Source organism: Phaenicophaeus curvirostris, chromosome 1 (genome assembly GCF_032191515.1).
Source record: "Phaenicophaeus curvirostris isolate KB17595 chromosome 1, BPBGC_Pcur_1.0, whole genome shotgun sequence".
Classification (NCBI taxonomy): Eukaryota; Metazoa; Chordata; class Aves; order Cuculiformes; family Cuculidae; genus Phaenicophaeus; species Phaenicophaeus curvirostris.
The window spans coordinates 84,970,476-85,091,303 of NC_091392.1; the positions used below are offsets into that span (position 1 = coordinate 84,970,476).

Below are 120,828 nucleotides of genomic sequence, written 5' to 3' on the forward strand. Positions count from 1 at the left end.
GATAGATAGTGAGCCGCCCTTATGAAAATTGCTTTTTGCTAGATGTAAGAGAGTGCACAGCAGCAGGATGAGCAGATCTGTGATAATAAGAAAATTTCTACCAGTACAGTGAGCTGACGGTTGGACTCGGTGATCCGGTGGGTCTCTTCCAACCTGGTTATTCTGTGTGATTCTGTGATTTCAAACTGATGTATTAAGTAGTGCATGTATATTAGTACATAAATAACCTCTGCTGCCACCTAGCCAATAATCGGGGTAGCTGCCATAAGCTCCAGCTCTGATGACAAGCCTTCCTTTCATCGGATTTGGTAGACTATTATAATAATTATGAGTGTTTTTCAGAGCTCTGGGTCATAAGTGCAAGTTTGAAACAACCAAATTATTACATAGGAAGTATTGTAGTTACACGGTTCAGCGTGTACGCTTTCATCTCACTGTTTCTGCCCCAGGTGGGCAGCCTCCATTCAAAGTGCAATTGGAGAGATAGCACAGGGGATAACTCTGTAAGACACACTTACATGAAGAAGCCTAGTTATCTGTTCTACTTAGGAAAGGCTGTGGTGTCCCACACTGATACATGCATTTTTCTTCTCACGGATACCATGTACTGAGTGTCTGTTAACTTAGAGAACAGTCTTGCACTTTCACTGTGTAGAAGAAAACTGCTATTGAGAATCTAGCCTTAGTTTTGCAGCTCCAGATTTACAAATGCACACAGAACCACACTGAAAATATGGATATTTATCATTACAACCAGCTTTGCATTGTCTTATTCTATCTTTCTTTCTTCAAATTGCTTTAAACATACAGAAGTGTCTTATGTTCTTTGAAAAAAAAAAACCCAACCAAAAATCCCACAAGCTTTCAGAAGCACACATCACCAAACCCTCAGAAATCAACTAGAAAGCATCTAAGCAAGATATTCCCAGCTTGATCTCTATCTGACCGATAAGCTGTTTGTTTAAAAAGCCTATTGCAGATGATTTCCAGGGCTTCTCGTCTAGGTCACGAGCCTTTCAAAACTCAATTAAAACATTCTATTTCCCCATTGACTTGAGGGTAACAAATGGATGAATGTCTGCACATAATGTTTCCTCCCTTCAACAATTCTTTAAATTACAGATATATATAAGTGGAGGTCTAGAGCTCAGAATGGGAGGATGGGCAAACAAATGGGTTGAGGCAGGTCACGGTATCTTAATTTAAAAAGACCTTAAACACATTGCACAGTCCCTAACAGTAATGTTGCTGTGCCCCACCAGTATCATGCCCCTCCAGCACTGTATTTGCATGGAAAGAGCTATTTTTTCCCAGCTTCAAACGTCTGCCTTTCAGTGCCTTTTCTTCCTTCATCGCACTTCCAGCTGCATGGACTGCTTATTTGTCTGTAGAAGCAGCAGTAGTGCAGTGTGCCCTAGGATTCTGTGCTCTGTCCCTCCTTTGTTCTCTCCATGACCTCACATTCCCTCCACAGATAAAATCTGCAACAGGAATGTACTCACTCTTTCAGAAAACCCCACTGTTCCTGGCTAGTTGATTACCTATCAATGATGCCATAAATGCAGCCTTGAGAAATGCCTTCCGAAGGCCAAACTGCATCATCAATAGCCCTTTCGCATGAACACTTGGGAAAGAACTTGGTTTATGGCACTGTAAAATTTTCCATCATTTTGTCATAACTCTGAAAAGCAAGAAGGATATCACTTTCCACTGGGAAGTTCACTGTGCTTGGCAGCAAAGATCTCCAAGTCTCTGATCCTAGTACGTGTAGTGGATCAACTTATTAATGTTTCATTAAAATCTGTTAGAAGCACTGGATGAGAAGTGCTGCCAATTGTATCTACTATGTGTTACTAATCCACTCATTCCAGGCAGAAAAGAAGGGTAAGCCAGCTCAGTCTGCCCTATTTTGCAGCCTTCTAATTAGATGTGAGTATACCTCCAGTAATCCAGGACATGTGGACAAGGGTGTGTGAGCCAGGGACATAAGCTCAGATTGTTCAAGGTAGCTGGAGAGCAAGTTTCTTACAGATCTGGGCCTCAGCCTGTTGTTGGAAGCATCTAGAATTACTCAGACTCTGATGGCAAGGTCTGAATGAAGTAAACGTTGAGCTTTAGTAGTCAATATTTTCCTTGCTTCAGAACTGACCAGCTTTTCCCACAGCTAGCTTACTGCCCCAAAATTACAGGGATATATTTGCACTAGCTTGGAATCCAAAGCACTAAGCTCTGCAAAGGAGCATAAAGTGGTGATTGAACCTTTTGTGCAAAAGCAACATTATGATCTCTGAAATAAAATTCCATCACCTCTGAAATGAAAATTACCCTAGGAGTGATTCAGTTTCAGAGTAGCCTTTTGTTAAACCCAAACTCACACTTCTTTGTGGCATAGCTTCTTTTCAGAAGACGGTCTTTCAATTTCAGTTCATTAATTTTCTATTCTGAAAAGCAACAGTTAGTATTGCAAAATCAAAAAAAAAACTTCAAATAAATCTTGCAGATGTCAGACTGTCACATAACAGGAAACCTGACAAGTTGCACTTCGTTGATCCACACTGGTAGTAATGGCACACTCAAGGTTCATTGACAGGAGTTTGCAGTAAAAACATAATAACTAATTCATCAGTGCTTTTTTTAAATTGTTACTGCTTAGTCATCATAGGATTTGGTGGGATGATTAAGTGAAGCAAAGATAATGCAAGGCAAATGGAATTAGACACGTTCATCAAAAAAAACCTTTGGCATTTCATATATATTTTAAAGAAAGCTAAGAAATTCTGCTTTGTTTTATCCTGCTTGCAGTCTTATTTTGTCATACCTGATGACAGACAGTCACAATGACTTTGTGATGTTTATGTACTCAGAACATAGCTTTGTAGAAGAGAATTAGGGTTTAGGCACCACAGCCACTAACACTGGCCAAAACTGCTCAGCTCAGCTGTTTATCTCAGATCTCTCCTTGTTATTTTCAAACGCTGACTAGCACCTCTCTTAAAAATCCCTAGATGCATAATAAGCGCTAAGGGTGGCATGATCTGAAACACTGGCACAGGCAGGTCAATTCATTGGGAGCATGGCCAGATTTTAGCTAACTAGTGTACCTTTTCCATGGATGGCGCTCAGCATTTTGCAGCCCTGCCACAGTAAATATTTTGCTTTGTCTGAAGTAGTAAGATGGAGAGAGATGAAAAGAGGCCTGATTTTTCATTCTGACTGTTAATGTGAATTAAGGAATTTGGCTGCTGTTTCTAGTTTGCTTCGTTTCTCAACTAAGAAAAGCAGTAATCAGAAATCCTTTTAAACCTGATCTCTGTAATGACATAATGTAAACACTTGCTGCATTCTATTTGTTTAAAGGTTACTGAAACCCTGTGAATGGCTGGTCATGGCAGAAGCTGTACTTTGTTGATGATAAGGTATTGCCAACTCATATTTGCAACTTTTATTTATTATACACCACCTGTCAGTAGTAAGTGGAGCTTTTACATTAAAACACATGTTAATGTCTCATAGGGATGAAAATATTGTTTACCTTTCCTAAAGCTGCTTTATTTGCTCTTTAAATGATTAGTTTTCCTAGAATTTTATATTAAATCTGCTTTCCTTTAAACAGATAATTTAAGAAATACAAAAAATCTGATAGAGCCTTGGTTTTGCTGTAATTTGCAGAAACAAAGACAGCACAAATTCCTTCTAATTTTCCATATTGTTAAGACTCACTAAAACATAGGATAAATCTCCAGGCTCTGTGGGGCAGGAAACTGCTCTTTTTTTGGTTACTTTGCTTAACTGCACAGCAGCCACCCAAAGAAGCTGAAGAATAATACTCTGTCACAGATAATTGCACAATGGTAAGCCACACTTCATAACACTTTCCATCTCCTGCTTATCTCAGTAGGAGGGTGCAAGATGAAGCCCTGGTAGGCAGAGATTGCCAACAGTCTGCTCATCCTCCTCATCTGGTTCTCACTATGCTTTTCCTAACAATAGCTGGGGCTAGCTACAGTACTTGCAGGGGGCACTACATAGGTTCAGGTCTAGATCCTGATGCCCTCAGCAACAAGTAAATTCCCAAATTATCTGTAGGAGTTTCTATAGGATGGCTGGCAAATTTTCGGGTTGTGAACTCATTAGCTACTGTAGTACCCAGACTTCCCATATTCTTTTATTTCATATGTCACCTGAGAAACTGTGGTAGTAGGATACTTGATGAAGTGCGAGGTAGGAGGCACTAAAGCACAGCTGATGTGGGAGAAATATCTGCATAAATACTTCTGTCGGAGCTCTGTGCTGGGAGCTTGCAGGTTGGGATGCTTGGCATCTGTATTAAAGATCACATGGATCAGCTGCATCTAGAAGGAAAGACTGGCAGGAGGGAGGTGCTGGTCCTTGAGATGTGAAAGATCTGGTTCTGCCACTGCTGGGAGATACTGGCTTTGAGTCTTAATGGTGCCACAGTCTGGGGCAAGAGTACATGCTGGCCAGGGAGAAGCATTTCAGGGGTCCAGATGCAGAATAAGAAAAGCTTGTGAAGTAGGAATGATGCAGCTGGGAAAAAGAGAAGCACAGAATGTTGTTCTGGTCTGAGACAAGGAGATGATGGCTAGATTTCAGGTTTACTGGAAGAGTAAAGGATTTAGTGGATGATTGGGTAAGACACAAATGTGTTTGGGGGTACAGTACTAGGACTGGGAAGTTTAAACGTGGCTGTTCTATAAAGCAGATTTTAGGCTCAATACAACCAAGAGAGACAGGTGCCAAAATAGGGGAAGAAACAGTCACCACTCCATGTACTTCTTTCCAAAACCTACTCATTGAACTAGATCTACTGGGGAGCGCATGTGCTCAGGGAAACAGTCCAGAAAGAAAGGAATGGGAATCAACATTGAAGCAACAGTTTCAGAATAATGTGTAACACTGTGTTTAGTTATTCTGCAATTATACATTACCCTCAAAAAATCAGTTAAAAACCATCCAAATAAGAGTTCACAGAATTGGGATACCAAGGCCAAAGCAATGTGCTCCTAGCCACTTAATTACTCCAATTCCAGTTCAGATTGCATATATTTTTATAAATAAGCTCTTCTCCTTCAAAAAATAAACAAACACACCATGTCTTTCCACCACTTATTATCAATATTTTAAGTGCCATCCTGGCATACATGTCGGGTCTGTTTACCCACCATGGTGTTAATGTTTGTTTTTAATGGATTAGAAACGTTATTATTTTTGCAGCAGTAACAGTTCAATGTTTCAAATTCCACTTATTTAGACTTTGCTTTGTTTGGCTGTTGAGAAAGGTTAGCAGTTAGTGCTCAGCACTACTGTGTGAGACTCTCTTTCTTGACAGTGGCAGGAGTGAGGAGTGCTACAGAAGCAGATCTCCACAGAGGACCCTCTAACCTTAAGGAAACTACTCCTTTTGAGCCAGCAGAACGCAGGTAATGACACAAGATTTGAAAGTGCAGGAGAATGGGGTGGAGGTGGAGAGCTTGGCTTTCTGCAAGGTTGGGAAAATGTTTTCTTTGGATTTATTTCTTTAGGGAGAATAATAAAACCTTGAGATCTGTTTCGGAAAGGGGCAGGAATAAAGCCTGAGATATCTGAAACTGGACTTTTTTGCTGACTGGCAGCACTGAACTGCTTCCAAAATTCAGTTACCTAGAGACAGTAGAACCACAATACCAAATGCAGAGGGAGTCTTTCTTTAAAGAAACTGTTGCACAGCATCCAGCTGGAATTTGGAAGTCATTTTACTGACAGATGATAATGGATCTCACTTTGAGCTTTGCCAGAAATCCTTATACCATTGGCTACAGAGAGAAAAAGGCATTCTCCTTGCACATGCATGCACGTGGGAGAGAGCAGACTACGAAAGCATCTTTTCCAAAATGAAATGCAGGACCTTGTAACTTGTTCCTTTTTTCCCCCCAGTAAAATAAAGTTGGTGGAGTGTCTTAAATGTAAACTTATTTGTATGTACGAAGGAAGTTTGATCTGTTCTGCATGTTATGCTTGTGATAAATAAAAGAGGCTACATACCTGTGCAACTCAGCTTGACAGTAAATATTTGACCGAAGAAAAAACAATGACTGCCCAGGCCAACACTAAATGCTAGAGCCAGAGGGAGAAGTGAACATCTACAACTTGCTTTGATTTGGGCCGTGTTATTAAATGGACAAGCTTAAATAGGTTAGGTCTATAGATTTGTGCATAGAGTAGCCCAGCATCAGAGGGCAGGCTTTGACATGTAGCAGATGGACTTGACAGAATTGTATTGTCTTTACAGTTTAGCTGTTCCCTTTCTCTCTAACCATCCCTTCATGTTCTGAACAGTTCAGTAAGCATCTAGCAACCCTGGCATTATTAGAAGGGCGCGTTACAATCTGAGGAGAAGAGCTAATTTTATTGTTTCGTTATGGCTAGGACTCAGTCCAATGAAGAAACTACTGACCTTTTGTGCTAGAAAAATTATAAGCTCACCATGTCACATTCAGGAGGGGAATGAATTAATATGTTTACGCATAGCTTAACCTTTACCTCTTTCAGGGCACATGCACTTACAATTTACAGATGTAGAAATAAGCTTTCTAGATCCTAAAGCCAACACAGATATTTGGTACACATCCATGAAGCCAATGCAGTCCATGTGGGAAGTTTTATGCAAATTATATAAACGAATTTAGACTGAGAAATGAATTTTACAGAATCATTTGGTGGCCAGAGCAGCAACTGTAGGCAAAGACCTCCTACATCCAACTTGGTATGTGGGAGTTCAAGCAGACTTGGAAACACATGCCACAACTGCCAAATCTGTGCAACTTGTGAGACAGTTGAGTCCTGGGGGTTGCAAACTTCAAGCAAAAGCTGTTTCCAGCCCAGATGCTGCAGTGCTGTGAAACTGGAAAGGAAAGCAAAATGAGTTTCATGTTCTTCCCCTTCTTCCTTTTTTAGGGAAAAAGGACTGAACAATGTTCTCTTAAAAAGAAAAAAAAAAAGTATTTTTTTTTAAATATCTTTCCTCTTCTTTTAGAAATAAAAGGAACAAAAAGGACTGTCTTCCCTAGCAGTGCTGAAGGCCATGTTACCCATTCTAGACAACCTTCTGGTAAGTTTTCTAAAACGGAAACAGCTTTCTGAACCCATAATTCAGGGGGCTCCCAATTTAAGAAATATTTAAATCTTATGAAATCAATATAAAGCAATTAAGTGTGTTTGTAAGGACTCAAGCAAAGAGGACGCTTTGCTCACTTCTCAAATGAAGGTGAGAAATTGATGGTTCTTACTGAAAAGATCATCTTTTCCAAATATTTGTAAAGCATTTAAAATAAGCACTTAAAAAAGGCAAGCACGAATAAAATTAATTTCCCTCTCAGCCAATCAGGTTTTACTTATTTAAGGTCCAAAACCTATACTTGCTCTTTAGTCAACTATAGTCTTTCAGGAAATCTCAAGTACAGAAAACATGACTTTTACAACTAGTAATGCCTTTCCACTCTCCACACTTCACTAGAGAATAAGAAACTGCCAATGTTCTTTAAGTCACTGTAAAATAAAAGGCAACCAATGTTGTTTATTAGTGAAGGAGATAAAAAATATAACTATTTTTTAAATATTCCTTTTACATTAATATTAAAAGCGCAGGCACAGGAACATGTTATTTTGTCTAACCACTCTACAGTATTAACCATGCATGCTTTCTTACCATGCTGTGTAAATTTGGAACATACAGGATTGTTAACCCCTCTCCCAGGGAAAGGCAAGCTACCTTCTGTTTACACAGAGTATTATTCAGAACTGCAAGTGTGTTATAAATTCATGGCTTTGGTAATTCTACTCTAATTTGTTCATGTATTCATATACTAAGTTTTCTACCAAGTCAGGATATAAAAAGCTGACTTTGTGTGATTTTTAGGTTGTCACTCTCCCTGAAAATCTCACCATAAATAGCCTTCCCATACAGAAAGTCATCACAAATTCACCCGTTAACTCTTGCTCTAAAATTTCACTATATGGAAATGTCAGGCTTATATCTGTGCATTCCTCTTTTAGGGCAGCAGGTACCACAAACTGTGTATTGTCTCTATGGAGCCTTAATTTACCTATTCTCATCTGTGGCTTATCGGTGCAGTTGAATTACATTCAGTTTCGTTAATATAAGTTTTAAGATTGCAGCAGCTTGATCTTCTAGTTATCAGAAGGAAGCTGAAGGTTTTCAGATGGCTCAGAGGCAACTGGGTATTTGGAGAAAACAAAGACTGTAGGTTTCCCAGTATTTTTTATTTGTTTCTTCTGTCTGTTGGAGGATTTAACCAAGAGTGTTTCTGTGATCTGGCTTACAGCTTGGCCTACAGGGACCTTTGGCAGCACAACTGCATGGACAGGAACAAGAAGCCGAACAGGAGACATCTTTAGCTGACCTCACTACTGGATGACCTATTTTAGGACTATACACTAGGGTCCTTCGTAACAGGGAATATATGTTATTTTTTTCTCTCCTTTGTTCAGTAGAGTGGTAGAGGTCATTTTAAATGAACGGGTGTAAGCTCCCAGTGATCATCTGTCCTGCTTCAGCTTGTCTCGCTACTTGCTACAGCATCCAACAACAATAAACAGCAAGTTATCTAAACACGTATACTAAGACAGTAAGCAGCAGAACAAAACATTTTCCTTAAAATAATCCTTACTCATCCAAGCAAATGCACAATAGATATCAACAGGGCAATTCATGGTTCTTACAGCTATTGTTCATGTTCTCAGAGATGTTTGTAGGCTGACATCAGTCTTGCTGGTTTTTAACCTTCCTAATGACCCTGAGCATACAGATTCAGCTGTGGGCATAACCAAGCAGTCATCATCTCTCACAGGCGTCATGGTAGAGCATATTGCCACCCACACCAACAGGATCTGGGTGCACAACCCTCTCCTGGTGCATCCAACCCTGCAAATTAAGCCATGAAACATTAGAAGGGTGGTTCATAAAAAGAATATTTGGCAACATTATCTGCGTATTCTGCTCCATTCTCCTGCTGTGTTCTTCTACATTGACTGGTGATTCTGCCCTGTCCCTCCTTCCCGTACTCTCTTGGGTGCTCATCAGCAGGCAGAGGCTGCATATCCAACACTTTAATGAAGAACAAGGGTATGGTGAAAATGTCACACTGCCCATTTCTGTGAACAATTGAAGTCTGATTTTTTTTCTGAACAACAAAAGAAAACCTCAAAAAGAGGAAAAATGGACACCAGCCAAGAAATGGAGTGGGGGTGGGGATTTTTATGGATGTTGGCAAATCGACTGTGCAGCTTTCCCATATTATCAACTACATCACTGTCTGCAGACTCAGGGAAGAGACCCTTCTGCAAACTTAAGACAACATGAGACTTGCCTGTTACATCTCCTATGAACCTAAAATCCTACATGTCCTCTAAAACCCTGTCAATAAAGGTGTTTTATTCACTAGGCCACTATCATCCTGGAATGAAATTCTGACTAAAGCAATAATGTGCAGAACTTTAAGGCTCCAGTGAAACTAAAATAAAGATTTGGAGGCTCTGAGCAACGCTAGTCGGTACAAGGGAGTGGGGGAAGGGCAGCATGTGGTTTGGGATATTTTCACCAAATGTTAAATCACACAGAATATTTCACTCGTCTCCAGTGTGAGATCACAACATGACTCCTCTGTAATGAATTCTTTATCTTGGCAGCTTTCCTGCTTTCTCCCAACTGTGCCTCCCACTCCCCTTCTGGTCCCAGTGCTGTAACATATGGTAGTATTTGGAGAGGGATTTCGGCCTGGGAGCAGGCCTGGCTGCCCACACCTGTGCACTCCCCCGCCTTGCTACTCCACAGGCAGTCGTGCTCAGGTCACGCTCCAGCCCCAGAGCCTGAGCTCATGCCTTTGCTCTCCTCCCTGGGCACACCAAGCACTGCCAGTGGGCTGGTTCTGTGCAGCCCATTGCATGTGTGACATTTAATTTGGTGGCTACGTGATTGTGCATGGCCTGCTGCCATTCCCCTTGCAAGGCTTGAACCCTTCACACACAGCCTCAGCAAAGCCTCACCCTTATAGGATCATTAAAGTTGGAAAAGACCTCTAAGATCATCCAGTCCAACCGTCAGCCCAACACCACCACGCCCATCAAACCATGCCCCAAAGTGTCATGTCTACACACTTTTTGAACACTTCCAGTGATTGATTCCACCACTTGCCTGGGCAGCCTGTTCCAGTGCTTCACCACTCTTTAAGTAAAGAAATTTTTCCAATCTACACCACCCCTGGCACAACTTGAGGCCATTTCCTTTCATCCTATTGCCTGTTACTTGAGAGAAGAGACCAACACTCACCTCACTACAACATCTTTTCCGGCAGTTGTAGGCAGCGATGAGGTCTCCCTTAGCCTCTTCTCCAGGCTAAACAGCCCTAGTTCCCTCTGCTGCTCCTCATAGGAATCATAGAATCACAGAGTCATAGAATCATCAGGTAGGAAAAGACCTTTGAGATCATCAATTCCAACTGTACCTGTCCACTACTAAATCATATCCCTAAGTACTTCACCTACCCTCCTTTTAGGTACCTCCAGGGATGGTGACTCAATCATCTTCCTGGGCAACCTGTTCCAGTTCTTGATAACCCTTTCTGTGAAGAAACTTTTCCTAATGTCCAATCTAAACTTTCACTGATGCAGCTTGAGGTCATTCCCTCTTAGAATCATAGAATCATAGAATAACCAGGTTGGAAGAGACCCACTGGATCATCGAGTCCAACCATTCTTGTCCTATCACCTGTAATTTGGGAGGCCAGCCAACACCCACCTCTTTACACCCTCTTTTCAGGTAGTTGTAAAGAGTGATAAGGTCAGCCTCAGCCTCTTCTTCTCCAGGCTAAAGAACCCCAGTTCCCTCAGCTGCTCCTCATAAGACTTGTGCTCCAATCCCTTCTACAGCTTCATTGTTCGTCTCTGGACACACTCCAGTATCTCAATGTCCTTGTAGCAAGGGACCCAAACTGAACACAGGATTCAAGGTGTGCCCTCACCAGTGCTAAGTACAAGGCTAGAATCACTTCCCTGGTCCTGCTGGCTACACCGTCCCTAATACAAGGCAAGATGCTTGGCTTTCTGGCCGCCTGGGCCACTGCTGGCATGTGTTCAGTCAGCTGTTGACCAACACCTCCAGGTCCTTCTCTGCCAGGCAGCTTTCCCACCACTCTTCTCCAGAGTGTTCCAGACCCTTCACCAGCTTCATTGTCCTTCTCTGGACATGCTCCAGCCCCTCAATGTCCTTCTTATAGTTAGGAGCCCAAAACTGAACACAGGATTCAAGGTGTGGCCTCATCAGTGCTGAGTACAGGGTACCATCCCTTCCCTGCTCCTGCTTCATGTCCAAAGAGCAGTAAAGCTGGTGAGGGGACTGGAGCACCAGTCTTATGAGGAGCAGCTGAGGGAACTGGGGTTGTTTAGCCTGGAGAAAAGGAGGCTGAGGGGAGACCTTATCACTGCCTGCAATTGCCTGAAAGGAAGTTGTGGAGAGGTGCTGGTCTCTTCTCCCAAGTGACAGGTGGTAGGATGAGAGGGAATGGCCTCAAGTTGAGCCAGGGGAGGTTCAGATTGGACATTAGGAAAAATTTCTTTACTGACAGAGTCGTGAATCATCGGCAGAGGCTGCCCTGGGAGGTGATGGAGCCCCATCCCTGGAGGTATTTAAAAGACGGGTAGATGAGGTACTTAAGAATATGGTTTAGTGGCAGGCAGGTACGGTTGGACTCGACGATCTCAGAGGTCTTTTCCAACCCGGAAAAGGCACAGCGATGCAAGGCGGCTGGGAGGCAGCCCCCGCTGCTCCCCACCCCCGCCCTTCATCCCTCCGGGAAGCCAGGAGAGAGCCCAGGACGGGGCATCCCCACCCCGACCGGGCCCGACCCGGGTACCAGTCGCCATGGCGACGCGTGGGCGCGCGCGCGCCCGGTCCGCCATGGCTCCCAAGCGGGCGAGGGCCGGCGGGGAGGCCTCGGCGGCGGCCGCGGGCAGCAGCTGGGAGGCTGCGCTGGTGGCCGCCCCCCTCGGGGAGGTGAAAGCGGGCTGGGACTGCGGCGGCTTCTGGGGCTGGGGCGGGGGGGGGCAGCCCGCAAATAGGGCTGGCGGGGTCGCCGGGACCTGCATCCCCCCCGAGCATCCGCTGAGCAGCATCCCGGGGAAGGGGAGGGGGGGTGGTCCTGCTCAGTTTTCTTTGCGGGGCTCCCGGTGCCAAGTTTCGGCTCGGAGCGAGCTTGTTATAAACTGCTGAACGGCGAGGTTTGATGGAGGTGCTGACACAGCATTAACTGCAGCGTTGAAAATGTGAGGCTGTAATTTTCCTCCTTGAGCGTGTGCAGCGAAAAGGCACCTTTTCCCCCCACCCTTTCCTCCTTAACCCCCCTTTCTATCCCTAACCTTCCCTTCTTTTACAGCGTGTGAGGATCTGAAGACATATTTAGGTTTCCAGGTTCTGTGTAAGCAATGTAATTCTAATAAATCTTGGCATGCAAGAGAGAATTCGTTTTCAAAATAGGGGGTGGTTCGGCAAACAATAATATTTATGTAGCGTGTGTTTATGTAGCGCTGCTTCTGCAAGTGAGACAAATGACTTCCACAGCTTCCTTGTTTGGTGGGTTCCTTTTGTGCCCTAGTTAAAAATATGAGGGTGTTTTCTGTTCTTGTTGCTGAGTTTTGGTTTGGTTTGGTTTGCTTAATGTGCCAGCAGTTCTGGTAAGTATGAGTAGTCTTGAATTCAGGAGCAGGCTTTTAAACAGGGTAATCAGTTTTCTCAAAAATGCCTCAGGTGTCCCAAAGTAATCTCTTTAATACTTAGTACTTGCTTTCACTTTCATTTGGTAGTGACCATATAGTGAAAGTCTGGCCAAACAAAGTCACTTTTTGAAGTAAGCTATTCTAACGCTGTGTTTCCTCTTTATCACCAAAACATTAGATTTGCAGTAGAGTTCAAAGGTGCTTGAGCCCTTTTTTGCTTGTGAACCTCGTCCCGACTCTAGGAGAACCTCCTGCAAGCATGACCAGGGGTGGAAGTTCAATCTCCATCACCTATTTGGTTCCTGACCTTTCTCCTGTGCTTGCTAGCAAGGTGCCCATTAGTGATTTATTTTCTTTTACAGTGAGGTATGTTGTTCATTGTGGATATTGTCTAGTGCATTCTCTGAACAAAGTGCTTTGTCTGCTGCTTCTACAAGTAATTTATTGCATCTGTTAAATATAAGGTAAAAAGTAGGAAATAAAATTCTCAGTATCTAGGAAATACTAGGATTAGGATTATTCAGGACCACACATTGACTCAGATGGAAAGAAAAGTTGAGTAAGTTCACTGAATGGGGCAAGAATTCTGTAGAAAAAAATAGGTGATCACGTAATTAAAGAGTATCGTAATGCCTGTTCTCATGGGGCTGAATTAAGACTCCTTGGTTCCTTAATTCTGGTGTTGTCCAACCGTTTTCTTTCCAGTTAAGGTAATTCTACTTTCTCTGTCTTGCTGTTAGCAGGCAGAGCCTTGGGCACATTGGAAAAACTGTCTCTCTGCTACAGTCAGTTAGCTTGAACTCAGGCTTCTGTGATGCTGGGCAGCTGTTGAAATTTCTTATTGAAGGAAAACTCTTATTCAGTTCTTACAGTAATGGGCAGGAGCATACTTGCTACAAAATTGTCGAATGCAAAAAAAAAAAAAAGCCGTTCTGAGCATGTGTGAATCAAGATTCATCAAGTATGGCCAAATGTGGGTATACTTAATGTAAATAAACCTCCTCTGTAAAAGCACATCTTTGACAGAAGTATGGCTATGCTGCCAAATTTTAGTTCTTTCCTTTCCAAGACTGAATATCTGAATTGCTTAATGGCATAGAGGTTTTTTTATTAAAGGATAAAAATTATTTTTAAAAATCAAATATCATTCTGCAAATAGTCTAACCACACCGCCCTCTCTCTTATTCCCCCTCCACTCCAGTAATCTTATAGTATACAAGATTTAAACACCAATGCATAAAGGTCAGGAGCTGAAAGCAGCCTGTAAAAGAGAGTGTTCAGCAACTTTAATTGTAGGTCTCACCAGACACATTGCACAGAATTATTTCTTAGCCCTTCTTAATATTGTATGTGATATACTATATTAATCTGAAATTATTTGGGATAACCTGAATTATTTGGGATAGGACAGGAACTCCTATCAATTAAATAAATTTCTCTCCTGGTAATTAATATACAACGAATTTTTAAATCCTTTACTTGTATCAACTTAGAGAGTATTCTTTCTCTGCACAGGAGTCAAAGGGAATTTACTAGAACTGGTTTTAAATTGTACCAGATAGACTGAGCAATGAAATTTCACATTTTAATATGTGTTTATGGCTTACAATATTTTATTAGTCTGATCTATGAAAAGGAGTCATTTTACCAGTGGTGTTAAGATTTTATGGACAAGTGTGGTGACTAAAATTTGATTTAAATGGTATTTACTAACCAAATAATTGCTTTTACTAAACACACTGTGAAAACTGGCAAACAGACAACTTAAAAACATGCACAGAGGAAATATGGATTTTGCAGAGCCCCACTTTATAAACATCTTTTTTTGTTTCTAATGTGCTACACTGAAGAACATGAAGCTGCAAGTTGTGTTTGCCTTCAGGTATTTATCAGGACATTTTGATTGAGTTCACTGCAGAATTAAATTGAAAAATACAGATTAAATTTCTTAGTTTTAAACTTTGCATGCTTTAAGTTGCTAAAGGGCAATATTTGCCAAGTGAAATATTAATTCTGGGCAAATATAGCCCTTAACAACTGAAATAATTTGAATCTGTTATATCTTCTTATGAGCTAGTGTAACTCAGCATCGCAGCTGGAAGACACATTCTGCTCTGCATTTCCATCCGTATAGTTTCTTTCATTTTATTGGCATTTTAGGGCCTACAGATTGGACTGAAATTAATGCTTGTAAAACCATTTAAAATGTTCTGCATAGAAAGGCTCTACTTCTGATTAATATTTGCACTGCTTGCTCTTTGGAGAGGAATTAACATTAAACTGAGTTTTGATATTCTCTCACCTGCCCAGGTTATAGGCAAAAGCTCAGCCTCTTAAAACCAGAATCCGTTAGTAATATGGGAGTGTGTCAATCAGCAGATAATGAAAGTGGACTTGTAGATTTCTTTGCAGTGATGCTCTACGCAGTGACTACATTAGGACTACAAAATTGCTGATGAACAACCTTTCTTAGCAATGTTGGCTGTATTTGCTGATTTACAAACTCCCCCATTGTTGAAAGCAAAGAATGCTAGAGCTAATAGCATCCTAAGTGTTGATAAATCACTAATCAATCTCATTACTTCTGAGGCTTTGCTGAAAAATCGGGAGATTAAAGCACTCTTGCTGTATGATGCCGAAGCGTTTGGAGTGTAAGTTTTCAGGTGTTTCTGTTCAGCTACTGCAGTTAAATTTAAAACTGTATGGTAACAAAATTAACCTCCTAGTTGTAGCCCTAAGAGAAAACAAACAAAAGAAACCCATTAAATACCACAAGAATAAGTGCTGATGCAAAATGACAGATACTCAAATTGCCTGGAAAGGGGGTGGGGTGAGGTGCCTGCTTGATGCTTTCCCTGGCTAAAGAGATCTAGAAACTGGTACTGCAAAAATAAACAACATACCTGATTTTTTTCAGGTGTCTTGTCTAGAACAGCTGCCCATTTTTTGTCTAGGAAATGAAGCAGAGAACCAGGATATGATTAAAAATGAAACAGAACTTTGTGGGCTACATCTGTGTTTTTCTTCAAGGTCAATTGGAGTTAGAGATTTTTTTAGCGTGTCTGTGCTATTCCAATGCTACTGTGACAAGTAAGATATTTAGGCTATGTGTACTCGTTGTTAACAGCTGGGATAAAATGGAGGCTTGAGAACAAAACCAGATGAAGAGGCATCTTCTCTGTTTTGTGAAAACAAGGATTTTGGAAAACTGCTAGCTGTTTAGACGGCGCTTTCAGGGTTAGGTGGATCTTGCTAGGATTGGAGCCCCTTCAGCCAAGGGACATACAAGCTTTCCACATAGATGGATATGAGAGATATTTTGCTGTATTTCAACCTTGATACAGCCAAGAGTTTTAAAACAGGGATAAGAGGGAGTCATTTGTGACAATGATTATCCCTGTTTGTTTTCTTATGAGGGGTGGTCTGGTCTCCTCTTTTTTGGACCTTGTATCAGATTGTTGCAAGAGTATTCAGTTACCAATGTCACATTTCCAGCTTCAGGGTTTTCTCATTCATGCTTGAATCAGCGTTGTTGATTTTGTGGGCTATCTACTCCCCTCGTTTTGGTCTTCTTCCTTCACAGTGCTTGTGTTATACTCTCAATGGCAGTCTTCGGAGACTGTTTCCGTACTTTTCCAGTAGTTATTTTTACAGTTTTCTCTATCCTGTTCTTTAAGCTGGGAACCTCATTTGAGGTAGTCTCAGGGTCACTAATCTATCCTCTTTCTGATCCTTTCTCAGGTCTCACTTCTACAATAACATTTGAAAGAATTAAACTAAGTAGAGGAGCAGTTGTATATTGAGGGAGAAAATATTTTTAAAGTAACCATATACTTTTTACTACTTTTCCTTCTCATTTTTATGTTGTGATTTTAGGTGGTGAGCTGTAAAAGTGGGGTCTGTTTCTTCTCTGTCCTTTCAGTGCCTTGAACATTAAGGATACTGTTACAGTATTGATAATATAAGGGTAATATTAAAAAAAATAGATTTCTAAGGTCAGAAAAGAGCATAGTCAATTAAACACCTTAAACTATGTACTAACACTGCATATTTGCTGTTCTTATTGACTGCAGTTGCTGTTCTCAATACTCAGCTTTTCTGAAAAGTGATCATTGAAGGCTTTGAAATTGGTCAGTCTGGAAATAGATGGTATGCTATTAGTGACTCTGAGAATTCTGGATCGTTATTCCCTCTTAAAGTCTGTGTAGCTATTTCTGGTATTTATCTAGCTCCAATTCGCAGGTATTGCACCTTTTTTTACCAAAGGTATATTTTTTTCTGTATTTTGCTGCTGGGGAGGTATGGGCTATCTCCAGTACTGTTTGAATTTTACACAAAAGACATTGTATCAAGTTGCATATTCTTCTGTGGAATTAAGTTAGCTGTGGGCTATCTTGGCAGTTTTAGGCAGGAGGAGGTATCATCCACCATCCTCCCCTCAAAACTAGAAGGTGGGAAACAAATTCAGTGTGCTTAGTGCAGTCACCACACAGGCCATTGCTGCTACCACTTTTCTGCTTAGTGGTGCCTGCTGTCCCAGGTCAACTGGACACTCTTCTCTCTCAAATTCATCATGTTTGCATGCTCCTAAAGCATCAGTGATATCCTTGCATTCTCCTGCGTTTTGTAATTTAAAAAACCTAAGGTTTATTTTGTGCTGCTATAAAGCATCAAGGAAGTTCATGATGTGTAGAACTGTAGGGGCCTTTTTGAATTAGGTTATCTGCTGTGTAGCTACTTGTGGTTTCAGAAGAATACACTTAGTGACCAAGGTGATCTTTCCATCTTTTTATTTCTCTGAATATTCTGTGATAAAAAAAAAGGGACATGTATGTATTATTGTGTCCTACCACATCATAACATAAAATGTCTTGTTATGCTTTGTTACCTCAAGAGTAAGATAAACTGTTTCCCTTCATGCAACCCTTTACTAATTCAAAATTTATGTCAACTGCTACTTTCTTCCATCTCAAATCATCAGTTACTCAAATTACAAACATTTAGGTAGGCTTTTTTCAGCTAAGAGAAGGAACAAATGAAAGAGTATGGAGTAAAACTGGGAAAAGAAGTGTCTCCTTTTACCATTTGAATCTAACTTCTTTTGGAATGCTCCTTTCCTTCTCTTTACCATCAACTCAGGATTTTTTCCTCTTTTCCACAAGGACTTTGCATAATATACGCATACAAAAATATTTCTATCCGAATTCTGGTTACTGTCTGCTCCTTAATTTGTATTTAAAGTTTTTCCCTGCTGTGGTGGACACTGGACTGATATGTGACGTTGCTTAGCCTGGTCCTGATTAACATTATTGTGTCCCGGGCCTACCTAGATTTTACTGAAGCTCTTTCCATATTTACCTTTATGCAGCTTTATTGAGCAGTTTACACATGCAGATGTGCAGTTAAAATAAATGGTTTGGTGATTCCTGAAGAGTGTACAGCACAACTATTGGGAGTGCTTATGACTCAGGCACCACTGATGCTGATAGAGAGTGCTCTGGAATGAGATGTAGATGTGCTAGATATAGCCACTAGGTTTGTGAAAAGGATTCCAGTAGGTTAAAGCAGAAAAGATGGAAAAGAAGTGTAGCCAGTAAAAGTTGCTTAAATGACATAATTTTGCAGCTTTTGTGGCTATATATTATTAATTTGTTCCAATCTTCTCTTTTTCTGAATTTCTTTAATGCTGTAATCAGAATTTTTTCCATAAAAATATGTGTATTTTACTGCAAATGTTTGAAAACTCCTGGTGTTTCTGCATTTGTCGATATTGTATTGGAATATAACTTGCCATTGATCTTTCTTAGAATACTTTCTTAGTTCAGAATACTCAGCAAAATCAAGTAAGAACCATGGTATGCATAATATACCCTCATAAACATCATACAAATAATGCTGCAATTTTTTGAAAACAGTATCTGAGCATTGTCTAATTCTTGGGATGGAGCTGAAATTAGTTTAATTCCTCTACAGCAAATAATTACAATAATATGTATAGTCAATGACAGCAATAATATGTATATTCGATAACAATATTATATGTATATTCAATATTCACTTCTTGTTTGCTTACTCAGCTGTCAAATCTGAAATGAAATTTAAAAGTTATTTCATCTTTGTGTGATGCTGGTGCAGCGTTTGCCTGCTGGAAGTTTGTAGACCTTGTTAGTAGTCATTTGTGTTTTCCATGGCATAATGCTGCCACCTGATGGCAGAAAGAATTGTGACAAAGTAGCATGTGCTTTTTGGGGTTGTATACAGTTTATCTGTGTGATTAATACAGCAATGTTGAATACGTCTTAAAGGGAGTAACCATCTCTACAGGGTTACTCCTTGAAACTGCGAAGAAGTGCTTTTGTTTGCTTGTGTTTTAATACCTTAAATATTTTATTTTGGAAAATAGGATGACTGGAAGCCTAGCATTGCTTTCGTTGTTGGGACCAAAACTGAGGATGAAATCCACACCAAGGCCCTGTCGCTTGCTGTGCAGGTGCCACAGCGGAAGCTCTTCAGTGTGGTAACACGTGAAGACATTTTCAGACAGGTATTCTAAGAATGAAACTTCTAATAACAAACCAAACACTAGATCTCACTTCTAGATACTAACTTCTTTGGTAGCTATAAATTTTGTATTCAATTGAATTACTCAGTGGATGTTTTGCAAATTACACTAATTCATAGGAGTTAAAAAGGGGGAAAGCATACTGTATAAGCTGGTCTGCTCCCTGTAAAGAGTGAGGTTTTGTTACAGGCTTTTCTTCCAGATGCTGATCACAAAAATATCCTCTCTAAGGTACAGGGGTGCTGTAAGATGATTCCTCGCTATTTTGGAATGTAGTAGTGTTGTGTAGTGTTTGTGTGTAGTGTTTTCAAAAGGGAATAACAAAGCAAACTATCTCCTCACCATATGATACTTTATTTCCTTGCAGGTCAGAGAATCTGGGAATCAAAAGGGAAAGAAGGTTAAGGATGTACCTATGTACTATGAGGTAGGTTAAAACATGTACTGCGGAGTCATTGCTCTTTCGCGTTGAAGTAAATACAGCTGTGTAATTATGGTTTTGTGTACTTGAGTTAATGCAAATCTATTGGATGTTGCTGATAGAAACACTCAGAAGTCTAGATACTGCTTTCTTTTTATGATAGCGACAGTGTTCTGTTGGACTTCTAATCACAATGTCTTTTAAGGGACATGAGTTTTATTAGGTTAAGAATACATTATGCAGTCATATTGTGATGGTGGTGTCACAAATTACAGATAAACTATTAAACTCTGCTCCCCCAGAGGCTCCCAGTAATTTAGACTTATACCTTTCTTTATGGGAGTGCAGTCCCATAAATGAAACACCATCTCTGTGTCCTAGTATCCACTATAATCTGAGTTTGATATTAAATTCTAACCTGGTTTCTCTAATGGGATATGTCAGTGGGGTTAGGAACAATGCTTAGTACAAAGAGGACTTCCTTCTTCCTACTTTGTTAATGTTTTACTTACAGCTTGTGGGAGGTTGTAAAATGCTGTGATTAATTAGAAGATTGTTTAAAATTTTCTCAGGTAGAGTTTATGGCCCTACAGACCTGGAGCATAAAGAATTTTTGATACCTCTAAGAAAAGATCTTGTTTGCATTTTAGTTCTGTAGTGACTAATAAACTTTTTATGCGTCTCAGGGTTTGGTGGACTTTATAACAGGTCTTTTTAGTTGCGGTCTGTTTTTCAGTAATGCCAGACTACTATCCGAACAAGTCCCTTTGGAATTATTTTCCACTGACATGACTGTGAATTTTATGCAATTAACCCTCTTCATTTAGGACTAGCCTCCAAGGCAAACTCACCCTTATATTACCTGGGATGTAAAACCTCTTCAGTCCTACTGGCAGAAGGATTTTGAAGTCTGGCTCTGAGCAGAAGCTTTGTAAGATAGCTGTATTTAATTATGAAGAGCAGTTTTCCTTGTGAAGGAGATCCTTATTAAATTCCATCTGTCAGTGCTGTGTCTCATTAGCTACTTACTTTACTCCTTAAAGACATTTTTTTCCTCCTCTCCTTTAACAGAGAATATAAAATGCCTGTTCTGACCTTTTGCTTGGACTCAGTTTCCGTTCTGGCTGTAGCAAATTAAAAGATTGATCATGTTGCCACAAGCATTATAATCTTGCCTCTCTGGGCTGAATTTGCTCCCGAGTATTTGCTTGAAGTCCATGTCCAGTTTGTGCATTAAAAGCTTTCACTGCTGTAAGGATAAACAAGTATGAGGTTAGCACAGAACACAGAGTTGTGAAATGCTCTCCTGAGAGGAGCATTTCTACGTTTGCTGCATACAGTTCTCTTCTGTGGTAGGATTCAACACACTAGTGTTTCCATCAGTGCATTTTCATTTCAAGGGAGACTGTAAAAGAGATTCCTGACATTTAATGATCTTTGGACATATGACATATACATGTGTGTGAATTTTGGACTGATGACAGGCATAATAATGTGGTTATTAATTGTATTAATAGTAACTTTGTTACCTATGTCATTGGTCTTGCACACTGGGTCTACTGAAATGCAGGAGAGTTTAATAAATTTCAGTGCAGCAGTCTGCAGTACTTGCTTTAAGTCAAGAAACTTTAACAAAGTGCCCTTCATATATTGCAAGCTAGTTATACATCATATTATAATAATTACTTTTGTCTATTCTAAATCATTTCCCTTCAAGGTTTCTATCATCTTACTGTGTTGCATTTCCTGTGATTCTTATTGGACAAAGTGAAGAGAATCAAGGCAATGTTCATGAATATGTAGCTAAAAGATTGCCAAATCTAGGACAATTAGGTGTCTTAACACCTTTTCTGTCTCTTAAGTGACTTAATGGGAGTAGGAGTCCTGATTTGTAACTTTGTGCTAGTTCCAGCACTTAATTAAATGTTGTTAGGATGTCTCATAAAAATGCCCTGGAAATTATTTTTTTTCTTTATTTATGGAAGGGAAAGTGTTACACTTCCTGTGAAATATCTACTGATTTAATAATGAATCACATTACTTTATCCTGTACTGATTTTCTAATAGATAATATCTAAAACTACAGTATATTAGAATAAAATAGATGCATTTTATAAGCAAAGCATGTATCATATAGTTTATGTAACCATTTGCTTTTCAACTTTTTGTTAAGGTTGCTAATGTCACGTGTAATTAAGGTGCTTTTCTGCTACTGAGTATGATAGTGTTTTAATTTCCAAATTTTGGATTTTGAAAATCTATTCAAGCCTAATGTTTTCGTTTTTTCCTTGAAAATTCTGGTGAGATTTAGTTCAAGGGCTGTGTGGATAGAAGGACATTTTTTTCTTGTGAGAGTTGTTTTCCAGTTTTGTTGGACTCATCAGGACAGGGTCAGGAAAGTTGCCTTTACATTATCCAGGAAATTTTGAGGATTCTTGTCCCATACTTGTAACTGAATGAGCTGCAGCTGCAAAATGGTACCATAGTGAGAAAAGATTTTGAAAGAAGATGGAGCCTCGTGTGGTCCCTTCATAAGACTGGAAGTAGATACATGGTGTTGCTGACAATGGACAGTTGAATAAGTGATGTGGCTGTGAGAGAGAGAGAGAGGGATGGCAGGGAGAGGTTTGGAATAATTTTGTGATTCTCTCAGATAAACTGAGATGCTTGGGGTTAAGACTTGTGGAAAGATGAAAAAAGCACAAGTAGCAGAGACTAGCGCCTTCAAAATTTGTCCTTGTGCTTGTGAAGCCAGCAAAATGGAAGTCTTGTAACAGCAGCATCCTTCCTCAAACTGTTCTGACTCATCTTCTGGACAAGCCACGCCACGTGACTCATCTCCTGGACCAGCCATCCCATATAACCAAAAAGGCTTGGTTGCAATTAAACATAATAGCCTTTACTCACTACCTATTAAGAGTTAATATATTAATTCTGCTTTTTTGGCAGCATGGCTTCTGCCTGTAGTTGTCAAACTGGAAAATACCATCAAATTAGGGGCCTAATTTAAATACTGGCCCATTCACATCCTGGAATTCTATGGGACTGGATGGAAAAAATCAGCTGTAAATAATTGTTTCCCACCTGTTAATCTCTGTGTGGGTAGCTAACCCTACTGGTGTCTCAAGGTTTTTAAGGATGGGAGGCAGCATGAGCAGTGTGTGCTGTCCTCCAGAAATCCTCACTAGGTTTATGATTCCTTGAGGACAGGTGTGGGTGAAAGCAAGTTAGAAAAGCTCCTAGGCATGGCAGGTATATAAAAACAAACCTAAGGAGTAAATTCATCTTCTGCTGGGCTCTGTAGAGGCATACCTCATTTTATTGTGCTTCTCTTTATAGCGCTTCACAGGTATTGTGCATTTTATTGCTCCATTTCTTAGCAATAAAATATTTTTTAATTAAGGTACATACATGGGATTTTTAGACCTAATGCTATTGCACACTTTATGATTACACTATACTGTGTATACATATCTTTTATATACACTATACCAAAAAATCTGTGACTTGCTTTGTTGAGATATTCACTTTGTTGTGGTGGTCTGGAACCGAACCTACAATATTGCTGAGCAATGCCTATAATGGTGTTCTGGGAAAGAGTGGAAGCATGCTTGAAGGAGAAAAGATGGACACAATGGAAGATGCTGTTACACAGGGAAGTGATAGCTGCAAAACCCATCAGTTGCAGGACATGAGGGAAGGAAGTGGTTAGATAAAGCATTTATTTGGGGAAGGAAAAAGTAAATGGACTGTCTAGGCTTTGGACCTCAAATGTAGTGAAAGTGTTTGATGTAATTGAAAGTTTCCTACAAATAATTTTTTTGTTTAATCCTGCACCCTGTCTTCAGTGTTGCCTTTTTCCTCCCCCTGTAAGACACAGAGCTTTGAAAAGAAGATTTGCCTTCTCCCTTCATCTCTAGTTAAGCCCCCATGTTCTCTGTGTTCTTCTTAGTCTAGGCTAAGAAGTGTTTGGTACTTAAATGCCTCATATATTAGGCTTACATTGTTAAGGCTTACACTGTCCTGGCTTACAACAGGATTTAAATGGGAATTATGGCACTTCTCTGAGAGAACTTTTCTGGCCAGGTGTGAAAACTTTGGACTTGTTTTTTAAATGTAAATGTAATCTGTTTTCCCAAAAGACTATAGTGAATGCTACAAAAATAAGTATATATAAATACACCAAATAAGATCACTGCATTGTTTTGTTTATTCTTTCTTGGTGAGAAAGGCTGCTGACGAGAAAATGTGTAGACAATGTAGGACAAGAGTTGGCTTTCTTACCAGTCACCAATGCTGCTATCAGCAGTTTGGTTTATACTCTGTGAAATTAGTAGATAGATAGATCTGATTGGCAAAAGAGACTATTGTGACCTGGACCACCAGTCACAGTATTTTTTTCAACAATAATCCATGCGTTGAAATTTTTAAAATGAAGAGATTGGAAGGGTTTTTGTAATTGACTGAAAGCAATTGAGAATCTGCTACAACTTGATTTGTATCTAGGGGGAACTTTTCCTCATAAAAGTTACTTCTAGTTTCAGTGTAAATGTATGCTTCAATGTACAGATTACAGCCATATTCACCAAATTAAATAAAATCTTGCAATTAATTTTCTCTGTGTAGAAACTTTGAGATTGTGTTCAAATTAGCCCTTAATTTTTCTCTTCATTTAGCAATATGTAATAAATTCCTTCATGGTTTTTTTCCCCAATTCCTTAATAATTTCTGTAGATCTTCTCTAACAAACATTTACAATTCCCTATTTTTATTTAATTGTGGACTTCAAATGGACTTAGTGGTTTTTTTTGAATACATATCAAATAAAAACATAACATAATGCATGTACTCCTATTTAATAGTTCATTGTATACAAGTCTGAGGACTGTGTAAATTACCTTGGCTGCTGCCTTACACTGAGAGCTGATTCTGGATTGATTGGTTCACCCTTGACCAATGAGTCCTCCCCAAAGTTACCACTTTATAGGTTCTCCATCCTGTAAATTTAGCCTGTTTTCTTTCTTCTGATATTTAAGTCTTGTAATTTAACAAAATCAAATCATAGTGCTTTCTTGCTCTAAAATAATGACATTAACAAAATTTCTTTGTGTTAATTGGTTTCCCACTATGTTCTTTATAGCTACCATGGTTTTAGTGTTCTGCAAATTTTATAACTGAAGGCTTTGTCTTTTCCCTGATCGCTGACAAAATTTTAAATAGAGCAGCTTAAATATGTTTTATGCTTCAGACCTAATAAGAAACTCACCTGTTTGATGATAATTCTTAATAACTGTGTATTTAAATCTGTCAGTTAATGAGTTTTAATCTTTATCACTGCTTTATTGACTGTAGAATGCTTATTTCTAAATCAGTAGTCAAAGAATAATTAGGGTATTGGTAAGAACAAAACTGAAATGGTGATAATTATTTTACTTTCCTTTTTATTTGTTGTTCATTGAATCCTCTCTTATGAAGTTAAGGAAGAAGTATCAGCTCCTCTGTTATTCTGCAATGATCAGCCTTACATTGCCAGTACTTAAAATACATAAGTTATTTTAGTTTCTCTTTTTTTTTTTTTAAAGCATTGGTTGCGTCATTAACTTTTTTTTATTTAGTTTAAAACTGCCTTTCTTCTCCAAGAGATCCGTATTAGCTGGGATTTTTCTAAATAGAGAGCAGAGGAATCACTGATTAGCCCTACTTTTCCTGCATCTTTAGTGACTATTGTTTCCGTTTAATACCAGACCAATGCCATGTTAACAATATTATTTTTTTCTGCTATAGTTTTTTTAAAAAGTAAATATGTTGTTGTCCTTATCTCTGCTGGTATACGTTGTGTTTCCCTTGTTTTTCTTGCTTTTCTTCCTTAAATCTGAAATAGTGAGGACATTAAAATCAGGCTGTCCAGGATGTCGTTACACATTGGGTTGTGCTGAATTATCTCTGTTTGACTCTTGCTTGTGACAAGCCAGAAGACATTAATTTCATGTCACATGCAGAACCTGTTAATATTTAAACAGAAGAGAATATAGAATTTTGATTAAAAATTGTTCTGCTTCTTGTCCTTGTTGCTGAACACTGAACCTGTTTGATTCGCCTGCTGACTTGCTTCTAGATCTGCATGACCGATGATTCTTATACAAAACCTCACTTTATTATACATCCTTGATAACAGGGAAGGAGTTTCAACTCAGATACTTCAAATTTCAGGACTGATAAAAGTGGGAGAAGTGCCAGTTTTACTGTCTGAGTCAAAATATACTTAACGGTCAACCCGTATCACCAGGCATATTGTGGTATCAACCTCATTGTGCAGTTTCAACAAACAAACCAAAGAGATCCCCAAATTAAACCCCTTTACTGCTATGCACAATATACAGTTTTGCCATCAAAATCCCTTTCAATTGAGTGCTTGCGTATAAATCTTATTTCGGGATTTGTACAGCTTATTTTGAGGACTGAAAGGTTAGATATAGGCACTTGCATTGTTTTAAAAGTATTTATATGGCACACGGGCTTTTTTCATTCATTTGTATTTTTTGCCCCTTAGATTGTGCTGTCGGAATCCTTGAAAAATCGTGTAATGTTCATAGTACTTCTTGCCTTAAGTAGCAAAAGGCTGTAGCAGAGGCAGAAGACTTTTTTACGTGTAAAGGAAACATTCCTCTCCTGTACCTTCCAACACAAAACAGATAACCCGATATTAAGAACTCCTGTAGGATAGGAAAACATAGCAATAAACAAACTGAAATAGGAAAAACATGAATTAATTTAGCCAGGAAACAAGGGATTAAATGCACTCTTTAAGCATTTCTGTGAAGTAATGCTTTGCTACAAGTTTGCGGAATGTAGACTTATGACTTGACAGTTGCTGCAGGTTAGACTTTTGGAAGTGCTTGTCACATTATGGTGTAAAGAGAAGGTCCAATTTAAATTGATATTGAGCATGTAGTTCCTGGGATAGGTTGCTTTTGCTGTATTATGGAAGTTCACATATGAAAAATTTTTACACCTGTATTTTATTATATAAGATTATATTAAATGCAATTAGATAATAAATGTACTTAATATGTATTAAAATACATATGTGCATGTTTATTCCAAGGTACCATATTTTGTTCATCCCTCACCCCAATGACATGAATTTCACTCAAGAAACTAGTTAAGAATAGCTATTCTGTTTGTAAATAACTTTGTTGTTCTCTCTTCAGTAGGTCTTAAATACCTCATACCTTTCTATTACCTGTTTTCTATTACAACTTTTTTCTAGAGTCTCTCAACCTTGTCTAGAACAAGAAAAAAAAAAAAAAAAAAGGAGGGCACCACTGGAGACAAGAAGAATGCATTTGTTTTGTGTTAAGGATGTTATAGTCAATTTCTAGGCAGAAAAATCAAAATTTGAGGAGTTTGCTTGATGTGGAAAGAAAATGCTTGATGTCACAGACATAACACTTGTGGCAAGGAGTATTTTCACCCAAGAAGGTACAAGCTGTTGTGAGTCTTGTGACATCTGGAGGAAATCAAAAGCTGGTTAGTACCCTGGATATGTGTCACTGAAGAAACAAGTTTTAGAAAATGCTAGTCAGGAATACTTTTAGAGAAGCCTTTTGGTTTCTTATGGAAACATATAATTAAACCTAAAATACTTTTCTGTATAGATTTTGAGAAAACATCATCAGAAAGACTGTGATTAAGAGCAGACTTTCGCAAAAGTAGAGACAGTCATACTAAAATTCAGCCTTCTTAGTCTAAAAATGTACGTCAATAGAATTCTAATTTGTAATAAAAGCTAGAAGGATTTTGTTTTCATTTTGCTGTAGAGCAAAATAAATTTTAAAAGTCATTGTAAAATGGAACAGTTCAGGAGCCAAAACTTGTCTGGTGTTATTGTTTTGATGAGGGGGGCTGACAGTATAAACAACTTTGGCAGCCATGCTGAATGGTCAGAAGGACAGAAAGATTTAGTTTTCTTTTTCATTCCACTTCAGAGCAGTCTCAAATGTCATAGTAAAATGGAATAGTTCTTCAGTCAGCCTTTGGCAAGGGCTATTGTCTGGATGTAAGTTAAGAGAATTTTGTTGTGCAGATGGATTTGGCCCTTACACAGTACGGATATGAAGAGGATTAACGCTCAAGAAAGAGTTGGGAACTGTCATTAAATGAAGATGCCTTTTAGGGAGGTATTGGCTCCAGGAAACCATAAGGAACTTTAAATCCTACTGTGGGTGCTATCTACTTATTTGTTTTCAGCTCTGTTGTATCCGCTACTAAGCTCCTATCGGGGTCATAATAGTACAGAATATAGTGTTTCATAAGCCATCCCACTGCATGAGGTGGTACATTTACCTGAGATATTTATTGTCATATCTTCTGGGGTGAGTTTAGCTACTCTGTCTCCTGGGTGCAAGTATTTAGGTCAGTTTACTTAAAAGGATGTTAAGGAAAAAATCTGTTAACTTAGGTTTAGCAAGTTTCATGACACCCTTATCTTCAGCAATTTGTGTGTATCAATATGAATGAGCCTTAGTTAGACCACTAGTGTCTGCATATCAGCTGAGGTTAGATGTACTCACCTTACAGGAGACCTTTACAAACAATTCAGTTTGCTCTGCTGCCAACTGAATAGGGTCAATTTATGCCCATGCCAGGCTATTCCATACAGACATTATCACACCCCCAGCCACAAGACTTTGTCATCTTTAGATGAACTGCAAGTTTGAGTTGTCCCCATTCCTCCTAGATAATGTTAAGGTATTCCAGGATTTCCTATATCTTGAAGATTTTACTAGAACTCACTGAGAAAAACCTACGTGAGCTTCTACCTGTCCTGCTCACTTTAATTTTGACTTTGTAATGCCTTTCACTAATGGACTTCTTAATGCTTGCTGAATTGCTGGGACAGGCAGTTGCCTTGCTAGCATCAATATCCAAAAGAGTAAAATATCAATTGCAAATGCCTTCTTGTAACTTGGCCAAATGGAAACAAAAGAAAATTTCCTGACAAAAGAAAAAAGCATTTATTTGGTTTCAGCTGCCTTTCCAGACCAGCAAAGTTCTTGCCTAGTTCTGTGTTCCATATGCCAGTCCAGTACTGATGTTTTAATGAGCTAGGTCATCCTAGTTGCATTAGAGGCATGTATGTGATCAGGTAGACAGTTCTAAGCCTCAGGTAACAGCAAAGGGGTTTTTATTTCAAATATAGGAAACCTAAGCCATCTAAACTAATAAGATATCACTTGGAATAAAGACATGCCACTATGTCTTTGCATCTGCCTTTACTATTGTCAGAGCATCCGAAGCCACTACTCAGTCAATAGTTGCATGTCTGGACGTTTGAGTTATGAAATTATGTGCCTTCCATTTGGAATTTATTAGTGTCATGAGACTGAACTGTTGCTCCTATGAACCAGTCAGTCCCAGAAATTGTAGGTGTTTGTAATCAGTTTCTAAACGCTTAGTTCAGTATTTCTTTCCAGGGACCTCTCTAAGGCTAGGGAGTCCTGGGATATCTAAATGCTGAAATGTGCCTGCAGGAGCTCCTAAAAAGATGAGAGGTCAGGTTCTATTATTTACATGATATAATTGAACAAGCTTATCTTTATTTCCACTTCAACATAGTGACTCTTTCTCATAGTCCTAATTCTAGGACTCTAGAAGTAATGCCCTCGGCATGTTTTATTATTCAATTACTGTTAGCTGTAATTATTTGCCCTGAGGACATTTATAAAACTCAAAATTGAAGACAATGTATGTTTTAGGAAAGAAGCTTGATACCTTTTGAAATTCATCTATCTATTTAAAACCTGCTTTAGAACACTGGCAAGACCTTGGCTTTGCTTCCTTGATTTCCTGCACGCATGCAACTTGGTATGAAATTTCCTGCTTCTTCTGTGCAGATTTTGTTGAAATCTATGTGTAACTACAGCAAACAGCAATGTTATATGTTTAAGAATATTATCCTTAAATTGGTAGATAAACCCTCTGTAGTAGCCAAAGGAAATGCTTTTCTCTGTTTTGTTGCTTTTAGAAATGTCAGGTGACCATAAATGATTATTAAGAACAATAGAGTCGAGATTTTTTCACAAGCAGAGCAACTAATCCCAAAATCCTTTGTTACCAAAGGGGAAAAAAAAATTGAAAAATGCCCAAAGCCCTGCTGCAAAGCTGGACAAAGGTGGAAAGATCCTGCCTCTGAGTTTTGCAGTGCCAAGCCTACAAGGCCATCGGGGCTTCCTGGCCCACAAGTTCTGAGGTGGCTTAGGAAACTCTGGCAAGTTGTAACTGGAGGAATTCTGCCAGCACAAGAGTTGATGAGACAACTTTGCTTTTTAAATCTTTTTGCTCCCTCTTTGATTGGTTACTCTTCCTAGCCAGATACAATGTTAGGGAAGCGTGACTAAATCCCTTAGCTTTGTACTGTTCGTTATGTGGATCCAGTTGGCTGAATTACTGGAGACAATTTATTTCTTGGAAGCATAGCATTCTTTTCCACAATGGAAAGACTTGCTGGGCAGATTCATACCACTGAAATGTAAACATTTCAAGATTTGATCATAGCAATACATCTCCTCTTGTAAGCAGAGGTCACATCAGACTGGCCTGTCCTCTCTTAAAAAAAATGTCTGGGTTCTGTAGTTCTTCAGTAATTACTTAAGGGCTATTTCAACTATATCCTCCCAGCCAAACCGTTAAAAGGATACAGGTATCTGAAGGGTCACATGAGAAAACCTTCCCTATGCATAAAAATCCTTCTTCCTGAGAAAGCAATTCTAATGACTGATCTTTGAAATCACTGGATATTGATATTGTATTTTGTCTTCCCTTAAAGCAGTTCATTTTGATAGCACTTATGTGTTTCAGAAGCCACAAGGAGGTACATGTGAAATGATCTCTAGTGAAAGCTCTTTAGTAAAGCCAAGGTCAAAAGTCATCCGAATTTTTATGTGTTTTCTCATTTTTTGCTTAAACTATGTTATTCACCTGTTTGTATTTCCCTAGAAAAACATTTTTTAAGTACTTACAGCACTAAGACACATACTCTGTACACGTCTTAAAAAGTTCTCATTTTGCATTGCTGAGGCTAGAGCAGTTAAGATATGCCCTCAGGTTGCACATTTTCTGTAGAGGGAGGTTTAAAGAACAGACAGAATATCCTTCTTGCAATGGATGTTTCTAACTAACCAGATCAAGCTGTGTTGTGATTTGGCAAAACCAGGCTCACTCATACAAGTGGCAGCATATTTTTCAAGTGCACAAGCAGTCATTGCTTCTGCTTTAAGAAATGTTCTCACAATGGAAAGGCAGCTATTTAGTATATGAACAGCATACCTATTTGCTCCGTATTGTTCAATAGTGAAAGCGTCCTATCCTTATGTTAGTAGATTTTTTTGAACAGAACTCAGGGGCAGAAGGAGTCATCACATCCACTTTCATTTTTTTTAATTCTTTGGAATACATGTTGGTATAGTCTTCATTGATTAATGAAGGTGATTCATTTGCTTAGCTTAAGTTTCACAGTCTGCTTTGTGGATACATAAGCTCTATGTGGAGCTCTGCTCAGATACTGATTTACATAAGCCCTTAAGCTCAATTTGAATTGTGAGTCATTAATTAACCAATGAAGGATAATGTTTAAGCAAGTGATCTTGTGACATCATGGTTGGGAAGAGGTTCTGAGAGGAAAAATGAAACTAGATGAAGTCTGAAGGTGGAAACTAAACTGCCTTTCAACACACTGCAGGTGTTACCTGCAAGAAGTTGTTTCAGTCAGCTCAGTGCCTTCCTTGTATTCTTTCAAAATGATTGATCGTACTGTGCTATAGTCACATCAGCAGATTCAGAAATATTTAATATTATGTGTAAATAAGTCTTCTTTGGACAAAAGAAATTTTTCAGTATGACACATGCAGAGGAATTCACGATACTGATGGCAGATTATAATAAAAGATTACTTCCCTCCCCTGAGCCCAGCTTTTATTGTCTCAGGAAAATACATTTGAATGGTAAATAGTAACATGGTTGGTATGTGTATTCCATATAGCCTATTGACTGAAGGCTCTCCTGCTTCAAATTGTCTTGAACTGTGTCAGCTAAGGGATTTGAATTACTGAGAACTTCTAGGAACCGTTACATTTCTTTTAGGAAGTGTTATGTGAGTTTGGAGTTTATCTTATGTCCTGGATTTCTTACAAGAGGGAAGACAAGGCTTTAGGAAGCTCACCCTGGATATGGGAGAGCTGCCCAATGAAAGGGGCTGACTGCTGTTCAGAGCAAGTGATGCTACTGCTTCCAAGTGGTGATAAAGCTGTGGAAGTTGATAATGCAATTTATCTCTTTGAAAGTTTTTCTGATTATGATTCAGCAGCCACAATGGTTCTATATACTGAAAAAATGGCATTTTGAAGATATATACCATAAAGACCCCGGCTTTAAAATTCCCTAACTTCTAAGGCCCTTTTCCTATCTTAATGGCGCTGGCATCTGCCAATATTATAGCATCACCTACAAGCACTCATGCAGCGTTTGAATGGCTTGAAATACATGCCCTTTGCACCAGACAGCTAAATCTCTGCATGGTTCATACTACCACCGTATGAGATCAAATACTGCATCACTGAAGCCTTTCTGCACTTCACAAATGTGACCCCTGCTGTGTGAGGAATGCTAAGTTTCCTTTTCCTTTAAAGGAAAAGAGGCCCTACCTAACTGAGTTTGTCCATCCAAGTTTCCATGGTTTCTCACATAAGAAAAAGGTCATCACTGACGGAATGAAGTACAGCCAATCTGAAATTAATTCACCTCATAGTATCCCAAAAATATCCTTCTGTACTCCTACCAAGTCTTTGTCTTCAGCGTTTTTTTTTCTATTGAGGCTCTGTGGATTCTTAACTGTTTATGCCAGGTGCCTGCATAATTCACAGGGCCACAAATGAAATGAAAATGCATAAGTGTAATAAATTTAATTTCTTTTATCTACTGTGCATGGATTTATCTATGTTCTGTCTTTAAGCTAGCAGTGATGAGGGATTTTTTTTATTTGTTTATGCATAAAACAGATTTGACATTGCTATATGAAAAGCTATTTGCTTTCTTTGTATTGCCAAATGTATTGTGCTCCTTTTGTCTTTGTCTGACGTCCTTCCACTACTTGGAATGTAGTCCTGTTAAACAGAGTTTGGTTTGTACTTGTCTAATGCCTTGTGTAAGAAAATTTGTCCTTCTCACCCAGAGTTGTCCAACTCACTAAAGACCTTGGACAAGTCTTATTTCTGCATTCTCTATCTACAAAGCAGGAAGCATCATGATGCATTGCTTTTGGCTGGTAAAATGCTTTGAACTTCTCAGGAAGAATAGGTTGTAAAAGAGTCTAAGTGTTCCTTCCTTCTTCCATGAACAATAAATCATCAACTGTCATTGAGCTGGGTTACTATACATACACTTTTCAGGAATCTTTCCAGAATCCCTCTGTTTCCCCTCTATTGTGTTTCAAGAAATGTGCAACTCATCTAGGTTAGGCAATTGGGAAGCATCGCTTTCCATAGGCTGTTAACACCACTTCTGTACAAAAAGCTGTAGGAGTGTTTTTCTATCTAGGGGAAATTGCTATGATATTTCTACCAAAGTCTCCTTTCTTCAAAGCACAGATTTTCTGTAGCTAGCTCTGGGTGACTATTTTTTGTGGGAATAGCTAGTAGTTTCTAGTGTGCCTATGGTCTGTGGGAGTTTTAAAGTCTGTTCTCAACATAGCCTTGATTTTCTGCTGTGACTGAAGTCGAAGAGAGCTCTTCCAGTAAGCCTTATAAGTTCTACGGTTGGCTTGTTGAGATGGTGACCAGTAAGTAGTGTTACTCTGAATATGAAAGATGTGAAGCAGAACTGATCTTTTTCATTATGTATTTTCCTATATGTGTGTTAAAGCAATCATCAGATTTATTAGTCTTCGAGGGGCAGGATTGTTTTGACAAGTTTTATAAATGCAGATATTTTGGGTGCTTTGTCTCCTTCTTACGCAATTCAGAAAAATACAAATTTTAAGAGATTTCTTTTTCTGTACTTTGCTTTCATTTGTATGAAACAATAATGTGGCATATAACAGTCTGGATTCCATTTTGGCTCTGTTTTGTTCAGAGAAACATTTTTAGTGTCTCCATTTGCTTACCTAGGTTTTACCTGAGAAGTGAAAATTTCAAAGCTAGGCAAGAAACTATGAAAGTGCAAAGCTAATGCTAGTGTTTGCATTAGACAAGACACAGTTCAGTGAGATACAGTGTGCACCTTCATTGTCTGAATGTTAGCAAGCAAAATTGACACCAGATGTGCCCAACTGTAATTGCTCCAAGAGGGGAAAAGAGAAACATGTCAGAACATTTGAGTAACACCTAATTCAGCCCATGGTTATAAATAAAAGTGATGGTTGCTTAAAAACAAAAGTAGGAAAATATTATAGTTATATTATTCCTCAACAGCGCTTCCTACATAGGTGAACTTTATTACAGAGGCAACACAAGTGAAAAGAAACATATAACAACTTTTTATGGTATCTTTATGTTATTTTATTTTTTTTGCAGTAAATAAAGTGGTTATGAGGCTCCAAGGAAAACAGCCCAGATGTTAGTGAGTTGTATGAAATTTAGTGGAAACAAGCTGTAAAAAACATAGTCATAAAACAGCCTGTCAATGCCACACATCTGGACAATGCAGCTGTATGTTCCTGCTGCTGTCATCACCCTAAGAAAACTCAATAGCCTTATTTCACCCCAATTAGGCTGCATACCAACTGAATCAGAATTACAGAGGGAGGGGATGTATTTTCACCAAGACAGACCCTCTCAAATTCCCTTCAAGAAGTTTTTATCTTTCATTCAGTTCTAGTGCATCAAACACTGTAAACAGTACTCCAAACTATTCCCTTTGATTTGCTATCTGTTAAATGCTTTTTAATTTATTACTTTATAACAAGTAGATGCTTAATGTTGCCTCTTTGTTTAAAACCTAAAATAATTATGTTTTACTGTGAAAACTGTTGGTCTGTTGAACCTTACATAAATCATATAAGTTTTTTTCCATTCTGTTTTTTTCCAATACTATAGCAGATATAATTTCATTTGAGGTCTTAGAAACCAAAGAATAGCTGTGCATTTTACTGACAGATTGATTATCTTGAAGTGAGGCCATTTTGACCCACATACTGTACAATACAGGATAGCACTTCTTCCCTTCAGCATGCAAAATATGTGTCAAATGCAATATTAAAACTATATAAGTATTAGTTACTTTGTTTGGTTTTTTTCTCTGCAGGTGATAGAACTAGCCAAAGCCATTCTGGACAGTGGTGAAGAAATTCCTATAACATTAACTGGGAAGCTGTTGAAATTTCAACTGCTTTGTCTCAAACAGAAGGACCTTCAGAGAAGAGAAGCTGAAAAGAGGGTACTATAGTATGCCTTAGGGAGGATGCTTAATTAACTTCATGAAGACACCACTATTCTAGCACTGTTTGCATAAATTGAGCTTCCTCTTCATGCTTAACTTCCTAGACCTGTAATTGAAGAGAAATGTGAATAGAATTTTTTTTTTTAAGTTAATTAGATTTTGGAGAAGAAGCTGTCAGTTACACAAATGCAAAAATTACTTTTCTGTTAGATATCAGGCAGTGCTGTTAATTAAGCTATAAAACAAAAATTTGAAGTTTAAAGATTAGGCACTTCAATATTAAAATGGAGCCTTTAGCTTAAATTTGGCAAGATTCTACAGGAAATAATTTTATTTCCCTGGAGAATCTGAGGACAGTCAGTATTGAAGGTAAAAGAATCTCTGGAACTTAGAATTTCTTCTCTGTTTTAGCCAAACATTATGGACAAAATGTCAACTCCTCTGGATTATATCTATATCAAAGCATGACAGGCAAACACAAGAGCAGCAGCTGAAGGACAAAGACAGAGTTAAGAATTGGGAGGGCTCTTGACTATGACAGTGCTTTGCAGTACAGAACAGAAACTAGCTTTTAATTTAGAATTCTAGCTCTAAATTGTCTGCCATAAAATTTTTAATTTCCAACTAGCTTGTATGGTGCAAGTTCCATTGCCGGCAACGCGTAGGTTGAAACCAGGATTTTAGTAGCAGATCTTCTCTCAGAAAGCCAGCATAACTGTCCATTTTATTTTTAGAATAAACATCCGTTAATAGAACGGGTTTTCAGAAGAGAACAACAAGTGAATTAACAAAAATAATCCATTATCAAATTCTGGTATTTCAGTAGGAACAGAAGCTTGTCATTAATTGACGAGTGTACACATTTGAACTAATATGAACAAGGGAAGAAATGTCTCTGAATTAGAAAACTGTTTGATGTAATAAGGTTGTGTAATATGAATCCTAAAACAACAAAATTATAGACTGTAAAGCTAATGGAACACTAGAAATTCCACAAAATGCTGCACGTGGTAAGGAAAGAGAAATATGACGTTGAGGGGGAAAAGGAAGGAGACCTAGAAAAGAGAGGCTTTTACCTCCTGGTGTTAAGGTCAGCTAGTGTTCATTGTTGGAATCTTGGCAAGTTCAGAAATGTCTCTGCTTATTTGAAACTTTATTAATTACATAAAATTATGCAGATGCAATAGATAAAGCTGCTTGTGAACTTTGTAACCTTATGATTGTATCATCTCTTCTTATGTGCTCATTAGCTTAGGATCAAACTAGTGCTATCAAAATCTTTAGTTTGAAATGCCCAAAGTGGAATAAATTTGAAAGGAAATAATGAAAGTATCCAAATCCCCCATTTCACTTTACAAATAGTTCTAAGCATGTCTAGAGGCATTTCTAATTTTTACAGAAATGAAATGCATGAAAAAGGGAAAGCAGGAAAAGAATTTCTGCGTGGTTTTGAATTTGAAGTAAACAACTTCTACAGATGGAAAGTCTGCTTTTCCAGATGAATATAGGGAAAGCAATTGTGTGGAGTCAGCTGTCCTATCTTATTTGCATGAAGATTTTTTTCTTATTGCTTTAATAGCCTTTAATGTGACACTAGCAGGATGGTAAGTTAAGTAAATATCATTTTATTGAATTTAATTTAGCTTTACAATCCTTTAATGTCACTCTCGCATATTAGTGCAGAGTCCTGTTGCTGGGTAGAAATATGGTGGAGGTTTTCTTGGTCTTACAACAGCTTGCTTTACCTTAATATATTTTGGATTATTTTAATTTGAAACTGGCTCTGAGCTTTCTGGATTTATAGTGTGAGGCTTTGGGATACTTACAAAATTTTTTTCATTCTTTGCTCTTAAATTACTGGGCAGAACTTAATGTAGGTGTTTTTGTTTGAAAATAATGAGAACAGCTGAGTAATATCCTGTGTGAAACGAGCACAAGACTCTTGGTTCTAGTTTATAGTAGACAGATATTTACATCAAAGAAAAATAGTGCTGGTACCATTTTAAACCATACTCAGGAGTGTTAACAGAGATGCTCAAGTCCTAACAAAAATTGAATTTTTGTCTTATTTCCTTTCAGTCCAAGGAAAGTTTCTGGCTGATGCAAGTGCTTTAGAGGCAGTAACTAAAGCACAGTGATTCTTTCCTCGTATTTCTGTCAGTATGCATTTCATTAGTTTTGTAGGTATGATGTCTACCTACCTTTCATAGTTCCTTTTTCATGTGAAATCTTAACACTGTGATTTAGCAAGAATATCATAACATGAATGGTGTGTTTGTGAAGGATAAAGCAGAGCATTCAAGACAGCTTCACTACATCCACATTATAGTGACAGAGAGGGAAAGATATTCAAATAAAAAAATTGAACCACTAAAATTTTACAGCAGTCTGCTCTTTGTTCTACACAAAGGCTGCAATGAGAACTTAGTTTGCTCATCTTGTCAGGCCGAAGAAGAGCGACAAAAGGGAAAAGATGGAGGGAAAGCTAAATCTCCCAGCAAGAAGAACCTCTCCAGTGCCAAGAAAGCTGAGAAAGAAAGGAAAGGAAAAAAGACTGAAGTAGGACCTCTAGCACCAGCCACTGTTAAAAAGGACACCCAACTGAAGCGACGAGGAGAAGTGGAAGAGAAAGACAAATACATTGGTATGTAAAAATGTGGATATACTCCTGATAAACTTGCTAGAAACCTTGCAACCTAGCTTCTAACCAAGTACTTTCTTTTGTTCCATGTTGAAAAGTCAAGATTTTTTGGCAATATTGAAATATCGCCACTTTGCTTTTGGAGAGGGCACTGTGTTCTGCTCAGTATTAGGATAGATTATACAGTCCAAGAAACAAAATACAGATTCAGTATGTGTAGCATGTTGACATCAAAATGTTTTAGCATGTGCAAGACTAAAAAAGAAAGTGCCTAAACAAATTGTACAGAAAACATTCCTTACAGAAAGATTTTGGAATAACTAAATGCACTTGTGTCAGTATCCAAGGCAGCCTTCTCCTTGTAAAGTATAACAGCTGTCTACCATTGTCTAAGGATGAAGCCAGGTTCTGCACAAAGGGCAATATGATTTCATTTGCTGTAAAAACAATTGGATAGTATTGAGACCTAAAGAAGTTTTCAAAGAAACATTAATGCCTTTAAGAATCGAAACTGGAGCAGTGTGGAGAACTCGTGTCACCTTATTAAAGTTTATACTGAGTGTAGAGTACAGAGTGTCTTTGGGTGGGTATTAATGTGCTTCCATTAGGCCTCATAGAAGAAATTCTACCAGCTCCATCATTTTTGCTCCATACTGCCCTAAGAGGTGGGCAGAAAATGTTAGGTACATGTGTAAGATATCCATGCTTTTCTGCCTTGTTAGTCACAGATAATGGGAAGACAAAGTAACAAAAATACACATGGCCTCCAAAAACTATCAGCCATGAAAAGTGTCCTTGTTTAGTATGCTTAATAACTTTATATTATGAACTTCTATCACTGCCATTAAACTGTGGTTTTATTGACTGGGATTTGTCTCATTAGTCCCAAGGACATTTGCAAAATAGCAATAATTGCAGATTGCTCAAAGCAGAAGTTGTTGAGATATTTTGTGCTTGGCCATTTGTGCAGTATTTAATTTTACAGTCATAACTGTACTGAGCTGAAGTCATTCTGAACAATTCACCACATTCATTGTGCATCCACACAGTTGGACTTAATAACAAACAAATAGATTCTGACTTATACTAAAAAATTTTGTTCAGTGGATTTATTTACAATCTGAAGACAATAAGGAACTACCTTACATGGAAAAGATAATCTGACCTTGCTACTTCCTTTAGTCATGCTGAGGAAGACAGTGAGGAGGAACCTATAGCCCTGAGAAGGAATAGCTGCCCACAAACCCTTCACTCTAGGCACTATTGTTTTATGGAGAGGTAATTGTTTCTTCATTCTTCCTGACAGTTCTACCTAGAAGTTCATACCAGGAGAAAATTAAGTGAACTATTGCCAAAACTTCTGGAGATCATTCTAAATGAACATTAAGTGTGGTGAAACTACTGTGTCAGGAATTTTTATCTTTTCTTGAGAATATGGCAGTTAAGGTTCTCATACTAAAGCTTTGGTTTGTGTCTTGGATCAAAGTGGTGCTAGCTCCATTTCTCAGTGTCAAGAACATGTAGATCTATGATACTTTTCTACTAGTGCTCTAAAAATCTTCATACATATTCCATATTTTACAAGAGTCTGAGCAGAAGACACGAAGAACATTGGATGATTCTTAATACAATGACCATTGTTTTCAGCACTCTTGGCCACTCTAATACAGCTGTATCAAGAAAAAAAAAAAAAAAAGATGCCACAATATTTACTTGAGAGTAGTCTGAGCTATTACCAGTCATTTTATCATACATCCCTAGTACAGTATCACCTTTCTGAAATGGAGTATTTCTGCTTTTGAGTGATCTTGAGATTACTTGCACTGATGTCTTTCATCATTTAAGTATGAACTGATCACTGATTATTAGAACTGACATTATTGTCAACATGTCATGATTATTAGCATAATCATAATTATAACTGTTGAACGGCAGGCAGTCTTTTCAGTATGTATGCACTGGAATTTTTGGATCACTGTAAGTCACCATGCAGACATCTGCCTTTTTCATTTCAAATCATTAATGCTCAATACTTGTATGTGTTCATGCTTTTTTTTCCTGCAGTAACTGAGACATCAAAATATGTAGTTCAGTTTCAGTACTAGCAGCGATATAATGGACTCATTCTCTTCGGGTTTTGGTTTTGCTTTATGCAATACATGTACTGGACAGTGCCAGACTACCTATTTTCCCTGCCCTATTTTCCTCCCTTGGATAAATGAGCTGAGGAGTGGCCAAAGGACTTTTAACTGTATCATGTTAGTAGGCATAAGAAAGAGTCTTAATGCTAAATAGAATATAAAACTGTGTTTTGTTGTTAGTTCAGGATCTGCATTAATCAATGGAGACATACAGGAACTCCAGCAGGCAGCTTCTGTTGTCTTCAGATAAATAGTGATGCTGGAAGAATTAAATCACCTGATACCTGTCTGAATACCTATATTTCTGCATGGGCCATGAAGGGAATCTGCACAAAAAAACTTAGCCTGAAGTCAAGCTTCTAGAGGGCTCATTTTTATTTACATAATGCTTTGATAGTGAAACGTTGCTGTGCGTATTTCTACAGAAGTAATAAACCCAAACAGAACAGGCATTCAATGGAACTTCTCATCAGTAATTTAGGATGAATTTGGATATGCCCCTTGCCAACTAAAAGAACTAGTGTAAGCTGGGATCACCAGCGAATGAGAGTTTTGACAGGGAGTCGATCTAGCAGACGTGAAACTGTTGGGAAGGGAGCAGTCAGCAGTGAGTCAGCTCATAACTGCAGCTAATTGTTCAAAACTACTAAAGGTAATATCATTTTTCAGTTAAGACACAGTAACTTATTCTGTGTGTGCTCACTTTATGCAGGATGAAATAGGTTAGCTTGAACTACCACTACAGCATGTATGTCCTGGCACTAAACTTCTTAAAGAGAAGCAATTACAGAAATGCTGCTACAACTAGCATTCTGGTTATAATCAGTATCTCCAATTTTTCTTCTAGTATTTGGTGCTTGTCCAAACAAGCTTTACTTCTGACTTGTATTCTTCCCACTGAGTTCTAGATAGCTTGCTACAGAACGCTTCAGTTTAATGCACATACTATTTTGAAACCACATTTAGTCATCCCAGTCAGGTTATAAAAAAGCTGCTTCTCTGACCTTAATTTGTAGTATCCTTATATGGTCAAGGAAGAAGTGAATTTTGTTTAGCTTTTAAATGTGCTTGCTCTAATTTGAGGGGGTTTTGTGTTTTGAACAGATGATGAACCAGATGATGGTGCCCATCATTACTTTATAATTCTGAATTTCCACAACCTTCAGCTGCTGCCTGTGATGTCTGAGCTTGGGATTAAAATTTCAAGCATAATTAGAATTTCTTCTGAGAATTACAAGCCATTGCAGACATACTTGGAAGCAACTAAACTTCAGGAAGAATCCTTACTTTCACCTAAAGGTAATCTGGTCACAAGAACAAAATTTCTGTAGAGCGGAGACTATATCCAAGTAAAGACTGTTGAACTCCCTCCTTGTGCCTTGTGTTTGTGCATACTACCTCTGAGCAGCTGTATTTGCCAGTGCAAAAATGGTTTTGCTATTGGTTTGGTTACCAGACCAGATGGTTTGCCAGTGCAAAAACTTGCTTCAGTGGGACAGGGGAAAGAGGGACTGACTAAGCAGGCAGTGGTTGCAGCCATAGTTTTCTGCAGTAACCACCGAAGAACATTTTATGAAATGCATACTTCTATGAATCATTAGCCAGGAAGATGTGTTGCCGAGAAACGTTTGATGGCTTATTTGGTAATTTCAATGGGAATGTATGGCTGGCTACTTTGGGACTGTAGCCCCAGACAGAGAAGAATATGCCACAGAATAACACGTTGTAATTGTACTCAGCTGTCCCCAGGCTATGACACCTCTCCTGAACGGGGATCCTGGTGAACAGCAAGCTAAATATGAGTTGTCAATGAAAGTGAACCATACTGAGCTGTAGTAATATACCCAGTAGATCAAGGGAAGTGTTTATCACCAATTACTTGGCTCTCATGAGACCAGAATTCTGGGCTACACAGTACAAGAAAGATACTAATGAACTTGAGTGATTCCAGCAGACAGCCATCCTATGAGGAGTGGCTGAAAAAATCTTGACTTGCTTGATCAGGTGAAGAGAAGGTTTATGGGGCATTTAATAACATCCTTCCAATACCTCTGAAAAGGTTACTAAGAACACAGAGCAGGACTCTTCACTGAGTTACTTGGAAGAAGTAATAGAGTCTGTGATCATGAATGGCCTTTGGAAATCCTAGCCACCAAAGACAAGGGGTAAGTCTGAAGCAAGGAAGACAATACCCTTGGTGTATGATGATTAAGTCAGGGAATACTTAAACAAACTGGATATGTGTAAGTCCAGAAGACCTGATGGGATGTACGCATGAATGCTGAGGGATGGCTGGGCTGGGATGCCACTGCAAGGCCACTCAATAACTTTTGAATTATCGTAATAATTGGAAGAGGTGCCTGAGGACTGGAGAAAAGCATCACTCCTATCTTCACAAGTGGCAGCAAGGAGGACCCAGGGAACTAAAGGCTGTTCAACCTCACCTTGATGCCTGGGAAGATGATGGAACAGCTAATCATGGAAGCAGCTTCCAAGAACATGAAAGACAAGTAGTTGGTCAGTCAGCATGGATTTACCAAGAGGAAGTCATTCTTAACCACCCCAATAACCTTCAGGTAGATGAGAGGAGTGCAGTGAACATTGTCTGCCTTGACTTCAATAATGCCTTTGGCACTGTCTCCTCTTAAAGAAGCTGATGAAGTATGGGCTGCATAAGCAAACACTGAGGTGGATTGAAAACTGGCTGAATGGCCAGGCCGCAAGGGTAGTGACCAGTGCTGTGAAGCCCAGTTGGAGGTCAGTAACTAGTAGTGTACCCTAAGTAGCAATACTGGGTCTGATCCTGCTCAGCATCTTCGTTAATGATTGGCATAATGGGATAGAATATACCCTGAGCAAGTACTATGACAATACAGTACTAGGAGGAGTGGCTGAAACACCAGAGGGTTGTGCTGCTGTTCAAAGAGACAGCCTGGTGGAATGGGCTGCCAGGAGCCTCATGAAAATTAACTAGGGCAAGGGCAAAGTCCTGCCCCTGGGGAGAAATGACTCCATGCATCAGTTCGTGGTGGAGGCAAACCAGCTGGAAAGCAGCTTGGCAGAAAAGGACCTGGAGAGATCCTCGCTGAACATCAAGTTGAACACGAGCCAGAAATGTGCCATTGTAGCAAACAAGACAGTGGTACCCTGGGCTGTGTCAGGTCCAGAGAGTTGATCCTTCCTTTCTGCTCAGCACTGGTGAGGCCACACCTGGAGTCCCATGTCCAGATTTGGGCTCTCCGGTACAGGAGACATGAACCTACTGAAGGGAGTCCAACAAATGATCACAAAGATGTTTAAGGGACTGGAGTATCTCTCACATAAGGAGACAGTGAAAGAGCTGGGAATATTTACCCTGGGGAAGAGAAAGCACAGAAGTATCTCATCAATTTGAGAACAGTGGAGTTGTACCAGATGCCCTCCAGAGGTCCTTTCCAACATCAACCATTCTATGATTCTGTAATTGAAATAGAATATTCTGGAAAGAAATAAAGGGAAAAATTACCCCAAGAACAGTCAAGCATCGCAACAGGTTGCCTGTAGAGGCTGTGGGATCTCTGTCTTTGGAGATTTTCAAGATGTAGCTAGGTAAAGCCCTGAGCCTGTCGTCTGAATTTCATGTTGACCATACTTTGAGTAGGAAGGTGAGATCCCTTCCAACATGAATTATTTTAAATCTAAGTCAAAGCTTGGTCATAAATACGTGTAGGTGGGGAAACTATGTTGGTAGCCATAATTATTTCATACATGTGTTTTTTACTAATGATTATGGTTCTAGTTATAATGGTGCATATCAACTTCCTGCAATGTTCTCTGTGGTGTTGGGAAATCCCTTATGATGGATTATTATACTGAGCAACCCAGTAAATTAGATGAATGGTGTCCTGGATATGTTAGGGAGGTTATTAGGGTTAGCCACCAGCTACTTTCAGATCAGGGGATTTTCCTCATCCTAATGTGTTTAGTCTTTTTAGTAAACCTCAACAGATTGAGTTTGGTAGTTTTCTAAGTACTTGTTCAGTCTCTCCTTGAACTCATGAGAATGTCTTATACCTACAGAATCTTTTGGCAGAATTTCTAGGTCTTCTACCCAGTTGCTGGAGTCACTTAATGGCACATACCTTCCAAATCATGATAACCCTTTTATAGGTTAATTGGAAACATTCCTGATGGCTGCTAGATGACATTTAGAAAACTTTAGGGAGAGTGGCATTTTTGGAAGAGTCTGCAGCGTCACAGATTTGTTTTCTTTTAAACCTGTGGGACCACTAGAATTGTACAAGTGAGATATTGGGCCTTCATACTTGGGTTTTAGAAGTGCTGAGGACCCGTAAGTACAAATGGAAGCAAGTCACTGCAGGTTTAGTGTACTTACATCTCTTAAATCACGCTACAAAAAGTAAAGTTGATGTTGGATTCCAGAGTGTGAGTGTAAGGTTGGCATTAAGAAAGAATCTTTTTTTCCTCTGTAGCTAGAGCACCCTTGAAAATTGTTCATTATGGTGCAGTAAAAATTAAAACCATACAACTTCTAGGCCTGCTATTCATAGTCACACTGTACCTTAATCTCCTTTTGCCCCATTTTCCATACAAATAACCTTACAATAATAAGGCTCACTTACCCTGTACTTAAAGAACGAGTTCTTCAAGGTATGTGCTAGCAGCTTTGGAAAAGTGCAACCTGGGAATTTTACATTTTCTAGGTTTCAAACATTTACGTCTGTTGTTTAGTTTGTGGGGGAGTGGTAGGGGATGGTTCTGCTTTTGGTTTTGGTCTTGTTTTTGTTTTTTTTTCCAGTTTTTCTGAGACTCTATGTTCCTGGAGTTTTCTAATCCTAAAGCTGAGTGTTAGATTCTTGCTGAGACTCCAAGGGTGGGAATATTTTAACAGTACTTATAGAAGAGTAATATACGATTTGTGCTTTCTGTAAAAGAGAGAGAATGTACCTTGATTTTCTAACACTTATAAATTTTAGTTGTAGAAGTAGAGAAAATAAAGAAAGATGAAACTATCAAGGACCTGGAAACATTTTGGAAATACCTGAACCCAGTTCTGAATAGTGGCAAGCCTGGATCAAGTCTCTTTGATGTTGCCATACTTCATCACATAGTCAAGGAGAGTGCCTTTCCCCCTGATTGGTCTGACGGAGAAATGCTGGTCAGTAGTTTCTTCTTTCACAACGCATGGCGTGCTTTGGGGCTCGTAACACTTAATACCAGTTTAGAAATGGTAGTAATTTTAGCTTAGTCTTCTATGAAACAGAACCAGAGTAGTTTATATGTTTGTAATCTTGAAAAAAATTATTTCCTATGTATCCAACAAGTCTATTCAGCACGTATTCAAGAGGAGTCCTTTGAGTAAAAACACCTGACATGGAGTTTCTTAGTATTGTAGACCACAGCATCACAGCTTTAAAATAGCTTGAGGTATTCCGTTTATTCAGCACCTTTACATAAACCCAATTCGGATCTCGTTAGAGTGTCAGATATCAGTATGAAGTAACACAAAAATATTATTTTTGTCCTAATAGCAGCAAGTCTCCTTACTGTCAAATGAGAACAAATTAAATGAATGCAAGAATGCTTTTTGATATAAAATGTTATTTTATCTTACCTAGTATTGCTTCTTTTTGTTCAACCCAAAACATGGCTCTGGCTTATTGCTTATTATAGTCTGCTGAGTCAGGACTATTTATTACTCATTATAGCCTGCTGACTCAGGACTGTTAGCAGGCACTTGAAAGAAAAGGGAACCATTAGAAACTTTTTCCAGCCTATGTTCTCTAGTAAGGCAAAAGGGTCCAGTGTTTTTCAATCCACAATGCCAGCAGTAAATTATAAACTGCTAAAACAAAATAAAGTAATGTGCCGTGATTTAGCCTACTGTATTTGTGGCCTGTATTATTAGGGTTAAAGAACAGACTACACCCTCCTAACTCTTATTTACAGTACATTAAATTCTCTATATAAACAGTCTGGTGAGCTAGAGGGTACCCTTGATCCTGAAGGGATCAGAACAGAGTTTGGCTAAATCCACAGTGGTTTCCAAGGCATTGACTAAAAATGCCTCATTTTTGGAAGAGTGCAGCATTACAATATTACCTACCATTGTACTTTTGATCTAATCTTACAAAATGAAGATTATTTTGGGCAAGAAGTTTTTTAATCTCATCTATCCTCCCTGTAATCATAAAATCATTTCACATTTAAAATAGCAATTAGTATTATTCTTTTTATTCCTTCCAAGCCTTGGTGAAAACCACAGTACACCCACCACCTCAAGAAACTTAACTTCCTTTTGCAGATGCAGCACTCTTCCTTTATGCATTCAGCTGGTATGCTGATATTCCTTTGCTTGCACAATCATGGAATTCAGAGTTCAGTACCTGAGGCCTTCTTTGTTTTAAAAGGGCAACAGAAAGAAAATAATATGAGATGACATTGATTAGTTCGTTGGTGGGGGGGTTTATCATTTTATATCCTCCTAGGGCAGGAGAATAATTGACCTTGCAAATATGCTGCATGTTGATCCCCAGTATAAACATGTATATATGGTAGAAACCAGTTCTTTTAAGTTACCTCTCCTGCTCCTTCCTATCAAAAAAAAACATAAGCTAAATTCCAGTTGCAAGAGAGCAGAGCTTGAACAGTTACTATTGAGACAAGTTAGACTTTACAAAAACTAAAGCAGTTTGGCAAGACTCAGTCTGTCCTGTGGTGTGGCAGTGTTAAGGAAAATAGAGATGAAGAGGCCTTGTTCTCTTAGAAAAGATCTATAAAACATTTTGGATTAGTGGAGCAAAAATCCCTTGGAAGATTTTTTAAACAATTGTAGATCTGCTCGTTAGAAAACTAGTGACTCGTGGCTCTTTTAAATGACACTTTCATATGCAAATTTCATCCTTTGCATCTGATTTTCTGTCATAGCTTGCATTTGGCACTGTGCTATTTGAAAGCATTGCTTGTTTAATGTATGACTGCCTGGACTGGAGAAGACAGCATTGTAACTACTTGGAAAAAACCAAGTTTATTAATGTGCCTGTTTTATCACAGTGTGAATCGACACAACTACCTGTACCTGAGGCAAGTGTCCTTTGTGCTTTGCCATGCTTCTCATAGAGAATCACTAGTTATATTATTGTACTGCCTGTCCTTAATTCAGCTTGGGACATCACTTCATGTGTAATTTTTTGTGAATGAATAGGGATTTTTTTTCTTCAGCATTTAGATCATTAAAATCGGGAAAAATAGAGCAAAGCATTGGGGAAACAAAAATGGAACATTTGAAGGGTCATAGAGGTGCTAGCATAAAGTACCACCAATATACCAAGTACTTAAATAACTTCAGATGACAACTTCTGGTGTCTGCAAAAATCACTGCGTGGAGCCACTATGTCTTGTTGCGGATCCATGAACTATCAAAAGAAAGATTATTAGTCCTCTTCGAGATCAGCTTCTTTATGTTGTTCGTGGTAGACAAAAGGGTAAGTGGGCAGAAGAAAGTGGCTTGTAGGACATAAAGTAGTGGCAGGGAAAAAATAGCTTACTCCATTTGTAGCACTAGTACCGAATGCTTGTTTAAAGCATTCATAAAACTATTCTACATTCTTACTGTGTTGTTCTATTCATTAATGTGGGATTTGCCTCCCCTAATACCAGCTTTTTAAAAGTTTAATATCTAGTCTAGGGGAAGTAACTAAAGCTAAATGAAATTAATTTCTCCTGCCTGTTTGCACAGTCCTTGTTTGCTCCACTGTTTCTGAGGGGTTTTTATCCTTTTTTTTAATTATTCCTTTAGGTACGACCAGAATCACAGGCTACACCTTCAAAGAAAAAAGGGGAAGCAGAAGAAATTTTGCCAATAGTAATTTTGTCACAGGGTATGTCTAAAGGATTAAAGTGCTTGGTCTGTAGCTGTTTACTTTGTCATACCATTCATTCATCTGACAGCACAAATCCTTGAAATTATCTGCACAGTAAGATGAAGATGTGATTTGATATTGTGAGAGTAGTTTCTTGGTAAATACATTGTGAATGTCTCTGGACACTGCAGTGATGATAACCAAGTACTTCAGAAAATCACTTTTTCTGTCTTTTCCTGGTCGTGGTCAGATATCAGAGCTCTCCAGCAATGGACTTTGTTAATCTTTTTTAGGAACAGTTGTCTGAAGGTTGAACTGATTGGAAATATAAATAGGCATTTCTGAAGAAATCAATCTTGATGTTTTATCTCTTATTTCAACAGAGGAAAAAGCTTCTATTTTGACTCCTTCTGTGGACATGAGGTATTACAATGACTTGCTGAGTCAGATTCCTGAGGAATACTGTTCTGTACCTTTAATACTGAACTGCATATTGGAACAGGTGAGAAAATTCTCTTTATAATTCCTGTGGCTAATTCAGCTTAGACCTGGTGTAGTGAATTGATCAAAGATCAAAAAATCCAAAATTTATGGGTTTAGATTATAGCAGGATATGCTTGGTAGTTTTAATGAAATTAAGCAGCAGTCATACTGTAGTGGAAGCTAATGTGTATCATCTTTGCCAGGTTACTGCAAGTGAAGAAGATCTTACACCACCTAGTCTGGTGGTGCCAGGGCCCCGGGCAGATGGGCTACATCATGCCATTGCAGATCATATAGCCTCTGTCCTTCCTTCTCTTTCGCTTTCCCAGAGTGAGAAAAAGGTTTGTGTTGTCTTTTGTTGATTTCCTGAAATGACAAATAAATCTTATCATTGGGGTTTAATACATCTTTCTCTTTTTTTTAACAGCATCTATATGATTACTTTTCTCCTCAATACAGTGAAAAAAAGACCGTCACCTCTGAATACCCTCTCTTGTTTAACTACCATGATACCCTGGCTCAGAGGTTCCACCTGCTGAAGGTATACTGCTACCTATCACATAGAAACAGTTCTAAAGTCCACAGGCAGTGAATACTCAGTGCACAGGAAAGGATGGAGTGGTGTTTTTACAAAGCAGAACAGTGTAGCCTAGATTTTGCAAGCTGAGGTAGACACACTTACACGTGTTTTATATGCTTAAGAAGCAATTAATTACTTCCGCTGACAGAGAACACATCACAGACACAGCATTGTATTGACTTCAGTGATCTGCTTGAGTTACTGACTTGATAACAGTTATTTAGCATGTAGACTAGATTAAATACTAAGATGTAGAGAAGTATAAGATACAGTGTTTGTCAGTGAAAACAAGTGTGCACAGATTGGCTAAATAGTTGGAGCATAGTATATACCCAAGACATTGCCAAATTCTAACAAAGGCAGAAAGGTTCAGAGACTGCAAGGTTTGAGATTATTTCAGGGTAATGGTTCCCAGACTTTCTGAACCAAAAAACCACTACTGATTCCTCATTTTCTTCCAAAACCATTAAACCATATTACCATTAAACTTTGAAAATATTCCAAAGGCAATACAAAGGATAATACAGTTTTAGATTTAACAGCCAAGGTGTATCTGCCTGGCTTCATGAATTAAAAATTGTTAGTGGAATACTTTGACAACCATTGATTAAAACAGTATTCAGAAACAAATCAAGCTTAACACATTGGATTTACTCAATCAGAAGGCAAGACTGAGTAATCGCCAAGAGAGATGTTCTTAGCAGGCATATGCTTGATGGATTTGATGTACGTACTGCAGAAGAAGTTCAGGGTATAGCACAAAGTTTCAGGGATAAATAGAGGAAAAGAATTTGGAAGTTGTGGTCCAAAGAAAAGGTACTGTAAGTACAAAAAAAGAGTGAAACTGAAAAATACCAGTAAGTCTGAAAAGATAAATCCTTACATGTAGAGGAATGCTGCAGTCATGGACTGATCAACAAGTTTGCAGAGTCCATTACTATGAGAAGTAGCACAGACCAGCTGAAAGATATGTGGAAGATATCTGCTGCCAGTCTGAGTAGATCAGTACCTACTTCTATATTTCAGAACTTTTGAGTCTAGCTAGCACAGGCAAATATCTTCCAACAAGTGTCTGGTTTTATGCCATCAGTTACTCTCTTACGTGTCTCATTATTTTATGCCTAAAATATCTGACAGCATGATTCAATAGCGCACTGCAAGTGTATACTTCAGTTTATGTTCAGCTGACTTAAGCACATACCTATGTCTTTTGCTATAAAAGGACTTCTTTATTGGAAGATAATTTTTAGAAATCCACTAGTGTGAATGTTTAGTTTAGCTCTGGTACTTTGGGTTTTGTTCCAGGTACCGGGGAACTTAAATCCAGAAGAGATTGAACACAAAATGATGGATAAACTGCCTCTTACCAAACTTATCCGTTTCCCCTTACCTTCAACTGAAAACAACACTAGACGCTTGGCCAGAGTTCACGAGCTCATGCATTATTGTACCAGTGGTAAGTGGATTTGCTTTTTCATTAATATAACTTCCATTATTTTCTTCTATCTTGTCACATCGCGGGAATTTTGGGATAGCTACCTAAAAGCTGTGCAGAATTTCCCATTTTCACATTCTTGCTTATAGCTTAGCTTACTATACAAGTTAGGACAAATTTTAGATGTCAGTTTCATGGTTAATAGGAAAAGCTATATGAGTATTAAATGTTGCCTGTCTTAAGAGCTGGAAATATCTTAGAGCTTATTTATTTATTTATTTATATTCACAAACATAAAGCCTGACATATGCTGCATGTTCATTTACCTATACCCTTTTGGTGGAGGATCACGCGTATCTTAGGCAGAAGATTTTTATTGGACAATAAATGGCTTTCAGAATGTATTCTGTGTAAGCTGTTGGTGTTAAGAATGAAATAGCTTCTATAACAGACCTTTCATCAAGCAAAGAATACATTCACTTCTTCAACTACAATCACATCTGTGGTTACGTTTCCTTGGAGTGTGCATGCCACCACTCTGAAACAATCCCAAAGACTCCATAGATAACCTTAGGTAGTTTTGAAAGCTTATGCTAGACTGCTAAGAAATATAAACATACAAATCCCCTTGGTTACATTCATGCCATTAAATAGGGCACAGGGTTTGAAATCCCTTGTGTTGGATTAATTGACACTTGCTGCATTGTGTCCAGTTGTCGGTATGTTCATTTTGAACCCTAATCTATTAAGGTTTTCTGTATTGCTGAAGCACTCCAGCTGATAGTTATCAGATGTGATGGTCTTCACTGGACCATACTATACTGCTGAAGTAACTAGTTACTAGTTAGCTAGTAACATCTTCAGTTTCACCACAAAGGTGATTGATTTGAATGGGAGAAGAGATAGCCAAGATTTTAAAGATGTGTGACCTGCCTGGTTGTTTAACTACCGTAAAACTTAAACATTTTGAACTGAATATGCTCTTCATATGATTTGGGCACTGAACTACCTGTCTTAAAATTCAGTCCCTCTCATGATTATCATCATTACATGGACACCAATGCATACAACCATAAACAGGATTTATTATTGCCTTTGCACCTTGCATACTTCTGTATAAATTAGGCATACAACTTCCTCTGAAGAGAAAAATTTATTTGATGCTTGGTTTAAGAAGCTACAGATAATAAAAAAGGCTTATAATACTGGAAGCTTTTTCATGAACTGGAAATAACTAGTTGTTAACTGGTTTGATAAAATCTACTCAGTATTTTAAAATCAATATCGTTTATATGAAATCAATGAGCCAAGAGTTATTCAGATGTAGGAAACACTTCATTTAAGATGGATTAATAGTTGAGCATATCATTTTGCAATTTGGAAGAATTCAGCTTTGAAAGCAATGTAAAATGTAGGTCACATAATTTGATCCAATACCATTAAGGAAATTGTTGTTGGCTTTTACAGTTGCCAAGAACAATACACTGACATAGTCTTCTGTTTATCTTCTGCTGAGCCATAGGGACATTTTCAGTTAATGATTGTAATTCTTTGTTAGAACTTCTGAGTTGGGCCGAAGTAGAAAGAGCCTTCAGAGTGTTTACTTTTGAGAGCCTGAGGCTGACTGGGCTGAGTGACTCTGGTCTCCTGGAGAGCTCTGGATCCATGGTTGAAGGTGATTCTGAAGTGTCGTATATCCCTTGGGATAATCCAGCCCAGTTTGCAAGACAGCTGAGACAACTGTTCCTTATGGAAAAGAAGCATAGTGGGAAATCTCCTAGAGGCTCTGGTAAAAACCTCTCTGTTTACATTACTCCCAAAGAATTTAAATCTCCTGTTTAATTTACCATATCATTTGATATTTCAGGACTGTCTTTTTTCTTACTTGCACAAATCACTGAATTTCAAGTATAGCCTGTACATTGAATATCTATGTAGGATTACTAGCTAAAGATAAAAGCTAGCTATTTTGTATGGCAACAGTAACAGTTTTTTTAAGCAACTCTTTAAAATTATATCTGCTGAAAAGAATGTACTAGAAAACTGTTTTATTGCTTATGACATCAAGTATATTTTAGAGACATTAAATACTGAAGACCTACTTAAATACCTTTCTGAATACTGGCTCTTGTGAGTTATGATGCAGCAGAGTCTTTACAAACTCAGTAACAACCATAGAGTGAAATCAATAAGGTTAATTAGATGATTACTAGTGAATGAGTATTAGGAAGTGGAAGGGATATATATGTTACACGTGCCAAATCTAGAAGGTGATATATCAGGTTGGAAATTAAAAAAAAAAAAAGATGTGCTATATGATGTAATTCTACGTGCATACATACTTTTCCTTGTAAATTGTTTTTCTTACTTCATTTGTAGTCTGTGCGATTAGAATATTAGCAAGTTACTATGTGACATCTTAGCCCTTATAACTACTTCTTTCATGTTAGAATGGGATCATTTTAGATAGAGGCATCAGAGGTGGAGGAGATCTCTTGTAGACAATGCAGAGTGAATTTTCTGCAAGTTCTGTATCTTCTCCTTCTCCAGATTCTTGCATAAGGAAAAGTTATTGGCTTGGCACAGTATTGGCCGAGAAGCAAGATTAAAAACAAGAATTTATTCTTCTGTGATATAAGAAAAATAAAAATTAGGTCAGTTTAAGCTGCTGTACATTTAGATTAGTGCTGCTGCCTGTGCTTTCCTAATAGATGCCTTCCCAACCAACTTAGGTTCTTTTATTTAGAATGCTGGAGCAGGCAAAATGAATCCTGCTTATCTGCCTCTCTTCCAGATTCTGAGAACCTTTGTTGGGTGTTAGTTTATTTTACTTTTATACTAGTCACAAGAGTAAATATTGCAGTTACAGACATAGCCTGCAACAATTCATCACTTCTACAACACTAAAGCAAATACCAGGAGGAGAAAACCTTTGCTTTCAGATTTCTTAAATCTCCTAAAGGCAGTAAGTCAATAGGTCTAATTTCCTAGAGAAACAGAGCCAGTTGAGCTGGTTATGAGCCACTTATGAACAAATACTCTCCTGAGTATTTTCTCCCAAGGAAAGTATTTTTCTTGTACATGTGCATTTTGATCAAATATTAGTGACATCTACCCTAACTCTGGGCATAAATAATTCTATTAAAAAGATTTTTTTTCAAAAAGGTATGATAGAACAGAAATTAATCTTCATGTGATCCTTTTCATATCTGGTGCCCGCTGTAACAATGAATTTATCAGGGATAGAATCACAGAATGATAGAATAACCAGGTTGGAAGAGACCCACCGGATCATCAAGTCCAACCATTCCTATCAAACACTAAACCATGCCCCTCAGCACCTCGTCCACCTGTGCCTTAAACACTTCCAGGGAAGGTGAATCAACCACCTCCCTGGGCAGCCTGTTCCAGTGCCCAATGACCCTTTCTGTGAAGAATTTTTTCCTAATGTCCAGCCTAAACCTCCCCTGGCAGAGCTTGAGGCCATTCCCTCTTGTCCTGTCCCCTGTCACTTGGGAGAAGAGGCCAGCACCCTCCTCTCTACAACCTCCTTTCAGGTAGTTATAGAGAGCAGTGAAGTCTCCCCTCAGCCTCCTCTTCTCCAGGCTAAACAACCCCAGCTCTCTCAGCCACTTCTCGTAAGACTTGCTCTCCAGCCCCTTCACCAGCTTTGTTGCTCTTCTCTGGACTCGCTCCAGAGCCTCAACATCCTTCTTGTGGTGAGGGGCCCAGAACTGAACACAGGATTCAAGGAGCGGTCTCACCAGTGCCGAGTACAGAGGGAGAATAACCTCCCTGGACCTGCTGGTCACGCCATTTCTGATACAAGCCAAGATGCCATTGGCCTTCTTGGCCACCTGGGCACACTGCTGGCTCATGTTCAGTCGCTGTCAACCAACACCCCCAGGTCCCTCTCCTCCAGGCAGCTTTCTAGACAGACTTCTCCTAGTCTGTAGCACTGCATAGGGTTGTTGTGCCCCAAGGGCAGGACCCGGCATTTGGCCTTGTTAAACCTCATGCCATTGGTCTCAGCACAGTGGTCCAGCCTGTTCAGATCCCTTTGCAGAGCCTCCCTACCCTCCAGCAGATCAACGCTTCCACCCAGCTTAGTGTCATTCACGACCTTGCTAAGGGTGCACTCGATGCCTTCATCCAAGTCATTGATAAAGACATTGAACAGGGCTGGACCCAGCACGGAGCCCTGGGGAACCCCACTTGTCACTGACCTCCAACTGGAGTTAACACCATTTCCCCCCACTCTCTGGGCCCGGCCATCCAACCAGTTTTCCACCCAGGAGAGTGTGCGCCTGTCCAGACCAGAGGCTGACAGTTTCTCAAGCAGAATGCTGTGAGAAACTGTGTCAAAGGCTTTACTGAAGTCCAGGATGATTGGTCATATCCTTGGCAGTAATCTTCTGTCAGTAGCTTGGAGAACTCTATAGATCAAATTAATTTCAAGTTTAAAATATTTCATTTTTGAAAAATATGCAACTATTAAATTAATTGATTTTGCCATCTTTTTTATCTCCTATGTGCAATGGAATGCTGTTATCGATTCTTTTGTGTAGTAAGCAGAAAACTGGTTCTTCACCTATGGGTCTTGAGGACGCTTCTTGACCATGCAAGGCAGGCATAGGACATAAAAAGAGGATGATTCAATCTGGTCTTATTAAGAGTTCTTTTTGTTCTGTTGTCCCTGGATTTTAGAGTGCTTTTTTAGGATAGAAATGTGGCAGAGCTGATCCTATATTTATTGGACTAGTGTCAGAATAGGAACCTTCAACCTGATGGCAATCTCATCAAGGAGGTTAAGAAAGTTGCATCACTCCAACCTTAGTGTATCGGGCTGAAATTTCTGGAATGCTTCTTAAAATTCTGCTTTCAATTTCCAGGACATACAGAACCAAATGTCAAAGATGGAAGAGATGGTTTGGCTGATGCTGTTTTGAACAAAGTAATGGATCTTTTTTTTTCTGATATGGCATGTGTGAAGAGTGGAATAAACTGTGCTCTGTAGTATAAGACAACAACAGACACTGTTTGGGGCCAGGAAATGTTGCTGAGGGTTCCTTTGCAATGCAGCATGGAAACATTAACTTTGTGATATTTGGTGAATAGTTCCAATTTCTTTGAGTTCTAAGGTGATAGGTCTCGGTGAAGCTGCTAATGACAGTTTTATGCTGGCTTCCCTGAATACCAGGGGCCAAATACTAGCCTGACAGATTGAGAGAAATTGCCGAACTGTGTCACACTAACAGACTGTGTGGTTTGGCATCTTCAGAAACACCTGCCTGCCATACAGCGCTGGATAAATATAGCAATTTTAAAATTACATGTTTAAGTATTCATAATTGCTTACAGGACTCAAAAACATATAACCTAATAATGAAAATATTTAAATTATGTTTGCCATAAAAAGCTAAGACCAAAATCCTTTGGGAGTAATTGTGTTTTTTATTAAATAGTGCTATATGGGTCTACATATGTACAGCATTATGCAGTTAACATGATGCAACATGGGATGCTGTCTATTAAATCAACAAGACTACAGATAATTTAATACGACTTACACTGAACTGTTTATATTAATTTTTCTGGTTTTGTGTATTTTGAGGTGAGTCCGGAAAATTATGGCCTGGGACTAAATTTAGAAGAAATAAAAAAAACACAGAGGCGTTGTTTGACAGACTGGAGTTTTGCTGAGCATTTTCAACCCCATATTCTTCTTCAGGTACCTGTGAAAGTACAATCTTACACATACAGTCACCCCTCAGAATGGTATACAAAGAATTAGTACCATAGGACACGGTATTTCTTCACTAGATAACTGATGGAGTTTTATCCCTTTTACATTTTTACCAAAACACCATTGTTCTTTAGCTGCTTCTCAGTTTCTTGTGTGAAATTTTGTTTGTAATGGGTTTTTATTTCTTGGTTTGGTCAAACTGTAGCTGTCCTTTTTTTTGGTAGTGAGTTTTTTTAAATATACGTGTGATAGAGACAAAATGATCTTGCCCTTCGGGTTGATCCTCCCTGGCAACTATGGGACTCATCAGTGTCATACATGACAGCATACTTTTGAAATACCTATGCAGTATATGTTTTATGGGCAAACAGAAAATTTGGTTGTAATGGTGCTTCACCCTCTCAGGGCTACAAGCTTCATGTATAGACATGTTACAAGCTAAAGGCTAAAATTCATCTTGCAGAAAGGCAGAACAACAAATATGAAAGATAAGTTCAAATGAGGATGGGTTAAGTTTGTAGGCATTCTCTTGGGAGCAGTGGATTACTAGTTCTGTGCTGCCTTGAGCTTTTATGCTGCAATTCTTATTTGATCCTGACAATCGTGCTGTACACAAGTGAAGGAAAGGCTGCTTGGATTTTTCAGCACCCCTTTAGTATCACAACTTTAAAGTCTGGTTATACATTTCAGCACATGGGGAGCTCTTTCTTATGCAATGTAAATAGTTAATACTACTTGGAACTGTCAGTAATCTAGTGAAAAGATACTGATGGCAAATAGTGGCGAGAGAAAATAATGTTTTGTTGTGACAAAAAAGCATTTTGTGAGAATGTTTCTTTATTTCCTTGCGCTACATGTCACATCTGAACATAATTTTTACACCAGCTGATATTAAGTTTCTCATGCTTAAAGCAAATGTTTATTGATATGGGATTATTTCAGTTTTACCTCAGTTGTATAGTTGCGTAAAAACAAGTTTCAGCTTGCTGACAGTTTAAACATTGACAATGATGGAGCAGGACAGAACAAAGTGGAATAATGTAGAACGCAATAAATCTCAGAGGTGAACAGGTCATAGCATAGCAAATTTAATACCAAGTAAAATTAACTAAGGTAAAAAATCAAACTTCTTTTATCTTTACCTGGTATGTGATAGTTCTGCTTGTATTTACTATTTCATTATTTAAATGCTTTCTTGTTTAAATTTAAGTATTTATTTAATAGATACATTTATTTGTTTATTATTTAGTGATATTTAGTTTATTTTTCATCTATGGTCAGTCTCAGAAGGTGGAGCATAGTCATTGCCTCTTCTCAATGTGAATAGCTGTGGAATTTCAATTTCCACCTGTGTGAACGCTTTAGATTGCTGGAATACAAATGCTTTGCATACATCTTGTAGGAAGTTCTGAAGCACCTATTGCTTAAAGCTGTGCTTATACACTAGTGTTTGCAGGAAAGATGTATCTTGATTTCTTTCCTTTTCAGGTTCTTCATACTGCATCCCAAGAATATAGATGTATTGATTATTTTTATCATACTCAAGAAAACTCTTTGCTAATGGTTCTTCACAATCCTATGAATCAGCATCATTTGTGCCAAGAGACTTGGGATATTGCATTGCACTCTAACGTTGGATTCAGGTAATTCATATTATCTTTCGTGTCTTATTCACAGTCATTTGCAATTAAAGACTTCATGGCTATGTTTGGGGCAAAGCTTTTAAATTAAAGGATACCATGATGTAACACATCTATTGGAAAACCATTCATGCAGGTTGAAAACCATGCTGTATCAAAAGAATTCTTTTGAGATAAAGCTTTTCTGAGACAAGAGAACCATGCAGTAACTGTATGTGACTCTTATCACAAACTGTAGAAATGTATATAATGTATATAATAATAAAATATATAAATGTATATAATAATATATATATGTACACATGTATGCAAAATCATATTAGCCATATCCATATCAAGAAAATTATGTTGAGAACACCACCAGATGAGAGGAGGTAAAAAGAAAATTCTGTCTAACAATGTTATTATTGAGTTTTTCAACTATGTGTACGTAAATTTGGCAAGTGTCACTTAGGAATTTTTTTGAGAAAAGCTAGAAGCTCTTTGTTAATATTAAAACTTTCTTTTTCACAGACTACTATATTCTTCTTAATTCCTTGTCACTATCTGCTTACCACTTAGAGGTATGGAAGTGGTTGATGTGTCCATTATTAGAGATTTTGTCAGTGGAACTTTTCGTTTTGGAATACATTTTTGTACTGAAACAGTAATATAAATGATTATGTGGATCCAAGTGCTATTCCAAATAATTGACCAAGAATAGAATATGTCTATGTACTGATACATAAAGATGCTACAATTCCATGGAGAGACAGATGAGCTATCTTTAACCATGTCATGTCACCCTGGTGCTCTATGGATTAATTAGATTTGATTTATCAAATAGAATTTCAAGCAAATTATAATTACAACACCACCACCCCCAAGTTGTCTGTGGGTATCCATAGTTGCAGTTCCTCATTTATCAGAATATGGGAATCTTTTAATAGCAACTTTTGTTGGTATCTATATATTTGAACAGGTTTGAACATTAAATATGCCTTCCTGAAGACATACTTTGTGTTATATTTCACATCTTTGCTCTCAGTCAAGAAACTCTGTGTGAGTCTATCTCAGCTTTCCAGGCACTTGAACTTAAATTATTTTCCATGAAAAGAGGCTGTTGTGATAAGCAGTGACTGGGACCAGAATCAGAGGAGATTTACCAATAGAAACACAAACTTCTTCAGAGAAAACACTGGCTGTTTTGTGGTTGTTGGGCAAATCCACTAAATGTCTGGTCAATCCATTTCTTTGCATGTATATATCACCTGTATATAGAAGATGGTGAAAGATGGTGTGTTCAAGTAAAGCTGGACCTTGCAACCAGATAGACAAAGGCAGAGGGTCAGTGGTCTCAAAGTTGGTTACACAGAAGTCTATTGGAACCCAGGGCTGTTTACTTTGCCAGCTATTCTTACCCTTCTTTAGGGCTTTGGACATTAAGGACCTGATTCAAGTTGCTTAAAAACAAACACTTTGTGCCAGTTTAGCTGTCTGTTGCATCTGTTAGCTGTCCGCAGAGGCCTGACACATATGACGTGAGACCCATAGGAGACTCATACTCTTTTGAAACAGACATTGGAGACCAGGTCGCATCCCCTAATACATCTAACATATCGCTTGATGTTTACATACATCCCAATGGCATATTGTTGTCATGTTGGCTGGTGGAGCAGATAGTGAAGAGCCAAACCTCCTCAGGAAGTATTTCTCCTTGAAACAATATCTCATAATCTATGGGTTCCTAAAACAACTTGAATAGTTACCTTCAAAGGGCATTGAACTGGTCAATTCAAGGCCAGTTGAAAAATTGAAAGAGGTCTTGATACCTGCAAAGCAAAAGTGGCTTATTTTGCATCTAAAGAAGGCATGAAGCATGTTCTCTAGAAGATGCACTATAATTCAGTTGTGGATGGAATAGCTGTACGGTTCCTCCTTCTTACTCTTCCGCATGCACTGCAAACAAGGCCTAGACATTAAAGAAGGCTTCTGCTGGAGGCATGCCATCTTTATTCAGTGACATTTCATGAGGTTCTGTTTCCAAGGAGCAAGGAGTTCCTAAAAAAACTGGTGTGGAAGCTGACAAGAAGGTTTGGCTTTGCTCTTGTTTCATAGAAATATTCAAGGTCACTGCTATGTATGCTACTTTGTATCTTTGAAGAGCTATGGGCTCTCATTTAGTTCTGTTATGTGGCATCTACACCTGCCTTTTCTCTGCAAAATAATCAGCATATTTTCTGACCTTATTCAACATATTTGCTAAAGACCATTTCAGATTTCTAGACAAAGTATCATAAATATTTGCTAGTGTATGTTTCCAAGCAACATAACACTTCTTTGGAAGACAGTCTTTAAATACCTGGAGTGCTTCAAACTGTTGCCAGCATTAGCTTCCAGATCCTGATGAATTGCCAGAACAAGCACAAACCCTACTTATTAATTAAGCAGTAACATTACTGGTTTTTATCTTTGCATGAAATAACTGGCTCCTGATGAGTTCAGTAACAATTAATTGACCTTTATGAAAATTGCTATAATTCTAATTTGAGGGGTACGTTTAAGAGTCCTTTCACCACAGGAGAATTACAAAATCCCAACAGATGCTGTGTTTGACTCTCTCTCTGTTAGGAGTTCTCTTCCTATGACCATGGACCCATTTTGCGGGTTTGTTCCATTGTTGCTGTCTGGAATTTACTTCTGTTACCTGCTACTCAGTTGGTTACAGTGGGTCCTGTTACAGCAAATTCTCTCACAAGGGGGAAATTAAATTTCTTATGTTGCAGCAGCTTTTGCTCCTGGAGATTGCAGTTACTTTTCCTTCTAATCTGTGGATATCAGGTAGTATAGTTCATGTAGAACCTCCAAAAATTCATGAATTGTGCTGTTCAAAATTTAGGCAGCAGGAAGCTGGCCATGAAATACAGTGGATGCTACTGACTAAGGGGATCCAGCAGGTACCCATGTACTTGCAGTGTGTATGAAGCATTTCAACTCTGCTTAGGATAAGCGGCCACTCTAACAGGAACCCAAATTAATTTAGATATTATCAAAACTATTCTTTTGCTTATATCTTAATGACATTTGTTTACTGTTTCATAGTAAACACATTACACAAGTTACTGGAAAAGAATAATCCTTTCTGAGAAATGATTCTGAGTCAGACATTGGCAGTAGTGACATCAGAATCTATATTAATAGAATGTGTATTTTTGACTTTGAATGACTGTTTCATTGCCCTAAAATATTTTCCATGCGAATAATCTCTTTTTTATTTATAACATATATTCATCTTCAAGTTATTCCAGTACTGGCAACTCTAGGTTCCAGCCTAGTTTTGCCTTTTGTTTTCAACATCTTTGTTTTACTAGCTTGTACACTTTTCTTCAGACAAAGCCAGAGTCACCTTGTCCCTACTGACTATGTGGTCAATGGTTTCTTCATGCAAGTTTCCCAATGCAAGTTCCACGTGCATTGCAGGAGCTGGGAGTGTCTTATGAATCTTTAAGCTGTACAGGAAATGTATACATCTCCAGTCTGTGTAGATAGCCTACATATTAATTCTCTTGGACATATAATGCAGTGCTGTTTTAAGAACTTCAAAGTTGTCCTGACAAGTATTGGTTGTGCTGCCTACATGTTCACAATCAAAAACTGTAATGCATACGGAGCTTTTGAGTAACATTGAATCATCTTGAATGTATAAATGCAAAACATTGTGAAGACACAACCACTGACTCTCTTGCACTCTTCACAAGCCCCTTTTAGTTTTGCAGATGTGATGAATTTTATTTTAAATAACTAGGCTAGCCCTCCAAACAAGGGGTTGAGTAGCAACTGCGTGTAAGACTTCCAGGCTTCATTGTACCTCAGAAGCAGTTGTTCACAGTGAAGTATTTCAGCAGTCATTTCAGACACCGTTGGAAGATGAGACAATGCAGCTACCGATACCAGCTGCAAACTTTGGATTAGTTTGTCACTCAGTGCTCACTTCAGCTGTTAATTTTGAATGTTCTTAATTTACACCAGGCTACAGTGCACTGATTCTGTAATCTAGATTTGACTGACAATTTCCAAGAAACTTTCTTGTCACATCAATAAAGAAGAACTAGACATTAAATAGAATAACACCTCCTCAACTGCTGAATGAACAAATGAAGTGTATTCTAAAAGACAGTATAAATCAAGAAAATAAGTTATCCTAATGGTAAAACAGCAAGGAGAATTGGTCTCAGCCTTTCTTAAATGGAATGTCCCTGTGTTTTCTGACTTTCTAGATCTTCTTTGAGGACAGGCATTCTTTGAAAGGCAAGCTTCTAATATCTCTGCTGAAATGAGAACATAATCCCAAACATAAGTTATATTTAGCAAGTAACAGCCAAGCAAAAGTACCATCTCCTGTAAAATTGAGTGAAACCCTGTCAAACACAAGCCTGTTCTTAAAGGTTATAGAATAATATTTGTATAAGAAACCAAGAAGCCAAGTCATCTTGTTTGACCTGAAATCATATTATTGAAAACTGTATTATGGTGAATAGAGGAATGTTGTGCTTTTCAGGAACTATCTTGAGCTGGTGGCTAATTCAATTAAAGACTGGGTGGAAGAAGAAGAAGACAAATACCAAGAAGAGAAGATGTCTAAGGAAATAGAGTCTCTTAAACTGCAAAGAGCCGAAGCAGAAGGATCTTTTAAATTGTCTGCATGTACTGGCTTCCCTAGTAAAGCTGAAAGTAGGTATCTTTTTGCTCTATTCTAGATAATTCATTTGCACATTGAGTGCTGAGATCTAAAGTTATTTGGAGTGAAATTGCTTATAGTTTTCCATAGGATAGGCTTGTTTTGTCATCTATATAGACTTAAAGACGTTTCCAAGTTAATTAATTACACATATTTAAATATTCTGCATCATCCTCTGTTCTGAAAACTAAAGCCTTTAATGTCAATTTACATTTACAATAGCAGTGCTTATTTAATGGACTTGCTTTAAGGATTGCATACAAATATGAATCTCTGTTTAGATGACTGAACATATGAAGAGATGAGCAGTTCTTAAAATAGACAACACAGTTCTGGAAAATTCCCTTTTAAAAGGGCAGGATAAAAGCTGGAAGTCAGAAGCTGTGGGCTAGAAGATGAAACTGGAATTGACTAGTCTGCACAGCAAACTTAAAATACAAGCAACATTTTGGATAGTGAAAATTTAAGCAGTCTATCCAGTAACTGTTGAGCAGGCAGCAAAATCTGAAAACTGCTTTTACAGAAGAGAACTTTTGTCTACATTGCCTACTTGTTTATTGAAATCATATTAACAACAATTTGTTGATATTTAGCCTTTGCTTTGTTTGCTTTCTTTGAGAATGCACTTTGAAACCATCTAGTACTTGCAATTAGCATGTACAGAAATAGCCATGTTATTCCTCAAGCAAATTAACGTGCCTGATTATAGTTTGGAAACTGAAATAAAGTTATGACTTCTAAATCATAATTTGTACCAATCTAGCTGTGACAGGAGCTAGGTAGAGTCTTGTCCATCTGATGCCTCATGACACATAGGATTCATAGAGAATTTCATTCGCTGAAAGAAGATAATCACCTCTAGGCAGGGTGTGCAGACAGGCAACAGTATATTCGGGTGATTTCAATTTCACTGGCAGTGCTGTAACCTATGCTTCAATTTTTACTTTTTACTACAAAGTAATGTAAGTAGGAGTTTCTGATAGTTACTTTATCTTTTCTATCAGGTAAATATTGGATATCTGTCATGAACTAATTTTTAGATAAAATACGTATTTACATAAAAGGGTGACTCAACAGAGTTCAATGGCAAGGTCACACTGTTATTACATGGAGGAAATATACTGAGGGAAAATCAGGTTATAATTGATGTGGAGTGATTTACATAGGGATTGGGGATGCAAAAAGGTAAGGGAGACCCTCCCATTGAGTCACAAGATTCAGAAAGGTCCCCCTTGCTTTTTAACCTACTTCTCGGAGAGGAGTCTAGGAGTGGCTGGATCCAATCCTAGTCCCAGACCTCGTCAATGATTCGGGTGTGGGGTCTTCTTGTTCCTCATTGGATTCTTTCACCCTCTGTCAGATAAGTCATTATCTTAGTTGCAGCTGTTGCTGATGGTCAGTGTCCTTGAGGCCTCTGTATCTTCTGGCTTTTGTGGACTCTGAAGGTACTGTTTTGACTAAATAGGTTGCACATGGTGAGATATTTTCAAGTGGAAATTTACAGCTTGCAGCCTAGGTCTTCAGGGCGAGTCTAGCTACTCATGCTAAGAAAGCTAAGCAAACAATATACTAAATTTCACAGTGTTATAAATCTAAGTGATTTATTCTATTTAAAATACTACTCATTTAAGCTAAACAACCGAGCCCTTCTAAAGAGGAGAGTTGCCTGGGTTAGAGTCCAGCTTCCATCCAGGGAGGATTCAAATGGGGCTCACCAGCACAAGTGGAGGTCATTGTCACACAGTCACACTGCCTAGCCTGTCATATTTGTGAGATAAAAGTGATTGGTTTGTAGTCTAATTGCATATGATAGAAAAGGTATGTATGAGGTTCCTTATACCCACACCTTATCAGTATTCACTGTGTCACTGCTTCTTGTGAGTTCCCTGGAGGAGTTTTTGGCCCGGCTACAGCACAGGCGTTCCTCTGGAACGTGGATCAAATTGCTGCTGGTTTGGTTAAGGGGGAGGGAGGGTTGAGTGCATCCATCACAGTATGCAAGCATGATATAAAACCATACACCTGAAGAAATACCATATGGTGTTTCCTTAGTGAAAGTTTGAAGGTTCAGACAGCATTTATTAACTCTTTTGACTTGAAAGGTTGTAGTATCTATGATTCCAGTATTGAGCTTGTTCTGGCATTTCACAGGCTGGTTAAAGCACTGAATCTGAATTCTGGAACAGTAGTAAAAGCAAAAGCAAAAGATAGTGCTTATTGTTTTATGCATTGCTCATCTGCATAAAAGAAAATCTTGTTACAGGGCCAGAGTTTAATAGCAAGAAGCAGAGACTGAGTCTTTAAATGTTTTTCTGTTTAGCAGATTTGATCCCCAGTTATGACTATCAAGTACTACCAGTTGTCAGATAAGTTTTTTCTAACCTGAACAGTCGTTCTATTTTATCTCTAAAAAATTATACATTTTATTTATCCTACTTCTATACACATACTACTTATAAATACTTTTTATTTACTTGCAATTCTTTAATTTTTTTCCATTTTTTTAATTCTTCCATTTTCATATATATATAAACTTATTTATTCCCCTTTCACTTCTCAAAGGCAGCACATCAGGACCTAACAGCATAATGAAGACTATTTCAGAATCTCAATCCAACAATGAAAAGGTTCCTTTTATCAGAGAAGGTTCTCTAAAGGTAAGGCAAAAATATAAAGGTTTCTGCAATGGACTAAAAAATATGCTTTCCCAGGGAGGTAAGCCTCCATTCTTACACGGACTTAGAATCACAGAATGGTTTGGGCTAGAAGGAACCTCAAAGATCATCTAGTTCCAACCCATCTGGTAGGGACAACTCCTACTGGAACAGGATGATCAAGGCCTCATCCAACCTGGTCTTGAACACCTCCAGGGATGGAGCAGCCATGACTTCTCTGGGCAACCTGTGCCAGTGCCTCACCACCCTCACAGGAAAAAAATTCTTCCTGATATCTAATCTAAATCTCCCCTCTTTCAGCTTAAAGCCATTACCCCTCATCCTATCCCTGCACTCCTTGATAAAGATCTTCTCATCACCTTTCCTGTAGGCAAACAGGATGAGACTTGTCTCAGCACTCTTATTTTTTCTGTTCTTGGCTTTTTTTTAATACTTTACGTCTTGTTTTCTATAATTTATTCCGTATTGGTTACGTTACATTACATTACGTTATGTTGCGTTATTTTCTTAACGGAAGACTGTTTGGAGTTGGACTAGACCTTCCCAGAGCAATTCATAAGTGCAGGACTAGGAAATGAGTTATGGATAATATCCTACTTCTCGTTGACTGGTTATGAAGTTTTCTGGTTATAAAGCTATGAAAGCATAAAACCAGATTCATGGGAGTACTTACGTACCCAACTCCTACATTCACTGTCTACATCTCTTTGTAATTAAGGAATGTAAATATGGTACCTCAGAGTTCCCTTATGACAGAGAATCTCATTTCATAGACATAGGTCATGGTCATGCATTATAGATTAATTGACTTGCCTAGGTTCTCACAGTAAGTTTCTGGATGAGGTAGGAGTTAAGCATGTGTTTTTTAAGTCTTAGCATTGACGCTATCCATTACCCTGCACAAATCTAGCTTAACTGATGTTGAAATCCTCTGGTTTTTTTTTACTCCTTGCAGCCATAGTATGTCTCTTCTTTATTACAGTGTGTAATGCTCTGCACTTAAGTACTGATATTGGAATGTAGAGGTGAAATAGTGTTAATCAGTTCCTGGGTACTCAGCTTGAGCTGGCTAGTACCCAACTTGTAACTATGAATACTTACCATTTCTTCCACAGAAATGCATATGCTTTGGTATTCTTAGAATATAAAATGCTACAAAGCCCTAAATTCTCAGTCTCTGATGTCTCTTGTTGTCTTCCTTATGCAAGCTGGTAATTCTGGCATTAGTACCTCATTGCTCCTTCTCTAAAATAATAAAATCAGTTAACTCACAGTTGCATTTTGGAAATGAACTAATACCAGTGTTGCATTCTGATTTGGTGATAAACGTTGTGGAAAAGTATGCAACAAAACATTTGGGTTTATGACTGAATGTGTAAGATAAAAATAATTATCTGATACATCTCCTGTGGTCAAGAATGACTGATATTGTGGATTCAATGAGTCAGTAATTTTATGCAAAATATAGTATGTAATATTTTAAAACTGTAGACACATTTGGAAAACATGTGAATTGCTTAGAGTGATCTAGAATGTTGATTCCTTTGAGATTTTTTACATGTACTCTTCAGAATGCACATATGAAGTATCTTGTAGTGCAAAGACAACCACAGTAATTTGAATTCCTAAAATTTAATGTAGGCTTGGAAGCAGGAGCAGAACCAATTACTAGAGGAAGAACAACTTAAGGAAGCAAAAAAAAGAAAAAAAGAAAATTTGGGAGGCAAAAAGAAAGGACAGGAGATAATAGTACATGAAGAAGGAAAAGATTCCAATGACAGTTCTTCCAAAGAGAAGTTTAAAGATGAGCCAGCAAAAGCCTCTGAATTTGAGGAGGATCCCAGCATCCCAGAACCACATCCTGAGAAAGTTTACAAGGTAAGGAGTCACAGTAATGCACAACATTAGGAAAGTGCTACTTGTTTATATAGAGAGTCAAGATTACAACAAAGCTATTATCCATTGTGAAACTGGAGTTCAGGGCAAATTAAACCTGACAAAGTCTTGTTTAACTGCATCAGTTTAACAGCAGATCCTTTCCTAAACACTGTGGAAAACAGTTACTTATGTTTCATATTATCCTACACCAGACTATTTCATTAACTTGCATAGAATCATAGAATCATAGAATAACCAGGTTGGAAGAGACCCACCGGATCATCGAGTCCAACCATTCCTATCAAACACTAAAACATGCCCCTTAGCACCTCGTCCACCTGTGCCTTAAACACCTCCAGGGAAGGTGACTCAACCACCTCCCTGGGCAGCCTCTGCCAGTGCCCAATGACCCTTTCTGTGAAGAATTTTTTCCTAATGTCCAGCCTAAACCTCCCCTGGTGGAGCTTGAGGCCATTCCCTCTTGTCCTGTCCCCTGTCACTTGGGAGAAGAGGCCAGCACCCTCCTCTCCACAACCTCCTTTCAGGTAGTTGTAGAGAGCAATGAGGTCTCCCCTCAGCCTCCTCTTCTCCAGGCTAAACAACCCCAGCTCTCTCAGCCGCTCCTCGTAACACCTGCTCTCCAGCCCCTTCACCAGCTTTGTTGCTCTTCTCTGGACTCTCTCCAGAGCCTCAACATCCTTCTTATGGTGAGGGGCCCAGAACTGAACACAGGATTCGAGGAGCAGTCTCACCAGTGCCGAGTACAGAGGGAGAATAACCTCCCTGGACCTGCTGGTCACGCCGTTTCTGATACAAGCCAAGATGCCATTGGCCTTCTTGGCCACCTGGGCACACTGCTGGCTCATGTTCAGTCGGCTGTCAACCAACACCCCCAAGTCCCTCTCCTCCAGGCATCTTTCTAGACAGACTTCTCCTAGTCTGTAGCACTGCACAGGGTTGTTGTGCCCCAAGTGTAGGACCCGGCACTTGGCCTTGTTAAACCTCATGCCATTGGACTCAGCGCAGTGGTCCAGCCTGTTCAGATCTCTTTGCAGAGCCTCCCTACCCTCCAGCAGATCGACACTTCCACCCAGCTTAGTGTCGTCCACAAACTTGCTAAGGGTGCACTCGATGCCTTCATCCAGGTCATTGATAAAGACATTGAACAGGGCTGGACCCAGCACTGAGCCCTGGGGAACCCCACTTGTCACTGGCCTCCAGCTGGAATTCATACCATTTACCCCCACTCTCTGGGCCCAGCCATCCAACCAGTTTTCCACCCAGGAGAGCGTGCGCCTGTCCAGGCCAGAGGCTGACAGTTTCTCAAGCAGAATGCTGTGAGAAACTGTGTCAAAGGCTTTACTGAAGTCCAGGAAGACCACATCCACAGCCTTTCCCTCATCCAGCAGCCGAGTCACTTTGTCATAGAAGGTGATCAGGTTAGTTTGGCAAGACCTGCCTTTTGTGAACCCATGTTGACTGGGCCTGATCACCCAGTTCTCTTGCATGTGCTTCATGATAGCACTCAAGATCACCTGCTCCATGACTTTCCCTGGCACTGAGGTCAGACTTACAGGCCTGTAGTTCCCTGGGTCCTCCCTGCGACCCTTTTTGTAGATGGGCACAACATCAGCCAGCCTCCAGTCCAGTGGGACTTCCCCAGTCATCCAGGACTGTTGGAAGATGATGGAAAGGGGTTTGGCCAGCACATCCGCCAGCTCCTTCAATACCCTTGGGTGAATCCCGTCCGGCCCCATAGACTTGTTGCTGTCCAGTCGGGCTAGCAAGGCACTGACCACCTCCTCTTGGATCATGGGAGCCTCATTATGTTCCTCTAGCTCCTGGGTTTGTACACAGACAGAACGACCCTCCTTACGACTAAAGACTGAGGCAAAGAAGGCATTAAGTACCTCAGCCTTTTCCTCATCCCCTGTTACTGTTGTTCCTTCTGTGTCCAATAGGGACTGTATGGTCTCCCTAGTCCGCCTTTTATTATTTATATATTTGTAGAAAGATTTTTTGTTATCTTTCACTGACTTGGCCAATCCAATTTATAGCTGAGCCTTAGCCCTTCTGATTTTTTCCCTACACAATCTCACTTCCCTCCTGTAGTCCACCCAAGAGGCCTGTCCCTTCTTCCAGAGGCCATAAACATTTCTCTTCTTCTTGATATCCCTCAAGATCTCTCTATTCAACCAAGCTGGCTTTCTCCCCTGCCGGCTTTTTTTCCGGACCACGGGGATGGCTTTCTCCTGAGCTGCTAGGACCACCCTTTTGAAGAGCTCCCAGCCCTCATGGGCTCCCTTGCCCTTGAGTACTGTCTCCCATGAGACTTCACCAACCAGCCTGCTGAAGAGATCAAAGTCTGCCCTCTGGAAATTTAATGTTACCGTCTTGCTAACCACCCTCTTCACTTCACCTAGAACAGAAAATTTTATAATCTCATGGTCGCTTAGTCCTAGGCGTCCACCTACCGCCACATCCCCTACAAGGCCTTCTCTGTTCAACAACAGGAGGTCCAGGAGGGCACCTTCCCTGGTTGGTTCATTCACCAACTGTGCAAGGAAGTTGTCTCCCACGCACTCCAGGAACCTCCTAGACTGCTTCCTTTCTGCTGTGTTGTACACCCAGCAGATATCAGGCAGATTGAAGTCTCCCACCAGAACGAGAGGCATCGATCTAGAGATTGACCGCAGCTGTTTATAGAAGAGCTCATCTGCTGCTTCTCCTTGGTTGGGAGGTCTGTAACAGACTCCCATCACAAAATCTACCTTCTGGTGGGCTCCTCTGATTTTGACCCACAGGCACTCAACCTCCTGATGGCCACAATCCATCTCAATGGAGTCCAAGTCCTCCCTTACAAAGAGGGCTACCCCGCCTCCTCTCCCACCCTTCCTGTCCCGCCTGAAAAGCTTATACCCCACCATAGCCGTACTCCAGTTATATGAGTCGTCCCACCACGTTTCCGTGATGGCAATGACATCATAGGCCCCTTGCCCTACGACAGCTTCCAGTTCTTCCTTCTTATTCCTCATGCTGCGTGCATTGGTGTAAATGCACTTCAGCTGAGCTGCCGAGCCTTCAGCCCTCCTAGAGGGAACAGGGTTCGTTCCCAACTGCCTGGTAACTGGAGTAGTTAACACCAGAGTGCCTGCATCTCCCTTAGCACCCCGAGGTGTGTTCTCCCCCACTTTTTGTGTGGTGAGGTACTGGTGGTCCTCGCCCGCGCACCCTCTCCCAATCACTAATTCCCCACATCCAGGCTCGTTCCTGTCTAGCCTGGGCTCAACCCCCTCCCCCTTCACATCTAGTTTAAAGCTCGATTTATGAGCTTGGCTAGGTTTCTGGCAAGGGCTTTAGCCCCCCTAGGAGACCCATGTGCCCCGCCCTTAGCGAGAAAGCCTGGGGGTGCGTGAGCCCCCCCATGATCAAAAAAGCCAAAGCCCCTCTCCTCGCACCAGGCTCAGAGCCAGGTATTAATTGAATTCTTCATCCTGGCTTCCCGCTCCTCTCTATTTAGCATTGGGATGGAGCAGAATACTACTTGTGCCCCAGAGCCCTCCATCATTCTCCCAATGGCCCTGAAGCCATTCTTGATGGCTTTGGCCTTTTTGTTTGTTAGGTCGTCATTACCAGTTTGGACTACTATCAGAGGATAGTAGTCTGTCTCGTGCACCAGGGAAGGAAGTTTTCTAGCTACCTCCTTCCCTGATGCACCCGGTAAGCAGCAGACCTCTCTGTGGAGCGGGTCCGGTCTGCAAATGGGTCCCTCTGTTCCTTTTAGGAGGGAGTCCCCGACAACAATCACCCTCCTCTTCTTCTTGATGGAGGATGTTTTTATCTTTTTCTGAGAATGGTGTGGCCTAGGGAAGGATTCTAGGTTGTGGGAGCCACCATCCTCATCCTCAGGGCTGGGTTCCACCTGCAGCACCTGGTACTTGTTCGCCAGGGGGATCTGGGGCTTTGCTGTCTGGGTGAGGGGAGCAGGTTTCCTTCCTCTGGCAGGAACTTGCTGCCACTCCCCATCTCTTGTTCCCCCAACCCTGCAGTTTGCAGGTGGATGATGTTCGGACACCCCAGCCCCAGCAGGCTGCTGAGTTAGTGAGAGGGCCCTGCTCCACTGGTCAATCTCCCTCTCACACTCCCTGATGGTCCTCAGTCTCTTCACCTTCTCTCTTAGCTCCTTCACCATGAGAAGGAGTTCCCCCACTCGAGTGCAGCTTTCACAAGTGGGGCCAGGACCAGAAGCACGAGCCGGTGTGGGAGGGGGGCACTGCCTGCAGCCCAGGGTCTGGGTAGCTGCATGCACCCACTGTGGCTCCGTCTGGGTGGCAGCATCCACCCTGCCTGCTGCAGCACACGGAGCAGCTTTAACCTTCTGCCGGGTGGCCACCATGGTCTTCGGTGTCTTCTGCCTATTCCCTAGGTCTTGCATTGGTCAGTATATTTTAGTCTATACTTGCTTAAGCACAAACTTCAGACTCTGAGCATATCAATCTGAACTTAGTTGAGCACACTCACCTCATCTTGGCCAATGTGTGGCTCTTTGGAAGACAGCAATCTAAGAGTGAAATCTACAGTGTCTGAATTCCAAAATCTACAGGGTGGAAAGCTGAATCCTTATCTGCCCTTTATCTGGTCCCATGGCATTGTATTTTGTCTCTTTGTACTTGGCCACAATTTTTCTTTCCTTCTCATAATAGGTTAAGCCACCACTCTGCTTACTACCCTTTAGTTTCCACGGCAGCTATATACAACTGAAGGACCAGATTCTGCTCTAATGTGTAACAAGTTACTTGAATTAGTAACTGAGAAATTATTTGGATATGAATATAAAATGCTTTATATTTGCTAAAATTGTTATTGCAGTAGTTAAATATCTAAGCCAAAAATGTTGGCCAGAACAGTGAGATCCTGATTATCTGTCTATCATTTGCTTCTATCATGGCTTCTGCCTTTTTCATTTATGCATAAAATCTAAAATTCACTTTTCCAGTTTCTTGGCTACAATACAGGGGAAGATCTCATTCAAGTATCAGGAAGCAATCGGTATCTTTTCCCATCTGATGGAGGACAGATTCATGTAGAAAAGGTAGAGTTTGTAAAAGGTGATTATTTCATTCTTTATGTGTTTCTTTAACACAGTTACTAACTGATGCCATAGTTTCTTGATTCATAAAGGTTTTTTCACACCTCAGCAGCAGAAATTCAGTTAAAGGCATTGTGAGAGTACCATTTAATTCCTTATTTGCCTATATCACTACTAATGTTTATGGGTTTTTATAGTATGTTAATAATAGATAAATAAATAAAGTACCAGGCAATTCAAAATGTAGAAAAATCAGTTCATATTTATCTGGTCAATGGCAACCAATGTATGGTATTCCATGAATGCATGTTCAAATAATTTGTCCAGTCAAATGCAGTATATCTAAGGAACAGGGTTATTCTGCAGCCTCTCAGATCTAATTGTCAGGAACTTTTTAAGATTTAGTCTATACTCAGCTAGCCTTAATTTTGTCTTCTTGGTCTACTATTGAGCAATTCAGGCCACTTGTGAGCAATTTTCTTTTTACATGCTTTATGGTTGCAGAAGTGGGGAATTTGAAAGGCAGGAGGCAGTTCAGAAGATTATTGAGAGCAATAATTGTATCCTGTTGCTTTGCAGGCCTAACTTTGGTAAAGATGAAAGTGGTAAAAGACAAGCATAATTTCTTCATTCATATCATAGACCCCAAGAAAAACTTAAAAGAAATCGAAGTGCAGGAAACTGAAGAACAGAAGAATAGTTCAGGTTAGTGGATTGACATCACTGATACAAGAAAAATTAATAATTTGACATATTTAGTAATTGGGTGCAAGCCTTATCAACTAACATAAAATAAATTCCTTTGAATGGTAGAGTGTAAATAAGATAAGCATTCTGTAAATGGGAGTAAAAATCCAGCTGGCTGACTTAAGCACCATCTAGATAGATCTTACCAAGATGTCAGGACGCTACAGTACAGGTCAACAAGTGCAAACCACTTTTCCAAAGCAAGGAAATCAATGAAAAGACTCACCATTCCTCAAGAAAATAAATGACTTCCTTGATGGAGGACTCCTTCAGATCTTATTGTGGCCTGGGAAAGCCTAAGAAGATGCAGACTAAATCATATCCATTGTTCTTTTTCTGTTTAAATTCACAAAGACTTTTCACTAGTTGTTGCTATTAAACCCTTATTTACACATCTAGCTAATTAGAATGCAGTTTCTAGATGAAAAAAATCACAGCTCTGTTGCACAACACTATTAAATACTGTCCTGTGACTTGAATGATAAACTTTTTCCTGACCTATATTACTTTGTTTTACAGGTTAGTTGTCCACATGGAGGTGCCACTGTTCACACCACTCATTTTGGCTTGCAGGTTAGGTGGTTCCAGTATGTCTTGCTATCTTTAAAATCAATTCTGATTTTTTTAAAGGAAAATTGAAAAATCAAAAGAAAGCTGTGAGCAAGTTTGGATCTTTTTCAGCCACCTTGGAAAATCGAATCCATCTGTCTCTGAGTTATTATGGACCTACAGGGAAGACAGCAGGTAAAGTAAACAAATAGAAGAGGATATTTGAGAACCATAGGGGTAATTATTTCTTTCTCCTTTTTTCTTTCATACACTCCTTAACCCAATAATTTGCTGCATGCAGTTTTGCTTTTCTCAGCAGCTGTTACTACTTGTTGGGGAATTTTCAGCAAGGCTCAAGATGAGATTACATTGTCAAGAATATTGTATGGTGCAAATTTCAAAATGGAGGGAGGTCTCCATGCTTTTTTACTTACTGTGAAAACAGAGGAGTGCAGGGAGAAACTTGCAAGTACTGTTATTAACTAGACCAGCAAAATCAGCCAATTAATTTGAGCCAAAGAAAATGTGATTTGCTGAGGAATCTTCTTGGTTTTCCAAGAAATAATATTTTTATAAATTTATATAGCTGATTATGGAACTTTCATTTTATGTTAGGAGTTGGACTTGAGGTTACAGTTGTGCAGACATAATGAGGGATTTCTCTCAGCCTTTCAATAAACACATTTACCAACTGGAAGCAATTGCTTCACAAAACCACAGTGAAAAGAGCGTATGCTTTTACCAAGAGCTTTTTGTTTTCATTACGTTTGAAAGGCCACTGAAACCATCATACGTATAAAAGTGAAAACCCTCCTCTAATCAGAAAATAATCCCAGCATTTTTCAGCTCTTAAAATATGAAAACATTTAATTGAATGCATCTTTTTGTGGACTCTGGTAAACCATTCAACTATACATTCAGTTTTAATTATTCAAACACATTTTACAAATCAATTTCTAAAAAAGGGCTTTTTAAACTTGGGCCAAGAGAGCATCCACAATGTAGTGGTCTGTGAAAACTTGTATTTTAGCATAAGAGAGAGACAGATCCAATGAAAAAACTGCATGTCAGCTGTAATGTTCAGGCTTTTTCACATCTGCTAAAAGCATTCTATTCTGCATTAGAATACTGCTTGCCCTATTGAGCTTTAGTGTAGCACTGCTGACTGGCATTCTTTGATTGTTTGCAGTTTTCCTACAATCACTTGCTTACGCTTAATTGTCCTTGTGGGTGTTTGTATAGTAAGTACTCAGAAAAATTCTGACCAGAAGTATTCTGGTTTGTTCTCATATGTCATCCCTCCCTAATATAGAACAGTATGCTATGTAATCCACAGTTTCTCTCTAGTGATTGGTTAAATTGGGTGAAAATTACACATTTTCACCGCATTACTGAAGTAATTTTCTGGACTCACTCTAGGTCTTATTCTTCTATTGTTTTTCTCATTTATGTCTTCCATCTTCCTTTTAGGGAAGCCAAAATGACAAAAGGCCTCAGGCTGTTTGCCAGCTTTGTGGATCTTTTTAATTTCTTGGTTAAATGTTAATATTCATACAAGTCTTAAGTTATTATTTGTTTTCTATAACCTGAACAAAGTGTTACTTCAGACCACCTTACAACCAGACTTAGAAGTAATCTCATCACTTGGTGAATCTGGCACTGCTTGAGCACCTGTGGGGCTTTCACCTCTCGTATTCCAGAATCATAGAATTACAGAATGGTTTGGGTTGGAAAGGACTTCAAAGATGATCTAGTTCTGACCCCCCTGCCATGGGCAATGACACCTTCCACTGGATCAGGCTGCCCAAGGCCACATCCAACCTGGCCTTGGACACCTCCAGGTATGGAGCATCCATAGCCTCTCTGGGCAACCCATTCCAGTGCCTCACCACCTTCATCATGAAGGATTTCTTCCTAATATCTAGTCTAAGTCTTCTGCCCTCCAATTTAAAGCCATTCCCCCCCATCCTATCACTATATGCCCTTGTAAAAAGTCCATCCCCAGCTTTCCTAAAGCCCCCCTTCAGGTAGTGAAATGGCTATAAGGTCTCCTCAGAGCCTTCTCTTCTCCAGGCTGAACAAGCCAAACTCTCTCAGCCTGTCCTCATATGGAAGGTGCTTCAGCCCTCTGATAAACTTTGTAGCCCTCCTCTGGACCTATTCCAACAGCTCCATATCCTTCTTACATTGAGGATTCCAGAACTGAACAAAATACTCCAGGTGGGGTCTCACAAGGGCAGAGTAGTGGGGCTGAATCACCTGCCTCGACCTGTTGGCTACACATTTTTTGATGCAGCCCAGGGTACGGTTGGCCTTCTGTGCTGCAAGCATGCATTGCCAGCTCATGTCGAGCTTCTCATTGACCAGCACCCCCAAGTCCTTCTCCACAGGGCTGCTCCCAATCACATCATCCCCCATTCAGTACTGAAACTGTGAATTGCCCTGGCGCAGGTATAGGACCTTGCCCTTGGCCTTGTTGAACCTCATGAGGTTCACACAGGCCCACTTCTCCAGCTTGTCCAGGTCCCTCTGGATGACATCCTTTCCTTCTGTTATGACCACTGCACCACTGCAAATTGCTGAGGGTGCACTCGATCTCAGTGTCTGTATCATTGATGGAGATATTAAACAACACTGGTCCCAGTACAGATCCCTGAGGGACACCACTTGTCACGGATCTCCATCTGGACATCAAGCCATTGACCTGCTTTCTGAATGCGACCATCCAACCAGTTTCTTATCCACTGAACTGTCCACCCATTAAATCTATATCTCTCCAATTTAGAGAGAAGGATGTTGTGGGGGACTGTGTCAAAGCCTTTACAGAAGTCCAGATGGATTACATCTATTGGTTTCCACTGTTGTGGTTGCCCCATCATAGAAAGCCACTAGGTTGGTCAGGCAGGACTTGGCCTTGGTGAAGCCATGCTGGCTGCCTCTAATCACCTTCCATTCCACCATGTGCTTTAGCATAGCTTCTAGGAGGATCTGTTCCACGATCTTCCCAGGCACAGAGGTAAGGCTGACAGGTCAGTAGTCCCCAGGGTCATGTTTCCTACCCTTTTTAAAAATGGGCACAATGTTACCCTTCTTCCAGTCACTAGGGACTTCTCCTGACTGCCATGACTTTTCAAATTTCATAGAAAGTGGCTTGGCAACCATATCAGCCAATTCCCTCAGGACGCTGGAATGCATCAGGTCCCATAGACCTGATCAGTTCCCACAGGTGGTCACAAACCTGATCCTCCTGTACACTGGGAGGGGCTTTACCCCGCTGGTCACCATCTTGTCCACTGGCCCAGGAGGAGAGAGGAGAGCAGTTGTTGGTGAAGTTAGAGGCAAAAAAGTTACTGAGTACATCAGCCTTCTCCTTGTCTGTTGATACAAGGTCACCATTTTCATTCATCAGTTGGGAGACGCTTTCTTTAACCTTCCTTTCCTGATTGATGTACCTCTAGAAGCCCTTCTTGTTAGTCTTCAATTCTCTTGCCAAGCTCAGCTCCAGCTGCACCTTGTTCTTCCTGACCTCATCCCTACACAACCAGACAGCGTCCCTGTACTCTTCCCAGGTTCCCTGTCCCTGCTTGCACTGCCTGTGCAGTTCCCTCTTGCTCTTCAGTTTGACCAGCAGGTCTTTACTCAGCCATGCTGGTCTCTTCCCTTTCCTGCCTGATTTCCTACGTCTGAGGACTGAGCCCTCTTACACTTTATGGAAAGCATCTTTAAATATTTGCCTGCTCGGTTCTGCTCCCTTGTCCCTGAGGATCATATCTCAGGGGGTCCTACTGACTGACTCCTTGAAGAGGTGGAAGTCTGCTTTCCTTTGCAGTTGCTCTTTATGCCTTGATGAAATCAAGAGAGTACAACTCCAAGTGCTAGAAATCTGCATGTATGTGCAAGAGAAAGGAAAACTTCCTTAATCTGGCAGTCCTCTGGAATTTCACATCTCAAGATTTCTAAAGACACTGGCCCTTAGTCTCAACAATCTGCTCTTTTGCGTTGTTATCCTCAGGCAATATGTTCTCATTTTTCAGTGCAACCAGAATAAAGGGGTAGGTGAATTGGGGTAGTGTTGTCTGAAACAGAGCATGCTCCACTTCCCAGCACAGGTAGCTGTGAAGGATAACTCCCCTCACTATATATAAGAGCTCATTTATACACAGTTTGCAGTGTTCACGTGGATAATCCATCTTTTCATTCACCTGACAGGATGGATTACATTCACTAATGGTTATATTGGACAGTTGCCTCAGAATCCTTCTTTTTGGCTATCTTACTTCTCTGTGGAGCCCTAGCTCTGTCAGTGTTTATTAGGCAGCTGTTTCTTCTCACCATCCACCTGGAGATGGGTACTACTACTTTTTTATTCCATGGCCGTGATGTCTAGTAAATATGTGTCAGAACTGACTCCAATGAGAATTTTAAATGTTCCTATTTTACTTTTCCTACTGTGATCCAAATTTCCCTTCAGGCTAAAGGTCACAGATATATTCAGATATACGTGAGTTTCCCTAATGCTGGCACCAAGACAGAAACTGAGATTGAAGGCTTGTTTCCATGGACTGCTAAATAGGACTTTACCACCAGATGATCTAATCATTTCTTCTAGCCTTAAATTTTGGGCCACCTTTGCAGTTGCCATAAATACAGAATCATTCATAAGGCAAATGATCATGCAGGCAGCTTTTCTAGTAATTTGGAACTTTACTTTTAAGGTGGCCTCTGCATTTTCTTATCTGCAGAGCTAAAACCAGCTATGACAAAACCTTTCTGGAAACAGTGGACATAGTAGCACTTAGGCCTACCTCTTAGCTTTTTAAGCCAAAAATATACTAACACTTCATCTACACTGCATAAAGAGGTATGATCTCACAACAGAATGGTGCTAGTAGCTTGCTTCCAGATGCATCTCTTTCCTTCTTTATCTGAGTGGGGCTGTGCTTACAGTTTTTCAATGAGTTATTTAACTTTTCTTTGCCTGATGCATCAGTTTTCACATTAAATAATATTTTTAAATATTCTGCTGGAAGAAGCAGAATTAAAATGTAATTTCACCAAAACTAAATTTAAAGAAAAAGGATTTTTTGAACTCTCCCTAAAGACATTCTTGAAATTAATGGCTTATCACTAAACTTCATAGTTTGTTGAAACTACTGAGCAAATTGAGCTTGCTTTATTTATTTAAAAAAGGTTTCCAAAAGGTGATTTCTGATATCATCATGTTTTGCTCACTGGTGTTTTCAGCTCTTATCTATATGAATGTGGTTAAGATGTGGATAATAAGTTGCTCCACCTGGGGTAACAATTTCTCCAAAACAAACAAAAATTCAAGTGCTTAAATTGTCTGAATGGGAAACGAGGTGCTATTTCATGAATTATAGGTTTCGGATTTAATCTATCTTCAAGCAAGAAAAGATGATTTAAAAAAAATTCTAGAAGTGTTAAAGTTAGAACTGTCTGGGATTTTCTGATTAAACAGGAGTGTCATTTTATTGAAACGAAGGTGTTTTACAGAAATTTTTAATTTGCATTAATTTTATTTTCAATGAATTGTTTTAGAAGGTAACATTCTTACTTCCTGTTGACATGCTTAGCAGACTACCCTAATGCTCAACCTTTAAGAATTGAGAGTCTTAGCAAGTCTAGAACATCAGAACCTTTCTGAATCAGCAAAATAAAGCTATGTAGGAGAAAACTGCAGGAGTTGGTCCATGCTGAATCAGCCTGTGATGATACATAACATTGATCATTTCGTAGATACTAGACTCAAAATGTCTCCACCTCTCTAAGTATTCTGGAGGTAAAAGAGAATTTTTTTAAATTGTATTTTGTATTTTTGAGAGAAAAGAGATGACCTGCGGAAAACAATAGTTTCAAGATGTCTTTTAGGATGGCAAATAGTCAGTCTATGGAAGGATTCTCTAAATAATTTTGTCTATCCAGTCCCTCTATCTACAGTAATAAACTCCCCTATTAGACTGTTATTTCTAAGATAAAATCTAATGTACAAAATCTAAAAAAAAATAAAATAAAATGTGGCCATCTACATTTATGACACTTAATTGTACTAAAAATATTGCTTCTCTCCTCTTTAGATGATGAAACAGATGCTGTCTTAGCAAGAATTCTGAACATCCCTTCTGTTCATATTCCAACAATAATTTCTCCGACTACATCAGATTCAGGAAAAAAAGATAAGTCTGTCAAACAAAAATCAGGAAAATCTGCATCACCTATAAAAGCAAGACGTAGCAAAACAGGCCTTCTGTCACCTGATGACCTGGTAAAGAAAGAAGAAGGAAAGGTGAGAGAATAGAGATTATCCAATGAACACAGGAAACAAACAAACAAAAATTAAAATATATAAACTTATGTAACTTAAACATAAATTCTTCTCAGAAGGCTTTGAGCTTTGCCTTAAAAATACCTAACAGTTAATGGTTCTTCTAAGGATATGTTTTATTCTTCCAGTTGTTCTCAGATGTACATGTTGGCAGCTGTTAATGAAACTGGCCTTTTTGACTCCATGATGGAAAGCAGTGTCTTTCATGGCCACATTCTTTCATCAGTTTTGGCTTTATGTTTATACTTGTTATTATTAAATCTCAGTGTTCTCAGTTCTTTTGTCTTGCTTGTTCCACAAGTTGGTGGGTGTTATAAACATGAGTGGTACCAGGTCTGCCATCTTTTTATGCACCATTTTCTCTTTTGTCCTGTTCCTCAGACTTTCTCCATTAAAAATTAACGATAGTTCATTTAATTGTAGTGGCTTTCGATTCCGGAGGCATTTCATAAAACTCTTACTTCAGTTATTGTCATCATTTTCTAGGGTGCTGCCCTGGAAAGAATCACCACCTCCTGGTCTAAAAATCTGATTGTCTTTTTTTCAAAACAATTCTTGAAAACTTGGTCTTTTGTCCACTCTGGTTACTTAGACCACTTCACTCAAAATCACTCTTGCTATGCACTCACAAGAGGTCTATGAGTTCTCTTCCCAGCTCCCTTGGGAAGGGAGATTGGATGGAGATCATAATTGTATTGACAGAGCTGGCCTGAACTGTTTAAAGAGGTAGAATGAGCCATATAGAAATGAAGGGTTAAATGCAGTGCAGGTTTATTCAAAGTAGGGGATAACTTCTGTTACAGAACAAATGGGAGAAGAAAGTATTAAGACAAGAAGGAACACGTACCAAGAGCTGCAGGCGTAGCCTTGGAAGACACTCTAGTCTTGAGCTAGCTATGCTGCCTCCACGGTACCTAGTGGATGAAGTAATACTGTGCCCCTTGTTTCAACACGGATTTTGTCCATATCCACCAGAAGTCCTGCTGACCCAATTTCAACATTGAAAGTGGGGTAGGGAGTAGCCAAGCAGCACTTAGCATAACATGGAGCTATTGTGTGGTACAAATGAATGCTACACAAACAAAGCCCCCTACCATTTAAATTCTGTCAGGAGGACATCTAAGTTTATTTTCTTCTTCTCAAAGGCCTTTTTCTATTTTGACTAGAATGTCTTCAGTGCATTTTTGGTGTTTTAATAAAAACTCTGAAAGACAGAGAGTGTCCATATTAGTGTATACAGCATCAAGCTACGTGAGTCTGCAAGTATTTTGGAGAACAGCCTTAAATTAGGAAGCAAACTCGACAAACTCACATTAAAATGACCTGGAAAATAGGATGTAATTTAGTGAAAATACTAGCTTGTACAGCTATGTATAAGTAATCAATTTGGATGGACAAAATGAGTAACAGTTAGACCTTTCTCCTCAGAACTGTTATTGATATGAGAATTACAATGGTTTACAAGCTATACATAAGTCAACAATGCCATCTTGCTGTGAGAAGGGCAAAGGCCACATTGAGGTGAATAAACAGGAGTGTATCTTGCTGAGTACATGAAGTTATTTTCCATTCAGGGCTGGTAGGGCCTTAGATGAAGTATTGTGCACAGTTATGGATGCTGCACTGCAAGAAAAATGTGAACCGCACTGGAGAGCACTAAGGAAAGCACCAAGAAAGACCAGAGGTATCTAAAAGTTGATGGGAAAGATAGAGGGACATGATTTGGGTTTATTTAATCCAGCGTTGAGAGACAAAATAACCTTCTGTAAAGAGCTATGGTGCTACCCATATAATCAGAAGAAAGAATCATAAGTAAACTAATTTTTTTTGCAACAGAGATTCAGGCTAGCCAATAGGAAAACATCAGTAAGGTTAGTCAAGGTTAAAAAGCTAGAATAGATTGCCAGCAAACCTCCAGTCCTGGGAATTTGTAGAATATGCTACATTAACAGTTTTCTCTAATGATACAGACATACTTGAAGATTTTTTTAGATGGGAAGAGGTAGATGACAACTGATGATTACTTCTACCCTATTCTGTGACTTTGACTCCAGATCCTGTGACTACGATCTTAGGGTTTTAAGGATAGCCTTAATTACCCAGTAATACCGTGTAAAGTAACCACAAAATGTACAGCATCCCTTAGGCAGAAAATCAGGTGGAAAAACACCTGCCAATTTTCCCCTATATTCTTATTCGTAAAAACCCAGAATATGGGATAATATGAGAACAATTCTCTCTGTAACCTCTGTATGAAACTCAAAACTGTCATATTACATCTGCTGGCATAGCGTAGTTCATTGTCAGATAGGTTGAGGGGGAGATGACATCAAAGGGTCCATTTTTGTATTTTTCCCAGACTTTGCAGTATCTTCAGACATTCCTTAGGTCAACCTCATCTTATTTATCCATCCGGACAGTTTCCACTACAGAGCAGTGCAAAGAGAATTACACATTTTGACTGTCAGACCTTCCTTCCTGTCCCTTTCTCAACTCAGAGCTGTATTGGCAGCAGACTGGAAGTACTGCTTTACTTATCTTCTGTGCTTTTTAATGATTATAGGTAAAATAACTGATGTGCAGCTTCAAGAATTATTTCATTCTTTTCTGCTTCCCATTATCGGTTTATTATCTCATCGTAACATGCAAAAGATAGCATAATGGCTCAGCAAAATTAATGAAGTTAGGAAGGGTTAATAAAGAGGACTGAAAGAAGATAACATAATCAAAGAAAATAAGCTCATATTTCCAGTTTGGAATCCATAAACTCTCAAAATGTTAAAAATAGGTGGTAGAAAGCACTTTCTTTCTTGCACCCTGAGCAAGTTTGCGGACGACACTAAGCTGGGTGGAAGTGTCGATCTGCTGGAGGGTCGGGAGGCTCTGCAAAGGGATCTGAACAGGCTGGACCGCTGGGCTGAGTCCAATGGCATGAGGTTTAACAAGGCCAAATGCCGGGTCCTGCACTTGGGGCACAACAACCCTGTGCAGTGCTACAGACTAGGAGAAGTCTGTCTAGAAAGCTGCCTGGAGGAGAGGGACCTGGGGGTGTTGGTTGACAGCGACTGAATATGAGCCAGCAGTGTGCCCAGGTGGCCAAGAAGGCCAATGGCATCTTGGCTTGTATTAGAAACGGTGTGACCAGCAGGTCCAGGGAGGTTATCCTCCCTCTGTACTCGGCACTGGTGAGACCGCTCCTCGAATCCTGTGTTCAGTTCTGGGCCCCTCACCACAAGAAGGATGTTGAGGCTCTGGAGAGAGTCCAGAGAAGAGCAACAAAGCTGGTGAAGGGGCTGGAGAGCAGGTGTTACGAGGAGCGGCTGAGAGAGCTGGGGTTGTTTAGCCTGGAGAAGAGGAGGCTGAGGGGAGACCTCATTGCTCTCTATAACTTCCTGAAAGGAGGTTGTAGAGAGGAGGGTGCTGGCCTCTTCTCCCAAGTGACAGGGGACAGGACAAGAGGGAATGGCCTCAAGCTCCGCCAGGGGAGGTTTAGGCTAGACGTTAGGAAAAAATTCTTTACAGAATGGGTCATTGGGCACTGGAACAGGCTGCCCAGGGAGGTGGTTGAGTCACCTTCCCTGGAGGTGTTTAAGGCACGGGTGGATGAGGTGCTGAGGGTTATGGTTTAGTGTTTGATGGGAACGGTTGGACTCGATGATCCGGTGGGTCTCTTCCAACCTGGTTATTCTGTGATTCTGTGATTCTTTGAAAAAAAAGTAGTTTTGTTACAACTGAACTTGGTAGTCTAATTTTTTTCTTTATTCTTCTAAAATGTGGAATAAAAACTAATGCATGTTTCATTCTGTAGATGGAAATGGAAGAATCAGCATCCCAGACACAAGTGATGTCAAATGCTCTTGTTTTCCCAAGCTTGAATGTTTCCTGTCCCAATGGACTAGTATTAACTTTCCTTGGTGAAAGTTTTAGAGGTTAGTTTTCTGAGCCACTGAAAAGTAAGGGTTTTTAAAAGAAGTTAAAATTACGGAAGATTATTTCTGCTTTGATGGGTTTAGATGTAACAATATGAACTTTTTAACATTTCAAATTTTTAAGTCTATCATAATGTCTATTTAATAGTATTTGCAACATAAATAATGTGTTTTAATTAAAGAAATATGTAAAATCTAGAATTGCAAGTTGTTGGACATAACAGATGTGGTGCAGGAAAGCAGCCACCCTTAAAAGGGAGTCATGTTGGATAAACACTTGGGAGTCATATTGGATAATCAGTTGAATATGTAGATGTACCTTAGGAATATGAAGATGTACCTTATAGTGAGCTTATGTCACCAGAGAATTCAATGTAATTACCAAAGAAAAGGTCACAGGAGTGACTGGTACCAGTCTGGAAGTACAAAGGAATAAGAATTTTGGTGATAGCTTGTAAACAGAGGGATTGTAAACACAGTATATAAAGGTATTATGAATTACGGGGCTTGAAACTTAAAAGTAGTACTTTATACTAGATTTAAATTATACACATTCTTTTAATGTTAGGAATCATTAATAAAACTAACCCAGGCTACGATGGACTCTGCTACTGGATGCTACAATGAGGTTTTGTTGCCTTTCTAAAAAATACAATCAGTTTCTAACAGTAATTACTTCATATTAGTACTTTGGTTTATGCCATCCAGTACATACAGAGAAGGCTGTCATCATAACCATTTCTGCCCTTACCATTGAATTTCATTTTGAAGACCAATTCCAAGTTTTTGTGCATGATATCCTTCTGTAATGATTCCATTCCCCAGTGTTTTTGAAAACCAGCACAAGGAAGGTTCATCCTGTAAACTGTAGTAAATCTTGGATTTTTGTAGTCATGCTAGTAGGTTTTGAAGCAGATAAATGTGAATTTGCTTTTGTCATCTGGTCAGGTTTAAAAACAGCTACCTACAGATATCATTTTAATGCCTATGTCCAACAGACCTGTCCTGCCCAGGCTGTATTGGAGCTATTGAGTATGTGAAAATAAATCAGCACAGCTGCAGAGGTGCCCATATCCAGAAATAAACCAGATTTGTTGCACACACCAAATACATGCCATGAGTAATTCCAGCGCATCCTGGGTGTGAGCTGCTGCATAAAAAAACAGCAGAACAATTTCCTGGCCACTGATGAAACAACGTAGCCGGTGCAACTTGTACCCATTGTCCCTTGTCTTCTCCATGTGGTTCCTTGGGAAGAAAGCCTCTGTCCTCTTTGCAACTGTCCTTTAAGTACTGGAATACCGCGATGATGTCCCCCCCCTTAGCCTTCTTCAAGCAGAAGAGTATTAACTCCTTCAGTCTTTCCTTATGGACAGATTCTTTTAATCACTTTGATCATCTCTGTGGCCCTCCTTGGGACCCTCTCCAATCTGTCTATGTCTGTCTTGAATTGTAAGGACCAGAACTTGACTGTACTCCAAATGCAGTCTGACAAGTGGTGAGTAGAGTGGGATGATCACATCTCCATCTCCATCTAGTAATGCCCCTGCAGAGGCAGCCAGCTTGGCACATTTTGCCAGCTTCGGGTACATGTGCTCTGGTTAATCTGGCTTGAAGTAAAAGCAGAGCATGAGTTGAAATGCTGAATAGTCGAGGCTAACAGAGCAACTAAGAACACAGACATGTAGTCTTTTGACACAACTACCATAATTATTAGCACACTCAACAAGTTGCTGTAATTTAATCTAAAAGCTTTATTTGTTCAAGTAGACAAAATATATGATTTCAGTTTCTATACAAACTCAAACTTGATGGAACTCAGTTACTTTTTTCACCTCTAAGGGCAGTTAAGAAATTACTCTCACTTAAAGTCAGTCTTCAAAATTCAGCATCCATAATAAATCCATCTTCAAATGTCCCTTGTTTTCATTTGGAAATGCAGACCCCTCCACAGGAGGATGCAGAGTTTCTAAGTAGATGACTGCTTTGAAGTGTTCTCTGAAAAACAGAGTTCATCCCTTACTCTGTGGATTACAGCGGAAGCTAAAGAGCATTAGGCTTACTCACTGAAGTTACATATTTTCTGTAGACACCATGATGCTGTGTGTTTAGCACTATTTGAATGTGTGCTATATAGTATGAAGTAATTTAGAATTTGTTTTCAGATTTGAAAGGTGAAGCCACTACAGCTGAAGCTGAGAAAGCGGTAGTAGAGAAAAGTAAGGCCAAAGGAGATGAAGCCAAGGAAGAGGAAGCTGAGAAAGATGAGACTGAAGCAAATGAAGCAAAGAAGAAAGAAGTTATGGAAAGTGGAGGAAAAGATCATGAGGTTACAAAAGATGAAATAAAGCATGAAGACACTGAAAGAGAACAGGCCAGGCAGCCTACAGTGGAAATTCTGGTTAGGCAGAGTTACCCCCAAAAGGTGAAGAACTCTCGTCTGTATGCATCTGTGGCAAGGCAAACAGAACAAGAGGTGTCAAGAGTCATTACCAGTCAAGGAACTGTCATAAAGTACATGATGGATGGATCTACCCAGGTATGTTTAGTGAAATTCATTGAAAGCAGCCTGCATGTGTGAATACCCTTGAACTTGGGCTTGTCAACTGAGATAAAGAAGCGTCCAGTTTGTAGATGGAGTTAAGTAACCACTGAGTTATGCAGTCATGTCAAGACTAAAACGTTCTCAGCTTTGTTCAGATTCAGACTTTAAGGCACATAGGGAGCTCTAATGATGAAAATCCTAGGCATGTGAAGGTTTTAGGCAACTTTGGGATTAGGAAATAGCAGGGTATGGTTCTGAATACTACATTCCTGGACCTAAACATCTGAAGTATGGATTAGTTGGGCTTTGAAAAAAAGAAATAGTGAATTACCTTGCAGTAACTGTAACTCTTGAGATGTTTCTATATGTTGTCGATTTGTTTTTCACACAGTACCATCTTCTCCCTCAAACGCCTGTACTGTATTTGTAAATGAACCCTGAGACAGTTGTTCCCTGCTACACAGGGAACATCACACAGAATCACCAGGTTGGAAGAGACCCCCTGGATCATTGAGTCCAAAAGTGCATGTGAAGAGTTGAGTGTAGTGGACAATAGATCTCAGAAGTTAGCTATAATAAGATAAATAACCATGACTTCTTTGTGTTAGCTGCCTTGATGGCTAAAAAATTAACACCAATCTTAGACAGGTGGAATACCTGAGTGCAGATCAATATGGTTATACAGATGTATTACCACTACTACAAAAAAGGTCGTCACCCACAGACAACTTAAGTAGCCCAAGAATAATCTGTACTGTGTACTTTTATAATGCCTACTTGTTGCTAGAGTCCCCATTGTTTATATATGTGAACTGCAGCAATTAGCAGTCCTTTCTTTTGGAAATACCTTCTTTATTTCTTGTATTCATTCTGAGAGTATTTTAAATTTTTCCCCTCCATCACCCACAATATTCTAGTGACTGTTGCATTTGTGATACATTCTTTTGAGTCTTACCATTGATGTTTGAAGTATTTTAACCTAGGTTCTGTTTAACGTAGGTTCTGTTTGCTGATGGCACAGTGAGTAGGAGTCCTGATTCTGGCCCTGTCCTACCCCCACGTACAGTTCCACGCAGCATGGAACCATTAGTAGAATTGGAGCCTTCGCATGAGACCAGCACTAAGAGAGGTAACATTTCCAATGTTTTGGTCAGATTTAAAGGTAGCAGGCTGATGATACTTAATAAAGGTCGCATTTCTTTAGTCTGACAGTTCTCATATGAGTTTTATCAGCACTTAGCTGCTTCATACTGCTGATTTGTTACCTTAATATAAAATAATTTCTGTCTTACTCCAGATTTCTTTTCTTCTAATATGCTAGGACTCTAATAAGTAAAAGGGTGTGTTAGAAGTACATCTGTGGCAGAGTGGTTCAACACAAAGTATTTTAAAAGAAATATTTGTAACTACAATAGTGTCAAATTCTTACTTATCTGCTACACAGCTTTTAGTTTTAGTATTGAGAAATGCTTCTTTCACAGAAGACTTAGAATGAGAAAGAAAAATGTAGTATGTATTCTAAGGCATTTACTATTTGTCATTATTAATTGGTTGTATGGACCTGTGGTTTGTCCCAATATAACCTTTCTTGCATTATTTTGTTTGTCTGAGAAAGAACTGAGTAATAGTGTACATCATACCTCAGAGTGTAGTTCGAGATCACTCTCACTGCTACTTAGTGCAAAGAATAATTGTTACTTGTCACAATATTAATGTATAATTTATTGGAATTCTGTGAAAAAAAAATTGCTGCCAAAGAGGAAACTCTCTCAAAAAGGAGATTTTTAAGTCATCAAGTCCATTCCTTGCTCTTAGGGTATTCCTTAAGATAACTGGAAGGACGTTTGAGAACTTAGCTGACAAACCATCTTCTAATTTTCAGTTTCAGTATTGGTGGCCAGTGTGCCTTATCCTATATTTGTGATAACTTTTTCCTCCCACCTTTCTCTTCGATGCTTAGTCCTGACAAAATTATAGTGAAAAAATTCATCTCTTTTTGGCTTTTTTTTTTCTCTAGGATGTATATGTTGTAAGCCTTTCAGACTCCTCTCTGAATTGTGCTGTTGTCTTTTGCATGCACTTAGTCTAAGTTCCTTTACTTGAATATGGGAGACCAGACTTCCCTGTCACATTCTTAACAAGATCTCTCCGTTACCTTTCACAATGGAATCTTCACTCCTTTTCTTCTTCTGCACCATAGCATTGTGTTTGCATTTCTTGTCACCATATCTTCACACTGATAACTTGTAGGCATTCTGTATGGATGATAACTCCAGGTCTTTCTTTTCTTGTACTGTTGCGAACTTGTCTGATACATAAATTATTTTTATTCCTTTTTGGAAGTTTATTAGGATGTAATTCTAATAGGCTGCATCAAATTCCTATTACTTTAATCTGATATAGAAATTTTTGTTTCTTCAGGAAAGGGCAGAAACAGTCTGTTGCAGCCAAGCAAGGACAAGTTGTTTGAAATTACTGTGCAGAGTCTGGTTAATTCTGAACAACCTGAGGAGAACCAGGCAGGAACCTGGATAACAACAACTCCATCAGGAATTCAAGTGGGCACTGAGGGAGCAAAGAGAATAGATCTGAAGCCACTCTTAATCTATCAGGCCACTGACCCAGCTGATGGAACGGTATTACTGTTTTTGTGTTATTATAGTACTGTGTACTAAGCTAAGAGACAGGGATGCCATCATATAAGTTGTAGGACTTGTTCTTTGAACAAATATTGTATAGGCTGTATTATTACACTGTTACTAATACATAAGCTTTAGATTTTGAAGAAGATGCAAGTCCTCAGTCTCTGAAGTAAATAAAGTTGCAGTAGTCTAGCTTGATCTGAGTTTCAGTGCATAATGCCTTGTTTTACTGTTGTTTACTATTATAAGTATCACAGAGCTAATATAAGTGATTAATTCCTCATTCTTTCAGATTATGACTGTACGAGATGATGAAGTGATAATTGTTGAGAAGCTGGATGGAAGCAGAGTAGTAGATCATGCTGATGGTACTAGAATCACAACTTTTTATCAAAAAGGTAAAATCAAAAGTGGAGCATTTCTTTCTGTATCTTGTAAAGCAGATAATTGACAAAATATACCAAAGAAGTCTCCTGCCAATAGCCTAGATAACAAATCCACTAGTGTAGTCTAGGCTTAGCTACCCTGATAAAAGAAGCAAGCTGATTTGAGTCTTAACTGAATAGGTGTATAAGGACCAGGGAGTCCTTATACACAATGTATATTCCCCAGAGAGGCCACAGACTCAGCAACCTTGGATGTATTCAAAATTTTTTGAATATTGCTGTGGAAAATGACAAACCCAGTAGAAGTGAAACTACATTCACCTGGAACAAGTAGGGCTAATGGTCATTTGTGTTTCTTCTGGTGGCAGTATATTCTGTATGCATAGTTCAGTTGCTGGATAAGTTCTGTAATTAATATGAAGTGTATATTTATTGTGTACTTGTCAGGAGTTTTGTGTTCAAACACAGTCTAAAGTTCTGGTTGTAGAACACCTCCTCGTGGAATTCTGAAAATCGAAACAATTACCTTGAGCTGGTCTGTCTATTCAATTGGAAGGCATTGGCCAGATTAACATATCAGTTTGATATGTATTCCCTCACTTTGCTGCTGAAAAGGAATTTCTTCACATCCTAGAGCTTGTATCACAGGCATAAAAAATTTCAATGGTCCAACTTGTATATTACAAATATACATATCATTATGGTTAGTACTGTACTTGATGAATTAGAGAGTACTCTCATGACCGCACCAGTCACAGATGGTTACAGACAGCTTTTGCTGTTCAATATTCCTGTATTCACTGTACAGTCCAAAAATTTGAAGGTAACATATTGTTTACCTAACATAAAGTTAGGTGATAAAAGATATTATGTAGTCTGAGGGTCTTTTACTGGGGAGATATGAGAGGAAATATCAAAATGAATCCTAAGACTTTTCCATGGTTCGTGTGCTCCTGTCTAGTTGTCCTGTGTTAATTCTTAGATGAACCCTCAGAAGCCATCACAAGGAAAGTGAAATATGTGCGAGTAGAGAATACTGAGTTTGCTACTGTTACAGTAAATTGTGGTGACGGTACCTGTTGTACCATCTTTGGAGATGGGACGTCTATTATAGCAAAGCCACAGGGAACATATCAGGTGGGAATTATTTTTAGTTTGTGACAGTGAAATGTATTTCTGTGTTCCAAGGTCCTGCCATCAGCGTCTCTCACCTTGACTATTTTAACTCCCTTCTCTATAGCCTTCACAAATCCTATAATTCTATATCATACTTTGCCCATATTTAGATATTAGAGGTTCCAGTCAACTGGAAGCTGGCAAATGTCCCAGATTTCAAGAAGGGTAAGAAGGAAGAGACTAGTAATTATAGGCCTGTTAAGTCTCACTTCAGTGCCTGGTAAAATTATAGAGAAGGTTATTCTGGGAGTTATTGAAAAACACTTGAGTCATTGGTCGTAGGCAGCACAGGATCATAGAATAATAGAATCATAGAATCACCAGGTTGGAAAAGACCCATTGGATCATCGAGTCCAACCATTCCTATCAAACACTAACCCATGTCCCTCAGCACCTCATCCACCCGTCCCTTAAACTCCTCCAGGGAAGGTGACTCCACCACCTCGCAGGAAAGTCCTGCTTAACTAACTTAATTTCCTGCTTAACTAACTTAATTTCCTTTTATGACAATGCTGGCCATCTAGTTGACCAAGGGGGGCCAGTAGATGAAGGATTTTTTTGGTTTAGCAAAGCTTTTGATACTGTCTCTAACAGTGTCTTTCTGGACAAAATGTCCAGCACACAGCTAGACACACGTATCTTGGGTGAGCAACTGACTAATGGGTCAGGCTCCAAGAGTTAGAGTAAATATGATTACATCAGGCTGGTGGCCAGGCACCAGTGGGGTTGCCCAAGGGCTCAATTTTAGGGCCAGTGCTCTCTTGTAAATTATCTGGATGCAAGAATCGAATGTACGTTAGAGAAGTTTGATGATGATAATAAACTAGGAGGAGCTGTGGACTCCCTTGAGGGTAGAAAGGATCACGGTTATATTGTACAAACTGGGAGCAAGAAGCTGCTGGTAGAGCAGCCCTGTGGAAAGAGATGTGGGGGTTTGGGTAGACAACAAGTTGAGTGTGAGTCAACAGTGTGCCCTGGTGTCAAAAAGGGCCAACTGTGCCCTGGGCAGCATCAAGCACAGCACAGCTAGCTGGTCAAGGAATGTTATTGTCCCACTACGCTGTGCTGTTGTGGCCCTACCTCAAGTACTGTTTGCAGTTTTGGGCACCTCAGTATAAAAAGGACATCAAACTATTCAAGTGTGTCTAGAGAAGGATGAGCAAGATGGTGAAAAGTCTTGAGGGCAAGACTTATAAGGAACAGCTGAGGTGACTTGTCGAAGAGAAGGCTGAGGAGTGACCTCATCATAGTCTACAGCTTCCTCAAGGAGGAGAGCAGAGGTGGACTTGCTGATCTCTTCTCTCTGGTCACCAGTGATAGGACGTGAGGAAACAGAATGGAGCTGTGTCAGGGGAAGTTCAGATTGGAAATCAGGAAAAGGTTCTTCACTCAGAAGGTGATGACTCACTTGAACAGGCTCCCCAGAGGAGTGGTCACTGCACCAAACCTGTCAGAGTTTAAGGAGTTTCTGGACAATGCTCTTAGTCATATGGTTGTTTTAAATAGTCCTGCAAGGAGCAGGGAGCTGGACTCAGTGGTCCTTATGGGTCCCTTCCAATTTGAGGTATTGTATGAGTTTATGATATTTCCTTACAACTGTATAGTATATTTAAATCACAAGCTTAAATTTCCTGAAGTTAAAGAAAATATTATAGAGAGTAACATCAGCCTAACTCCTGGACATTATCTTCCTTCTCTTCCTCTAATCCCTTGAAACTGGATGGTTCAGTAATAAAGGTCTGAAAGCTCTCCTATTGATTTGCATCTCTTCTTCATTTTCATGGTTACTCTAAACCGAAGATTTCACCTTTCAGGTCTGAACCTCTTTATTACTGTGATAGGTTTTACCGGTGAAGTCAGGCTCTCTTTTCATTGATGAAGACTGCTCAGCAGTTTATACCTGTGAAGTTCACAATTTCATCAGCAAGAGAGAAGAGAAACAAGCAGGGAGATACATTATGAAACACACTTCCAGAACTATTTGTGAGATGGTGGATCCTAAAGGAAATCTTTTCAAGGTAAAATACATAGAAGGAAACAAGTTTCTGCACTTTAAGTAATCTTATAAACGTGTCTCGACTTGTAGCCTTGTAGCACTTATTCTTAAAGCAGCCTAGCTAGTCAGAAGGCACAGCTCCTGAATAAAGTCTCTGAAGTGTTCTTGAGTATGTGATGGCTTTCATTTTTTTTAGTATTTTCTTCTTTCTAGAGAGATTGAAATAAAACACATGATCTACAGTTTACATTACCTGTAAAGTTACCTTAATTAGCATGACTTGTTTTATAGCAAAAAAATCATCTTTGCAAATAGGATTAAAAGTGGAAGAAGATATTGGCTTTTCAGAAGGTCCATTGAAACATTCTAATCTGCCTGGTAAGGAAAATATCGTTGTAAAAGGAATGATTCAGTCTTCAAATGCATAAATTCAAAGTGAAATGTGGTTTTTCTGTCTCTTTCAATGGTCCAGGTCGTATTACAGTTCAGCAGCAAGTTACTGTTTGAAATGTATCATGCATCTCAAGTCATTTTATATAATTTCTATTATAGGTCATGGCTGATGGCAGCACATCTGTGTGTGTTCCTAAAACTGGCTTTGATGACAAGGAAGACAAAAGTTCAGCATCAGCAATCCCAGAAGTTAACAAACTTACCAGTTATGATGAACATGCCCCCAGGTAAACTACATTGCATTCATGGGTTTGCACTTTCTTTCTTCACTGCACTGTATCTTTGTTTATGTATTTGCACTCCCTTTGTTCAGAACTCTATATTTGCACGTTTGATATCTTCATCTTGGAGTTTCATCTTCTTGTTATGTCATCACAGTTCTTTTTAATTTTTGTCATCGAGAAAAGAGTGCAATTTGAAAGCCATTGGATTTGATCAGTGTGGTGGGTTGACCTCGGCCAGCTGCCAAATGCCTACCCAGCTGCTCCGCTCACTCCCCTGCCTCAACAGGACAAGGAGGGAAAATAAGATGAAAAAAGTTGTGGGTCAAAATAAAGACAGGGACATCGCTTTCCAGTTACCATCACAGCCAGAACAGACTCAACCTGAGGAAAAATAATTTATTTTATTGCCAATTAAAATAGAGTTGGACAGTGAGAAATAAAGACTAAAACTGAAATACCTTCCCCCATAGCTGCTTTCTCTCAGGCTCAACATCAGTGCCTTATTCCTGACCTCTTTACCTCCTTCCCACCCCAGCAACACAGTGGATGGGAGGTTGCAATAAGTCCATGACAGCTCTGTTCTGCTGCTCCTTCCTCCTCATCCTTTTCACCTGCTCTGTCATGGGTCTTTCCCATAGGCTGTAGGCCTTTTAGTTAAACTTGCTTGAGCCTGGGCTCTCCGCAGGCTGCAATTCCTTCAGGGAATAATCTACCTGATCCACCATGGTCCTCTCCACAGGCTGCAGAGGAAACTCTGCTCTGGCACCAGGAGCATCACCTCCTCCCTCCTCCATTTCTTGGTATCTGCAGGTCTGCTTCTCATTTTTCCTCACTCATTACTGCCTGTGTGGCATTTTGCCCTTTCTTACACACACTCTCCCTGAGGCACCACCGTGGCTGAGGGACTCAGCTGCATCCTGCAGTGGATCTGTTGGAGCCAGCTGGGATCATCTGTGTCCAGCACAGGGCAGCCCCTGGCCTCTCCTCACAGAGACTGCCCTGCAGACCCCTAATGCCAACACCTTCCCTCCTATGGCTGATACAATCTGATGTGTGCGGCTGGTTGTGTAGGTTCTTCATTATCCACGCGGATGGTTCTGGAACCGAGCTCCTGCGGAGCAGGGATGTACTCAAGTATCTCGGTGAAGCCTGTAGTGATCCTGCTGCTGCTGTCTTGAAGGATCCCATACAAGAATACCGAGGTAGTAAAAATGTATTTCTTTTCAGAAAAAACTAATAACAGAAATAATTAGAAAGGTGGAGTCAGAAGTTTCAAAACTCAAACTTGGACAGGAAATTTGAAAATGTTTTTCCCCACATAGAGAGGTGCCCACACTTCTGGCAGTGAAACATGGGGAAGAAGGAGTTTGTGGAAAAGTCTTGGAAGCAGAGAATTAATTGAATGATGCTGTGAAGGGATAAGTGAACAAACAACTGGCATATCTTTATCCACTGTCAGAGTGACAAACGAAAGTGATTACCAAATGCACAGATGCTCTATGTATTTACCATCAATAGCATTAACTGCATCACAGTCTTCATTAATGATGTAGCTCTGTTTATCAATGAAGACAATAACACTTTCTCTGATGTTGACCCTTCGTCTAGCTGTTGGAAAGGATAAATATATGTTATTAAGAAGCTGGAAAAAATATTACTGAAATAAGGGATGCCAATAGTACATGACACCAGCCACCTCGCAGTAGCTATGCAGAAGTGATATCCTGTAATGGCAGGCTATCAGTGTGAGGTTATTTGGAGATACTGTGTTTCTATAAAATACACTGTGGCTTAAGGGGTAGATCCTGGGAAAATAAACACAGAATCATAGAATAGGTTGGTTTGGAAGGAACCTTTAAAGATCATCTAGTCCAACCCCCCTGCAATGACCGGGGACACCTTCCGCTAGTTAAGGTTACTCAGAGCCCCATCTAACCTGACCTTGAATGTTTTGAGGGATGGGGCATCTACCACCTCTCTGGACATATATCTTTAAAAAGACAGGAACTTATCGTTCCCCTGGATATGGGGAAATGATAAGAGTAGTTTGCTTCAAGCTGTAAAGTACTAAGACATTCTTCTCAAAGGTGTATATCATAAGTATGGGGACCAGCTTTCCTACCTATTACTCTTAGCAAGTTTTACACATTTAAAAATGCTGCTTCTGTTCACAATAATGAGCAATCTCCCATGATATAGACAGAATGAAATAATATTGACATGGGAAAAGGAAAAGAAGGAGGGCACTGAAGGAGACAGAAAGGGAAGATGTAAAGATCAGGAACATGGAGAAGATATACATGCAGTGAAAATCCTAGTCAAGAAAACTTGCTCACAACCAGCAGTCATATGTAATAGTAGCACATCTGCTTTTCCAGACTTTTAGAGACTTGTACAGTCGGAGTTGATGATCTCAAAGGTCTCTTCCAACCAAGTGGTTCTATGATTCTATACTCCACATTTCTCAGTTCTGGCTCTTATTTGCCTTGATGACAAGTCTGTGCACTTTTGCATCATTGTGACAAACTACCTCAATGGTGATGTACATTTTGAAGGCCACCTGTGGGGTAGATAACAGTAGATTTAGTAGATATTTGGTTTGGGTTGGGTTGGAAAAAATATTTTGAAAAACATTCAAATTAACCAGAGCAATAAAAAGATAATAAATCATCTCCAGTGGAATCTATACAGTGATCAGAATGCGAAGTATAAAATACATGAAGAATTATGCTTGTTTGTACATCTTCTGATATTTGTATTCAATAAATATATGTCATTGGTCTGCTCTTCTGTGTTTGGGATACTCCGCACAGCATACAACTGAGCTGTTATGAAGACTCAAATCAATTAGCCTAGGCAATCTGTTCTTAAACACAGTCTAAGTGATTCAAATTTTTTCAAATATTCTGTAATTACTTCAATGATCTGATATTATCTATAGCCTTTAATATCATATTTTCACATGGAATTTTACCACTTGATAATGAGGGTTTTAATAATTAGATAAGTATATTTTTCTGGAGATTTGAATTGATTCTTAGCAAAATGCGTCTTTGAACCAGGTGTTTTAAGTATTTCTGTCCTGCTCCCTTTGGCTGAAGACTCCCCCTGGGTAACAAAGAAAGAACCAGAGAGTGTTGTTCCTCCAAATCTTCAGTCAAGCACCTGGGACACATTTTCTCCTCCTGAGGTATAATTGTTTCAAAACTGTCATTTCCTGCTTAAGCAATACGTTTGTCACAGGGGGGAAATGGAGCTCTAAATAATCTGGCATTGTTAAGTTCAATTTATTAAACAGGAAAAGCAAGGGGTAGACTGTGTCAGGGAAAACATAGAAACCTTGGGCTTCTTTTACTCTCAGTAAGATGATATAGCAGTTTTAAGGGGTGTACATTTTGCCAGGTGAAGAGATTTTAGGATAGATAAATTGTGCCCAAGAATCTATAGACTTTATTGTCTAGACCTATGATGCTGTAAGGAGAGCACATGTGAGGCACACATTGTCAATATCTGCATTTAGTCAGTTATATAAGTAGCCTGTTGCTCCTTTTGCTTGTTCTTGTCTATGTTCAGAGGAAGATCACGGGTCCCTCAGCTAGAATATGTGTTTGGAGGGGTCTCAGCATTGGATCCAGAGAGCAGACGTGCTTGCCACTACCTGTGCGAAAATGTCCCAATAAACTGCAAATCCGTCAGCTATTCCAGTATGAGCCACTCAGTGATGAACTGAGAGAAAAGCTGCAGCTTTCCCTTAAGGTAATACTATCAGCTTTATTCTTTCCTCCAGTAAGCAACAGAGAACAGATAAATTGGGCAATGTGAATTTGTGGTATATACCTCAGACAAAATAAAAGATCTACTAAGTTTGAAGAACAATCAGCATTTCACTTTTCTATGAAGAGTGCTCAAAGAAAAGTGTACTTCTGAAGCAGCTCAAATGTCTTCACTTATTCTCTTATGGAACCTACTTTTCTGTGCAGATACATGGGATCCAGTGCAGTACACATCACAGATAATACACTGACAAATAGTTTTCATTTTGTTAATACTGATATCTGTTACTTTGTCAAGTGTTTGTTTTCCTCCGCAAATCCTTAAGAACTTAGATCTATAAAGTTGTAAAAGAATCAACCCACCATAATTCTACAGTAAACTTGGTGACCAGGTTGCTGAGACACATTCTAGTCTTGGCTATGTATTTATTTTCATAAATCAGTATAGAACATTTGCAGGTTCAAGTCTGAGTTCTGTCGCTCTATCCATGTTTAACAAATACCTATGTAGCCTTCTCACAAAGTGTGTGTCCATCCCTCATTAGTGACTGGTTCATAATAATGTGCAAGCTACACCTCACGTACCAGAGTTTTGAGGTGAAATCCGATAGTTCTGTTGTTGTTCTTTGGTAGTAGCTTGGCACTTCTCAGTTTTGGTATAAAACACTGATTTCTTTAATTCCCATTGTGAGGTTACTCTTAGAAGAGATTTTAGAGTTTAAAACTCATTATTACTTGCCAATTAGGTATAACATAACAACATATCCAGTGGGTCTCTTCCAACCTGGTGATTCTATGATTCTATGTTCTATATTTTAGTCATTTAATGTATTTTGATGATGGCATTGCTGACTGTATTTGGAAGTTAATAGCATGTGAAATTTGAGAAGGTAAGTAGCATGTTGTGGCCAGTGAAGGGTGGGGTTTTTTCCACATTATGTTTCAAAGAAGACATGCTTGCAATAGAAAAACACTGACAACTGTTCAGTCCTGGCAGCATGGTTTGTCTATCAGAATTAAATTTTACTCTTTTGCAGTCTATAAATCTATAAGTATAATTCTTTAATTTGCATACTGATCTTACAAAGGCAACACTCTTAAAAAAAATATTAATAGAATCATAGAATAGCTAGGGTTGGAAGGGACCTTAAAGATCATCTAGTTCCAACCCCCCTGCCATGTGCAGGGATACCTCCCACTAGCTCAGGCTGCCTTGTTGAACCTCATGAGGTTCTCACAGCCCCACTTCTCCAGCCTGTCCAGGTCCCTCTGGATGACATCCCATCCTTCCATTGTGGCAACTGCACCACTCAGCTTGGTGTCATCTGCAAACTTGCTGAGGGTGCACTCAATCTCTCTGTCAATGTCATTGATGAAGATATTAAACAGCACCAGTTCCAGTACGGAACCCTGAGGGACACCGCTTGTCATGCATCTCCATGTGGACTTTGAGCCATTGACAACTACTCTTTGAATATGGCCATCCAACCAGTTTCTTATCCACCGTACCATCCACCCGTCAAATCCATATCTCTCCGATTTAGAGAAGAGGATGTTGTAGGGGACTGTGTCAAAGGCTTTACAGAAGTCTAGATAGATCACATACATCGGTTTACCTGTGTCCACTGCTGCGGTTACCCCATCATAGAAAGCCATTAAGTTGGTCATACAGGATTTGCCCCTGGTGAAGCCATGCTGGCTGCCATTAATCACCTCCCTGACCACACCAGAATCTCAAGTTCAGTCCTTAATTGACCAGATCTGATAATGGTTTCCTTCTAAGAGCCAATGTTTCTTTTGGGAAGCAAGAATTCCAGTTGGTACTGAGGAGACATTTGTAATCATTGTGTTAATTTGCAAGAGAAATATCCTCATTGCTCCCAGATCAATATCGAATTAATAGGTTTTTCCAAAAGGAGGTTTCTTAAATCTTTAGCCAAATATTCACCCTGTTAAAACTACATCCAGATCTAAAGACTTTAAGATTTGAGAGGTATGATGGAACGAAAATGAACCAGAACTGGTAACAGATTGCTTCTGCAAACCTTGTCTGTTCATAAAGCTCAATTTTGCATGTAGCCTTCTAGTAGAGTGGTCTGTTAGCATAACCTTCTGTAAGAAACTTTTTATCCCGCCCAAGTGATCTTCTAAAGCATAAAGAAGTGTTGGAAAATAAAAATGTTCTTGTCTGTAACACTGGCACAGTAAAACTTCTGTCTAAAAACAGAGCTTCAGAGCTTTTTTCTGAATTTAATTTTTCAATTACGATGTTGTAAAATTCCTTTTCCCTGACAGGAGGCGAAACAGGAGGGAGACAAAGATCACAATGTTTGTTAGAACACCTTTTATTCATTAAGCTGATCTTGATAATATAATTTATTAATAGCAGATATTTACTCAACACATTCCTTTATTCACTCACGCAGCTTACTCAGACATTTACACGCGCACTTGTACTTGCCTGGCTGGTGCGAAAGTTGGGAGGCCAAACCTACCTGCCTACTCAGAAGCCTGGGTTCACACTGACACACCAGAGACATCTAGATAGCTGTTGGATGTGGTCTGCATCACACAGTTCATTATGGATACTAATGTACTAGTGGCCTAGTAGAGATTCAGCAGACTTCTGATGTCCGTAGTATATTAGCTCTTGCAGATTCAACAGTATTGCCAGCCTTCAGAGTTGATTAGTCCATGGTAAGATTTCACCTCCTACCTGCTCAGCATGCGCCTCTCTCTTAAACCTGTTGGTTTTTTTAAAAAATATTTCTTCATGCAAACCTTTAGATACCTGTGCAAACCCACAGATTTACAGAGGGGACCTTTATGACATTGAGAAGAAGCACATATTCCATTACTTCTACAAAGTCTTTTCTCTGTATATGTTACCCTTAAGTCTACCTCTGCAAAGAAAATATCTGCATCTTTCTTGTCCTTTTTTATCATTCCACCAGGAATACATGGACAACTTTTTAAAGCGGGAAAATGAGCTGGAAGAGATGAATGTAAAAGAACCAAGAACAGAAGAGGAAAAGGAGAATGCTGCAAGTCTCTTCAAAATGGTCACAGTGAGAAAAAAAAAAACATTTTAAATTACTTTTTCCAGCAAAACCATTGTATTGCATTGGAAGTGTCAGCCCTAAAACACATCATTATCAGTTAATAAAACAGCAAATGTTAGGATAACAGAGTGCAAGCTTCACTGTAGTTTAATGGTAAAGCAGAGCCATGCTAAGCATTCATCTGGGCTACTGAATGACACTACTGCCACTTTGGGGAACCAATGCTTAAAACAGTTGAAGAATGTGGCTCTGTGGAGTGATACATTCCTAAACACATAGACCAAAAATACTGAAATGTGTATATCCCCCAAGACTAGGATGAGAATGTTTCCGTTCTGTTTTCATTGCAGCTGGGGAGACTTCTATTTCAACCACAGCCACCTTCATAATGAAAATTTAACCCTGCTTTTGGGATAATCCAAAAAACAGTCTGGAGGAATATTGTTATTATTGCTGAGAAGCATTTATATTTTCAGAAAATGTGCTCTACAAATTCACAGAGGTAGTTAGAGCATGGACAGAAAAGGGATAGGAACATGGATTGGGAAAGGTGGGAAAACAGAGAAAGAGGGACTTTGGGTAGGAGAACAGTGAGGTTAGTGGTAAAAAAAAATAGAACAGTTCAAGCAGCAAAAGTTGATAGGATGAATTAGGATGAATGAGAGAAACACTGCTTATATTTTGTATAAAGAGTGATGAGTGCTCTCAGTTAAATAATTTGTTTCTACAGCTGCTTTTAATTTGGTATCTTGCATGTTGTAAATTCACACACTGGATATTTTCAAACATACTGAATTAAAAAATCTGGCATTTGAAAACTCAGATCTAGCCCTATTAGTTTAGATGTTCACTACCAGATGATCTATCCATGTTTTGAAAGGAAGCATATTCTAGCAAACAAACATCATCTGACCCTTACAGTCTACTTTTTAAAACCTTGTCTGAACATGCAGGAACATTAGGCATGAGATTTTTCCAGTTTTAAATGTTGTTAATTTCCTTTTCCTGCCCTTCTGGATAGGTCTATAACTTTACCATTTATTTTCCTTACAAGCTTAAAAAAATCCCATGTAATTATAGACTTTGTCTCTGAATTTTTTAGCCAAGTTAGCATTTTCATTTGCTGGAACTAAAGCTTATTTTTTGATATTACAAGCTTCTGTATATATTTTTGCTCAGTACTTTTAAGTGACATACAAGTTTCAAAAAGAGAGTAGAGAAAAGTATCTAGGAAAAAAAAAATCAAACAGGCAGGAGCTCTCAACCTCCCTGGAAAGAAGAACATGGAGAAGTGATCTATCAGTATCATCTAGGCACACATTTATTCACTTTGATGCAATTCAGGTGTGGACTCTGACATGCTGCTCAGTTCCAACAGACTTGTCTAGTGACTATTGTTGGCTGTTCCAGCTACATATTTCACATTGGACAACTATTTTCTGAACAGTAGAATCTCAGTGTAGACCTGTTGTGACTCAGGAACTGGTGTCACAAGTCTCCACTGTTTCTTAGCTCTGTTACAACCTAGACTGCCTGTTCATAGGAACTCTGGTTTCCAGTTAACTGCTTCAGGAGCAGCATGAGAATAAAGGTAGCAGCTTAGTTTAGAGTCTCTTACCCTTCAAACACTTCACTGCAAACCAGCCACAAAAAGAGCTCCTCAGAAAAGCAGCTTGCAAATACCTGAACACATTTCCAGTTTGATTTCTTTCTGTGGCCATGAGTTTTTGATCTGATTCAAATACTTTGCAGAAGGATTTAGATCGACTATGAACTGGCTTAGTTGATTTAATAAACAGCAACCGTATAAAATACAAAGCCTTCAGTGAAGTAGGCCTTCAAGAAGGAAACGAATAGCTGCTTAGAACAGGGAAGTTGTATTTAATTTCCTTTTTTCCCAGCTCATGTTTTCACACTGAAATACCTCCGTTCTTGTAGTCACATTCCCAGGTAACGAGGTAACATTTGTTTATGATGGAACTCCTTTGGATAGGATACTGTTGTTGCAAGGTCTTTTTCCTCAAATGGTCACAGATATTTCTTCTTCATTGCAGACCTTCCCTTACTGGGAGAAGTCAACTGAAAACCTCAGTGAAGGAGGTAATAAAAATTGAACATCTGTCTTTAAAATTGTAAAATATCATAGTAAATTCTAACATACTACAGTATTATCTTTAAAGAGGAATGTAAGTGTGAATTCATCTATGTGCTATGCACATGCTTTTGTGCAATTTTCACAGGTGATTAGAGCTTGTTAGCATCAATGATTCTGTACCTCTAAAAACCAATTCTGGTGTTTAGACTCATGTATTCCGTATTTTGATTCACGTTTCCCCATGTACTGAGGTTTCTTAGGTACAGGAACGACAACAGAACTTCATTACTTGTATAGAAGCATCATCTTTTTAGACAACTTTTTCAAAGCAACTGGATAAGTGTTGGTTACTTATGACACTTGAAAATCTGATCTCAAATGATCATGTGTTTAACTTAGTCTGGGGAAAAGATGGAGCGATGTATTAGTTGTCCCTTGTGCATTTCTGTTACACGTTTTGTAATATGCTTCTTAATGTTTAATAAGGTTTTAATAGGTACAAATAAAAATTAAGATGTTTGTTTTAAAATCTGTAAGCTTTTGCTATAGGAAAATCCATAGTATTAGATGTCATAGTGATACCAGTCTTTGAACTATTATTTTTTTACCCTTCCTGCCTAATCAAGGTTATTTCTGCTTGTTAAAGAAAGCATACTGTGCAAAGTAAATGGAAACTACTGCAACAAATGTATACTGCAGTTTCCTGATTTAAAAGCATGATAAAAATAGAGATGTAGTAACATACCGTTATTAATTAAGAAGATAGTGTGAAAATGAAGCTCATTAAGGTAGGCAGAAATAGAAAAAGAAGGACAATACAAGTATATTTTATGGTGAAAAAGCTGATCAAAAAAAGAAAACACAACTAAGAGATACTGTCATAATTAAATAGGATCATACCTCTCAAATACTCACATCTCCCAAGTTTTCCCCACAGAGTTTTCTTTTCAACCAAGGAAATGTCTTTGTGCTCACAGTTCAGGTGCAGGGCATGAAGTAAGCAACACATTTTATAAAAGACATCAGAGAACAGGGTAGCTCAGTAGTAAAGCCCCAAAGCTGATCACAGTCTTAAATATGGAAAGAGTGGCTTTTCTCCATTATACATATTGAACTAAAAGTTCCTGCCATAAGGATGTTGATTCTGGCTGCTTCACAGCCACAATTAAGTACAACCTGAGTAAGCTGAAAGTAGTAAAGGTCCCTGAAAGCCCTCATTATTTTCTTCAGCTGGAGATAGAGATCTGGAATGTTGCTCCCTAGTCAGAAAGTGGCTGAGTATCAGCAACTTTTCCTATTCATAGACATTTGATTTATATCTTGAAATAACATAAAGATGATTCAGGAAATATAGGGCCTAGGTATAAACTTAATCTGCTTTGGTTTCTCTCGACCTCAAATTGAATTTGTTTCCTATTTGTTCTGAACTTGATTTTGAAATGAAGTTCTTTCTGCCTCCTCCCTCACACTAATAAAGAATCTGTAGCTTTTCATCAAGTGACAGAAAGATGCATTAAAAATATATCCTTCCTTGTTTATTATTCACTACACTAAATGTGTTTAGCAGAGCATGCACATTCAGTAATACTCTTTACCTTACAGCTCACATAACTGAGCTGTATGAACAGGCAGTGGCTTCTCATCACCAGAGTCACACAGAGAAGGCAATCACTAAGCAAACAGAGGACCAACAGCAGAAGCTCAGGTAGGACAGAACCAATACAAATGGATATAACAAAAGATGCAACCAAGCAAAGGTAAGGCAATGTACGTTACTTGCTGACATTAAGGACTGGGACCTAGATCTCTAGAAACTTATCACAACATTCTACGAACTTTTCCTGGAATTATTTTCTCCCTCTATGCCTCTATTTCCTTATCTCAAAGATACTTTAAAATTTGTTGGAAAAGGATTTTGAAGGTTTCTTTGTTTGAATAATATAATAAAAATGCAGATATGAGCAAACAATTTTGCTGCCAGCCAAGTTAAGTCCAAGTCAGAAGTCATCAGAGATATTAATATAGCACACTCTCATAAAGAGCATTTTCTTTCCAGGGTTATCTTGTAAATATTTTTGTACTTGTAAAACACTATGTTAGTTTTCTCATTTTCACTACTTTTTTCTTCCCTGATCATTTAGCCCAAAGGAAGTCACACCGGTGTCCAAGTGGCAGAGCAGACTAGAAGAGCACAGGTAATAGTATCACTGGGACATAAAGTTAATTATTTTAAGAGCCAACTTAAGTCTGGTTTTGGAAAGACCATACTACCAGGTCATGGGTAATGGTCCAGTGGTTTGCTATCAAATAATGAGATGTTTACTGCAACAGAAGTACTGAATGGATGTATTAACTCTCTCATTTTTTCAAAAATCTAGCAGTGTTGCTGTTAACTTACGCTATTTAAAACAAGGCTGAAATCAGAAATCTTGCATTCTGTTTTCGGGCTCTGCCAAAAGCATGGAAAATAATTTTCAAATGCTGATGCTTTAGGTTAAGACTCAGGTATTCAACAGATCCCAGCTGATTTTTCAAACAGAAACCCAGACATGTGTCTTTGAAGCTTGAGAAGCTTTTCAAGGCAAAACAGTCCCTGCTCTCTTAGCCTCTCCTCATCTGAAAGATGCTCTAAGCTCTTAATAATCTTTGTGGTCATTTTCTGTACTTGCTTCTGTAAGGTTTCTCATGGTTTACACCATGCGGCTGCAATTCCAAGGGCATTTTCAGAGGTAAAACTTGTGGACAGTAGATAAACTCATTATCTTTAAGAAGAGCCTTAAGATTAGGATCATCTTAAAAATCAATGCATTACTAAAGCAAAGCCCATTCTGCCACATTTGAACATTTTACCTTTGGAATTACCTGTATCTCAGTTTGCTGTTCATAAAATATTTCTCATGGGAGTTGTGAGGCAGGTGCCATAATCTTCAGATTAGAAGTGATTTTGCAGGAGGAAGTGTGTATGCATAAACATAAAAATTTTTGTAACACTAAAAATTGTATTTAAGGCTGACCCTCTAATTCTGATCCACTTCACTTACTCTCAAGTTTTTTTAAAAAAAGCCCTTTGAGTCCCACTGGTGAATGGTGAAGCTGTTTGATGAGTTCAAGAAAAAAAATTATATCAGTGCTTTGAAATAGCATATATTGCTAAAAATGTGCATTTCACAATCAGTTTTTTCAGGAGAATTTCTGCACACGTGTAAATCACAAGTCACTGGATTTCAATCTGTAGATATGGTAATTCACAAAAGCATTTGAAATACAAAACCAAAAGTAATCTCAAAACCAGTATTAATTGAGAGAAAAGTATTACTTTTGGAAAGTAAATTTACAGAATCTTATTTTATGGAGATACATAATTATATTGTTGCATTGTGCAATTCTTCAGTACCACACAAAATTTTCTCATTTAAGCATTGTGCATTAAAAACATTATAATTTTCAGTTCAAGAAAAAAAGGGCTTTGTGAATCTGGTAGAATGTCACATTCGTCAGTGTAATCCAAGCATGACTGTTTAAATTTGAAAAATTAAAAAAATGCATTTAATTTATGTTGAAATAGAATACTTGATGTGTAAACTAGAATTAGCATAGAGAAAGCTATCAGCTACATACATTCATTCACAATTAACTGAAAATAATTATATTGGCAGCTAATTTGGTCATTCACTATTTCTTAGATTAAACAGAGTAACTTGACATGGGGATGAACTAGTAATATAAAAGAAAACTTGATTTTTCTTACTTAGTTTTGTGAAAGGTTAAATACCAATTAAAAATTAGGTTCTATCCATACTACTTCTTAATTACTTTCTAACTGACTTGCATAAAAAAAAACTTTTATAATTTGAGTTTTATATATTAATATAGCATTTTACACTGGTTTGTATACTGTTTAAAGAATGACTTTGTAAATATCTGAGTAGCCAGCACCCAAGAACCTGATGTGCAATTCTAGATCTAAAGCCAATGTCAAAACTCTCTATATAATTAAGAGTGATAATCCCATAGCTGAAATTAGACCCTTCAAGTCAGTGAAACTGCAGTAGTGTAAAGCCGGACTAAATCAAGCTGAAAACATAACTGGTTTTTACTTTGGTGAGTCTTATCTTCAGAATTTTAAACAGCATTTTCTGGGTATTCACAGAGCCATCACATTTTTCTGTGATAAAATAAGGAAATTGGATTTTTATTACAGATTTTATATATATAATTATAATTTATGAATATGTATTATATTTGATATATATTATGAATTTTATATTTATATTATAAATTTTACCAATATATCTGAAATACCAATTCTGAGATTGAAATGGTCATTGGAAGGTTGGAAAGAAACTCTTGGCAGTCTCAGACACTACCCATGAGATTTAGAGAACTGGAACATGTCTTGAGGAAGAGTGCTTTGTATAATACCAGCCAACCCATGGTCGATAATGCTTTTTGCTCAGCCCCTCAATAAATCAGTATCTGAGGAGGAAATTGCGTAATAGACCAGCCTGTTCTTGATGTAACACTGAGAAAACTGCCAATTAAAAGAACAGTGTTCGATGCACTTAGCCAGAAACAAAATGCCACTTGCCTTTATCACTTCTATTCCTCAGTATTTTCAACATTATACTGAAAACCAGAGTGAACGCAGTTATAATGTTTCTTTCTTTTCCTTACCAACAATATTAAATCTTTCTCAGGAAAGAACTTGATGCAGGAAAGAAATCCTTCATGGCAATAAGAAAAAAAATAATTCCTCCATATTTTGAATCTGAATTTGGCAAGGAGTTTTTCCTAAAAGAGGTAACGTAGCTGAAAACTGGGTGAGTTTGTGTTAGGCCAAGTAGTTGCTGCTGTACTCCTACAAAGGCATTGTGGTTTACATCTCACCTCGATTTAGTTCAAGAAACCATCAGAGAGAACAGTCATGGCAGAATTGAGACTTGGAATTATATGTCCTTATGTGCCATATGTTCAAGGCCAGGTTGGATGAGGCTTTGAGTAGCCTGATCCAGTGGGAGGTGTCCCTGCCATTGCAGGGTGGTTGGGACTGAGTGACCTCTGAAGTCCCTTCCAACCCAATTCATTCTATGATTCTATAATATATATGTTTATTGAGTACAAACTCTGTAGGTTCCTTACATAAACTCTGGAGAGAGTCTGATTTGGACCAGAAGCTTCACCTCAGATGTTTCAATTACCCCTCAAAAACTTCTCTGCTAACTAGAGAAGGAATTAGTAAGACTAACCTTCCTGGGTTAAAGATGGCCTTGGGAACTTTCCTGTTGTAATCATACCTGATAAATGCTGTAAATGCATAAAGCATACTGAGATGCATACTTTAGAAACAGAGGAATCCTTATGTGTGTATTCTGGTTTGGGCTTTTTTTTTGATGGGGGTGGGATCTGCTGTATTCTTCTGAATTTGTTTGGCTGGGAAACCTGTAAGCCCTCTTTCTTACTTTTCTCTAGTTTCCTGATGTGGAAGCGCTGTCTATGGAACTTCCTCCAGTTCAAAAAAAAAAAAATGGGCATTTCCCTCTAGAGCCGGTAAAAAAACTCAGTAGAGGTAATTTGAGCTCTACTGTCTGGTAACGTTTTTGTCTTCCTCATTATTTTATCCAGTCACCTCACTTCATATTGCAGTTAAATCTAAGATTACATTATCTGATCCCATGTATTGTGACCCATGAACTACTTGGACCACCATGGCTATATCTGTTCTGATATGTGACAAAATACCCAGCAGCATTCCCTGACATTGAGGTCCACCAGTATGGAGTAAGCTGTGTAAATTCAGTCTCCCAAAACAAGGTGGCCTTTTCGCAGGCCAAAGCTTGTGTTCCTCAGAGTGGTTTTGGAGTGACTGCTAGGTGGCACATCAATATCATGTGACTGTTCTAACAATTTAACAGTAGAGATTATCGTGTTCCACTATCTGGGAATGTTCCTGTTTAATCCACTAATATAAATGTGGTCTTTGAGGCTTCTAAATTTAGCTGAAGCATCCTGCTTTGATTGAGGGGTGGATGGTTGTGAAATGCTCAAGAAAATCTTAGATGGAATAAACAGGACTTAGAGGTGGATAAGCAAGAACAGAGAATGCCAAGCTTAGAACCACTAGTATGACTGCAGGGAAAAAATGGGAGATGGAATTCTGAAACTCAGCAGTAAGAGCGGGAGCCTGTGGACTGTGGCAAAAGTGACAAGGAGTAGGAAACATGCAGGCTAAGGATAGTTTGGAGGATATAGGAGGGACACAGTGACTGGATGATGGGAAGCAGTTGAAGAGAGGACCGTCATCTTAGGTTTGAGCTGAAAAGCATTGAGAAGAATACTTCAGTTCTGTTTGTAAAGCAGCCCTGACAAGTTACTGAACTCACGTAGTGAGATTACAAGTCATACACAACAAGCAGCTCCCCATGGGGCTTTATCAGACCCCCCCCACTAATTCCTATAGTTCCTCATTTTGTAGTCACCATATTGCAATGACCAGAAGAGCTGTGTGCATTGTCCCTTTATGGCTTATTGCTCCATTAGCCCGTGAACAAGAAACGACTGATCACAACATAGGCATTTTTGATCTCTGAGGCCTAGAAGAGCAAAATGTCCTATGCAGAATTTACTTGGCCTCTCATGGTAATGTAGATGGCTTTCCAAGGCTGTCTAAATTAAAGTGCTGAAGACTTCATGATGGTTTTTTTTCATTGGTTTATGAAAATGATGATGATCCTGAAAAACAGCTGTCACAGTATTCTAATTATTTTTCCTTTAGCATCTGAGTGTCTTAGTACCATGACTGATTCCTTACCTTCACCTGGCCCTCTGCCACAGGCACATTCAAAACAAAGTGAAGGTTCCAGCAGCACAACAGGTAAAGCTCCCTTCCAGAATCTAGTTTGAGCAGGTTAATTTCTATCTTCATGTAACTTTGACAAAATAAGACTTAGAACAGAAATTTAAATCCACTATCTTTGATCAGCATATTTAGTACACCTGAATGCAAGAAAAGGAAAGAGATATAAAACTAACCAGAGAGATTCCCTCCTTCACCCTCAGAGACTGCTATAACAACATTAGGATGATGGGGATGGTAGAACTGCAGACAAAGCTGAGAAGTAATTTCTCTACTAAGAAAAAATAGCACAAGCCAATTTTTCCTGCTCATTAAGGCCTGTAACAGAAGACAGTGTGCCGTGATTAAATGATTTTTGCAACTTAAACATTCCCATTCCATTTTGTTTTTCTCGTTACATCATTCACTCTGCTTATGCATCTGCTTGTGGCAACCACCTTGGATGATCATTACTGGAGAGCCCTCGGTCTGCTTTAATTAGCCTCAACCTTTGGCTGTCATATAATGCCACACCAGTTGAGTTTTAGAAGTGCATACTTGCGGAATCTATCCTTGCGTTATATGGTTAGAGCTTCTCTTCTCCCTTTCCTTTCCCTTCCACACATACTGTTATTCTTGCTTATTAGTGGGGCTCTGCAAGAGCTGTTCTCTCCAGAATTGCTACATTTCCTCTGTTCTTTATGTATAATCCATAGACTTCGGGGGCCACACAATAGGTGACAAAAGGAACAGCAGCTGAGGGAGAAAAGGGAGATGCCCAAACCACACTGACTTCTAACATCATAGAACAAATTTTGCTTACCTTTAGGCAAAAAAAAAAAATAAAGCTAGTGTTTTTTCCATAGTGTACATGCTTAGTTTTTATTACTAGCAGAGCTTTTTTATTAACCTCTGGGCCATTTGCTGTGTAGGTAGGAAGCTCCTCTTTACTACCTGCAGTTCTCTTGACTCCAAGTAAGAGGGGAATCTAACGAACATGCTGTTCTCAAATAACATTTCTGCCTCCTCATGATAACTTACAGACCAGACTCAATATTCTGGCTAGACAGAGTCTGCAGTACAAACTGAGAAAAAACAATTCTCTTCACTACACAGTATTGATCTAGAGGTTGACCTCTGCTGAGAAGACAGGCACCAAAATTGTCTTCAGTTTTCCCTTCAGAGGTTCAGACTTTACAATAAATTACCCACATCTTAGGCTGCTGAGCAAAAGAAGTATTTAGATCTAAATTGCTGTGGCCATCCCTATGTTTTGTCCATCTACGTTATGCAGTAGAGCATAGTTCAAAGCTGGCAAAGTAGCTAAGATCATCTTAACCCCAGAATCAGAAGCATACAGGTCACCCATGTGAATTAACTGTTGCTTTGAGACAGTAAGTCCTGCTCAGTCCTAGCTGGTGGTGCTGTCAGAGTTGTACTGGTTTGGGGCCTGAACAGGAATTTGTTGCTGTATGGACACACAGATTTGACTTGACACCAACCTGGGTGTTTTGAGACAACATTGTGCAGTGCACGCGTGCTTTTGGAATAGTAATGGCCTCAATCTTGATTTTAGTGTTTGGGGTTTTGTGCCTCCTCTTCTGTTTTTAATCACTTTCACAGGCGTTTATGTATTCATGGTGAGTTTCCACAGAGATGCTTCCAACTAATTAGTTCTAATAATTATAATAAAGCTTTATTTACTAGTTAAGTTTTAATTGCTTGCTACTATCAAGGAGTTTCTTAGTGCCTTTTGTGACCTCTTAAATATAAATGAGAGGAATTCTTCTGTCCTTGTGCTAATCAAATGCTTTCCTAGAAAATAAGTCTTACCTGAACAAGAACTTCAGGATCAGGATGAATGTAATGCTTCAGTTTTTGTGCTTTTGGAAATCTTGCCTTCCCAGACCTAAACAAGGATGCAAGATCAGAAGAGACATCCTTTCAACATAAAGTTCAGAGTCTGCTGGTGAATGTTGCAGGACAGCCAAGAAAAGAGAAAGTGAAGTTACCGTCATCCCTTCAGGGGAGAAAACCAAATTCCATACCAAATAAAAAGGTAAAGTAACACCTTTTTTGTTAATATCTTCTCAGTTATGTCATTGCATGAAATATTCATTCTGAAGAAATACCGTAAAGTATTTTGAATCTGTTTACTGAAATGACAGCAGTTGCAATTTACATATAAATTTACCAGCAATTCTAAAAGTATCTTTCATCTCAACTGCTAGGACAAACTCAGCATAAGCTGAAATCTGCACAAGGAACCCACGTGAAAGCTGTGATTTCTAAGAGAGTAGAACTTCTCCAAGGGGGAAAGCCATCTCAATGGCTTAATACATCTGAAAATTCAAACCAGTTTGCAGACAATATTCAAAGTGCCTCTTCAGTTTTTACTCAGATTAGGATGTTTTCTTGTAATTCTTCAGGATGTGTGGGCAGAGGTCAAATGTAGGTTAAGTAACACTGAACCAAACTCGATGACCACCAACTTTACCTGTTGTCTAATATTTTAATTCTGTTTGCAAAGATAGAAGATCCCGTCGCAGGAAAGGTCAATACATCTTCTTTAGCAACAACAAGACAGCATCTTAGTGGCTTCCATCTCATTCCACCCAGAGTGACTTTTGGAGTACTAAAGGAAGGCTGCGCTTATGTGACCACCGTGACCCTGAAGAATATTGGTGTGAACTTCTCAAGGTTAGTTGGAATTCTTAATATGGAGGTTTTTAACTGTGCAAGTATGCATTACTTGTAAATTGTCAACCTTCTGATCTGATTAACATGAGATAACAAATGGTATTTTTATATTTGGAATCATTTTATAACGACGAAGGAAGAGGGTAGAGGAGAAGGTAGAGTATTAGAAATACTTCAGCATTATGTGCATATTAATGTGATTAGGAAGATGGAAAGCAGTAAGGAACAGCAGGTCCTGTCACATAGTCCAGTCACATCACAGATAACTTACTGGTTCTTCTTGAACTTCTTAGGTTAAGGAACCAATCTCTTTCAAGGTAACCAGTATTACATTTGGCTTTTGGAAAATACCACTGGACACTGATGCATCTCCTCTGGAGCACCTACCATACGAGGACAGGCTGAAAGAGCTGGGGTTGTTCAGCCTGGAGAAGAGAAGGCTCCGAGGAGACCTTATAGTGACCTTCCAGTACCTGAAGGGGCTACAGGAAAGCTGGGGAGGGACTTTTTACAAAGGCTTGTAGTGACAGGATGAAGGGGAATGGCTGTAAACTGGAGATGGGAAAGATTTAGACTAGACATTAGGAAGAAATTCTTCACAATGAAAGTGGTGAGGCACTGGCACAGGTTGCCCAGGGAAGCTGTGGCTGCCCAATCCCTGGAAGCATTCAAGGCCAGGCTGGATGGGGCCTTCAGCAAGTTGGTCTGGTGGGAGGTGTCGTTGCCCCTGGTAGGGGGGCCAGAATTAGAAGATCTTTAAGGTCCCTTCCAACTCAAACTATTCTATGTTTCTATACTGCCAGTCAGACAATCTAAATGGGCACAGCTGTGCTCAAGCAGCCGTGTGTTTAGCTGCACTAGAAAACAGTTGCAGTGATGACACTGGGAATTTATTTATGCACGTTTCCCTTACTTGCTGTCACCCTGATAGTGTGTGGGACAAGAAAGCACCCCACTGTGTTCCAGTGTGGTGAGTGCAAGTCCATTTCTAGGTGTGCAGTCCAGCAGATTTTCTCTTGCGCTGCATGATGAATCACAATTATTCACCCAGTAAACTGACTTTCTGCAGTTTACAGAACATATAAATACAGTAAGAAAATGCTTGTGACTGCTCTTTCTTCTGTGCTAGAATTCCCCTTTTGAATGACTGCACATAACCTGCAACAGCACAGTTGCAATGATTTTACTTTAGCAGTAGTCAGGCGGGTGATCTCTGTTCTCCCAGGTGCCACACATGTGACAAAGAAGAGGGCAAAGCATAATCCTCCCTCCATTTGCTCAACTGCACTTGACTTATCTGTAAGACAATTTTTCCCTTAATGCACATTTAAGTATCATGGTGCACACCAGGATGAATCAGCAGATCACATACCAACATCTTAGAGCTCAAGATCATAGAATCATAGAATAGTTTGGGTTGGAAGGAACCTTGAGTATCACCTAGTTCCAACCCCCCTGCCATGGGCAGGGACACGTCCCACTAGATCAGGCTGCCCAAGACTCCATCCAGCCTGGCCTTGAACACCTCCAGGGATGAGGCATCAACAGCTTCCCTGGGCAACCTGTGCCAGTGCCTCACCACTCTCATCACGTAGGAATTCCTCCTTATGTATAGTCTAAATCTGCCCCTCTCCAATTTAAAGCCGTTCCCCCTAGTCCTATCACTCTGTGCCTTTGCAAACAGTCCCTCCTCAGCTTTCTTATAGTCCCTTCAGCTATTGGATGTGAACCCCACTTTCTTTATTATTTTTTTTTTTACTTTTTTCTTCATGCTAGGGCTTTATGTGTAGACAGCCATGGAAAATACCACTGTCATTCTGATAAAGCCAGCTTATCCTGTAAACCTTTTACTAGATGCTTTGAGAAGACAGCTGAGCGACCAGCTGCTGAATGAGAGCACAGAGTGCTGAGGACAGGGGTTGGGGAATGGTGGGCACTTCTGAGGTATGTCTGACTCCTGTTGAAGCCAAAACATTTCAACATCAGGGTCAGTAATTAACTATGTGCCTTCCAAACTGTCCATACCACAGCCTAAACATTTTGGGACATCCTAATAAAAATCAAATCCAGTTTCTCTCAACAGCCAGCACTCCAGAGAAAGTGCAGAAATTCTGACAGGCAGTTTATAATTCTGCCAGGGCTTTCCATAAGATGGAGCTGTATACTAAGAATGCCTCTTCTACTGCCTTTCCTTTAACAGTTACTCATCAAGTACAGCTTGGTAGCTGTTCTTTGGGTGGAAATGAAAATCACAGTATTAAAGTGCAGAGCGGTGCAAAAGTAGAGGTCAGAACTGCTCTGATAATCAGAAGAGATCTTAACAGTGGAAGCTGTGTGCACAAAAGGACCGCACAGATGTGAGACTATCAGTGAGAAATGAAGAAGTGAAATTACTGCCTTAGCCTGCACTGTGAATTAAAGAGGATTATTTACACAAAATTTACACCAGTATCATGCCTTATGTAATATAATCATAGCAGAGCACACTAAATAAGGATCGTTAAGGACTTCTGGTTGTGCAACGCACAGGTGTTTGCCAAAAAGATGCAATTTAGTATGCTGATATTTCACCAGCATTCTGGTAAGGACCAGGCAGTGTAACAAGTTCTTTGGAGACTTACTTTGGCCCATTAATCTGGTCTTTTGGGTCCTATTGTTAGAAATGTGAGCCTTGACTAGAAGCCAAGGAATACTGCTGTAGCCAAAGTTGTACATATTGTAAGGAAGGATGAGCTAAAAAATTCTGCTGTCATTTGCGCAAGCAGAGGAAGAGCAGACATCTTGCTTCCCAGCAATACCTTCTGCCTGCCTGAAACAGTTTAAGGCAAACTTATTCCCTTCTCCTTCTGACAGGTTTCGGGTGAAGCAACCACCGCTGCACACAGGGCTGAGAGTGATGTACACACCAGGACCTGTAAGTTGCCCAGAAGATCTCTTGATTTTTGCTAGACTCAGCTGGCCCTCAGGTCATCGAGGGATCCTCCTGCACTAGCTGTATGGTAACAGAGCTGGCAGGGTACATGATTTGTTTAAAGTTATTTGATAAGTGATGCCACCTTCCACTGTCCCTCTGCTGCCTTCAACCAAGCACCCCATGTGCTGATTCTTATTCTCCGAACCTGCACCAGAATGCAGAGGGATAAACATGTCAAGTTCAGTGAAAAGTGGCAGATCAAACAATGAGGCTAAAGAGGGGTTTTTGAAGCAAATGGGATATTCAACCACTACCTCTGAGTTTTCCCATAGTTTGTTATACCTGCTCTGTCTTATACCTAGACTTTATTTCCTGTCCTTCAAGAGTCAAACCTAGTGAACTCTTGCCTCAGCCATTTCTTCTCCTGCTTGCAACTATTCTTCACCTGAAGTCTTTTAACTAGCAATGCACCACAGGACGTGAAATTGTCCCATTAAGAAGAAAGCTTTCATGCTTTCTGTTTTTGCTCAGTCTCTCTCCTCACCTGCATGTTGTATCTGAATAAATATTGTGATGACAAGTATCTCCACAGCATCCATTGTAATACCAGTCAATATCCTTGCCAATGCTTTTACAAGCATGGAATCAAGAAACAATGACTTGTGCAAGAAGACAGTGCCAGAATGCACATTAAACCTCCTAGTCCAGAGCCTCAGACACAATTCAGTACTTAAAATTACTGGAATTATTTCTATTCTCTTTTCCTGTCCATAGAACGACTCCTTTGGTATCTCCCTACCTCTATGTTCTTTTTAGAATAGGATATTTGAGTTGCAAGAGATGTACAATGATTACCTAATCAAACTGCCTGACAGCTTCACGGCTGACTAAAATTTAAAGCATGCTATTTATTAAGGGCATTGTCCAAATGCCTTTTAAACACTGTCGGGTTTGGTGCATCAAACACCTCTTTTTGACTCCCTCCTAGCTGTCCCAATTCTCCTTTTCCCTCTGGAGCTGCAAATAAAATTTAAGGGGAAAAAAAATAAAAACACTTGATAGTTTTCTTTCAAACTGCAACATGGAGAGACACTCTTTTCTACAGACCTCTTAGGTGAAACAGAGGCTGGGAAACACCATCATGTGTGCTGGGCACTAAGTCTTTAATATCATCAGACAACGCAGAATAAGAACCATCTGCAAGCACTGCTGGAGGGGTCTATGTATGAAAGATGCACCTTACCTGTGAGTAATCCCCTGTCTCTCCTAGGTGGCAGCAGGCTTGCAGGTTGAACTGGAGATAGAGATTTTTGCCATGGTAACTGGAGGGGAAGACAATGGTGGCCTTGAAGAAATTTCCCATGATATTGAAATATTAACAGAAACAGAGACTCTTCTCCTGCCTGTGAGAGCAAATATCCTTTGTTGTCTTCATTCCCTTGCTCGCCCTCTACCATCAACCCTGGAGACTGTCCGCCTGTCAGGAACCTTAAATATCATTCCCAGTGTGGGCTGCTGGGATAGCAAGTTTATTGTCCTTTTCAAAAGCACAATAAATGAACAGTTCAAGATTCTGACCCCAAAAAGCAATTTAGATCAAAGTAACAAGGTTTTAAAAAGTGGGGAAAGGAAGAATGGTAAACTCAAAGATGTGGCTCTTAAAAAATAAGAGAGATAAATAGGAACTCTTTCCCACAATGCCGATGGAAATATTTTACAACAATTTTGAACTGATGTACAGCCTCATGAGCAACAAAATCATGTATCATCCTGGATACTAAATACAATCCCTGTGTCAGCAGAGACACAAGCACAGAAGTGCATGAACGCTGTCAAAAATCTGCCCAGTGTGGGTTCAGTGGGCTTTTCAATTGTTTAATTGAAGACAGAGCTAGAGGAAATGAAAACAGAAAAGTCAAGAACTATGATTTGGTTTTCCCTGGTGTTCCAGAAACTATGATCATTTTTAGATAAAATTACAGGCTTGTTTTTTAAGGGTAAGTTCAGAAAACAGAGTGAAGTCCTTTTTGACTTTTAATCAAATTTAGACTTAAAAGCCTGGGAAAAGAGGTCTTCTGGAAATCTGCAGAAGAAATAGCAAAGCAAGGTGCATCCACACACACCAGAAACTCCACTCCTGGTAAGGGCCACCCTTAGCGAAGAAAGGAGAGCTTCAGGGTCCTCTGAGACTGACCAGAGTACTAGCTAACAGCAACCCCATCGAGGCTTTATATGCTCTGGAAGTGACACTGCAATTCCCCAAACTTACTTCATAGTGACCTGAAGAAGCCTCTCATGTGCATTATTGCAGGGCTAAGCTAGACAGGGCTGGCAGCACAGCAGGAAACCCAGCTCCTGCTCTGTTCCTACTTACCCAGTCCTCACACACACAGTTGCAAACCAGCCTCAAAAACATGTGCCCTTCCCCAATATTTTACCTGGTCTTTAATCTTTGAGCTGAGGGCAGTAGTGCAGATTCAAATTGCTTCACAGCGTTCTTTGCAGAATTCATTCCAGCCTCCATATGTATTTTAGTTACATAAACGTACAGAAATGGTTGGATCCTTAACATGATATTCCACCTGTGTTAGCCGATGACATTTACGAGTGCCGCCCGCAAGGATACCCCCAGGGTGGGCTGTCAGCAACAGTCCAGGCAGTTCCTGCAAGCCCCAAGCCACGGTTCCAGATTACCCTACCCCGAAAGCTTTCTTAGTTAACGTAAGTACTGTATGCAGCGATACCAGCTGTAAATGAAAGTACAGTTGTTTTACCTCCTCTTGGCTTCTGATCCACACCATCATCAAACCTCACACAACTGACAGCAAAGCTGTCACACACACATCACAGATATGATGACCTGAGACAACTAAATGGAAGCACCGGAAAACATTAATCGAAGGACTCGGTGCAAGAGATTTACGGATTACTACAACTGCACAGCTCAGTGGAGGCACTCACAGCAGAGCCTCCCTGGTCCTGTCCCAAACTCTTCACTTGACATCTCTACATTAAACAAGTCCTTGAGCCTCGTGGCAGCAGGAGGCTGGATTCATTGCTCCTAAGCCCTAATAAATCAGCCTTTCTTTAACACTCTACACTTTCTAAATCCAAGTCTTGCTGCTGACACACTGACACTGACAGCAAGTCTAATAAGGGAACAGGAGTCTTACAGATAGACAGAGCAACCGTAACATGACAAGTTGAAGCACACACACACATTTTTACATACAGGACATTTCTGTACCTTTAGATAATCAGATTCTCTCTAGAGAGTGAATACATCTTCCCTGCCAACAAAAACGCCCTGTTGGGAATTTCTCCTCAAACCACCACCCAAAATGTTTAACATTAGGCTGGTGTTTCATCTTGCCCACATCAGCTCAGGTGCTTTACAGTAAAATCAATGGTGGCAGTTCATGAACAGGAACCCTATGGATGCTGCTTCTCTACTCAGTTCAGAAGTCCCCATTTGCCTCCTATGTGCAACACTGACAACCATCTTTTTCTTTCAGTTTTAACATCTGTAAGTTTGCTGTGTTATCTAACAAGTCAGTAAAGAAATCCCAGCTGTATCTCATTTCCTCTGCTCTGGAGAAAAAGAAAAGCAACCATATCAGTCAGTTTTCAAAAGAAACACAGCAGAGACACACACCTCTGACTGCTGCATCTGCTCTAGGACTGCACAGAGTACTTCAAACAGATTTTTTTTCTTGTTTAAATATCTTGTTCCCTTTCCCATTGTGGAATTTTACCACCAGAATAACATACAGTTATAGTTTAGAAGAACAGAGAATTTAACACCTTCCAGCTTAGGGTCTTACAACCTGGAGTTCATCAGTGGAGGCTATTCAGACAAACTTTTCTCACTTTGTGTTGAGGAGAAGTACTCACACAGCCAGTTTATGTTTGACACCCCACTGTCCTAGCTCAGTCCACTACAGCCCTGCACTAAGATATGGCTGTTGGATCATCTCTCTACACTGGGTCTATACAGCAGCCTATTTTTTTTCCTGCCAAGTCTTAAGTCCTGGAAATTCTGATCAGTGTCATCTTCTGGTAAAAGCTCCAGGTGGAGGAAAATTAACTCCCTGGTATTCTCCTCCAATGTGGCTAATCCAGCTCCTCATGCGGACTGCTTTCTTAGTTGTCATCACCATAGTCAAATCTCCCTTCTGACAAAGTCTTTTTGAGAATTGTTTATTTATACCAAAGCTGGCTGTAGCTACCCAAGCAACTGTACCAAAAGCCTCTTTGAAGAGTGCTCCCTACAAAATCTCCTCAACTCAAAGCCACGTCCATCTCAAACACATCAAGAAACTCTGACTAGTTGGGTTTAGTCTCAAAGAACATGAGACAGACACTCCTAGGTTAAGTCCTGTATTTGGTTAAATTGTTCAGCCATCCAGACAGAAACAGTAGAGGCACGTGACAACTTTTTAAATTTGTATCACCTTTCCCAGGCAATTTGCTAGAGCAAATGATTCTCTCCAATGAGACCTAGAAACTTCCCTGCAATATTAGGATTCATCACAAATTTGCTACGCCTCCTAGCAGAGACCAGCAAACAAAAGTAGACTGAATTCATGGTCATTTTTATTCCACTCCATTTGTGAAATAAAACCAAATTCACAACCTGGCTGAAGCCCATGTGAGAACCCTTTCTCATGTTGTTCCCTTCCAACAAGCCACTTCTACTGAAGCCAGTCCATAGCAATCATCCTGCTCACAAAATACATGCAAAGAATCTGGACAGAAGTAATGGGTTTGCTTCAACAACTGTACAAAGATAGAGTTGAGATTTGGCTTTTTGTCCTTTCATGTTTATTTTCTCTCCTCTTTCACTACAGGTCAGAGCCCTTGAAGAATAAAATGAAGGTCAGCAATACAGAAATACCTGAATTTTAGTCCAACATTATGGAAACATCCCAGTGTGGACTTTTTCATTTATGAACCAGATTAACATGAATAAATATTTTGGCTGTCCCCTATTAATGGGAAAGGTTATTCAAAAGTTGCACAGTCCGAAATGCGAACAGTGGAAAGATAAGTGTATTTCAACCCCAATGTCTGACACTCTGCACTTCAGGAGACTGGTGAATGGTTTTCAATAGGTTTATTTCATTCTTAAAAGGGGTTAGGTTTCTGTAAGCTGTGCTGAGGCACCTGAAATCTTTTTGAAGTATTGAGCATGTGGCAGGTTTCACTGAAGTCAACTGTGATTCTTGAAGAAAAACCTGTTCTGGTCTTTTAATTCCCAAGTTTGTTTGCTTTCACCATGATAGGCTCAACTTTGTGTGCTCATCTACCTTTAATTAGCTGTAGACACCAGGTAGGGATTAGGAGTACATGAAGTTACACGTGACAGAGAGCGATTCTGCTTATAATCCTCTTGTTCACTATCAAACATGAAGAATCTCTTCATCATGAGAGGGGTGAGGCACTGGCCCAGGTTGCCAGCTGTGGCTGCCCCATCTCTGGAAGTGTTCAGGCCAGGTTGAATGGGGCCTTGGGCAGCCTGATCCAGTGGGAGGTGTCCCTGCCCACGGCAGAGGGGTTGAAACTGGGTGATCTTTAAGGTCCCTTCCAACCCAAACTACTCTATGACGTTATGATCTTCAAATGCTTACCTGTGTATCTTCATAGTGGAAGACTGAGCCACTTAGAGATGGTCTTTCCCCTCCTTTGTTCATACTTAGTAGTGACTAAAAGAAACATCTCAGTCTCTTTGTGAGACACTATATTTGTATAGCCAACTGCAGTTCTGCTTTGTTTTTATGAATTCATTTCCAATAAGGTGCTTTCCTGCACTTCATTCATTTTCCAGCATGTGACATCCTGAGAGATGGGGAATTTTCCTTGATTCACGCAGATGACTTGTTCTCTCAACACTTTGCCGTGACCAAGAATCCCATGACTGGGGATTCAATAACAGCTCTCACCAATGTGAGGATGAATGAGTCTCCGACCCACACTGTTACGTGAGACATTCTAACAATACACATTTTAAGTTGGCCCTGTATTTGCAATTGCTTTCCTGTCAGGTTTGTAAATCCAGGGAATTTTAACTAAGAAAGGGCAAGCTGACGTACTCAAGGAAATGAGAATTCTGGTATATCAGTGGATTGTTGGCAGACCTCTTCCATTTAAAGCATATGCTAAGCTCCATTAGTAGCAGAGGACTGCACTGGTATTTTCCACTGGCCCACCATGACTATTTGTCCATCAGCTCTTTGAGTCACATGTGACCTGTTATCCCAGGCTGAAAGCCAGCTCAGGAAGGTGCAGAAACAGATACCCAGCTGGTTGAGCCCTATCCACAGGAGAGAGACCGCAAGAAGCAGAGCCAAACTTGATCCAGGATTCTCCAACAT

General features: G+C 39.4%; 1 protein-coding gene across 1 annotated transcript; it reads left to right on the plus strand.

The window, feature by feature from the left end:
- The first annotated feature begins 11,958 nt into the window (after positions 1-11,958).
- Positions 11,959-119,474, plus strand: SPAG17 (sperm associated antigen 17). The gene is made up of 48 exons (XM_069866701.1): positions 11,959-12,067; positions 19,190-19,330; positions 19,716-19,775; positions 35,067-35,198; positions 37,647-37,845; positions 41,088-41,282; positions 44,960-45,141; positions 46,911-47,066; positions 47,782-47,863; positions 48,229-48,347; positions 48,532-48,669; positions 48,756-48,869; positions 50,214-50,364; positions 51,902-52,132; positions 55,236-55,330; positions 55,958-56,074; positions 57,578-57,732; positions 62,267-62,443; positions 65,013-65,103; positions 66,763-66,999; positions 71,996-72,107; positions 72,668-72,793; positions 73,466-73,579; positions 79,480-79,688; positions 83,536-83,656; positions 85,822-86,195; positions 87,201-87,330; positions 88,623-88,837; positions 89,136-89,241; positions 90,212-90,366; positions 92,247-92,423; positions 92,954-93,081; positions 94,150-94,280; positions 96,141-96,268; positions 96,652-96,834; positions 99,806-99,919; positions 101,968-102,013; positions 103,611-103,713; positions 104,150-104,203; positions 106,706-106,808; positions 107,478-107,574; positions 108,781-108,879; positions 110,748-110,899; positions 111,371-111,540; positions 114,394-114,454; positions 115,725-115,878; positions 117,046-117,175; positions 119,305-119,474. The coding sequence occupies exons 1-47, from the start codon at positions 11,972-11,974 to the stop codon at positions 117,168-117,170; spliced, it is 6,555 nt and encodes a 2,184-aa protein (XP_069722802.1). The 5' UTR covers positions 11,959-11,971; the 3' UTR covers positions 117,171-117,175; positions 119,305-119,474.
- The last annotated feature ends 1,354 nt before the right edge of the window (positions 119,475-120,828 follow it).

Bases quoted from the DNA above. Each gene is read 5' to 3' on its own strand.
- SPAG17 (XM_069866701.1), top strand. From the start codon at position 11,972: ATGGCTCCCAAGCGGGCGAGGGCCGGCGGGGAGGCCTCGGCGGCGGCC. The intron at 47,864-48,228 runs GTATGTCTAAAG...TTATTTCAACAG, and splicing joins AATAGTAATTTTGTCACAGG to AGGAAAAAGCTTCTATTTTG. The intron at 115,879-117,045 runs GTTGTCTTCATT...CACCTGTGTTAG, and splicing joins TGTGAGAGCAAATATCCTTT to CCGATGACATTTACGAGTGC.